Genomic DNA, 140,390 nt, shown 5'->3' with positions numbered 1-140,390 from the left:
GAAATGCAGGTCAGATTGATCGAGTCAACACAGAGTAAGGAAGGAAGAATAAAACAAGGGTTTGGGTTGAGCGGGGGGGGGGCTGAGTGTCTAATTCGGTCTAGTTTTCCAGTTTCAAACCTTGTTGTTGACTTTTTGCACAGTTCAGCCATGATAACCCATATTTTGTTCCATGTATGCAAGATCAAGTTTCTAGTAAAGTAGGAAAACTGGGGGAGCAGCCCTCAGAGAAAACAGGTGCAAGTTAAAACGCTACGGAATACAACTGGGTCCGGGCTTTCCCTGGACTTTCACATATGAAGAACGCAGCTGTGAGCAATGTAATATCGGGAGATAAAGCGGATAAGACTGCACACAGCTATAAATACTGCCACATGATATGTATGACGTCCACTAAGTGACAATATACAGAAATATTGTGCAAAAAAGCCAACTCTCGCAGCTGGAATGTCAAATGTGCAGCGAGCTAAGTTGAACCAGACGAAAACTCCCCTGAAGGAACCAGCTGGGTTTCATGCAAGAGATCCGGACGATGATAAACACTACGTTCCCTGTTTGTTTTGAAACAAGGGAAATGGTCATTTTCTAAAGAGGGAGTCTGGTTTGTGGCCTTTTAACTTTGGAAAAAAACTTGGACGAAGGCGGTGAAGTGGAGGGAAAATGTTTAAAGATGGTGGCGATGGTTTAAAGAGAAAGACATCAGGATAGGGACCGGCTGACAGGAGTGAAAACCTAATGCTGTAATGTCTGTGTAATGAGTTAAGACCTGTAATCACCGCCTGTGGAAAACACAGATTGCTCGCCTGGGTTTATGTGGCCTGCTCCACGCTGAACCCCGGAAAAGTATTTATGTGAGTGTGTGTGAATGTGTGTTAACTGTTGTCATGGGGGATGGCAGACGGCCAGCCAAGCTAAGTGAAGCCCTTTGCCACATTTAAAAACTTCAGCCTCTCTTTGCTTGTGCCAGGTTTGACGCAACCGAGAGGACCGTGATGAATTTTCCCCTCAGCAACTGCTCGTACTGGGAGGGCGTTTCTGCAAGCAGTGAAAACACACACGACTGCACGTGGTCTAACTAGAGCAAAAGGAGATGCAACGTTTTCCCCCATGGGGTCAGTCAAACGAAGAACGTTGCTGCTATCAAGAAATGTTAGAAAAAAGTTCTCTCCGCCCTGTAGGAGTGGACAGCTGCAGCATAAGAGAGGCTCACTTGGTTCCTGTCTCACGCTTTCCAACTGGATCACAAAAACACACCAGCTGGACCTGGAGCTAAAACTAAATACTTCTGTTTAGACACGGGGAAATAGAAATGTCATGAGAGATCCTGACTTCCTGCGAGGATTCTGATTTGGACAAACTGGGTTAAATGTGTCGAGAACCACGGGGAGGACGAGGACAGGGAGACCGAAGACAGAGAGAGAGGAAGCTGTTTAGCTGTAGTTCAACAACGCTCTTGTTTGTCACACTTGGACAGAATTTGTAGGTCAAATTAGCATGGGAGGGCGGAGAGGCTGCAAGGGAGGGAGGAGGGAGAGATATGAAGGCCAAACAGACAGGCTGCTCTTCATTACCCTCCCCACGCATGGGAATGAAGAACAGTGGGAAAAAAGAGGAGCAGGAGACAAGGGAAGCAAAAAATTTTAAGGGAAAGGTCACTGGGGCTGTTCAACCCACTTTCCACCAGCATACGCTCTTACTGGGACCGAGGCCGGGGCAAAGGCTAGACTTAAAAACAAATAAATAGAACCATATCTGGAGAGAGGGTTGTGGAGTTGTCGCTCCTCCCTCATTCCTCATTAAAGAGGCCAGAGCACAACACTGTGGAGCGGAGCTGCAAAACAAATCTCCATTCTTCACACTGATAGGAGCCGTGTGTGACATCCATAGGGCTCAGTGGGACAGTATTGATTTCCTACCAAGGGGATAAAGTGGTGCAATATTACTAGAGTTTGACATGAATTCAATTATAAGACTGAGATACCTCAATCAAGGCTAACGTCCGATCTCACCATGTTTGAGAAATTGAAAATAGGTTCCTGGATCTGCCCGTTTATCTGGATCCATCCCAAACATAAGGGTTTCTTCCTTGGGTCATGCCCCACCCCTACACAAAATTGTACGTAAATCAGTTCAGCTGTTTTTGGGAAATCCTGCTGACAGACACACAAACAAATAACCTGCTTGGCAGAGATAAACATGTGATACTGACTGTGAGTGTTTTTGCCATATGGTTTTATTTTCCTTGTCAGATGAGGGAGAAGCCTGGAGAGCACGCTCAACACCAAGGCTGCAAAGAATACCTTCAGAACTTTTGTTTTACGTTGAAAAATAAAAATACAGCGTCCAGACGTGCCTGAAGGGGAAACGCTGCAGCTGATTGGTGTTTGTGATTTGGTGTGTGAGCAGCTGTGAGGGGAGAGACAAACAAGATGGTTGAGAAGCATTTACTCAAACATCTGATTTCAGTTTCACTCTGCCCTCGGTTGAACCCTCTGCTGATATCCTCAAAATGTGTTTTACATTCTATTTGAGAGGCCAGTTAATCAATAATAGAAAATGTCAGTTGCCGCCCTAGCGAGGTGTTTAAATTTACAAATAGCTAAAATTATTTTCTTTATTCTGAAACAAACTAGTTCCACTCTTTCTTGTCACATCTCCTTAAATCCTCTGCCTTCGCTGATAAAAAGCTGCAAGTCTATTCAGAGATCACGTGAGCTTCTTCTGTATCAATATGGTCTAGATCTTATTTTTCTTCATGGACAGCTTATTGTTTATTTGCTGTCTTACTTTGGGGGGGGGGGGGGAGGGTGTTAATGCTCACGTGTGTAAAGGATTCCTCCCGTGCACAGAAAAACTATTCATCCCCCCCCCCACGGCCTGCAGCACTACTGACACACAGACCTAGAAACACCGCGAGCAAAATCTAACCACGCCCTGCACTGACCGAGACAGGAGGAGATAGAAGAGGAGGAGGAGAAAGAGGAGAAGGAGGAGGAAGAGGAGGAGGGGGGGAAAACCCTTAGCAAGCTGACTCCATTTGGCCATAAAAACTGCATTGTGCTCTGAGACAGATCCTTAGGGGTGACGTCTTAGCACTGAAATTTAACTGCAAAAAAATGACTTAGTCAGGCAGATGTGCGTTTGGCAGGCGAGAGCTGGGGGCTGCAGAGGCACAGAGGACCCCCAGCCCACCCCCTCCCCCCCAAGGAATTTGCAATCCCACTTTCTCTACTCACTTTCTCTTGACTCTACGTGCCTTTTTGTTTTCCACTCCCATGTTTCGTACCGTCAGAAGCAATAAACAAGCCGAGGGGTTTGTGTCAATAAATAGTGGGGAATGATATTTATTAGCTCAATATCTAGGCCTGAAACAAAAGGCAGCGTTTAGAGAAATACTCACAGTTCTCCTGTGCAATGACTAAACAGCTGGTTCCCATTACGGTTTATGGTTTTCTTCCAAAAACATCCTTCCTCTCCTCACCTGTTTTATTCTTTTTCTTTCCTCTCTACTTAACTTCTTTCTGTTTCAACCACATTAAAACTTAATTACGAAAACCTCCCGCCATGTAAGACAAGGTTTTTCTAGTCGGGGAGTCCTCAGCAGCAACGATACAACCACAGAGTTTAAGATGACAAGTATCCGGTGTAAACCATCACTGACGCATGGACATGTACAGTCGACAGTGCACAGGAGCAGTGGGGAGTGTGTGTGTGTGGGGGGGGGGGGTACAGGGGCTGGAAGGCCAGTCTCTCGAGGGGGTGCTTGGTGTGGTTGGATGGTGCTGGAGAAGGGGGGGGGGGGTACAGGGGCTAGGAGGCCAGTCTCTCGGGGGAATGCTTGGTGTGGTTGGATGGTGCTGGAGTGGAGATACCCTGGTTTCAGTCCCTTAGGGGTGAAGTGATTGCCTCCAAGTGAAAGTAGGTGACACAACAGAACATTGCTGCTGAATCTTGGTTGCAGATATTAAAACAAACGTACTCAACCGACCGCTCACACAGGCTCTTTGCTGCTCTGGAAAAAAAAACATGTCTTGTAAATGGGTAGAGTGGCTCTTACGTTACGAGTCCACCTGCCACTACATGCTCCATTAATCTGGATTTCTGCATCGCAACACAAACACCTCCATTCTTTCCCCCTCCGTCATACGCTCACTGTCTCTTCAGATGCATTATTTAAATAACCGCCCCGTGCTTTATTCAAATATTTTCAACCGTGATGCGATTAGTGACGCGATCGTAAACCAGTTTTTTCCTTCAACAGACAATGCTTTTGATTCTCATGCTGGAAAAAAAGGGGTCAGATTTAAATCCCGCAGCTCGGCCCTTTACTGCCGTCAGTCCACCCGCCCACGGGTCAACAGAGGAATGTCTTGTCTCGACCAGGCCACTGTGACTGGACACATTTCTGCTGAGGATGGAGGCAGCCAGACCAAGAGTCAGAGAAATGGGGGAAAGAAGAGAGGAAGAGGCTGTGTTATCTGTAGCTCAGTGCTCTGCGTAGGCCGCCATCACAGCCCTGTCTTTCTTAAACACACACAAAGGCAGCTCTGACAAGAAGACAGACAGGCAGTAAGGCAGCGGCAGAGGAGGGACCCCGAGGACCAACTGGAGCTGTTCCGCTGAACAATGAAAACTATACGGAAAATGCATTAATAACGAGACACGCTACCTAAAAAAGGAACTGTGTATGTGAATAGGTTTCGGAGACTTCCTCTGGATCTGGAGCCTTCTCAGGTTCAGAGGACGCCCTCCAATCAAAGCAACACAAAGAAATCCGGTCGCCCAATCACAGCTGTGAAATGAAAAGCAAGCAGACTCAACCCAGGCCATGTCTGAGGCAGAGAGACTTCTGGGTAACAGATGGAGCTGATATGCATAACCCTCCTCTCCGAGTGGCCACAAGTGTTACACACATCCAACACAACACACGCCCCCATTGTCCTGGTCTGTCAGTGTTTCCTCTGGGCTCTGGGTTGGTACAGAGATTGTGTCTGTGGCAAAAGCCTGGATCAGCACACATCGACCCACACAAGATAACGTGGCACAAAAACGAATCTGTAGGAAGCGCTGCACAAATACGTAGAACTATTTCTCACCTCCTGCATTAAAACTGACATATTCCAGTATTCAAGACAAGATAAAGAAATATCCGTATAATAACAAATAAGTCAATTGTAGGTGTTTGGTCTCCTTTTCGGAATGTAGTGTTTGAGTCATGATAGCAGCATGATAGAAAGTTCAGGTTGATTCTTGAACACTGGATGTAAACTCAGATGTTGAAACATCAGTAGAGAGACATTTCAGTTATTATTTGGACTCCTGCATGTCCAATAGCATGTCAATGAAAAAATGATAGATACATGTTAAATAGCTGTAACAGTTAAGTGAGTGTTGAAGTGTAGGAAAGCCTTAATTAGAATGACATCTTATTGAGGGAAAGGTCACGAAGAGGGCTTTGCAGTCAATGTAAACACAGCCAGTTAGGAAGCTCGGTCCTTACCTCCTCCTGCGAGGCATAGTGAGGGTCTGCAGGGTCCACCGACCAGTAGCAGTAGTCAAAACCAAACTCCAGGAGCTTCTCCCTGGAATCCACAGCTCCGTCTGCACGTCCGTCCAGCTTCAGGGAGGGAAACAGAAGAATAAAGCGCACATTTTACATTGTGTATTTATCTATTTCAGTGGCTTTGTTTTAATAGCAAACAGACACTAAACCTGACACACACTTTTATGTGGATGAATGTGTTTGTGCATTTAATAAACATGAAAAGTGAAGTTGAAAACTAAAAGGCCAGGTATTACAGTTTTTGTTTATGGGACTGCTGGGGTGAGGAATTGCAAGCCAGCCGTTTCCATTCATTAAGAATGCTTTCCCTCCTCCTGCAGCCCGGCATTCGCCTCGGTGCTTTAACACTAAACACCTTTCTGCTTACTGTGAGTGAATCCTCCACTGAGGAACAACAACACAGCAGGAGCAGGACCTGTCCAGACACCACAGCTTCAATGGAAAACTGTCAAGCGTCTAAGCATTTCTTCTAAATCGCTGCGTTCAACCTGGACAACCACTTCAGTTTAGTGATGTTCTGTGAATTCATGTTTTATTTTTTTTAAGAATGAAGGTTGAAAAGCACTTGATTTCCTCTAAGCAGGTGACTTTCCACGAATCTCTGTCTTTTGAGGAGAAAGTGCCACCTGCAGCTGATCTGTACAGGATCTCTATGACTGATGATTCTGTATCGAGTGATTATAACACAATATATATATAGTGAAAAATAGATGGTGCTGCTCTCATGGCAAAGCCAGAATAAACAAGTTAACTTAATTTAAGCCTAAAGATCCACTTCTTTTTAAATTATGATTTTCAATGAGAACAGGACACATCGTTTGATTATGTTTTATATGTAAACCATGAAATTAGATCTGAAACTATTTGTCGGTTAATGGATAAATAGAAAATACATAAGCAACAATTTGATAATTGAGTAATCAATCTTTAAGCTCAAATACTAAAACATTAGCTATTTCTAGCTCCTTACATGTGAGGGTTATGTGAAAGTCATTTTTCGGTCAACAAAACAATTTACTAAACATTAGGCGGTACAATTTTGCCATGACATTATGTGGTGAGGTCAGGATCAGATGCACAAACTAGAACATTGGACATCCAGCTAAAGTCATACTTCAAACTAAACTAGATCAATGATCAAATGAACGACTTTATGAAATCATCTTTCCTCACTTTGACAGCATTTGGCAACACTAAGCTCTGGGTTTCAATTAGTACTCTGCAATTTCCTCACCTCAAAGAGTTTCAGTTTAACCCCTCACTTGAAATCCAACAATGGCCTGGTGGTGTGAGGGATTAGCAAAGAGCAACAGCGGCCACAGGAAGAATCTCCAGGACCAACAAAGCTCCCACCACCGACTAATGGTGTTAGAGAGAACTATGTTGTCTATTTGAGAAAGTTTCCCTTTATCTTGTTCTTGTTTCAAAAGTTTTAATTTAGTTCTGAGCCTATATAGTTTTTATTACTTGCCGTTTGTGAACATTACATTTATTATCCAGTAAAAATCCAGGCTGGTTTCTGTCTCGGTTCCCAAACTGTCCCACTTTCCATAAATAAATTATTCCCATGAGCCCCTGCAAGAGCCTCGGAGTCTTGATCCTTTTCCACGGCAGAGGGAAGCCATATGTGGTTTGTCTCTGTCACATCATTTGTAATCCCCCCCCTCCCCCCCACCCAACTTCTCTCCATTCTTCTGCCTTTTAAAATCGAACCAAAGTAAAGTAAACAAAGTACCACATACACATGTGGCACGGAAGGAGACAAATGTGGGCGTTTGTGATATGATCTTTAACAAGGTTACAACGAGCTATCTACAAACTCTCCCCTGCTTTTATCTTAGCTATTAAGCAAAGCAAACATTCACATCGAAAAAGTGTGTAACATGTGCCAAGCTGGAATTGTAGGGAGAGAACCACACTGTCTGCCCTGCCGTCTGACACAGCAGGTTCGTAACTTGGTGAAAGTATCATCTTACTAGACTTACACAAAATAACAAAATGATTATTTCCAAATGTGCAAAACCTCCTTGAAACCTACACTAATTCCTCAAACTAAAATCCAACCCAAAATTAGCCCTTTCAGTCAGAAAGAATAAACATAGAAAACTCTTGTCCGTCTTCACAAGTGTCCAGACCTCATATATTTGACCCAATGTGTGTGTCTGTGTGTGTGTGTGTGTGTGTGTGTGTGTATTTGTGAACTCGATCAATAATAAACAGCAATGGCATCAAGCAGGAAACGGCTGATCAAAAAGCTGTAAACATCCTGTAGCTGTGATGTCCTCCCTCTGCACGCAAGTCCAGATTCACCCAATCCAGCAAAAAACACTCCCCAGCAGATGACTCATTAGGAGGTATGTGGGATGCCTGTGTACGGAAATACTCACCTTCCCATTTTGGATCCTCACAGATTTATCCTCCACCTGAACTGCAAGCTTTCCTCCATCCGCACCTTCCCTGTGAACGACAGAACAACTGATTCTTACCCCAGTCGACTTCAGTCAGTGGGAAACAATAGAGGAGAGGAGGAGATCTAATGGACACAATCAGTGTTGATCAGTGTCTCCCACTTCAAATGCAAACCAGACAGGAGATTTAACAATGGCTTCCCTTTGGGCTCAGATTCTCCCCCTCTACACTCAGATTCAAATTGGTTTAAAAAACCTCTGCTGTTGCTGTTGATATAATCGGGAGCATGTCCTGATGCATTTACGCTAGTTCCACTTGACCGGAGGCAATCACGTGACACTTACAACAATGATTCTTTGTGTGCTTGTGCATGGGATCCATGAAATTGTCACTTAAGAGTTGAACAGTCTCAGATTCAAATGAAAACAGACCCTCACGCTGCAGAAGAGATCATCTGATGAGACAGCCTGTGCCAGCTCCACAGAATCCACAGCGTGCACGAGAGTTGTGTGTGTGTGGGACTGGGACCAGTGTGCCTCCTTGTATATGTGTGTGTGTGTGTGTGTAAGTGAGTGAATTCAGTTGTCGGCTGTGTGTGCTTCAACAGCTGGACCGAGCACAACTGATGCAACACATGCAGAAGTGGAGGCAATCAAAACAAAGAGCGCTCACAGAGTTTAAATCTCCAGGAGCGATAATGATGGCAACTGTAGTGCAAATTCTCCGTCTCTGTGGTGGGTTTAAAGGGGGAGGCAGGGGGCTGTTGTTATTGTCCGCTCCCCCCCCCCCCCCTCCCACCCAGTGCCTCACCGATCGGGACTCATTTTGCCAACCCCAGCAGTGAGGACCCAACCCAAAACCACCAACAGTCAACCTCAGGCTCTACCCAGCATGGAGAAGTGGAGGCTGTGGGGTGGAAAATAATCAACCTCATAAAAAAAAAAAAAAACACACACTTTGATACGAACCCAAGACGAGAAATTTCACAACCAGGCTGACGTGTGTTTCTTGCACATGTGGTGGGGGGGGGGGGGAAGGGGGACTGACTGTTCTCTCAAGGGGGGGGGGGGGGGGCACTAGATCCGACAGGTCAATAAAACAAATAAACTACAAACTTCTATCTGTGCCTCAGGATGGTGCTAGTGTTATCTCTGCCATGCAGCAGATCATTATTCCAATATAAACTTAAGGAAACACATCCTTCTCTTTACAATAGAAACAAGCACAGTGTGAGTGTCAGAGCCAGAAATCAGGAAGGACAGATTCGCAACAAGTGAGCATTATGGATAAGAAATTCTATTGTTATGCAAAACACCAGGAAGACCGGTTGAAAGAATCATTGTCCAGCGCTTCACAGCTTGAATAATTCTTTATCATGGTGCCGCGGTGGACGTTAGATTCAGCACCGCTGCAGAAATGTCCTGCAGGAGGTAAATGCAATTTCATGTACCACTATAGAATTTATAGGCTCTCTATGTGCAGACCCTGAAGACCTGTTATTCAACATGTTGCAGAGAAGAGAAAAAAAAGCAACTTTACAACTTCCTCGTGTTTCTTTGCTGCTTCAACAGTAGATTTTAAAGCACTGGAAAAATGAGGGGAAGGTTTTTTTTCTGTCCCATAAATGTGTCTCACTAAGCTGCTTAAAGTTATATGAGCATATGGGAATAAAGATATATATATGAGTTAACAGATGATTGTTCAATCAACAGGAGAAAAAAAATGGGGCATATGAGATTCATTTTATGTTCCAACGTGTGGTTTGAGTGAAATGAGTAATGTTAACGTCAGTGTAAAGTAATGAACAAGAATATTTCCATCTGATGGAACCATATGCCGTCATTAAAACATGGAGATCATATGGCTTCAAGCACTGGGACAAACCAGTGCAGCATGTGTTTACAAACAAAATGCAATTCAATTATTTTCATGTCTGCAACTAATGAAAATCTAACTGATGCATAATTTAAATTATTCTGCAGAGCCATAGGTGACAATAAAATGTTTTTTTAAACTTCGTTAAATAGAGAGTTAGATAGTTAACTATCTTGTACCAACATATGTCAATTAAAAGTGTTGATTGATTGATTTGTTATTGATTCGACTGATCAGAATCAGGTTTTAGTGCAGAGCAGGCTTACAAATACAAAGAATTAGCTTTGGTGTATAAATATGGAATCAAACATACTAGATCTAAAGATTTTCTTCATTCTAAACACACTTTAGGGAAAATTGGAGTTTAATGGGTTTAATATTTAGTTTTTTGAGAAATATACAGAAAACTGTGGTAGTTATTTAGTAGTTGAAATTTGCTGGTTATTCAAAACAATGGCTCCACCAAAGGTTATCTGAAGACACCATAAATCATTTCAAATAACAAACCCTATCAATTAGTTAAATATTAAAGATAATAAACACTTTACTACACAACCAGCTTCAGTGTCTGTTCTTCACTCAGCTGCCACAAAGTTTCACAGAAAGCTAACAAGCTAGCTTCTTCTCTGTTTGTGTACCAGAAAGCTAAACACAAATATGAGCTCAAAACAAAAACACAATGCTGCTCGTGTTGTGTTTTTGTTTACAACATGCTAACTCCCCCCCCCCCCCCCCCCCCCCCACACACACACCTGGTTAGCAGCACTAGCAGCAGCTCACACACACAAACAGACACACAGTAGAACAACACAACAGAGAGTGGACCCTGGTGAAGAAGCTCCATGAGTGTGTGTAGCAGATGTCAGAAGTTAGCTAACACGAGCACCTTACCTCGCAGTGGGAGGACGCACTCGGATGGCAACTTTAACGTTTGCCATGATGTGTCCCGCTGGTTTCACTGGTTTCACTGGTTTCACGCGCACCGGAGAGCCGCCGTGGATTGACCTGTCCCCGCGTGAGCATGTCGGGTGTGTGTCGGTCCGACAGGAGGGTGAGGCGGGAGGGAGCTGCCTCCTGCTGCCCGCTCAGCTCATCCTCTGCCCGGCTGCTGCTCCTGGATCCACCGCCTCTCCCGCCCTCCGCCACACCGGTCCTCCTCCACAACTCCGAGCCGGAGACAGAGACTTCCTGCCGGACACAGAGGGAGGAGAGACGCCGCGGGACACTCCTCCTCTAACTCCTCCTATTACTCCTCTTCTTACTCCTCTTCTTACTCCTCCTTCACGCACTCCTCTTACTTCTCTTCTCACTCCTCTTCCTTCTCCTCTCACTCCTCTTCTTCCTCCTCCTCCTCTTCTCACTCCTCTTACTCCTCTTCTTACTGCTCCTGTTTTTACTCTTCTTCTTACTCCTCCTCTTCCCACTCCTTTTCTCACTCTTACTACTCTTCTTACTCCTCCTCCTCCCACTCCTCTTCCTCCTCCTCTTCCACTTCTTACTCCTCTTCTTCCTCTTCTTCTTAGTGTGCTTACTCCTCCTCTCCTCCTCTCACTCCTCTTCCTTCTCCTCTTCCTCTTCTTCCTCTTATTCTTAGTCTGCTTACTCCTCCTCTCACACCTCCTCTTACTCCTCCTCCAAACATATTCAAATTTGTTCTTTGCATGTCTGTTATTATTTAAATCCTCCTTATCTGAGTGGCTGTGCTTTTTTCTGCTGACTTGTAATAATCAGATTCAAATTCACAAAACTATAGAGTAGGAATAAATAAAGAAAGGAAAACATCAAGACAAAAATGTAATGATAAATATTTTTTTTAAAATGTGTTAGTTGTTTATAAATTGTTAGTTGGCTCAGTCAAAGAGTCTTGATTGTCTAAATTGAAATTATAAGACAAACGGTCAAAAATGTTAACTTAAATTATGACTGAACAAGGAAACAGTCATTAATTAGCTAATTCAAAATAAGTTTTTTATTTATTAGCTAAAACTGTCAAAACTTTGACTAGGTCAAATAATGAGGTCTACTTTTGAATTTGAGTTAATTATGGCTTTATCCCAGTCAAGTTATACATTTGAGAATAAGAATCAAAGATGGAGACATTGCAAGATCAAAATATCTAAGGCTTTATTGTACCTTATTTCCCAAAAGCCAGTTTTATATTTTTATTCTATCTATAAAACTACCAAATCAGTTTATAAAATGCTAACGACCAGTGTTAGAAAGTAACCAAGATGTAGAATTACTTAAGAATTGAAATTGTACCTAACTATTAATTTTTTACACAAAAATACTAAGTATTTGTTTTTCACTCCACTTCATTTATCTTTTCAGGAAGCTTCAACTCTCAATTGTTACTTTATTAAAATCATAACTCACAGGAACCTAGTACATTTACTTCTGATCCTTTAAATACATTTCACAGATAATACCCATGTTCCTTACATAATTAATGCAGAACATTTATTTGTTATCAAGAGTTTTTGATTGTTGCGTCAAGTTCAGTAAAGATAACAACTTATGACAACACACTTAAACCAGAATACATCTTTATTATCACATGTTAAACTTTGTGGCAACATAAAAAATACTTCGTTTTAAAAGCAGCAGAAAACATGGTGTTCATACAACATGAACAAAAATGATCACAAATGCAGTCTCGCTTTCATGAGAGAAACATGCAATTCACGAGTAGTGACGGTCAAAGGCAGATTGTGAAAGTGCTACACTAAAATTAAGACGTTAATTGTCTCCGTTTGGTCTAAAATAAGGAATAAATTCATCTTCAGTCCATTTTTAGAAACTGTGTGAGGAAATGTTTCTGGAATCTTTGCTAGAAACTTGGGTGTCAACCCGAGAAATGCACAAAAACAAAGTTGCTCGGTTTACATTCTCGGCTCCCAAATACCCGTCTTTGTCTCCTTTCTCCTGTCTCGGCTACGCTCTTGACTGTTTGAAAGGCTTGATCTCCGTGTATTTCCCCTCAGACACAAAACATGGTATACAGGTTTGCTTGCAGGAAGGTTCTAAGATCTAAAAGGTAAGAGCTGTTGAGGTCCCTCGCTACTACAACTGACTGGCATGGCTTTCTGGTTCTCGCCAGCACCTCAGCAAAAGAGCGGAGGGATTCATGAAAGGCTGCCGACACTTCACAACAAGGAGAAGAACAAAAGACTGAAGTTCTCTGTGCAAGGAGCTGACGGAGCCGCAGCTTTGATGGTCAACAGTAAAAGTGGTCAACACCATGAATTCACCCAGAAGTGTCTCTTCCCCTTGAACACCAGGCTGACAGATGTGACTTAAAACACTGTGGTGATCACACAGGAGATGTCAGGGGACGTGTGCTGGGGTTATCGTTGTCACGTAGCGCCCTCTACAGTCTGAGGCGAGACCTGCAGCATGTCCATGTGACTCGGCAACTCAGCCAGAGGCGAGGGGAGTTTAATTCTCTGAGACTGCAGCTGAAATTTCTCTATCAGCTCCTGAAATGAGACCGAAATGAGAGAACAAAGTGAGCAGAAAGAAGCGGGGGAAGGAGGCAAAGAGGTCAAATCACCAGTGGAAGTAATAGCTCCATTGGAATGTATGGTAATAGAAGCGGAGAGAGCGCTCACCGCCGGCAGGGCCAAGTTTGTCAGCTTCCTCCAATGAGATATGACCTCCACTTCGCTCAGGATCCCTCTGTCGACCAGCTGTCTGACCAGGAACAGGTAGTTGTTCCACTAAAGACACAGAGAAACACATTATTACATGTTAAAGATCTCAGAGAAATGAATAAATTCAACATTCCTCTCAGACACAGTGTAAACTATCGACTCAAGGAAATAAACTATATATCTAAAGGGAAAGCCAAGACCCAGAAATTCCTAGTTATCTGGTGGTTGACCGAAATAAGAAATCATACAAAATATACAGGAGGAAAACTAAATCAATGATGCACACACAGTGTGTCGGTAGAGGGGTAGAGGATGTACCTCCGTGTCGTTGGCTTTCAGCACAGCAGAGACGGTGAGTGGGCTGAAGAGCAGGTGGAGCGGGGCGGAGGAGCAGCAGTCTCTCTCCCACAGCTCAGCGAGTTGCTCCAGTAGCGATCTGACAGGAGGCTCTGAACCTGCACCGGGAGCCGCGGCCACTTCCCCCCCTCCGCTGCACACAGACACAGGCAGCACCGGCAGCTCTGCAGACACTGAGCGGGACACACAACACAACACAAACACACACACACACACACACACACACACACACACACACACACACACACACACACACACACACACACACACACACACACACACACACACACACACACACACACACACACACACACACACACACACACACACACACACACACACACACACACACACACACACACACACACACACACACACACAGGTCTGGATGTAGATATGCGTTTTCACAACAGGGTCCCAAATCAAGATTCATGTCAAGGTTCTTTTAGTAAGTTTTGGTTTTACAATGAATTTTAGGGGAAAATTTGACCATTGTATTCACTCACTGATTTGAATGAAGTGCATAGTCGAAAGCAGAAGTATTTGAAAAGAGGAAATGAATGAATTGCTTCATTTTGGTTAAATTTGTTGCCAATTTAATATCATTATGTTGCTACTACCAGCTAAATGAACGCCCTTGTCTTTTAAATATATCCTCAAAGGTGACAAACAATCCTGCTCGCCGCTTGCACTTCTTTTTATTTTGTTAAATGTTGTCTCAACTTCCTGCAAATGGTCTGAAATCCTTTGTTTTGAACTAATCTGAAATTCTGAGGGATAGGACCAAACAAGGTAAGTGTGAAAATGCGGTTACGTTGCTTCTTTTCAGCAGCACGGGGCAATTAACTCAACAAACAGAAATCAGTTTACATTTTAACAGGTCATAAAGAGATTGTTGTCATGGCCTCTTACCCAGTTTGCAGGCCAGCAGGACAGTCGTGTTCAGAAGCATCAGCTCCGACATCACAGTTGAAAACTAAGAGAGGAGATAAGAAGAGTGTGACCAGTGCTGACCAGGATTCAGTAAACCCAGTACAGGTGTATCACTTGTGTTGTCCCGTGTACCTTTCTGCAGGCCAGTGCCTCCCCCACTCTGTGCAGCAGTGTTTTCAGCTGAGAGGCTGTTGGCAGCTCCCCATCAGTCCTGGGGCCGACAGCGATGCTCAACAACTCCTGCATTAAAAAAAATAAAAATAAAAAAGACGAGAATAGAAATCCAGACCAACATAAGCCAACTGGTGAAACACTGCATCAGGATTCTAGGAGCAAACCTTCATCTCAATGAGGATGTCCGAAGGCAGCGAGGCACTGTGGCTGCAGTGGGGGGGGCAGGAGATTACTCGCTCACTTCCTTGTTTTCTCTTGGGAGTTGTTGACTGCTCCTGGGCGACCAACTCCACCACGTCCCCCGGGTCTGGAGCCGCCGGGCTGCCCACAGCCTTCATCACACGATCATATCTGCTCTTCCACTCTCGCCTTATGAGCGCTGAGGGTAGGGAAACAGAAAGCAGATTTGAGATGTGATGTCCTCAGGGAACCTTTAACCACTGCCCTGGCTTCTTCATTTGATCTTCTACAGTTTAAATGTTCTGTAACAAGATCCGAGGAGGACTCAGAGCTTTAACACTCGAGGCACAATCTCTGCATTAGGTATTCATGGCGTCTACGCCGCTGAACTGTTGCGGCTTATACACAAGCGTGTCCACACCATCGGCTCAGCAGCAGACACACTGGCGTCAGCTCCGTCTTATGAAGCTGCAGTGAAAGGTGTCAGTTTTGTGTAATCCTGCTGGTATGAGACCAAATAACCATCTACAGGTGACCGCACGTATCACATGTGACAAATAGGCGAGGCGACGAAACTCTAGATGACATGAAACAGCAGCAGCGAGGACAAAGGAACGAAAACCAAGATTTTTCAGTTCTATAGTGAATAATAGCAGTGTTTTCCCTGAATAACATGTACAGCAAGTAGGCCTGCAAACACAATTTAACCTTTTCCAAGGAGTTTATATTATTATTATTGTTTGTTTGTCAGAGGAAAAACTACAGAATCAATTCGATTGAAACCTGATGACAGGATGGCGTCTGGGCCAAGGAGAACCCATTAGCCACAGTAATCCCAGGCCTCAGGTTGTCTTTGATAAAAAAAATATGTCAGATACATATTCAGGGAAAGAAAGAGCACTAATATCAGATTTCTACTTGGAAATATCCTGAGTTGAGGTTTCAGAATCAAGAGAAAAATACTCTACAGTTGTTTCACATACATACTGATGTTTACAGCATGTCTGTGTTCAAATTACAAGTTACACATTTGAAATCAACATGTACACTACACAAATATCTAGTAACTTTCATTTTCTTAAAGGAATGAAGTAGAAATGTCTCCTGAAAAATACCTGGAATTGCATTGAGTGTATGTCACAGATATTTTAACAGAGTACAAACATGTAAAAGCACAAGTACTGTGCTGGACCCAGCTACCTGTGATGTTAGCAGAGAGCCAGCTGCAGGCCTTTTCTGTAGCAAGACGTTTGGTGATGTTCTCCGATGTGGTCAGGACCTGCAGAGAGACAGTCACAAGTTTTGACCGTGTTATAAAAATCTAATCTGCATTTAGAGTCTGTTTATGAATTTGTTAAAGACCGTGTCGAAGTCTCAGAGGCTTTGAGAACGCTATTTTTTTTTTTAATAACATCACATCATCCGTTTTACATGGTAATTCTCTACGGGACTTACAGCAGGAGAGGTCTCATCCGGCAGCAGAATTCTTATGGCTTCAGGACTCTTCTCACAACAAAACCTGCAAATCACAGCAGACAGAGATTACCATAAAGATAGGATTACCCCACAGAAGTGAAATACTCCCAAATAAGCAATCCTTTCTCCGACTATCAAATGTGAGGGCAATAAAATCTATGGACTTGACAGGAAGACAGTTTCGCTTGCTGCTTGTAAAAAGAGGCCGTTGTACCTCGTGGCTCTCGGCAGCGCCTCCAATCCAGCAACACACAGCTGAGCGCTGATGGATTCATTCAGTTTGGACGGATGTGAGTTGGGCACCTCCAGTCCGTCTCTCAGCATCTTCTCTCCTCTCTCCACCAACTCATTCACCAACGTAGCTCTGCAGAAAAAAAAACAATAATGAATGTCAACAGGGTGGTAAATTCCCATCAGCCGCCACCTTAGTGCTGGTAAATTCATGCTGTTGACCAGTGACTACTTTCTTAGGCAGGCAACCAACCAACGTTTGCAGACAGATTACCTGCAGCTCTGAAAGACATTTTTCAATTCTAAAAAGTAATTTGGTGGAAAGCTCCTCGAAGCAGAATATAAACAGTGTGAATGATACAGATGATTTAGAAAGTCATGACTTGTAAATCTCTAGATCTGCTCACAGCGTGCACAGTGAAGCTCTGTGATACTCACTTCATGTGCTTGACGCCGTTGGATCCGATTCTCTCAGCCACAAACTCCACGGTGCGACGCAGAGACGGAGGCTGGTTGTGGAAGAAGGCTTGTTCCAGGTCCACCTGTCACATTTAAATAGATGGTTTAAAAACTGAGATGTTCTTTGATTCCATTTCAAATTTCGACTGACAGATTTACTCACGTGTAGTTTCTGATGTGACCGGTTGGCAGCGGGCGTATCCCTGAGCTCAGCCGACGTGGGAGTGATCTTGCGGATAATTCCTCCAGTCTTGGCCGTGCTCCCAGACACGAAGGCTGCGAGGAGCTTACGAAACTCACCTGAACCGATAAAACAAGGCAGCTAACATAAAACCTCTGGCTCCTGATTAACAGCATTCTTCTACAGAGAACACACTAACAGCACTGCTATAAATTCACACTTCAAAAATGTGCCCATAATCCCTTAACACAATACATAAGGTCAAGGAATTTCCACTCACCAAGAAACGGACAACATGTATAGAGAAGCTGCTGATCCACCAGGGGGATACAGTCCTGAAAATAACAAGAAGGCCCTCAGTATAAATGAAAACAAGCAGTGGGTAAATTATGCAGATAAACCTATTGAATGAATGTTTCACTTACAAGTCCTGTGCTGCTTGTGTTGCCGTCCTCCAGTTTAGCGACCTCAGTGAACTCACTGGTGAAGAAGATGTCCTCAGGGATCACAGGGATCTGCAAGAGGGAAACACAACAAGTTCAATCACAACTGTTCAGTAACTGTTAATACAAAAGCTAACAAACAGGAGGGTGTGTGTGTCTCACCTGGAAGAGCCATCCTAGCACAGACAGCATGAGCAGTTTGTTCAGGTAACACATTTCTCCACTTCCTCTCAGCAACATTCTCCTACAAGCACACAAATCAGATCACACCAAACTTTCTGAGAAGGACAACAAGCGGTCAAACCTCCACAAAAATAAACAGGGGAAAGACAATATGGAAGAAAGAGATGTTATATTTTTCATCCGCATTTGTTTGACTGTTGGTGCAGTTTCACTGTATTGAAGAGGCCTTGGAGAATGTGTTGGGCCTTGGAGGCAGTAAGTGTTCTGCTGAGGGCCATTCTAGTTCTTCCTTTGTTGGTTTAAAGTCCTGTTCATGAGTTTGATTCATTTAGAAGTTTCTGAAATTCATGTTCTGCAAAATAATACATCTGAGATGTTACAGTGTACGATTCTATTTGTGCATTAATTGGGTAAATAAACAAAACGTATTTAAGGTAAGGATATGCACAACAAATATATAATAATCAAAAACCTTTTTAGGATTCTAGTTGTGCTTAAGTTTTAGAAATGATATCCAAGCCTGGCAAAATTAAGTTCTTGTTTCCTTAAATGTTAATTAGACGTGTGAAAATAGTTTGACACTTTTCAGATGTTGAAGACATGAATTATTATTATCAACAGGAGACCGACCTGTACAGGAGAAGCAGTGTGCCTAAGGCTGTCCTGTAGCAGAGCAGCAGGGGCCCGGTAGAGTCCAACATGGAGAGGAACTCCACGAGCCAGGGGACCGTCAGGATGGTTCGCCCCCTTTTCACACTGTTACTCAGCACAGCACACACATCCAGCACTGGAACGCTCTGACGGACCAACAGAGAGTTCATTTAAACTGCAGGAAAGGAAAATGTGACAGGTCTCCACTAAAGAGAGGAACATTAAGGATATATCGATTTTACCTGCTCCATTTGAAAGGGGTCTCAGTGAATTACTTCATTAATTTATAAACATTCTTGATTTTTTTTTTCTCACCTTGCTGCGCAGTGCTACCGCAGTCTCTTGAATCTCTCTGGACGGTCTCTCAGATGTTTGGTAAGGAAGGAAAGAAATGAATCCTAGAAACTTAGCCAGAAGTCGAGCGAGGAGGAGCACGGAGGTGAAACGCTGCTTCTCATCCTGATGGGCGAGAAGGAAAAGATAATTTATAGTTAACAGCACATATGACAGATAAGTCTTTTCTATATCTGGCATGTGTAAAGACTCAACAGGCCGCTGGCTTCAATAATGTTTGTTTGTCTGACTCTGAAAGTTCACCTGCTGCTCCATGTCTCCATCCCCTTCCTCCTCCCCCTCTGCAGTGGGAGCAGGGGGGCTGAGGATGGACACCTCGTCAAGCTGGAGGAGCTGCTGACACAGGCTGTCCTGCAGGTGCTGGTTCAGCTGACAGCTGGTACACAAAGAGGAAGACAAGTGTGATCACACAGAGAAACGTCAAGGACAATGTGTTGAGTGAATCACAAAGAAAAGTGTGTCCAGTGTCAATTTAACATTCTACTGGTACAGTTCAGTAACATGTTATCTGCTTCTCACCAGCTCGCCGCCTGGAGAAAGTCACTGAAGAACTCCTGGTGACCGGGGAAGGACGGAGGAGGACAAGGACCAGCGACTCCTTGAGGCTGAATGAGACGCTCTTCAAGACGCTTCAGACGCCCCAAGCCGTCAGCTCCCAGCATGCCTAGCAAGTCGTTGTCAGGGGCATCTCCGGGAGAGCTGTTCACACGGGGGCCTTTACACATCTGCAGAGAAACACAGAGTTTATATATTAACGGTGGGGTGTTTTATTTGTCTTACTATGTATTATTTTTCATCAGGGTGTATCTTATCATTTTAGATTAGTTAAGATGTATTATGTAAATGTAGATGATGTGCAGTACCTGAACAAGCTGCTTCAGGAACAGCCGCGCAAAGTGAGAATGGTTTCCAGCAGCGGTCAATTGATTCATCATTCCCCTAAAAAAAAAAAAATAGACAAAAGAATGAAACAAAGGAGCAAATATAGAACAGATATATGTTTTACCTAACAAATAGTTTTTGATTATAAAATTACAGAATAAATCATTGTACTTGCCGTATTCTGTTTCCTAAAGATGAAGAAAAGTTCCATCCTGGTTCCGAGTGAAAATCCTCCCATTCTCGCAGTATCTCATAAAAAATATCTCTGAGAAATCGGCAAAAATATAAAATACAAATGTGTAAACTAATGAAGCCAAATTCAAATACAGCAATTACTTTAAATGCTCAAACTTTACTCAGCTATATACCTCTGTTTTTTAAAAGTGTGGAAGGCCTTGTCACTGCCGAAGTTGGACCTGTTGTCTGTGGCAGGACGGAACGGGACTGAGTGGATGAAAGTAGAAGCTGAGGGAGAGAGCTGGAAGAGAAGAGGACATATACAAAAAACATATTTAAATAGAACATAACCTGTAACTGTAGGCATTCAATACAAAACAATCCTCATGGAGTCCATCACACTGTAGGAAATAAAACACTCAAACTTGCAAAATAAAATACAAGTACTATACCTTTGCTATGCTTCTGTCCTGGGCTTGAGCGAGACGGTCCCTGAGTTCTGGAGAGAAAGACACCGTCCTCTCGTTCTCTGCCAGCAGACGCAGCGTACACTTGTCCAGATGAGCCACCAACCTTACATATGACAAAAGGAGAAGCTTATGAATAAACTCTGAGATCAAATGGAGGAGTAGAGTCTCTTAGAGGAAAATAAAGCAAGAATCAAACTCACTGAAACTGCTTCTCAAGAACCTTTACTGCAAAATACACACAGTTGTGTACTTGTTGTAGGTAGCATCTCTCCAGAACATCTGAAAACATGAAAAACGTGGCTCAATTTCAAAGAAATCAAAAGTTAAAAATATGATTTAGATGAAATTCAAAGCTAACTGCACACCTGCATTTACAGCAAACAAGCTTTCCTGTTCATCACTTTGGGGAGAGAGAGGCGACCGAGACGTCAACAACTGCATCACAAAGAAAAGCTCCAGGAAGATGTTTGGCACAAGGTTCTCTGTAACACAAACACATCATTAATCCTCCTTTTAGAGACTGAACTGACATTTACCACATTTAAAATCACTTAAAATGTATGTGTTGGTCAGTATATTTATATAACACTATATTTGAACATTATTTATATATTTTTTTCCCTACATTTACTTTAAATTAGCACAGTTACGACACCTAGTGGCCATTTACCAGAAATGCAGGTACAATACAGTTCTGCCAAGAGATCCAGCTCCGAGGAGAAGGTGACTTTGGAGGGTTCAGGGCTCGATGTCTGCTGGTCAGGTGTAACTTTAGACCCGATCCTAAACACGGCCTTGGTCGGGGTGCAAGGGTCCAGAGTGGGGGGCAAAGGAGGGACGACCTGCTGGGCTCGCTTTGACCTAAGAAACAAGAATGTCCTCATCGTTAAAAACATCAAAGTGATGCTGTAGACCAGAATACATATTGTTATTGAAAGTCAGAGTCATTCTGCATGTACACCTACTTCTCCTTCTTCAGAAGCTCCCTCTCCTCCTGCAGGCTCAGCGGGCTGCCCACTGTCATCAGCCCTTGAAGAGCTTCCGTCCCTGGCGGGGGGGAAGTAGGCTTCGTGAATGGTGTGGAGGTGAAACAGGTCTTTGGTTTGGAGTGTGGCCGCTCTGCACTGACTGGTGTCGGGTTTATTCTCCTTGATGGTTTGGACGCCCTGAGGAGGAATACAACTGGTTAAGACAAATCTGAAAATAAATGGTGGAGTCAGTGTTGTTTTAGTTGAACTGAGAGTTGTGGACTCACGCTGGGGAAACCGGTGACGACCCAACCGGAGGGAAATCCTCCAAGTTGTTAAAGTTGAGCTGCCCCACAGACGGAGGTGAGACCTGCTCATTTGACCTACTGTACCCTCCTCCTCCCCCTCTACCTGAGCGCTTCCCCCCACTGTCCCACCGTACATTCTCATCGCTGTGATGTCCTCCGCGTCCTCCTCCCTGTCTTCCTTGTCCGGCCATGCCAGTCCCAATCTTCCTTCGGCCTTTCTGCGTTTGCAGGTTTGGGCTGTGGTGTTGGTCCGGAGGGGAAACCATGTAGTCCCCGAGACTGATCCTCTGGCTGGGCCTGCGCTCGGAGCCGGGCCTGGAGGCAGGGCTCCATGTCGGGGTAAAGGAGGGGCTGCTGAGGGCGCTGACCCCGCTGAGACAGTGGGACTCGGACTGAGCAGCCGCGTCCCACTCAGTCCCCGTCGACACAGACGTGTTGGGCTGAGAAAACAGCTGGACCCGGCTGGCACTCCGCGACCCAGCTCTGTCATCAGCAGACCTGCAACCCCTCCTGTCGGTGACGCCCTGTGTGTGTGCAGCAGGCCTGTGGCGGCTGGGGGTCTTGGCCGGTGTGGTGGGGCCATGGGTTAGTGCCTTGCTGCTCTGCTCTCTCAGGAAATTTAAAAGGAAAGGGACGAACTCCTGCTTGTGAACCGTAGGCCCGGCTTTACTGAACGACAGCCTGTCATTCTCCTGTTGGAAAGAGACGCAACGTCAGGTTTGAGATGTGTTTAGAGCTGGAGTATCACATATGATCTGTTAAATCCAGTATCAATTAGAGACAGAGAGTAAATAGATGGAGTATCACATATGATCTGTTAAATCCCGCATCAATTAGAGACAGAGAGTAAATAGATGGAGTATCACATATGATCTGTTAAATCCAGCATCAATTAGAGACAGAGAGTAAATAGATGGAGTATCACATATGATCTGTTAAATCCAGTATCAATTAGAGACAGAGAGTAAATCCTTGAACCTTGCTAACGACGTTTGGGCTAACAACTGCTAACCTGCGCAGCCCAGTTTAAATAACATTCACAATAACACCGGTAAGAAACGATGGTTAAATCTAATCTAACTTGACGGGGAACTTGTCTCCGGACTGGGATGGAAGCATCACATCCACAGAGCCCTGACACCAGGTTGAGTTACCCCCGTTAGCTCCGCGGCTAAAAGTTTTGTTTACACCGACTTGTAAGCGATGTCATCACGCAAATCACGCGTTATAAAAGTCACGCGTGTTTTCAGAAAGTGGGCCCGTGCGGTGCCGTGCGGCGCCGTGCGGTTCCACACTCACCTGCCGATTCCTCAGCCAGGCGGTGACCGTGTCGATGTCTGCTTTCCTCGCCAGGACACTTTCCAAAAGAGCCGCCATTCTGCTGCGCGGCTGCGGAACTGAGGGGGAGGGGGCGGGGCCAGCGATCACGCAGGCGCGTATTGCGGGTGACGTATGATAAACCACGTGTGCAACCGGAAGAGGGTGACAGCTCCCCCCCGCCTGGGCAACCTCAGGAATATATATTTTAATATATTTATAAAAAAATATTAAAATTAAAGGAAGTAATAGCTACCACGAGATTCTGTCTGCATGCGGAATGAGTATTTTATTTATAACCAGTTTATAAAAATAAAATACAAAATAATTTCAAAACATAAAAAGAAAAGAAAAACACTGTACAAGGCATTGATATGATACAAATGATAGAGTGAACATAAATAATTACAGTTATATACAATGCAAAAACTCCCACTTGTTACATTCTTTCCTTGAGACTGTACAGTTACATTTCAAAACTAAGACGTACACTTACAACACACAAAATATTGACCATTAAAAAATCCCAACAATTAAAAGTAACAAAAAAAACAATGGATGGGCGCATTAGCAAATGTTACAATAAATAATTTCTGTCAAGTATTTATAAGTTATTAACAAGTTATCAGATGTTATGAGCAGAGAAGTGTACCGGGTGTACACCGAAGCTTTTGTTAGTTTCCTTCTCACATTTTCAAATAAAACTAAAAACCAGCTGGGTTTGCTCTCGTCGGCCGATCGGGTATCTGTCACCACCACAAATACCAGCGCACCACTACATTAATATGACACCATCAACATCAGGCCACTTGAAAAAGTGACGACAATAATCTCACCTGGAGGGAAACACCAGGACTACAGCTACACACCACTCATGTGCATTAAAAATAACCTTAGAGAAACATGAGAAGAAAATCAGTTCATCTTTTGAAAATCAGCTGCACTGTTTAGTGTCTGTTCCTCCCTTTCACTGAAGCTCGTTAGCGTATAAGTCATGGTTTTACAACTATGATTTCATTTAAATAATTATTATCATACAGGTATATGTTAAAAGTGTTGCACAGCGAGGTTCTGACCTTTGAAAAGCTTGAGGCTGAAAATTAAGACGAGTGAGGATTCTGCACGGCCCTGTTTGGGCGGTGATCGCAGGGACAGACACACAATGAGCACTGCAACCTGAAACGTTTTCATTCCAGCCGGTCAATCGATAATTGGCCCATGCAAGCTCACAGAGAGAACAAACAGGGTTATGCACTGACCTCAGAGGTGACCAGGCCTTAACAGACAAGAGATAGGGGACAGGGAAAGGATTGGGCCCTTTACTAGTGGAATGATCACCAACACAGACAAGGCTCAGTCATCCCTCGCTATGCACAGAGGGGGCAGAGAAGAGACGTTAAGGCGGCTGACTGACTGAACTCTGTCTGCCGTCAGGATGAGTCATCGTAGCTGCTCTGTGAGGCCGGAGTAGGCTCCTGCACGAGTCGAACCCAAACAGCACGTCTACCAAGCAGCGTGACCGCTCCATTCACTTATATCATATATCAAGATGAACCACATCTGCAAAATCTTTCAAAATATTTGGCAATGTCTGCTCATACGTGCGGCCGGGTCCTATAGAGGCTGCTGTTTACCTTTCAACTCTGTGGTTTTTATCCTACAATACAAAGTCTGTTCTCCTTTTTTAATTTCGCGCATCACGTCCTATATTGAAACTAATACAAATACAGTCTCGTCATTATCCAGCAACACAATCGTCCCGAGTCAGTGCAGGAAGCGCAGACTCACTAGTGTCATCCATTAGGAAGATGGAGGAAAATGAGACACAGGTCATGAAGATCTTCACGAGATAAATGCCCTGTTACGAGAGGTGTTCTGCAGCTTTTTACTCTGTGAAGAGTCCGATTTGTTTCTTTTTTATATTCCCGTCTTTTCTCTGTTGAACATGCAAAGAGCAGCGCTGGAAGGAAGCCGGAGTTATTTTACAGTATCTTACAAGCAGAGGAGTGGGAAGAGGAGCTTGAGTGAGGAATCTGGACTAAAATCAAAACACAAACATTACTCTGCCTCCTTCGCCCGGAGCACAAACATAGTGTACGTTGTTTTATAAAAAAGACATTCTCCGGCGCAGGAGGAAAACCAAAGAAACCAAAAAAAAACATTCTTCATCTTATTGGTGTGAGAAATATATTTATATACATATATATACACACATATGGCCTCTGTTTTCAGTAACATTTGACAAAAATGTTGTTTGAGGTCTGAAATTCACATTTGTTCAAAGTGTCGTCTCAAACACTGACCTGGTACACACAGGACAGCTGCAAGTGGGTTTTTGAAATTTGAAATATCTTTATAAATAACAACCACTCTGCACTCAAGTAAACCGTTGTTCAAAGGGTGTCGGATTTACAAACAGTTGTGTTGCTACCTCTTCTACATTAGAGAATACTGGTGGAACTGGCACGCGTCCGATTTTGGCTTTTTTCTTCTTCTAATCCCAGACACACCAGAGTGAATCCTCGAGTTGCCCAAAGTGCCAAGGCACACGCTGGGACAAATCTATCTGAACATTACTCACATTGTGATGTACCTTGTGTTCTTTAAGCCCCCCACTGCTACAACAACTACAGCTAACACATCTCCTTCACATCTAAAAAGGGAGTTCCCCTACAACAACCTTTAATCCCCTCAGATCACTTCACAGCAACACAGTAGGCACAAAAAGGTGTGTATCCTCACACACGGTACATGATTGATTGTTTAAAGGATCACTTCGGCGTAATCCCGGCGATTGAGCGTGTAAAACTAATCCGGGCGACACAAACCCGCACGTCCACCATCGCACAGAGGAGGGTACAGGAGTCGTAGGCATCGCTAAGCATGAAAATAAATATCTCAATAAATACAGCTGTACACAAACTCTGGCTTTATGCATTCACACGTAGCATAAAGTAAATATTATACCCTGCCTGCTCCACAAGTCAGAGGAGACAAGAGAGTCAACCCCGGGGATAATATTTAACAAAGCTGGGATGTGCTGCACTGATATTCCATCAGTGCATTGTTACTGGGGGGGATAAATAAGTTACTATATATGTTTTTGTGCATGATGGTTTGGAGTTAAATAAGCTGATTTATTTATGTGTCTACTGGCTCAACTAACTCTTGATTCATGTATCATAGAACTTCCTGCATTGAGAAAGAACTTTTACATTTTGCAGCTACACTACTTTGCTTCTACCACATCTGAACAAATATAACACGAGGACCCTGATCCAGAATACAGTAGTTCATCTGATGAATTGTCATAAAGTGGCACAGGAACAATTTCATTTTACTCATATCAAGGAGTCAGGTAAATGTGAGAAGAAGCTTTTGGTGCGAGGACATTTTGACCTCTGATGCACAGATTTTGACCGTTGTTCCTGAAACCTGTGTCGACTGTGTCCCACAACTTTACAGAAATTCAAAACTAGATCACTGGAGTTCCCCTTTAAAGCTAAGCACATAATTGAATGACAAACACTGGGTGCAAATAGAAGGAGAGAAAACACTGGGCAGCGGAGGGGAAACTGTAAGGTTCGGACTGACAGGAAAAACTGTAGATTTTTTAAATCTTATTAAAGAGGAAGACTCAGGTTCTTCTCCTGACTGACGTCTATCAGAATGTGGAGTCTTCCCATCCACGGCTGTGTCAGTGCAACTATCTGCTCAGCTTGCTGGAGCACTTGCCCTCTCGGCTGCAGCCTTTACCCCTGGACAGGTACAAGGGGCTGGTGCGTGCCTGGCGGCTGCAGCAAGTCTCCTGGTGATGGGAGTAGAAGCGGCGGGGGGGTGGTGAGCCCGAGAAGCTGGGGGGCGAGCGGCTGCGGCCGAGGCAGCCCCCTCCCCCGCCGCCACGGGGCTCATGGCGGGAGGGCGAAGAGCTCACGGAGCGCTGCAGGGAGGAGGAGCTGCGCGGCGAGGCGCTGGAGCTGCGGTGGTGGTGCGGCGAGCTGGTCAGGCTGCAGACGCCCATCCTGGAGCCCCCGTGCTGGGCTGAGGAGCGGTGGTGGACCGGGGAGCCGCGGGAGCCATGCATCAGCTGAGCGAGGCATGTGAGGAGGTCAGAGTCACTGGTGCTGCTCGCTCGGATGCGGTAACGCCTTAGCCTGAGTGGACACAAAACGCAGGGAAAGACGTGAGTAACAGGCAAATCATATATTTCACATTAAAATAGGAAACAGGGGGATCAAATATGTTCATATTTATATAGAACGAACCATTGTTTGCTTTTAATTCCCATCAACATACAGAAATTACAAATTCTTCTATCAATCCCAATAATAAACAGGCACCATAATGGTTGTATTAATTATTGGATTCAGATGAACAAATTACCTGCCCTCCACTGTGGAGCGACTAGGTGGCTTCCCAGGCGGTGGGCGTGGCAGGTATTGGGCAGCCAGCTGCTCAGCAGAAGAGACCGGATGAATTGGACGAGGGATCCTGCTCTTGCGGGACAGAGGGCTAGAAGATGAGGAGAGGGACGGGGCATCGTCTCCCTGGCGGTCGGAGCGGGAGCCCATGAGAGAGTCCTCGTCCTGCGAGCGGTCAGAGGCGGAGGACAGCGGGTCTCTTGCAAGGGCGACCATGGCACTGCGCCTATCAGAGAGGGAGGGTGAGGCGGTGGGAGAGGGGACCGGGCCCTGGTGACTGGCTTTCTTCCTTAAGAGTTTCTCCTTGGCTGACCCTGGAGTAGGGAGCTCTAGCAGGCTACAGGGCTCCAGGACCGGGATGCGACTAAGCCTCCGGCTAGGGTCCTTGCGGGGGGCAACCCGGGAGGAGGATACTGGGCTGCTAGTCGGCTCTTTAGCCTGGATCCCCTCTCCACCCTCCTCCCCTCTCAGCTGAGACTCTGTGGCACAGGGAGCGAGGCCGGAATCATTCTCATAGTCTCTCAGCTTGGGGTAAGCGCCGTTACTTAAATCCTTTTGGCCAGAGCCATGGGGGGAGAAGGGGCCATTCGAAAAAAACGGACTTCGAGGAGAACGAGGAGAATGTGGGGAGTGAGGAGAATGTGGGGAGCGAGGGGAGTGCGGGGAGGAGGGCGAGCGTGGAGGAGGTGAGCGGGGAGAACGCGGGGAAGACACACGACTTGGCACCGGACTTGGAGCTTTGGTGTTGCTGTCTCCATTGATCAGCATTTCAGCCAGAGGGTCTGTGGGTGTCCCTGGATGGGTGAGCACATGGTCCTGTGGGGAGGTGACGTCCACCGTGTGATCCTGGACCTGCTGAGCCTCAGATTCTCCACGCATCTCCAGGAGGAGGCACTGTGGAGCACTGTCCGATCCTGACTGGGACAGCCCAGAGGGACGCTGAGCTGTCAACTGAAGAGGGGGGAGGTGAAGACACGGGACACAAGAGAAAGACACACACAAGTGTTATTAAATAATCAACCAGAGTTAAGTTGGGAATATTATACGAATTGTCAAGGGCCTGTTGCTGATAGACTACAACATGTCGAGTTGTGCTGTAGTGCTGTAGCAAGTGCCTGGTGCAGGTGTGTGAAAAGAGAAGAAGTGTATAATATGGGGTAATAAATGGTGATTAGTTTGGCAACAGCATGCAGTACCATAGCTACCATTATCAGACCAAAACACACAAGTGCTATGGCAGTGTCAGTCAAGCTGTGAGTACTAAACCGGCAAGTAGGACAGGAAAGGTTCACGCAACTTCGCAGGGGGCTTCAGCGAAGAGAGGGTGAGGAACAAATACAGGGAGAGAGAGAGGAAGAGAAAAATAGCGAGGACAAAGACGATCTGAAACAAAAGAGATCATGCAACCGGTAGTCATGACTCGACATTCCAAACACACATGCCACAATCAGACAAACACACAACCCTATTCAGATCACAAGAACACATGTCCAGACACGAGGACACACATCTGACCCATGCTCTGCCTGGCCTGCACAAAGCCCCTCATGGTCCCTGGAGAGAGCGACACAGTAAAAGCAAGCCAACGGAAAACAAAGAAGCCAAAACAAGCAACGTAAAGAAAACAGAAAATGAAACAAACAAAAGTGTTGACAGCTACTGATGGAGAGGAGGCTGAATGGGTGTCTGTTTTTATTGTGATAAGCTCATCACCTGCTGAAGTTGGGCTCGTGTGATGCGTATGACGGAGGGAAACTTGGCGTTGGCGGCGCCCGCTGGGATGGCGGGCAGTTTCCTACGAATGGGTGAGCGGGTGCCGGGGGCGGGGTTTGGTGGTAGCGGAAGGGAGGCGTGGCAGGAGGAGGACGAGGAGATGCGGTCCTGCTGCTGGTCGGCCGACTGGCTGCGCCTAATGCCCGGCGGGTGGCGCAGGTGCAGCGGGTCCGACAGGGTGGTCAGGAGAGTGTGAGGGCTGGGAGAGCGCAGTGGGATGGGGCTGCATGTCCGCACCGCCACTTCCTCAGGCAGGGACGGAGGAGAGGTGGGGAACTAAGAGAGGAGGACGAGAGAAGTGGGAGGTGGAGAGAGGAGGGGTGGTGAGATCGATGAGCGAGTGAGAAGATGGAGGAGGTATGGAGGGAGCTCTGTGAGGCAGGATGAGCAGGCGGACTGGAAGCCAGCACGACACAGAGCCGTCATGTCCACAGGTTAAGCGATGGTAGGATTTATAAAGATAACTGGGAGGATGGGTTTCAGGTTTAAGGAAGAGGAAGGAGACGATGAAGGTGGTTCCTGGGAAAGATGGTTTAACTCCTCAACTTGGAGGTTCAAGTTCTGGACGATGAGGGTTAGGGGACAGTTACTCCTCTTGTGGTGAAAAAAGGAAACTCTGTAATTTGAGTAAAAACGGTTTGTGCTGAACTTGCAGAGTGAGCAGGGTTTTGGGCACAATGGGCTGGTGGAAGGTTACATGAACAGCAAAGGAGCAAAAAATAAAATAAATAACTAAGCAAATCAAAGTATTTTCTGGAAAGAAATCATTTGCTTTGTAAAATAAATAAGAACAAATCAACATATTGCAAATGTCGGCAAATAAGATTAAAGTTTTGCATATCTAAAGCAAATCAAAGTGCATTTAGAAAACCATAAGCTCTCCCCTTCCCCCATGCTGTGATGTGATCAAAGCTCTGCAGTTGTGTCACTAATATCTTCTACTAACAGATACACATGTGAAGAAGCGGGCAAACGTAAAGCCGTAACACTGAGCTTCAAACTACAGCAAGATGCAGCTGGTGGAGCTTACATGGTTTTAGCATTACAGTTCTAGAGCTAGAACTCTGACTCTGTGCAGCTTTTTAACTCGGTAAAACGCTGAGTACGGTCAGTCTCATGAATGCCATGTTGTGAGGTGGCCTTCAAAAGAAAGCGCTTACCTGCGTGAGGACTCCCTCAGCCAGAGCTTCAGCTGGGCTGGTTGGAGTGACCGGAGGCAGATTCCCGACAGGCCCCACACTGAGCTCCAACTTGTCCACTTTGGTGCTTCCTTTGGAGGAAGCCGTGCTCTCCTGTTTAGCTTTTCCTGAGCTCGGGCCTGGGCTGCCTCTACCCCACCCAGGAGTCCGTTGCCCTGGCTGGAGCACCTCTGGCTCCTCATCCTCCTCTGAAGGGCTGTTGGTAAGCTTGGCTCCCGGGGAGCCACTTGGCCGCTCCACCATTACCCACTCCCTTGAGTCAATGTCCTGCCTTCCAGAGCTCAAATTGAGGGCCACAAAGCCCCCGCTGCTGGCCGCCCCCTCTCCCTGCTCCAGAGATCCAGGGGACGCAGGCTTAGGAGAACCACAGCCCGACAGGAACTCCTCGTCATAGTGCCAGACCCGATCGGGACGCTCCCCGCCAGGTACAGTTTGACCCTGAGTTACCGGGATGATTGCAGGTCCATTTGCCTCCTTCTCCTGGTGTGGGCTGCCGGTCTGCTGCTGAGGCGAGCTGCACAGGCACAAGACAGATGCAAACAATCAGGCCTCTACTAGGGAAATAAAGACGTTATCATATATTTACCAGTTACTTGAGGAAACCTACCAGGTCTCGAGGAAGCGCTCTGGACTGGGCTTTGACTCTAGGCCGAGCCTCCTTTCCAGCTCGAAGCTGTGGATGTTGCGGAGCTTCCTCAGCAGAGGGCCTTCTCGGTCTGAAGCCATCGCCTCAGAGTGTTTGACTGGAGAACCCAGACTTGGCCCAGCGTAGGGGCTCTGGTGTCCCTGGTGTCCCTGGTGTCCCTGGTTTCCCTGGTTTCCCTGGTTTCCCTGGTTGTTGCTGTGTTCCTCCTCCGTCGCTGCCTGTGGAAACCAGTCGGTTGATTTAAATGTATTTACTATAGATACTATAAAGCCCAGGTCTGTGTGTTCACATGGGATCTACCTTCCAGACGGCCGTCCTGATGCGGTTACGGTTGCGGTCCAGCTCCTCCCACACGTCAGCCTCCTGGTTGCGGTGCGGGTGCAGAGGAGAGCCAGGCAGGCGGTCAGGGGCGGGGTTGTTCTCCACGTCACTGAGCTGCTCATCCTGCAAAACCTCATCTGTGTTTTCCCTCAGGTGGTCTCCAGGTATCAGGGAGGCATTTGCCATCCTGGGACAACATAGAGTTCACACATTATTTCATATTGAGGCTGCAAAAATCCTAAACTATCTGAGTCAACTTGATTATTTCGAGCAAACACACCCCATAAGAGCTGGAGTGAGCCGGGTGTGATGCTGTGGTGTTGTGGCACTGGCGCTGATCGTCAAGGTGCCATCGGTGCCGGTCCGCTCCCAGTCGTAGGGGTCGTTCTCCACCACGTTGTAGGTTTTCATGCTGTTGTCGAACACTGACATCAGCAGCTGTAACACACACCGTTGAAATGTTTATTCAGGATAATTTCACAGAACATCATCCTCTCCCTGGTGTATCAGCTTTAAAAGATCCTTCTTTGACTTGTCCTGCACACATTTGCTTTTTATCAGAAAGAGAATGGACCATATGTTATCACTTCCTAAAACCGGCCGTCTTTATTAAACCCTAGTAAATCCCCGGTGTACCTGGTAGTCAGGCTTGGTGAAGTAGTCCAGGCTGGAGACGTGTTCCAAAAACACACCAAACTCTGCCGGCAGATGTTTGAGCATGAGACGGTGATCATAGGTGTCCTTCAGCTTCCCCACATGTTCCTAGGAATCAACAAACAAATGTCACGTCCCATCACTCACAGCAACCTGGACACGGCTGTACAGTCCCAAGGAAGGACAACAATGATCACTTGTCCTTACTTTGTCCTTGATCTTCCTCCACGGCAGCTGACCGACCAGAAACTCCACCAGCATGTAGAAGAGGGACCAGAGGTCATCATGGCGACCCATCTCCTGCAGGATTACGTCACGTTTGAGTTGACATTTATCAACAACATGGAGGTCACTGGTCAGGGTTTAACTAATAAACTATAACACCTTGAGGGACAGCGTCACAGCTCAAAAGATACTCACCTTATTCTTGTGTGCATTGACAGATGCATAACGGACTGTTCCCCTGAACCCTGCCACCGGACGAGGCTGACGGATAAAGATAGATACAGCCGTAAAAATGCTAACATAGACACCAGCTGACATGTTCTCTGAAATCCAACAGGATTCTATTTGTAAATAAACACAAACTGCTTGTATTTGTAGATTTCTTCAGTCTGATTCTTAAGCCTAACCCTTGATCACCATTTTAAACAGTGTTAGATTATGCTAAACATGTATTTATAAATTTGTTGAAGCTACTTAACAGATATTTATTTACACATCAAGCAAACAGTTCATTTGGAATTTGCAGAGTCTGCAGATAATTCTCTAAAAGTGATGTCCTTCATGTCACACAGTGATTTGATCCATTGGTCATATGACTGGTGATGATATTAGCATTAACTGAAGAATGTACTCACCGGTCGGACCTCCTGGCATGAGTTGGTGAACTGGCGAGCCAAACCAAAGTCCAGCATGTAGCAGGTTCGACAGGTGCTGGGGAAGCGACCCATGGCGAAATTAGACTAAACGGGGGGGATAAGGAGGCAAAGGTTAAAAAGAAAGAAAAAGAAAATTGGTTAGGTGTTAGAAGCAAACCCAATCAAACATAATGTGTATTTACATTATGCAAATTGAGTGGAATAAAAGTCTTCCAATGGCGGAATAGAATTTAATGCAGCAGATCAGAAGACAGAATATTTCTGGGCATTTGGCCAAAACTCGTATCGAGCCAAATTACTGTAAGTGCAACAGTCAAAAAAGAAAAATACTAAATCAGCAAGAACACTAGCAATAGAACTATAAAAAATATATTCCCCTGTGCCAGGAATATATAGGAGGGTCATGAAATGAAAACCAGGCATAGACAATCTTCTGCTGCAGCCCCCCCGGCCATGCGACCCACCGGTTTGATGTCTCGATGCAGGAAGCCGACCGAGTGGATGCTCTCTATGGATTCCAGGATCTGACGACCCAGACGCAGGGTGGTGCTGATGCTGAACGTGCCGCGGGTCATACTCCTCCTCAGGTCGGCCAGATTACGACCCTGAGAGACCAAGAACATCTGTAAATCTCAAGGTCTGAGCCATAGGCACGTTTATAACACAACCGATTGCTTTGCCACCAGGCAAAAGCAAAATAAAGAGGTGACAGTCAAATGTGTGCTTAGTGGACAGGGAGAGACAAATACAGCTGCAGGGATCCTTTGTGTTCAAACAGTGAAGCGAACATTAACATAACGTTCCTGTGGGTTTGGTTGAATAAACTACAACCTGACCATCTCTCATCAGGTGCAGAGAATACATTTGTGAACTTGTGAGGATGGCTTGTTGTATCCCAGCCTCAGGTGCTGGATGCACCGACTGAAACTAATTTGACGCCTCTGTAGTTCACAGCAGGTGAAATCACTAGTTCAGCCTGAATCTCTGCTCTCGGAGTAAAGCTGCTATAAGCTTCATCCTTTGCTCAACTTGATTCCTACAAATGGAGAGATTCTTTTGTTAAATGGATAAATTTAGATCATTTTTAAAGGGTAAAACACAAAGATACTTAATTTCCTATCATATTAAAGAGCCGAAAGTAGGAAAATCCTCCTTTGAGAAGTAAATGTTTGGCATTTTTGCTTGATGAATGAATTCAGTGACTCATTTGGCCATTACAGTACTGTGTTCGTTATTTCAGCTGAAGCTTGATGTGTCACATTGAGCCACCACGTCTCCTGCATCCAGACCAACCTGAAGCTCCATCACCACGTAGTTGAAGCGGTCGTTGCGTCCACATCCCACGAAGCGACACACGTGGTCCTTACCTGGGAAATAAAAAGAGGAAAAGAGCATTTCAAGATATTTTCACGAGGGAAGATGAGATCACTTCTGAGCCACTTGACGTCAGCTGCAGCATTTGAGTGTGAATCATGATGTGTTTTCATATTTCCCTTCCCTTCCCTCTTCTGAGCACTAAAACTCTATAGTTCCTTTATAACAACCCTGCTGATTTACATGCAATAGCGCACAACACTGTGTCTACATATGTGCATGCATGCCTTGTGTGTGGGTGAGTGTGTGTGTTTGTGTTTGTGTGTGTTTGTGTAAGTGAGCGAGAGCTGAGTGTGTGTATTCTCTGGTCTCAAAGGACATTGCTGCATTGGCAGCTTGACTGCGGCCACACCCCGAAGCCCTTCAGCACGCACTGAATGCAAACGCTCGCACAAACAAAGCCTCCCTGGTAAAAACACAGCTTTTAAGAATTCTCCCCCCTATTCTTACACAATGAATCAAGAACAATCCGACTAAGAAAAAGGTCCAAACAGAAAACACAACAGTCTATTATTAGCTGGGTAGGATCCATTAGTGCTCTTATGAGGCCACGGGTCGATGTTTACTCTGTCAGCTGGGGGGGGGGGGGGGGGTCAGCTGTGTTTGTGGAGGCTGGAGTTCAGCCCATCTCAAGTTACATGCAGTACCATGAGGCCCCAGCCTGCAGCCATTAGACAGCTAACATGATCCCGGCCCATCGATTTTACCCTCAGAGAAGAGCAGGAGAAAAAGCCAAGGTGGTTAAAAAGGCAGGAAGGACGAGGGGAGGGAAAAGACAGAAAGAGAGAAAAGAGTAAAACTATACAACCCCCCCCCCCCGCCCCCCCCGAGGAGCTCGCTTGTGTTGATCCTCTTTCTCTGCTGTGAGAGCGTCCAGTCGCAAATATACAAAAATATACACTTCCTGTTGCCCGAACCCTGTCCCCTCTGCGACTGTCACCTGAAACGTTTACATTCAAACCACCATGGAATCAGAAGACAAGAGAACAATGCTTCATCTGCTGAAGGACAGAGACAGACTCACACAACCGGCTGAACTCTGGGCCACGCTGTGTTTTCAGACGAGTCAGATGATCTGAAGAAGAGATTATTCCACGCTGCCGTCAAACTCTACATCCCTCCCTGCACACTCTACAATCACAAAATCTCCCAGACTCCTCAGCTTCTCAGATTTTCAGTTAATTCAACCCAGTAAATTATCGACAGAAACGTTTCGCCGGTGACACACAGAGTATCGTCTTCTGGAGCGACTCGATAGGTCAGCGTGGCCACGGAGGATCAATCAATTCCAGAAATGTAATCCGCTGAATCCATGTCGACTCACCCTGCAGCTTCTTCAGCACGGCCACCTCCATCTTGAGCACCTGCTTGGGCTGCTGGGCCGACTCCACCTTCAGCGCCACGCTGACCCGCGTCAGCAGGTCCAGCGCCTCGTAGATCTCGCCGAACCCTCCACCCCCGATCTTCTTCGCCTGGAACGAGACGAGGAATGGTAAGAACTTCATAATTACCCAGAATGCATGTGGCAGCAACAAATCAGCCTCCATGGTGCTGGCGTGGACTCTTCAGCAATGGAGCAAGTTTTTCAGCGATAAAAGACTTTGCGATGTGTAAGTGAGTATAGAACCGTAGATATTAAAATCCTAACATGTAGGTCTCCAAAAGTGAAGCCAAAACATATTGATCGCCCCCTGGTGGTTTTCTGCATATTGGGTCATAAACTCAGCGGCCTCCATGTTAGCAGATTGGACACGGAACAAACTAACTCCTTCAGGTTAGCTCTTAGCACACCCACTTATCCTCAACTGCTCATTCCTCCACCTAGTTTGGTCTTCAGTTCGTTATTTGATGCTATACACAGGGTGAAACATTCTGATTGACAGCTGAGAAGGTGAAGTGGATGTCGAGCCGGGATATTTTGGCTTCATTTTTGTACATTGGAAAGAGATGGAGACACGTTGTCCATCTTTATTTACAGCCTATAGTTAAAAACCCGAAAAAAACATGGCGTCATCTCTCTTTGTGTTCGGTTTATATTCATCACAAGGGTCTATTGCTCCAAACTGGTTTGGACAGAGCTCGTCCCCGAACAGCCAGTAAACAATAGGCCAGTTAAACAGGTTCCTGCACATAAAGGAACCTGTAACCTGGAAATCTGTAACCTGGAAATCTACATAATCTGCCTGGGAACATTCTGTTATGGAGCAGTTTTGAATATTTTACACTATCAACATACTAGTTCTTGTTTCTGATGTAGAATAACAAGGTCAGTATTTATGCAACATACTTTTTTAATTACCAGAAGGAATATATGTGGACAATGAACTTAGCTCTGTTGTTTTTAACCAAGCTCTCTTTAGTTTGCTCTTTCAAATTTCCTCAAACACTCATCGTCTCTCTCACTGCCCACGACCAGAGCTTTAATTTCCCCCTAAGCTCCTACTTGCCCTTCACTGTCCTCCCTGCACTAACCCTCAATAAAAGTCCTGTGTCGCACTCGGAGCTGAAGTCGTGGGATTATCTGCAGCGTTCTTATGTAACTCTGCTCCGTAGAAGACAGGAAGCTGCCAGTAAAGAATCACAGCCTCACATGGCGCCCAGGCGGGCACAGCAGTGAGAGACGTGGGCCCTCAGGGGAGCACTGCCACGGCCGCCTATAGCACGCTGCACTGCCACGAATAGATAAGAAGAGCTATTTCTGGATCTCCCACACTGCTGCAGCACTATACCTGGAAGGAGGGACACAACCCCAAGCTGTTCCAGCCACAGGTGAGACACTTTGAGAAGAAGAGAGAGGGACTCGCTGGCAGGGCAGAGCATTGTGTGAGGAACACAGTGTTGTTGTTTTGTGGGTCGGAGCGTGAGCGAAGGGGACGGTCGGCGACGGGACTCAACACACACACTGCGTCCCTTGTTGTTTAATGACATGTCACTCACCACTTTCCATCGTTCCTTGACCAGGGAGAGCACGCTCAGGATGTCAGCTTGCTCCGCTCCCCCGCTCATTGCGCCTGTGGACCGGAGACGCTGTCCTCACTGCTTCCCCTCCCGCGACCCGCTGCCTCACACTGGGCCGGGCATTTGGACCTTGATGGGAGAACCCTGCAGAAATCCAAGAGAGACATAAAACTGTCAGAAGCTGATGGATGAGTCCTGGTGATTCTGGAAAAGTTGCACAACATGATAACTTAAGAAACTTAAAGTCCTGTTCTTGGGTGTTGAACAAGGAGGCTTCATTGTGGGGGTTTTTCAGGCCTGGTTGAAATTTATGTGAAAAAAAGTGAGCGTCTCCCCGGTTGTGAGACGAAGTTAAACCCCGAGCTTAATGTCTGGAGCTTTTCTGATACTTGACCGAGGCTGCAGCTGCCACAGCTGCTGCCAGCAGCTGTCTTTCTGGACCAACTCATGCCAGCAGCTCCCAGGCGAACGTTCTGCATCTTACATTTCCAAAGGCCTCGGCTCAGTGTCATTTTTCCCTGTCATATATCTTCATTATAAGACAGCCATGGAGCAGACTTGTGAAAACGTCTCATCAGATATGAGACACTTTTAAATCTGCCTCAGTTTGGATTGGAATTTCACTAGCTCTGATTGGGTAAAGCTGTATTAAGTTTTGTAAAAAAAAGAAAAAGCCAACAGAAATGTATAAATCACAATATTATAAGTTAGATAAGAATGAAACCAAACTTTTGTGCAGTATAAGGTTAATTGTTTTAATTATTGATAGTTAGTAATTATTAAATAATCAGAAGTACTCTTGTTTTTGGCTTGAGAAAAAACCCTGGGCTTTTGTCAATAATAGATTATTATCTAATAATACTTACAGTTAAATCATGTTGCTGTTTAAGGTTGAAACTAATTGTTTCCTCCACCAAGGAGTTGATGTTTTCATCTGCGTTTGTCTTTTTTTTCAGGCAGAATTACACAAAACCAGATTTCCATGAAATGCAGTGTGGGGGGGGGGGGGGGGGGGGGTGGAGCTTGACCAATGGAAGGATAAACAGGATAAACAGAAGATCCAGTATTTTTTTGTTTTTTTCCCTTTTGAAACATGCCATGATAGGATCTCTCTTAGCGCCCGTCTTGTTTCCATCATCAAATAACCTAAAAAAAAAAAAGTCAATTAAATGATGGGACATCTGTCCAAACCTGAAGGTTTTCAGTTGACGACCGAGACTAAAGACAACCGGCACATGGCTTATTGGAGAAGCTGACATCAGCAGAAGCTTGTTGATGTTTTTGATTTTGAAACCAGACTTAAAATATGAATCAATCATGAATGATCTACTAATTTATTCATTTCGAGGAAACATTTCAACTGTACATGTTCACTTATTAACATCATTTGTGATTTTGTGAATTTTAGCAGAGCCAAAAAGACAATTGTCCCACTGGATGATAATTTTTCTGCTGAATGGAAATTCATATTTATGGTGTATAACAGATTCATTAAATGTTACTATTAAATATTACTAAATTATTTGCTAACAATCAACAAATCAATCTGTGACAACATTCAAAGCTGTAATGAAAACAGGTCTATTATCAAATGTGGCACAAGTCTCTTTTACACAGAAAGTAGGTTTCCTGTTAAATATGGCTTCAGTGAAGAGTTCCCTGTCAAATCTGCATCTTTCTCTGCTGTTACACAACATCCGTGTCAGAGATAAGATTCCTCAGCAGAGCTTCTAACTTCCTCTAGCCTGGCTTCAAAGAATCAGAGCCCAGCCGACTTTGATTCATCAGCGCTGCACACGGCGTGACACCATCTGCCGTTATGCAACGGGCCTCCAGAACAGTATTTGGTAACGGGACATGATGCCGACATCAAGGAGCCAATCAATCCCACCATGCACCGGGATGAGGTCGAGAGATGGGAGAGGGCAAAGCGTGGTCCGACTCAATAACAGCGGAATGACGAGCGTGAAATGTGACCCGGGGTTAGAGGACTCAGGAGCGAGTGGCCTTGGTTCAACACACAGACCAAACCAGACGAGATGGTTCAGGATAATAACAGACTATTTACTTCTAGCAGACTTTGAACTGTGGTCACTCTGTGTAGCAGGTTGTTATCATCGTCTGTTACAATGTGGGGAAGTTATTCAAGGACGGACACTAACAATTTGACAACAACATGAGTTTCTGTCTCCCATAATTGAGAAACATTTAGTAATGATGTAGTACAGTACAGTATACTTATATATACTACTTATATAAAATGTGTTTTAGTTTAGGAAACGACAGCTGTAAATGTTAAAATGTTTTTATATAGCTCAATAAAATACACACACAAAAACCTGAAAGTTGAATTGATTATCTGACTAATCAATTAGTTTATGAACAGAAGAATCAATGAGAAGCTACTTTGAAAGTGCTCTCAGTCATTAGTGAGGCAACACCAGCAAACAGCTGCTGGTTTCAAACTGGTAAAGTGAATAACTTCTTTACGACTAAAATGATAAATCAAGAAAATAACGTGCAGTTGGCCACACTAATCAATACCAGATAAAAACATCAAGCTCTAATCTATATCTTATATATATATATTTAATATATAATATTTGGTAATTATAAAAATAAGACATATTATGTGTCATTTCATTTAACTGAAGTGTTTCATGGTTGTGACACATGAGTTTTATCCAATTTGTTCCCTTATTTCACTCGTTATAAAACAATAAAAAAAATATTATTGACGTACAGTGGCTTAATGTTATTATCATAAAATTTTAGATTGGACCATGACGACAATAAGTATTTTATTAACCAGTATAGAGCTATATTAGATACAGAGAAAATATTCTTTAAAAATAGTTTAATCCTTTTGAATCTAAAGTACATGGAATGTTTAAGAGAACACAGCTGTGTTACAATGTTTATTCACAGCTGTGCTAACAGCTAAATGCTAATATCAAATACGAACTGATGCTGAGCAGGTTACTTAGTGAGCTGTCAAATCTTTATAATCCTTAAGCTCAAAGAACAGATGGGGTCAATGTGACTATTTGCAGGTTTTAACTTATGAGCCGATTCACAGAGAGAATTAGAGAGCAGTTATGACCTGATGGTGGCGCTATATTAAAGTCAAATTATCTCCAAAGTTAACATCATCCTCTGGGGACGGACGGATTAGGGTCTGGACCAACACTGACACCGAAACGGTGTCGCTTACTTAAAATCCTGAAGGATTAACTCATCTGCATCAAAAACACAAACAAGTAAACAAGAGGAACAGACGCCAACACATCTGAACAAATCCACACAAACTAAACCTTGAGCCTGTTAATGGATTTTTCTGCCAACAATTTGTGTTGACGTCAGCCACTAAAACCTGAATTTCCTGCCTCACGTGTTTGCAATCAGTGGGTGGGTGTGGGGGGGGGGGGGAGTCAGAGTCTGAACTTTGTGTTTGAAGGCATCACTTGAATCGTCCCCATTGTACTAACGACAGCACGGCATCGAACCCACAGAAGAAACGGGACGTACACAGGAACACGCTTTGAGCCTCGAGAGATAAACAAACCGACTGAACGCTGAGATTAAATGACCTCGTCCGTGAGTCTCTCCAAGGTCACATGTCGTCCTGGTGTTTCCCCTTTTTTAAGAATAACACTTTTATCACTGAGACATCGTGAGGGACGAGGAAGGTTTTGATCATTTTGTTCAAATCCAATCATGGGAGGGATGGATGAGCTGTTTTCTGATCTTCAGGGTAAAGACACAGGAAGTGACAGAGACATCGTTATCCCCCATAAACAGCGTAGGCCCCCCCAATTAATCTGTCACACTGCACACAAGTAACTAGACCCACACACACACACACACACACACACGTGTACAAGCAAGGCCGCCTCACACTGTGACTAATCTCACACCTCACACAGAGGCACGGCTCTGCTCCTCTTCTTCCTCCTCCTCCTCGTCCTCCTCCGTACAAATCACCGCCAGAGAACAACAAGAGTAGTAAACAACTCGAGGGACGGAACAACAATAACAATCAAACAATCTGTGACAGCCGGCTCTTGTGTCACCATGAATCACACGCTACCTGACCCCAGCCTCTCCAAGGGGAGGATGGTGCAGTGCCATGTTTCCCGTTGCTGACTGCATTGTGTCATCTCCTCTGCCCTTTCTCAGCCGGCTGCACGTTCACAGCAACGCAAAATGAGGCATTGTGGGATTTTATGTCAGTGACGTGTCTCTACAGAGGACACACTCACTCTGCTCCTCGTCCTGAAACTGTAAAACCTCACAAAACTAATGAACTGGGACCCTGGAAGCCGGCGAGTGCATGAACGTGGGACAACACGTGGCCCCGGCGAGGATAACCACACCGACAATGTGTGAGTTAGGCTCCAATCCCAGCAAGGCATCGCTTCTCAGTCTGCTGGAAGCTAAAAGTTTACAGCTACACACAAAATAAAGCAGCATACAGGTACAGTACAACCAGTGCTGCTCCCAGTAGAACTACACCGACCCATTAGGGACTGAACTTGAACTCTAACTGTGCAAAATTCATTCTGTCTGTGCAATACAATGGTTTATGTGCAAACCATTTTCTTGTTTTTAAACTGTATACATCCGTTTTTTATTACATTCACATTTTTCTATATTTAAACATGTTATTATCCCGATACTTAAGTATTGCATGTTACTTATTATTAGTCACTGAAGCCTATTTTTGGACTCTTGCTGTTGTAATATTGCAAATGTCCCCATTGTGGGACTAGAACAGGATTATTATCTTATCTTAAACTAATCTTATGAGGGATGCCACAACAGACCAGACACACCCACTGCTCCTCGTCCTTTAAAAAACACACAAAACAAATTAAACTCTGACACCATCAGTGCAACAACACAAGGCTCGAGTGAGAATAACCAGACTGACAATGACTGCCGGGCCTTGGTGGACAGCAGGACTGGGAGGACTGGGAGCTGCTGGAGCTGCTGGAGCTGCTGGAGAGGAGCCAGCATGGGGAGGCCCCCTCCATCCTCTGGAGCCATTCAGCATGGATGGATGCAACTGATCAGTGAAGTGTGTTTTTATGGAGCACACCTAAGTCTACTGTCATAGACAATCCTTCAAAATAAGAGTGTGTGAGTCCGTGCAGAATGAGAGTTAACAGCCATGAGGTCTGGTGGGCTCAGCTGTTCTCAATGTGATGTGACAGGCAGCAGAAATAAAAGCATGACACCCATCCTCCAGCTCCCTGCAGTGGGCTGACTGTTGCATCGCGAGTGTCCACAGCAGATTTACAGGCCACGCAGGCTCGTCCCCTGTCAGCCCCGACGACATGAAGCCGACACATGCACGCAGCTGCAGGCGGCACACGCACGGCGAGGGAGGACGGGTGGGTGGGTGTTTTAAATCCCCGGGCCGGAGGGGCCTCGGCCTGCGGGATGGTGGAGCCTTACCTCGGGTCTGCTGGATCCACGGAGGAGGCGCCGGGTGTGGTTACAGACGATCCTCTGCGTTCGGAGGCGGAGGGGACGACGCGGAGCAGGAGCCCATAGCGAGGGGACCGTCCGCCGGGCAGGAGGCGGAGGCGACCACCGGGGAGTGGAAGCGAACAAAGCGGTGGAGAAGGAGGAAATGTGTCCGGGTGGCGGTGTCTCCTCTGCGGCTTCACCTCAGCATCTCTGTCGCTGCGGCGGATCCGCGACGTGACGGTGATCAGCAGCCTGCCTGCGTGCGCGGCCCCGATTCCATCGCCCCTCGCAACAGCTCGGCCGCGCGCAGCAGAGTCTTTAAAAAGCTCGTTCGCGGTTGAGACGGGGACGCGCGCGTTGCACACGACGGTGCCGGATTCGATGAAATGAAAAAAAGTTGAGAAATACGGAAAACGTGCACATTGATGATGATGATGATGATGATGAGGAGGAGGATTATTATTGTTTTATTTTATTCTTATTCTTATTCTTATTCTTATTCTTAACTTATTCTTATTCTTAACTTATTCTTATTCTTATTCTTATTCTTATTCTTATTCTTATTGTTTTAAATTGTTTAAATTATTAAATAAATTGTCTCTCTGTGTGTGAATGATGATGATGATGAGGAGGATTATTATTGTTTTATTTTATTCTTATTCTTAACTTATTCTTATTCTTATTCGTATTATTCTTATTATTGTTTTAAATTGTTTAAATTATTACATAAATTGTCTCTCTGTGTGTGCATGTGTTTGGTTTTCTTGTTTTTTGTATTGCCTTTTTTTTATATGTATGTGCTCTCTGCAATTAATTTGCATGTATTTTGTATATATAAAAAACATAAAAACATAATACACACAAGTCGTTGCTTATTTCATTAGATGGTAACTTTTAAAAACAGTAGAAAGACTAGTTCAGCCGCAGATTCAGTGATTTACCAATTGAAGAGCCATTTTAAGCAAATATTTGTTGACCTTTAGCTAAACTAAAACACTTCACTAGTAGCAGTCCTTGTTTGTTATCTACTGTTATTTACACTGTCAATAAATAATATTGATACTGAAGACAACCTAACAACACAAATGTTTCCAAGCAGGTACTGTTTGTGGACTTTTACTTCAAAGATAAATGAATAAATAGAAAACATTTTATTAAGAATCAGCCCAGATCATAATAACAACCTGAACAAATAACATTTACTTTTCCTAAGAGGCGGAAAGGCTTACCAACCTGGCAACACAGTCTGCACAAAATCACCACATCTGTTTTCCTTGTTTCTTCTTCTGAGCTGAAACATCTGGTCGCTGCTAAATCAAAACCCCCAAAAGGAATATAATTATTTAAAAAGCGGGTAGTGAGATGAATGAATATAAAATCAGATAAAGTCACCTGTGCGGTGTTTAAGGACACTTCTATTTAGTTTGGAACGCGGCCACACCAAAGTCACTTCTCGCATAGACCACAGAGAGGCAGCAAAGATCGCGATAACTGCGAGGGACGAAAACAACAAGCTCTGCTACTGTGAATTTAAATTTAAAATATCCTGCAAAGCTTCATCGCTAAATGCATCTGACTTATAGATGAACTGGAGTAAAAGCAACTGGTAGAACAACCCCAGCAGGCATCAACACCTGAGTGAATGTACTTTCCACCAGTGGTGTTCTGCATGAACCACAAAAAGAATCATATATAAAAATATTAAGAGCAAACTACATTATAAAGTATCAAAAGTATTATGTTAAAGTTTACCTCGATAGAATACCTTGTGCCAGAGTGTTATATAATAGATTAGATCACTGATTTATTAACATGTATACAACACCCTATTGTTATAGGTGGACCAGGTGAGGCTCCTTTAATTAAGACTTTGACTAAAGACTATTTAGTAGTTTAATCTGTAGCAAATTATGTTTTGTATTGACCTTTAACACTGCTATCTTTGCAAAAATAAAACGGTAACATTTCCCCCTAGTGTAATTATTGTTGCCCTGTATTATAGTAACACAAAAACTGAGGTAACCAACTGTATATTATGTTAAAACCCACAAAAAATACAGACGATAGAAAAAAGTATTCCTTGGATGGAACACACTCTCAGAAGCCCTGAGGTCTGTTCTTTCTTTCAGCTCTTGGAAATTATGTCATCACACTTTTCTGTCTTTTGTCAAATTACAGTTTAGTCTCTCATTTCTCTGAAAAACACTGTAACTGAATTTTTATTTATTCTGGTACGATCCATTTTAGCCTTGTTCATAATGTAATAAATTAATTTGAAGGTCACATTTTCTGTGTGGTTGTGTCCAAACGGTTTTAAGGAAGTGTTGATTCAGCTTTATGGTCAATTTAAACTGTAATGACAGTTTTATTTTCCACCTCATTTACATCAGGGAAGGTAGGAAATAACAGAAACACTTCTATACATTATGCAGTACAGTTAAACAACAACACAAACTATGTTCTCCACGATAAACACAGACACTGACTGAATTTATGTAATATTAATGAAACAATTACGTTTTATACTACTAGTACTACCACTACTATCAATACAACCAATACTAATACAAATAATACAAATAATAAAAATAACTCCTATGTGCAGCATGTGTTTATACTATGACTCTTTTCCACATTTTTCACTATTGTATTGATCTTTTGTTTAAATTAGTATCTTGATTCACCCACTGGCTCGAACACAATGTGTTTGGTTTCAGCTCTATTCAGCTCAGCCGTCCTTGAGTTTGCTGAATGGCCAGGTTTAACTCCCAGGACACTGTTAGTAGCACTAGACATTGTTATTGGTACGGTGTGTTAGTACACTGAGTACCTCTGAGCTCCTTATATGAGCACATATAGCACTCAGTTGTCTCAGGAACACCCAGATAAAACAACCCAGCTGAATACAACAGGCCTGTAATAAACCTTGTTTCATGGAGGTATGACATTTATATTGCCAGTGTTGGTTGAAAGTATTTTGAAGAGGTTATTTCATAAGGACCATTCAGGGTCTGCAATTTGTGCTGCTATACAAAGAGGTGTCTGTTGTTTAGTCTGATTAGAATGGGGCTGATTTGAATCAACATAAAAACAGAACAAGTTGCAGCCTCCAAAATCAGACAAAAGATTTGAATCAACATCTCTGTCAGCAAAGTTTGAGTGTTATCTAATAATATCTTTAACCTTCAATAAACAATGATTTAATGCAGGATTGTTGTGTGTTATTATGTGATCGTAACAAACTACTAGCTGAGAGTAAGATAAGATAAGACCGGAGAGGCGGTGGACTAGTTGAAGAAACTTGGACTACGGGCAGAAAAGGTCTCTGGTTCGACTCCACGGAGAAACAACAAAAAGACGGACCTGGATTGACCTGTCCAAAACTCCAAGAGGATTCTCCCTACCCTGTCTAGTGCCCCTGAGCAAGGCACCTTACTCCCTCAACATCTCCTCCCCAGGCGCCGTACATGGTCGCTCACTGCTCTGTGTGTCCTGCACCAGATGGGTCAAAAGCAGAGGTTAAATTTCCCTACACCTGCATGAGTGTGCCTGTGCATGTCTGTGTATGTGTTTGGGACTAATAAATGCATCTTAATCTTAATCTTAATCTTACTCTTATAAAATAAGATAAAGCAGAAGAATAGACAAGAGAATAGAAACCTTAAATAATTGAGGATTTAATGGAGTGTTGTGTCAGTCTGACTTAGTGTTGTGTTATTATTTCATCGTAACCAACTGCTAACTGAGTGTAGGATACGATAAGAGAAGATAAAATTAGATAAAATAAGATAAGACAAGATAAGATTAGATTAGATAAAATCATATAATATAAGAGGAGATAAAGCAGAAGAGTAGACAAGATAATAAACGTTAAATGGTATGTACGTAATATTCCTCTCTCTTTGGAAATAGGGTTTGTATATGTAGTTGATACAAAAGGAATATTAGTATACAATGTTATATATACATGTGGGTGAAAGCAGTATTATTATTATTATTGGAATAACGTCAACATAAAATATAAAGTGCAGAATGACATTGTCGTGACAAGCAGCCGTGACATGACAACAAACTGCAGCAGCTGTAGTACCAGTACTGGTCACGTGTCCCACACTGGCAATTGACCAGTAACACTCGCGCCGGACTGCGGTGCTCGGTAAACCGAGTCAGAGTGAGACCTCTTCCTCTCCACACACTCTCTCCGAACGTGACGTCTCCCTCCTGCAGCCGGTCGGTGTCTGTCAGTGTCAGTGTGTTGCTGCTGAGCCGTCGGTAGCTGTGGACGGGAGTTAGCCGCGGAGCTAGCCTGCAGCCGAGCCGCGCGGACCCCGCACCTCCATGCATCCCCCGCGGCCGCGATGGCAGCGACGGACCCGGTCTGAGTCGTAGCTTCTCCGCCATGAGGCGAACCGCCGCGGCTCCGTGTGTAGTCACCGTCAGCGGGATTTAGCCATTCCCCCCTCTCACCTCTCACCCACCGGTAGCTAGCTTCTTTATTTCTTATTCATCTCCCCCCTCTGTGTGTCCGGGACAGACGGCGGCAGCCAGCCCGTCTCCCTCGCCCCTCCGGGAGGATGCTGAAGCTGTTCGGAGCGCTGGTGCTCCTCGGACTGGCCCTGGCGTGCATCACCTCCTGGGTGCTGGACAGCTACGACACGGCTTGGCACCCGAAGCGGAGCGTCCAGCACACGGCGGCCGGCGACGGAGCCGGGTCCAAGGGCAGCTCTGCACCGTTCCCCGGCGGCGAGCTGGACGGGATCTTCTGGTTCTTACAGGTGGGTTGTTGCGTGTGACCCAGTAGCTAGCTCGGCTCGGTCCTAACCAGCCTCATCGAGCCTCATCAGACATCTCCAGCTGCTTGTTATTCTCTCATTTCATTCTAAACCTCTGTAGATGATCTGCTGTGTTGTCATGTGGAGCTTGAGCTCTGAGAGATTTGAGTGAACGGGCTGACTGACTATCACAAGTGTGTCCCTGCTGGATCAACATGAAGTTCAGCCACACAGGAAGTTGTGTTTGGACTTTGCACATTCCACCTCTTTGACTCACAATCCCAAGCACCAGCCTTTGAGTGTTAATCTCACTTTGTCCCCCATGTTCCAGGTGTCTGACATTCACATCAGCCGGTTCCACGACCCAAGGCGCATTCCTGACTTTGAGAAGTTCTGCACCGACACCGTGGAAGTGATCCAGCCGGATCTGGTGCTTGCAACAGGTGCTGTCCCGCCCTCTGCCCGTCCTCCTGTATGTGTATGTGTGTGACAAGGTGTGGCCCCCTCGTGTCCCTGAAGACGTCTCACACACTTTTCCCCCTCTCTCCTCCTCAGGGGACCTGACGGACGCCAAAACCGAGAGCAAGGTGGGTTCCCTGCAGCACGAGGTGGAGTGGCAGGCCTACCACAACATCCTGAAGAGGTCCCGGGTGATGGAGCGCACGCGGTGGATAGACATCCGGGGAAATCACGGTGATTAACCGCAACATCGTTAGTCTCTAAGTGGAGGATCCTAGATGGAGCCCGGCCGAGTAGAATCAGCCGATATGAGCCTTTCACAGATTTTTGGGATATCGGAGTTTAAGTTTCCTTATATTCAAAAACCTTTATTTGACGGAACAATGCAGAACAGATGTGCATGTAAAGCCCCGGTCCCACTGGAAACATCTGGCCTTTGTCTGCAATGGTTACAATGGGCTTTGCGCTCCCTGTAGTAAACATGGGTTTTAATATGCTCCCATTGGCAGTGATGGAGAGGGGGGAACGAGCCATTTGGCAAAAGAGAGAGAGAGAAAAGAGAGAGAGAGTGTCCGTTGTAGGTTTGTTTAAGACATCGAACATGATGCACCTTCATCTACTGAAGAAATGAAATCACCCTTTTACCCTTATTTATAAAAACGTAACAGAAATGTATTTTCCTAATTAAATGTCAATATATTTGATTGTTTCATGTAATGCCTCCAACCCCCAAAAAACAATATCAGTTGTGCTCTAATCTTTGAAGTAAGATTTTCCAGAAGAATCCATTAACTGTGGTTCATTCTAGCATCTTACAGGAAGTCGTTCCTACCCCCCCCCCCCCCCCCTCCTCCTCACTGCCTATTCTCTGTTATTTGATCTCAAGCTATTAGATGTGAAACAAGATATCTCCTCTCCTGATCCATTGGAACTGTTAAAATGCAGACAGCTAGTTACTGGATGTGGAGTGTCTCTTGACAGATACATTCTGCTGTCAGTTGTTTATGTGTGACCCGTCAGTTCAGTTCCCAGAGTCTATAATAAACAGATATTGTTCGATATCCTCCTGTAATCACGTGGGAATCTGACGCCTCTGTTAAAGACGTGTGTCTTCTTTAGATGTCCTGGCCGCTGTGGCCTCCTGTGATCTCCGTACGCTCCCTAATCTCACCATCATTTCATTTCTCCTGACAGATGCCTTCAACATCATGTCCCTGGACAGCGTCAACAACTATTACCGGTCAGTATGAGAAGCCAGCACCACACAGCGAAAGCCTGATGTACGTCCAGTTAGAGCTCCCTCCTGCATGTCTGTAGAGTGTGAAGCCTGTCTGACTTCAATGGCTGTGAAACATGAAGCACTAGGTGCAGACGCCCGAAATAGAATCAGAATCGACACCAACAAACGGACTCTCATCGTCTTCTGACACAAATTGTGTTTTCATGTGCCACGGCTGTTTTCTCTGTGAATGCTGATTTATCTTCTAACTTCTTGTTCTCTTACTGTTGTCGTCTGTCTCCTGAGCGAAGTCTAATTTATTTATTTACAATGCATTAAACGGTCTCTCTGCTCTGAGCTCCTGGTTGGAGCTGCTGGCTCCGGCCCAGGCTGCCACACAGCACTGTTTGTTGCTCACGTTGGCTTTTCTCCATTTTTCCTCTAGGAAATACTCGGCTAATCAGAAAGTCGGCTCTTTCCACTATGTTCACAAAACTCCCTTCGGGAACTACTCCTTCGTCTGCGCTGATGCCACCCTGACTCCGGGACCCAAGAGGCCGTACAACTTCTTCGGTATTCTCAACCAGGTATTCCCGTCCAACAACCTCTAATTACTCAATTTGTGCAAACACTGGTTAATTTATTCACTGGAATTTATAAATCATAAGGCAATTTCAATTATTTAAGCTGAATAAGTAAATCCAAATTTGAATTATTGAAAAGAATTAGCAAATGGAAGGTTGTACTAACACAATGAATGGACAGTAACAGTACTACAACATACAGTATACTCTTAGATGAATGAATTATATGGTAAACAGTGCTATTAATGTACATTTTAAATTAGAATGTCTCTCAGTAGAGTGTTAACCTCCACCAAGGCCCAACAGTCCCCTTATGACACCACATTTAAATTCACTAAATTCTTATTTCTACTGCACATACTCATAAATATCACTCCCCATAAATATGACATGTTTTTCCTTCAAGACCCATGAGTTATTCTCTGAGAAGTCAACAAAAGTAGTTTGTGCAAAATCCTGCTAGTTCAACAAAACCCTGATGAAAACATAACCTCCTTGGTGGAGGTAAACGTGTATTCCCTTTCTTTAGAGGAATAAACAAAGGATGCACACGCAGTAGGAACTGAATGTAATAGAGCTATAACTGGTACGTGGCTCTTTTGTGTGACAGACTCAGATGGACTTGCTGGACACGTTCAGAGTTGAGAGTCTGGAAAGCAACCAGTCGATCTGGTTTGGCCACTACACCACTTCCACTGTCGTCTCCCCGTCTCCGGGAGTCCGGGACATAATGAGGTAGGAAAATCCTGGAAGTTAAACCGTTTTTTAGAAATAGAAATATTACATTTTAAGGTTAATGTTATCACTGCATCCTAGAAAGGAATTTTAATATTAAATCATTGACAAATTATTATCATATCATTTTGATAGTTTTGACATTTGGACTCCTTGTGTTTTAAGATCTGCAGTTGCATATCTCTGCGGCCACCTGCACACACTGGGCGGCCTGATGCCGGTCCTCCACAGCCGACACCCTCAGGGCACCCTGGAGCTGGAGCTGGGTGACTGGATGGACAACCGAAGGTCTGCACCTCGACGTGATCCCCAAATATTCTCAACCTTGTGTTTATTACTTCTCTTCCTCTGCGGAGAAGTGAACTCCTCTCCTCCCGCCTGTGTCTCCAGGTACAGGGTTCTGGCCTTCGACCATGACCTGCTGAGCTTCTCTGACTTGAAGTTTGAGCAGTGGCCTGCGGTGCTCATCACCAACCCCAAGGACGCTCAGTACCTGCATCCGGGAGTGGAGCCACTGGGTCGGATACGAAGGTCCACACACATCAGGTGCCTGTCGACTGTTATCAGAACCATAAACGCCTCCACTGTTGCTGCTGTACAAGGTTTTGCAATACTTGGTTTCTCTGATGTAACGTACGCATGTTTAAACAGATCCTTTGCCTGTGATAACAAACCTTGGCAACAGATTCCAGTGAGATGTGTCAGAGTGTTAGGTCCTAGGTTAGTTAGTTAGATCTGGATCTATGAATCTTTTAAATGACTTGTTAATATCCGGAAACACAGCATCTGTAAACATTGAGGCCATTTCTAAGGAATTTGTCCTGTTACTTGAATCAAAATTCCAAAACTTGTTATCGTTTAAATAGCTGTCATCTTTTATTATGATGCAAAAGGTCAAAATTGAAGAGAATCGTTGTGGATTCCATCACAATAGTTGTTCCTTCTGTGAATCGAGTGAACACTGTGAAACGGCCTCAGGCTATTTTCCTACATTAAATCATTCATTTTCTTTGTCTTCCACAGGATCTTGGCCTTCTCAGAGGCTTCCATCACAGCAGTGCATGTGAGCGTGGATGGGGAGCCTCTGGGGAAAGGCAGCTCTGCTGGAGGACCTCTGTATGTGCTCCTGTGGGATCCATCGCTCTACCTCACTGGACTGCACACAATCCGAGTCAAAGTGGAGGTCAGCACTGCTTTCACTTATCTTCTGCTTGAAGCCATAAAAGTTTGGAGGACTTTTAATTGGTCTTGATTAGTTTTGGAAGTTTTCTTTGCCCAGAGTTAAGTTGTAATTAATTAATTGCTGTGTTAGAACTGCTGTCGGAGCTTTTAGCTGCTTTTCAAACTCTTCCCAGTATCGATACCTTCTGCAGATTTTAAAGTCCTCTGACCTGAATTTGCATTTTCTTCCTTTCTCATCACTTTGTGTGCGTGCCGTGAGTCAGGACTCGGCGGGCCGGACCACAGAGCGGGAGCAGCACTTCACTCTGGAGGACGACCTGACTCCCAGCTTTGGTTTCGTGCAGTCCTTCATCCTCCTCACAGACCACTACATCCTGGCCCGAGCAGCCTTCATATTCATGATGCTGCTGAATGTCGGTGTGCTGCTGGCCTTCAGGTTCCTCAGTGTTCCCACTGGCAGAGGTAGGATTCAATAAATATATCATCATGATGCCATTTGAATTGTAAGCGAGCAAAGTGCAGTTTCACTGATATTCCAGTCTGTGCTATAAATCGTACATATTTGTTTTTTCTTCTTCATCTTCAGGTTTGACGTCTCAAGCTTGTATGTCTCTGCATCTGGTCAGTAAAATGGACCTTTTCTACTACTCTCTGCTGCTGTTCAACCTGTGTACAGCCATAGGTGGGTTCACTGCTCTTCTTATACCTCAGGCTGAACATGCCTCTACTTCCAATATAATAGTGCATCTAAAATCTATACAAATTGTGTTAATATTTAACTCAAACACCTGCCACTCCTGTGTTTGCTCTTCCATCACGTAACTCAACCATGTTCATAGTGATCTGTGCTGTTGTCCCCCCCTGTCCATAGGTCCGTGGTTCGTAGGAGAATTGATAGACGGCCATCTTGGCGCCTGCTTCGCCTTTGGGGTTTTCATCGACGGATACTTCCTGGAGGGCAGCCTCACTTATGTTATTGGAGTGGTTCAAGTAAGAAAAGTACAGTTTCAACCCATCTGCCTCACAGCTGAATTAGCTAGTTGAAAAATCAGTTTATTGATCAATTACTTTGATCAATAAATTATCTCTAGTAAAAATGTTTTGGTTACAGTAGCAATTATGAGAATGTGATGCTTTTATTTGTCTTATCTGAGCGTAAACCCTGTCTTTGGATTTTGTTTTTAAATAGGACAAAACAAGGTAATTGTATTAAATATTTAAAAAAACTAATATTATAGAAAAAATAATCAGCAGATGATTTGCTCATGACAAACGTTAGATGCTGCCCTAGTTTGCTCTACGTCTCAGTGATGTCTCTATTTGTACAACCAGCTTTAACAGCAGCCTTTAACATCATTTAGTTTCATTTTATCTCCTAAATTCTTCACATATCTTTAAATTGACATTTAAAACTTTGTTTTGTTCACGGCAAATTATCATATTAATCTTCATTTGGCCTAATAGAATCTACAGACGCTGTTTTACTTCTCGCTCTTTTCCATTTGTCAGTGCTTCATCTAATTTCCCGGACCGAGGAACTGCACTAATCACATTTAACTGAACTCATTTCCAGATGCTGTTCTTCAACATGCCCCTCACCTCCTACCTCTGCTGGAGCCTCCACCACCGGTCCAGAGGCAACACCTTCCGATCCCAGTTCCTGCGGCCGGGCTGCCGCTGGCGGAGTCTGGTCGTGCACCTCTTCATGCTGCTGCTGCTCACCTGGCAGGCCCACTCCTGCTACTTCCTCCTGGAGACCTACGGCCTCATGGCCTGTTTCCTGTCTCCTGTCCGCACGTGGGCGTTCGGGCTCAGTCTGCTATTGGTCCACCGCGCCTGGACAGGCCCCGCCCCTTTCATTCGTGACAATAGCAAGAGCGTCTCCCCCTCTTGACAGTAATTGCACTGTACCACCGCCACCACCACGATTTCCATTGAGCCTGACTCACAGATATATTTTCCAGTCTCTATCCACCTTGAAAGCCTCAATTCCCCTCCCCCCCACACGACAGCCTCTTCCGTTCTTTCTCTCCTTCTATAGCATCCTCCCAGTAAACCACTCACTGCCCTGTTTCTAGATAGTATTAACTTAATATGCATGTTATTGTAAAGCACCGGTGAGCACATTTCTGGCCATATTCATAGCAATGTGTACAGTGTTAAGAAACTAAAACCCCCTGGATAAGAATTAAACAACCTATTCGAGGACTAGTTTGACGAATCCTGCAGTTGGCAGCGTACGAGCTGTATCCTGCTGTGGTTAAAGCTGACTCATTAACTTGAGCTTTAGCACTTGTTGGAAGTGTTGCCTTGGCTCGATGCCACCTCACCACTGCCAAAGGATGAATAAGAAAGATTTCACCTTTTATTCTCCCCCCTGAAAGCTGTTTTCATTCGCTAATGAAAGCCGCATGTGCCAAACCAATCCCCGTGTTTACCTCCCGACAAACAAATCAAGTGGATAATAAAAGGTCTATGCGTCATTTTATATACGGTAAGCTTTCCCTAATGTCCCGCGGGCTGATGGAAAGTGGAAGTAACTTTGGTGGAAATGACGAACTGCAGACGATGCAAGCTGCACGACCAGATTCTCAAGTTTATTCTACATTTAATTACAGGAAATGAAAGGAAGGGGAATAATAAATGGGTCGAGTACTGTCGCTGACCCGTCGACGTGTTTTTAAACGTACATGAATTCCACTGCACACAACTGCCAATGTAAAAACTTCGTAATATTCGCTCTGGAATATTCATATCAAACACTTCGATTCAAATCACTTTTCACCACGACACAGAGACGCCGGCCTGACTCTCCATGCTCCTTCAAACGTGACTACAGAGAGCAGCTGTTTGTTTCTCAGGAATGTGAGCACTTGAACAGTAGGCCGGCCCCGGTAGTATTTCAGGACAATGTTTTTTATACTCCATAGTAGCTCAGTGAACTCAAAAAACTATGTTGGGGGGAAGAAAAAAAAATTCAGATGTGTGGTGGTGAAAAAAAAAATACTTGTATTGTGGGATTTCTTTATTTTCATTTTCTCTCTCATGTTATAAAACTGCACTGGAAGTGGTAATTTTTCACCTCCCTCCCGTCGAGTGTGGGCAGGAAGATGCACGAGCGAATGTTGATCCCTTTTTTGTGAAGGTGCAAGAGAATTAAACTGGGTTTTGTGTCACACTAATTCAGTCCAGTACCCAGTAGTGGCAGGTGCCTGGATTCCACAAGAACTAACTGGTCTAAGAATGTACAGAAAATGGGAGAATACGTTATTTATCGAGTCCCTTCATGGAAGGTAATGTTCCAGCGGCGTCAGATCCTCGTATATTTTCCAAATCAATACCCAGCTTTGGAACAGAATCATTCCTCAGTGCTGTTATAAGACACGCGCTCTAATATTTAAACACCTCCCAGGTACTGAGAAAAATTGAGTTATGTGCAATCGTGCTGGCAGTGGTTTAATAACTTCTTTCCTCTCTGCATCGACGGGTCTTACACGTTTGTACAGGAGCACCACTAAGTGTTTAATTCCAGGATGAAGACTGATATTTTAAATTGTATTGACTTTTGTTATTGGAGATGATGTCTCTTAGCAAGGCCCAGTATGTCTCTCAAGCTCTGGGATCTGTCCACAAGGAGGCAGTATAGAATGGACACAGAGGGTAATGATTTATTAATGGGCTGCATTTCACTTCCATCCCCAAATTCTGCATGATTAGTTTTTTTTCTTTTTGCAGAAAATCACTCACCGATTATAGTTTAATATAAATCTGGTGGTGATTGTTTTGTACTGTGCATCCAATTAACAAAAAAACAGACACCATTAAATGTCTGAGAAGGAATACACTGTAAAAAGAATGTACTGGTTTTCACTTATTCTACATTCCCCCCTATTATGTTCAAATACTGATGCATACGAATGAAGAAGATGATGATGATTCCCCCCCCCCCCCCATGGCCAAATATTATTTTTTCTCGTGACAACTGAACTTGGAGCCAGCCACAACTTTTATTTTGTTAATGGTTTATAGTGCTGTGGAATAAAAATTGTCGTTACAGTAAATCATGTGCTTTGTTTACTTTGACCAAGAAGCCCCACACACTGAAAAATGCAGTGCAATAAAATCTATGAATCGAAAGACAATATTTATTATATAATATTTAAAGTAAAGTGTCAAAAAAAGAAAAGGAAACTGACAATCTTATTGCAGTATAAACTCACACTCTAGCTAAAGTAATTTGTTTACATTTGCCAGCTAACCATTGTAAGTAGAACCAGATCATGATACCCCATTACACAGTAGTTTCCATATACCAGCCCTGGTACCAACAGACAGTAGTTTGACAGTACTCTTTGTACAGCACTTTTAATTACCGTAGAGCTAATAAACAGTACAAATTTTATTTCTGGAAACATAAATTAAAAAGTTTTGATATTCAATACTTATCAGGTTCTCAAACACTTTTTTCATTTTACTTTTCTCAAGATCATAAAGAGACAACGTGATGTGATTTTTTTAATTTCTGTTTTGTAATTGCAATCAACTGGCATCCGCTAAGCGATGCAATGTCTCACTCGAGTTCATTACCTTAATGGGTTCATTTCTCGAGGTGTCTGGTGAGAGTAGTAGCTACTGGGAACCGTGGTGATTATCCTCACTCTGATATCTTTATAATTTGTTTGCCAATGTTTCCCCCTTTCATCATAGAGCAGAATGCATCTGCAAGAAAATAGAACAAAAACAACTCTGTAACTGCGAAGGCAACAAACGAGCAAGAATCATCAAATAGTGGATAAATGCCAGAATTAAAACTCACATACCTCCCATGTTTTCAATGCCATCCACCACAGTTTCTAGCACCTGCAGGATGAAGTACACAATTATGCAAAACCATAATCAGGGAAGAGGACAAACAAACACACATTGATACCACTTCCTCCTTACCTTGATCTGGCCTGATTTAATACACTGGCTGAGTTCACAGAGGGCAGCTTCTGCTTTGCTCATGTAGTCAAGCACCATGAATCTCTCTCTGGTGATGCTCTTGCTTTGCAGAGTTTCCCGTGTCTCCTTGCTCAAAGGTGGCGGATACGGCACATCCTTGTTGTACTGAGAGATCTGCCCACACAGGATCACATGGCTGCCGCTGTTCATCTGAGGAAGAGAGAGGCGGAGGTCAACGTGTCGGATTCACTGTGAAAGAAAACCCTCAATGTTGAGGATTAGGAATGAGGGCTGCAGAATCCACAAGCCACCACATTTCATTTTTGCAAATGTAGGGAAACGCCATTGAGGGATCAACATAAATAACGCAAGAAAAACATCATGACCAGTACCTGTGATATGACAGTATCACTGATGGGTCCTCCCACATTGTCAAAGTAAACATCTACTCCATCGGGGCAGCACTCCTTCAGTCGGGCCGGTACATCCTCCTGTCGGTAGTTGATGGCAGCGGAGAAGCCCAGATCGTCCACTAAAGCTCTGCACTTCTCTTCAGATCCACAGATCCCCACAACCCTCACACAGCCGTCCAGCCGGCCAATCTGCAGGAGACAATCAGGAGGCAATGATCAAATCTGCCTGGTCTGATCTAAGCTGTGTTTATGTTACCAAAATCCAGGGTTTGCTGTATTTACCTGTCCAGCTATGGAGCCACAGGCCCCAGCCGCCCCACTGACCACCATGGTCTGATTGGCCCCTTTGGTGACGTGACCCTTCTCCCTCACACCCAGCAGGGCAGTGAGGCCTGTTAGTCCCACTGCTCCCAACAAGTAGGACAAGTGCCCGTCAGCCAACTGGGGATCAACCTGCAGTAGAGAGAAGTTTGTGTTGACTAATGTAACACAGTGTCCATGTCACATGCAGCTTGCTTTACAGGTCCTGTGTGTAAGATTTAGGTGAAAGGGATCTAACGGCAGAAATTGAATATAAAATATGCCTAGTAATGTTTTCACTAATCATCTAAATTGTGGTTTTCTTTTCCCTAGAATGGTCCCATTTATATTTGAAAAATTCATAATTATATCGGGAGCAGGTCCTCTCTATGGAGGCCGCCATGTTTTTTATTACAGTCGTCCAAACTGGACAGACTAAATATCTTTTGAGTTTTTATAATTAATGAAGGATAACACAGGTTCTCTTCCATGTTTGTGATGGGAGGGGGACGTGAGGGGTATTCAGCTGCAACATACAACCTCACCACTAGATGTCACTAAAGTCTCCACACTGATCCTTTAAACCTTACATAACAGATTCACATTTAACCCCACATAAGACCCAGTCTACCTGTCACTGTGACAAATAAGCCACTGCTGTAACAGGTATGTGCCGCACCTTCTGTAAGACGCTTCCTTTCATAACAGTGTGGGTCTGCCACAGCCAGTTGAAGGAAGTGACTACATCTCCCACAGAGCAAGAGCTGCAGCGGCTGGACTCAACCACGCCGAGGCCTACGCCATCCACACATGCAGACAGCTGCCATGGAGTCAGGTATTCGGCACCGGTGTCCTCGTTCATCCTGCAGCGCTGTGAGGGTGAAGACAGGAAGATAGAGAGTCCTGGAGATGGGGAATGTTTGCCTGGCCATTTTATTGTGAGCCATTGACACTGTTGAAGGGATAGTTCACCCAAAAAAGAAAATTGACTCATTATCTGCTTACAAGTATGCCAATTGAGCGGAAACCTTGTTTTTAGCCTTTATGTCCTCTGTGATCCTCGTCTGGAGCCACGTTCACACTGCACACAAGCTCTCGCCCATGGGTGCATGGAAGCATCGCTAGTTTTTTTAACATTTGAAGAGGTGGTTGCCAGTTACTTCAGTTATATCATATTTGGCTGCAACGCTGTTTACCCCTGAAACTCCAAAAGTGTTTAGTGGACTCAAACCTTTCACCCACCACCAATATTGGCATAGTTTGGAATAGATAATGAGTTATTTTCATTTTCTGACGAACTGCCAACTAACTTTAACCTTGCTATGATAACTCAGGTGGGCTGGTTGACTGCATGGTGTGGATTGAGTTGTTTAAATGCAGATGTCATGATAGGTCAGACTCTAAACCCACTGAAATGACCTGAAGCCATCCTGACTGCATGTTTACCATGTAGGGGTCGACTGAAAGGTAAAGCGTCCGAACCAGGGCCTCCTCCTCCTTCAGGTCAGGCGCTAAAGTGGACTCCTCCAGGCGGAAGTTTTCAGGACCTGGCACCCCATTTTTACCTTCACGTAAATAAGAAAACAATCACACACACGCATACAACAAAACTCGCGGTGACTTTAAAGAAATGACAAAACTTGACAAAGCTTCCAACCTGGACGTGAGTTGAGAACGACTCTCTGCACGTGCATCCTCAAAGCAACAAAAGACAAAAGTGCGGGTCTTTACGTGCAACGTGTTGACGAGTGCAACAGGAGTGTTGCTATACGGTTAGCACTTGGCTAAGCTAAGCTAACAGGCTGTACCTCAGTTTGTTGACATTAGCTAACCTGTGTTTCCTCACTGTCTCTGCACGGTGCAAGATGCTTCCCTGTTAGCCACTTCCGCCCGCGCTTAAATCCCGGAAGCCAGTTATGGAAGATCGTTTGCTTTAAGACTAAAATCAATTTAACACGTCTTATCTGATTCTGTGTTTATGGTTAAAATATATTTAACGAAACGTTAATCAAGCGATAGCCACGTGACATGCTCGTGGAGGAAGCAAGGCGGTTTGACGAAAGTGCGACACCGTGTCCGCAGAGTTCCGGAAGGGGGGGGTTCACCATCTCTTCATGTAGGTTCCATGGAGCCGGCAAGGCGACTCCGGTGAATCAGAAACGGAACGCGGCCCCTTCCAGCAGCACCATTTTTTTTGTTGTGTATTATTCTTTCTTTTTTTTATTCGTATTATTCCAGCTCATCCAGACAAGCCACTACCGGACACATCCCGCTGCTCCGGGGGTTGTCACCGCATCTGCAACCGGGAATGCACTCGGAATCAAAGAGGACACACGCGGGCTGCAGCGCTGGTGGTTACTAGCAGAAAAGTTCCGCCTTGTGGAGGAATCTGGGAAATAAAAGGAAAGTTTACGAGGCCTCATGAGGAGAGTGAAGCTGGTCGAGACTCCCCCGCAGGAGGAGATGAAGAAGGCCCGTGTGGGTCATGGAGGAGCAGAGTTCACTGTGAGTACTCACATCTTTGTTTTTTATGCATGCAAACTCGTGCAGGGGGGGTGGGGGTGTTGTGTTGTGTTAACCTGGAGGATTTGTGGCTTTAGTGCATCGTGATCAGCTGCATGTCTGTGTGGTAATAAGATTGTGACACTTCTTCCCCCCCTCCCTCAGTGAAGTTAAGTATATCTCCTCCTGCTGTGCTCTGGAGTCTGTGTGTGCGTGTGCATGTGCGTGTACACATTCAAGTCAGTGTGAGTTGGCTGCAAGTAGAGATTGTTATCATTCTACATGAATCTCTATAAATTGGGACTAAGTTGTCAGAGAACTTGTGTTCACATTGCTCACGTCTGACTAGTCCAAACCCCCCTAGATATTCACAATTGAAATATTGTTATCAGTATATCAGTGAATCCTCCCATGTTGGAAAACAACAGCATCAAATCAAATGTGTGGCATTTTTGTGGCTGTAGAATGTACATAAATTATGAATTTGCTGTCAAAATAAGTGCCTATTAATTAGTAAATGTTAGTTCAACTAATTGACAAAGGTGCCTTCTTTGAAAACACTATTATATAAACACATACAGTCGTAACCAGGACTTCAGAGTACATTATATTGATTTCCTGGAGATTTACTCTAACCTTAACCATAGCTACTTCTTACTCACTACTATAACTACTATTACTACCGACCCTAACATTAACCAGGACCACAGAAATTGCATTTTACCTCATTAGGAGCTTTCTTTGTTCCCCATGGAGTCTATTGGTCCTGACAAGGTAGGTCAGTGTGTATGCTGGCAAAGATGAGTACACACACACACACACACACATACACACTCAAAACCCTGATTCCCAGCACAGTGACAGTGTCATCGGAGGCAGCCATGTCAGCCTGACTCGGCTTCTTGTCAACTGCGTGAATGTGTTCAGGCTTTGCACGTTATTTTAAGGGCCAGAAAGGAGAGTGAGCCCAGCAGAGAGGCTACAGCTGTGTACAGTCTGACTGGCACATGCTTGGTCACGTCCACTGACACATGATATTTTCTGGTTTTCCTAACGTATTCGTCTCATTTGACTTGTAACAGTCAGATAAACATACGTGTTTTAACGAGGCGTTAAAGGACAGTGTGTTTCTGCTCCCACTGTTCAAAACTGAAGCCAAAATGTCCCGGATTGACATATCCTGAGTCATGGGCAGCTGTCGTTAAATAACAGATAACAACCCTCTGTTGTGTTTGTGTCGTCAGGTGGATTTAAAGCAGCCTAGAAAGTGTATAATAAGAACAAGTGCGTGTCCATGGTGCCTGTGTGCACAGCCCCAAGGGAGGATAATTGAGGCCTAGCATTAGCCTGAGTCAGCATGCACAGGGCAGCTAAAAGGAATGCAGCCATCATTGATTTCACTACATGCACCTTTTGTGGCTTGTCCACCTCAGCAGTCCAGAGATGAGCGTTTCTATGAGCAGACACTGCTGAATATATGTGGGGCGGAAGTTAACTGATTGTTTCAGCATTATTAATTTTGATGAATTTTTGTACTAATCATGTAATTTAAACAGATGATTGTTTGCCACATCAAGGTCTTTTTGAAATGTATGTGATTGTTTTATCCGTTTCACATTATTTTTAAACGGGCAGGCCACAGATCAGTTTGCGATATCCTGGCCTGGTTAGGTATTCACGCACTTTCATATCATCCTGAGTGAAACTCATGTGAACACGGGTACAAACTGAAACTCAACACTTAGACTGATTATAGCAGTATCACATGTGGCTTGTCGTCAACAACAGAAGCTCGCTGAACTTTTTTCACAGTAGCTTAAGAAAACACATGCAAATAGACTTAAACAAGGAAATTTAAGAGAAGGTAGACTCAACACAAGACATATCTGGTTTCTTCTCTAACAAGTCGACTGCAGGACCTTCAGTTATGTCACAAATTGAACAATGAACTGGTCACAGCCATCTTTTTTTGTGTCTTGTCAAATTTGGCCAGTTTAACACTGGGATTATTCTCTTTGGAAATATCATGACTGACACTCTGTCCTTCTAACTGTGATTCAACAATATTCTAGTATTATCTAAATAATTTTATTTGATAATCTAGTAATCTGTTGCTCGATGTGAGGATTTGTGTCTTTACTTTGTTGTCTATCATTTTAAGTAAAGTAGTGTTGAAATTTAAGGACACACTTGGGTAAACGGTGAGGATTGGAGAGGCTCCTCCCTTTCTCCATTGGTCCGTCTCAGTATAAATGTATGAACATTGGCTGCTGGTTGGAAGGAACAAGTAAATATTTGAGTTTTAACTCCCTAAGCTTAGCAATACTCATTCTGTCTGTTCATGTGCAATCTCTTCACTGCACATATTCTCACACTGCACATCTTGACTCTGTATATATTGGTTTTATTCCCTTCACATTTGTCTATATCTTTTATATTCCTTTCACCTTAAGTTTTGCATGTCTCTCATTATTACTTACTGATGCCTATTTTGGAATCACGCTGCTGTAATATTGGAAATTCCCCAACAGCGGAAATAAAGGATATTATCTTATCTGAAATCAGGATCTGTCGGTGTGTAATAAACTTGTATTTACAGTTATAGACTGTTATTAGGAAACAATGAATTCACAAGATAAGATTAGTTAAGATAAGATTTATCTCTGTAGCAACATGTCCCACAATGGGGAAACACACTGTTACAGTGCAGGGGATTCCAAGGATAGAGAAAAGTCCAATTAAAGAGCAATTCAAACATGAGGAGATATAAAGATAGTGATGAATTATACAATGTAAACAGGATATAGACACTGTAAACAGGATATAGACACTGTAAACAGGAATGCACATGGACAGAAGGCAAATTGAAAGATATTGAAATTGCACAAATAAAAAATACAACTAAACAAAAATAAACTCTGACATAAACAAAAATATATTTTTAAACTTCTCCACGAATTTGACACAGTTTGTGGATCACGTGAAATTGAAACTGAAAACGAATTTCATAATTAAAAAAACCCAGATGTTAAGGTGAAAGCAAAGTGAATGTTGAAACCCCCCCCCCCTTCATTCCCCCCGCATCCCCGCGGTCCTCCCATGTGTGCAGGAATTTCCCGCATGGACTGACGGGGACTTTGCTCCGTAAATTACAGCGCGTTGCGTGTCATAGGAAGACCTTATATGGACATGGAAGTGGGTGTGGCCTGCGAGCCTGTGGCTTGTGGAAGTGGGTTTGGTGGGGGGGAAAGAGAGAGAGGAGGAGGAGTGGTGGGGGGGGGCGTCACAAGACAAGCAGAGACACTGACCGAGTCACACGTCGATAAGGCCGCATCGCCCAGTGAGAGTGCGTGTGTTTTTTTTGTTGTGTTGCTTTTTTTTTATTATCGTGCAACCCTCGTGCAATAATGCGCAGCGGACACTGGCGGCATTGCGTCCGCGCTCGTGCACACTAGCGCCGCGGCTCCTGTTTACGTCGACCCCCTTTTTTTTGAGGACTTCCAGGAGGAGGTGGAGAGGGGGGGGAAGAAAAAGTAACCCAGCAGCGATGAGTGAGGTCAGCGGCACAGCATGAGTCAACCTTGGGGATGTGATGCATGCAGTCATCGTCGCGGGTCGCTCGGTGTTGTGCGGGCCTGTGCAGCAGCTGCTGGCCGCGGCGGAGGAGGGTGCGATCCTGCGGGGCTCTGAGCTGCTTCCATGACGGTAAGTACGGGGGACACGGAGGGGCTGGAGCCGCGGTGGCGATGCCCTGCCTGTCTGCCTGCCTGCCTGCCTGCCTGGCGGCGGTGTTGTGCTCGTGCTCCGCGGGGTGTGCACGCTCCACTGGCCGCAGCTGACACTGACCCCACAAAAAGAAAAGTTTTGTTTACCCCGCAGAGACGCAACCGGGCGACGACCCGGAGCTTCCGCGCGGGGGGCTCGAGTCTCGTCCCCGGGCATGTGACGTGTTGTTTAAATCGTGTTTACAAGCGGGAATCGATCCGCGGTTGTTTTGTTTACGAGCCCCATGCAGCCGCCACACTTGCGCCATGCATCGTGCACCGCCGGGCTCGCTGCACGGGGACAGGGCATTAGTGACCGGGTAATCCTGTCCCCTGCAACAAAGGCTGTCTCGTAAATAGCGCTGAGCTGGCTGCTCCACGGAAAGTGATGTGGAGGAGGAGGAGGAGGAGGGGGGTCCGGGAAGAGTCCTCCTCATCGGGCATGTTGTCTCCTTCTTCTCCTTCTCGTCTGTTCATCGTGCAGCCAGGCCGCATGCACGTCAGGCTGCTGCTCGAGCCTCACACACAGACACACACACACACACACTGTTTTTATAAATTAGGATTCGGCGACGGATTAGTGCGGCTAATGGCGCTCGACGTTTATTTTTAAGACAATCGAACGTGTCAGTGTGATTACAGCTCCAAAGCCCGGGCTTGTGTAAGGTTGCACTAGTGATGCGTCACGATGATCCCTCGCACATCCTGGTCGCCCCTGTAATGAGCACACCAGTGTTTGTGTGTGTTTTTTGTGTTGTTGTTTTTGCTGCTCCGAAGTGGTGCAAGAAAAAGTGTTTTCCCCTCGTGCACCGTTTCCACAGAGGGTGTCTTCGCTGCGATCTGGCAACGCAGCTCAATGCATGTGCAACGTCACATGGCGCTGCTGATGCACACAAACACACACAGCTCCAGCCTCGCATGCATGGGGCCCATTCTCCCCCCCCCCCCCTCAGTCTGTGCTTCCCCCTGAGCCCCTGCACGATCTGAACAGCTGCAGCCGTCTATTTTAAGAAGCTTGTGTTTTACTAGGCCACCAGCGCGAAGGGTGACAGTTGTCAGTCACTTTCCAGGTTGTCTGAGCTGTAGATTAATTCATGCAATCATCTGGAGAAACCCCTTTCATCCTTTCATGTGAATCTTGAAGGGAAAAACTAAGTCTCTGTTCAGGTTGTTGATGGCTGCAAAAAGAGTGGTGAGGTTTTCTCCTCCCCGCAGATGGACCAAGGGTTTACAACAGAAACCGTGGCAATCTGTGTGCGTCTTTGACTTTGGCACGCGGCGCCGAGTCCAAATCTGCTGCAACACCTGTCCCTGTTAAATCATCATTTTTCATAATCACAAGGGGGTTACCATGGCAATTGTCAGGTTCTAAATACGAGCTCATTGAAGCCTTTAAGGCCATTTTAACTTCCCCCCCCCCTTGCATAGATCCTTTCAGCATGACTCACGCTTGCTCACTCTCAGTTGCCCTTCCTTCTCGGTGTGTGCAGCCACGGTTCAAAGGGCACGATTTCCCTTTCTCCTCGCTCATGAGTCATGTAGTTGTTAAATAGAAGAAAAAAAAGGTTTCTATCAAGTCTGTTTGAGTTTGTGTGGCGGGAACGAGGGATTACTCTCCGTCAGTTAAAGTTGGAAAGTGAGGCTCGACGAGAAACATGTTCTCAGGACAGATTTCATGGCCCCGACATTAAACCTGGTGCAGCTCCATCCTCAAGTGACATCCCCGGGAGCTATTGACTTATCTACCTTCATGAACTCCCTTCCCTAAAGGAGGGTAGCTGTACGCGTTGGCCGGCGTGCAGGACCTTATCCCCCCGTGTCATGTGAGCTTAGTGAATGACACCGCTTAGACGTGCCCCTCCCCTCTATTCTCACACTTGATACCTTTTCAGTGCAGGACTATTGTTGAAAAAGCAGACAGCAGGTTTTTACATGGCTGCAGCAGGGAGGACAATGAGAGCCCCCTGTGGTTACCCCCTTTAGTCTGATGGCTGAATGCTTGACCTCTGCCATTTTCTCCACACAGGGTGTTGCCCGTGAATGAGAGAAACTCGCAGACCTCCTCAGATCTACTCGCCCCAGGCCGACGTCCTCTGGATGGGTCACAAAGAAACTTCAGCGGGGAGGAGAAGATTATGTTGGCTGACCTGGCCTCTGCTCACACTGATGTCAACATAGTTTTACAGCTCTAATTTACTTTGGCTACCTATTGAGTTTTTTTGATTCTCTGGATATATTCAAGTGACACTCGGTGGAACGATAGTAGTTGTCTTGCTCGGCTTCTTCATGCCCGTCATGAGTGTACCTGCCCAGCAGAAACCCAGCGCCAAGAGGACGGGAAAACGCATCACATTTTTCAACGAACAAAGCGTAGCAATGAAGGAGACGTCTCAGCACCCTGAAGGGTCCTACTACGTCCCAGGGGCCACTGCCTCAGACCCTGGACAGAGCGAGGCCGCCAGTACCGTGACCTCCAATCCAGAGGGCCCTCACATGTTCCTCAACTCCGTCATCTTCAGCCCAGACAAAGGTGACCAGAGCAGGGGTCACTATCAGCAGACTGTTCCGATGAAGTGGGCCCACCAGGAGCCCAATCAGCAGCAGCCGTCACTGTCCCAGCAGCAGAGAGCCGCCTCCTGGAACCCCTTAAGTAACTGGGGTCAAAACTTTTCAAATTACATGGGAGGAGTTAACGTAACAGACTCAAGGACTCAGAATGCGTTCGCAAAGTCGATGCACGAGACCTCGGGCATGCAGCCGCATCAACAGCCCGCTAACAGAGCTCCAGACAAGCAGCCTCTAGGGGCCCCGGATGCCTACAGGGATGCAGTCAAGGCTCAGGGCATGGAATGGGAGCAGCAGCAGCAGCAGCAGTCCCAGGCCTTTCAGGAATCCTTAAAACCCGGGGCACTGAACCCCACACAGTCCCTCCAAGGAGGAAGCTCAGTTTTGCAGCCCTTCCAGTTGGCCTTTGGTCAGCCCAAGCAGCACCTGCCAGCCTACTACCAGTCCTTTCAGGGCAACAGGACAACCCTACCCAACCCACCTAACTACTCAACGCAGGCTAAGCCCCCACACCAGCTACAGCAGCTGCAGAAGCAAGAGCAGATACAGCGCCAGCAGCATCACATCATCCAGCAACAGATTCAGCAGCAGCAGCACCAACATCAAATGCAGCAGCAACAAATCATTCAGCATCAACAGCATGTGCAGCAACATCTACAGCAGCAGCAAATACAGCACGAGCAGCAGCAACAAAAGATGCAGCAACATCAACATCAACAGCAGCAGCAAATGCAACAACAGCAACAGCAGCTGCATATTCAGCAGCAAATGCAACATCAGCAGTTGCAACAACAAAACCCTCATGTGCTTGACTATTATTCTGCTGCTCGAAATGCACACCCGCCTCCCCATCCCCAGCCTGTGGTGGTACACTCCCATGAGTCCTCTGCTCCCGCTCCCCCAAAGATCCAGGAACCGGCCATCCAGGACATCACCCCTGAACCCCAGCAGTCGCCCGACCCCCTGCAGCCCCCTCTCCCCTCCGTGCCCCAGTCGCAGCCCCAGACACAGACTCAATCCCAAACGCAGCTTCGTAGGTCGCGGCGGCTCTCGAAGGAAGGAGGAGCGCCGTCCGACAACCCTTTTCTCTCGGCCTCTGCGGATCAGGCGGCCACGGGGCAGCAGGTCTCTCAGAACGGGGCCCGTGAAGTCCAGGCCGCCCCGACGGGCGTCATCCAGAGCACACGCAGGAAACGTAGGGTGTCCCAGGAGGTCAACCTGGAGACTCTCGCTCAGAAGGCCTCAGAAATGGAGTCTCTGCCACCACATGTTCTCAAGGTAAAGGCTCATTTTTTATAAAATGTCAGCCATTTTCCCTTTTATCGCTTGTATAACTGTACTCGGTTATTTCCTCCTAAAGCTAAACAGCCATACAAACCACCTTAAATAGAAAAAGGACTAATGATCTTAGTCTCAATCACTACAAGGGCATTTTTATCGAAACGTGTCGCTCTTGCTGGAGGCCTTAATTGAGAACATCTCGGCGAGAGCTAGAAATCTATGTCTCTAGTGTTATCTGAGGGTATAATTGCATTGGGACTGAAGCTCCCCGAACAAGAGCGGGAGCTGAAACAAACACCCTAACGCAGCTGCCAAGAAAATTCTGCCAAAACTTGTGTTGTTAGTGATTAACGTGTTGCTGGAAGAGATGGCGAGTGTAATCAACGCCCAATGAAGTGTGCGCCACGGAAAACTGAGCTGCTCAGCCCCGGCCTTGCGGGGGAAAGTGTGGCTGAAGAAGTCTTTACATGGGGAATGTTGTCCCAGGGTGAATGTATACTTTATAAACTGCTTCATATGCCGAGTTTCCGCCCTCAAAAAACCAACCACTTAATAAATTATGCCCGACTCTGCCTCGTGGCGTCACGCACTCATGTGTTGATCTGCTGAAGGTCTCGATTGTGCAACAAGTCCTGTTTCCAAACAGCACTGAGTCAGTGTGTCTGCAGTTCAGCGCCCTGGATTTGCCTCATGGGTAGCTGATCATACAGACAGTGTGTTTGGTTACATGCCTGCACACCTCCCCCATCCCATCAAAGGAGAGAAACACCAGCCTGGCCTTGTCTGCCCCCCCCTCCCTCCTCTCTCGCTCTCTATACAGGGAGGGGTGCGGGGTTGCCCCTGCGTGCAGTGATCAGCAGAATATCTGTCTTCCACCACACTGGTGCAGGGGGCCGGAGTTTTCCACCAGTAATAATGAGCCCAGATCCAGCACAGCCCCGCTGCTGCATGGCTCCCTGCCCCGTGTAGATGTGCAGCGGCAGAATGCATCTGTCTTCTGCTGGGCTCTGATGTGGTGGTTGCACTTTGAAGCTGCTCCGGAGTTGATCGTTGTTGTTTCGTGCCCACCCGTTGTGGTTTCTAAAAGAAAGAAATGTGAAGCGTCATCTCTGAAACGGTTTCTCTGTAACGTCCGAGCTGCACCGAGCAGTGCAGTCACAGGCATGAGGGCGTTTCAAGATGTGTTTCAAAACTTTTTACTGCAGTTCATTTTCTGTGTATGGATTCTGTCGGGGTTCATCTCAGGCGTTTGATGACATATTGACTTATTTGTCAACACCCCAACTTTGAGTATTGACCTAATTTTCTTAACGCATTAAGAATTTGGTGCGTTTCCAAATTATTCTATTGACTTAAATGTGGCCTCTTGCCCCAGATGAATTAACCTCCACCCAAATTGATTTATTGAGTTATTGAACCATATTTTCCTGCTTTGACTTCAAGTTGTTGGGGAATTACAACCTCTACACATGTTGCTGTGTGCTCTGAATCATCAACACAAGTTTTGAGATTTGAATAGTTGTTGAATTTGAATTTGTGTGACCTAAAAAGCTGAGGAAGAACTTTGTGCGAGCTGCAGTTTCGAGTGGTGTCACATTGAGGAACAACAGGATGAAGCAGACTTCGATTTTTGTTTCAGTTCAGTCTTTGACTGTGACAATAGCCGAGTTTGATGAGTCACCCGTCCCCTTTAGGAGCTGGAAGGATGCAATATTGTTCCTTAGTTCAGGGCTGCTTCCGTAATATATATCTTTTATGAAAGAAACAAAAAAAAGTGTTACTGTCTGGCTTAATTATTTTGTCAATTGAACATCAGATAATTACACATTCTATAAGCCTAGGAAAATAAATCTGGAACCTTAGGGTTTTATGACTTTTAATCTAGCTTTAAAGTCGCAAAAAAAACAAAACAATTACACTGCATGGATTTAATGTTTCAGATTAAATTCACCAATTCCTTCACTTGCAGGGTTCTTTTAATGAATTTGTTCTTATTTTAAATCCATTTCAAACATCTTTCTCCCTCCATGTAGGACCCCCACCGGCCGTGGAGTCCCCCCGCCTCAGAGGGCCTGCACGCCAAGCGGCAGCGAGACGACAACCTCCTGCCGCTCGTCATCCCCGTGTCGGTTCCGGTGCGGCGGCAGGAGCCCTCGTCCCCTGACAGAGATGAAGCGGCCCTGGCTTCGGGCTGGCCCCCCAGGCCTTCCCACCCCCAGGACCTCGGCCGTGCAGACCACCAACCCTCGGTCATTGTCACGAGGAGACGCTCGCTCAGGAACTCCTTGTCAGAGAGCTCAGAGCAGGTCGGTGCACATTTCTCCCTGGTCGCTGTTTATTTAGATTTTTAGCTGTGCCAGCAGGATTTGGAATATAATTGTTTTTGACAGACCTTATTTACGAAAGAACAGATAATTGAGGGTTATAGTCTGCTGCTCCTCTGTCCTCTTCACTCTCCTTCCTTCCTGTCTGAACTCGAGCAATCAAATCCTTGCATTTATGCCCCATCACCCCACCAACACTCTGCCCCTTCCCCCCACGGTGCTCCATGTCTCCCCTGCCCCCATTTCACTCCTCCACACATTTCTGGCTCTCCGTCTTTCAGTTGGTGGTGGTGCGGGGGGGGGGGGGGCTTTGGTGAACTGTTGGCCCTGTCCCAGATCAGGCAGATTGTCAGGATTTAGCATTGCAATACTGTACATTATGTACGGTACAGATGAGAGCCGGGTTTACTTGCTTCCTCTTGCTCTCTTTCTCTGATGGGCCGAGCCAACTGTTGTTGATGGTGTGTTTGTGTGTTTGTGTTTTAAAAATAACTGTGCACACAAAGACCACTGTGGTAAATTCACCCATGATTATCTTCTCCCTGCAGAATGGCGGCACAGAGGGGGAGAAAGAGGACGACGGCAAAAAGTCCAAACGGCGTCCCCGGCCCGAGCCCCTCTTCATCCCCCCGCCCAAACCGGGCTTATTCATTGCACCGACCCCCTACTGCAGCATCACACCGTACCAGAGCCACCTGCGCTCGCCTGTGCGTCTGGCCGACAACCCCCTCACCATGCCCCCTTACACACCTCCGCCGATCCTCAGCCCCGTCCGCGAGGGCTCGGGCCTCTACTTCTCCACCTTCCTGTCCTCGGCTGCAGCCGGCAGCCAGGGCCTGCCTCCGCCTGTCACGCCCAAGTCGGCCACACGCAGCCTGTTACGTTCCAGTAAGTAGAGAAACAAAGTTCTACAACTTCCCTGAATTATCCACGTGACACCTTGACTATGAAAATTCAAACATCAAGCAACAAACATCTGTTGAATGAACTATGACAGTTGCTGAAATAACTTTTGCGATGTATTCCTGTGATTATGAAGAAACCCTTTTTTGATAATGTCACTGAGCGGATGTTTTGCTGCTGCCTCTTGCAGACAGCTGCGACATCACACCCCCGGTTCTGTCTGCGATGTGCGAGGCCACTCCAGTCAGCATCGAGCCGTGAGTATTTTTCTCCTCTTCACTTCCTTAAAAAACAAAAATCCTCATCTTCCGCTGGGTTCCGGGGGTTGTTTGTCATTTTCAGAGAAATGATATGGCCACTCCAGCTGCAGGCAGCATTATCGTAGCGGGAGTAGTAGCCCTGCGATCAATTATTCAAACCCAAACACCGGGCTGACTCATGAAATGTCTTGAAAGAGAGCGCAGACATCTTGAAATTCTAAACCCATCCTTTAAAGTGGTCCCTTCTCCTTCACCGTTACCACTGGAATCTTCTGCCCTGTCATCCACGGCCAGATTTAGTGGCAGCATCCACCCCCCCGATCTGACGAAGCTGCCTAATGTCTCTCTGCAAAATGCATCCTGTCATAACAACGCCATACTGCCTGTCAGGTGGAGAGCCTTAGAGCTTCTTGAAACACAGATGGACGCTGATTAGAATGGACACGTATCTTAAACATTTGGTTTTGTTGACGTTGAACATCCAGGACTTTAGATTGAGGACGCCCACGGTTTGATGCTACAGCAAAACACGAGTTGAGCTTCACTGGGGCAGAACTACAGAAGAGTTTTGGGTGTAGCCCAAAATATTGACATTGTGTTAATCGACTGAAATCTGGGTGGAACTTTCTGTAGCTTAAAACTGCTGTTAGTCTACATGCATGGGCCCGCCTTTTTTTTTTAACACCAATGACCCTCAAAATATTCTAAAATCGTTTTTATTTTATTATGAGCTGGTGCAGTGCCCGTTGTAAACCTGCCTGCTGGCATTGGGCTGTTGGTTTGGCCTGTGGTGATGCTGGTTGTAGCTTTCTTTCTGAAACTATAACTGACCTGCAGTGATTGATCAGCGGTGACTAAATATCAGCTGCAGAACTAGAGAATCAGTTGTCATGGCCGTTTATGACTAAGCAAAATGTATTAATATTGAACATATCATGTGTCAGTGAGACGAGCAGTTCTTTAAATTCTCATTCCACATACAGACAGAGATTTATGGAACTGGTAGATAACTTGGAGGCAGAGCAAACCTTTACAATCGATTGCATTGAGTGCATGGTTTCTGCTGAATCCCTTATTCCACCACTGACAATAACAGCCAGCGTACAGATATGTAGTCTGAATACATCATTACATCATGTGGCAGAAACTCAATGCAGAGAAGTCTACAACAAAGTAATGTAAACAACCCAAAGCAAATAAAGACATTAAGTGGCACAGTCTTCACAAACATAAACACAACCCATCCATAGCTTGGATGTTTATGAATGCAGCAGAGAAAAGGGCAGTTTTAAGGACATGGATATGTGTATTTTTTTTTAAGGTGCACAGTTTATGGGGGTTTGTTGTGCAAGCTGCTTCCTGAGCGGTGCCAGCTGCTCAGCGGTCAGCCGGGGACGAGCCGCTGAGGTTTCCCATTAATCATGGCTTCAGCTGGTTCTGGTGTACTCCCAAACAAACGGGAGGCATCACAGGTCCAGCTCTAAATAGCCTGTCTTCCCTCGGGGAGGCTGCCAGTGCACACACACACACACACACACACACTCGCTCAGCTGGAAACACTGCAGGCCCACTGGAAGTGCAGGGGAGGGACAAGACGTGCTCGAAAGGTATTTTCACAACTACATCCCGGTGATATCTGGTTTCAGCCCCTCGAGACATGTCTTTGATTCTTTCTTTCTAGGATGCTTTTTACTTTTATTGGATTTGAGAAGCTCACTTGGTTCGAATCTATCTGAGGCATTTACATTTTATCCATCGTGCCGAGAGCTGAAGTGAGCTGTGTAACGAGCTTGAATTTTAAAATCGTGCAAGAATTGCCAGAGAAGCCTCCACAATCTCCCCGGGACTATTTAAAGATCATGGCAGAAAGAGAAGCTCAGAAACCAGAACATGATCTCGGGAATTAAATCAAGAGCTTTACTTGATACTTATACACAGTGTCTTTTTTTTGATCAAATCCAAATTGAGTCGTGTCCAGCTCTGTCGCTCACACTGATGTCCTGTTTCCAGACGGATCAACATTGGGTCGCGGTACCAGGCGGAGGTGCCGGAGCTGAGGCAGCGGTCAGGTGTTGAGCTCGATCCCCATCGAGCCGATCTGGTCTGGTCTCCGTTGAACGAGCTGCAGGAAAAACCTGACTTCCATCAGAAAGGTAAGAGTAAGTACCTGACACGGTGTTTCACAGGCGTTACATCACCGGATACAGGGGGGGGGGGGGGTTCGTTTGGTTGCGCAGTTTCAAATTTATTTACTCTATTGGTTTTAATATCACGTGATAGTAGTTAAAAAAAGGTGTCAGTTTTAACTGAGTTTGAGACACAAGTCGATCGTTTCCTTGTTTTCAAAAGACAGAAGTATCTCTGTTGTCACATCAGAGATGGTGTTTTCAACAGTTTGTGATCGAGCTGATGCACAGTCCGCAATTAACATAAAAACTACACATTTATACCGTTACATATCATTTTAATCTCTACCTTACAAACATGTCGCCATTGTATGCAACACAATAACCAAGGTCAACATGGATCTCTGTCTCTTTCAGTGGAAGATCTCATGCACCTGGCCTGCTCCAGTGTTCTGTGTGGAGGAGGCACCAACCAGGAGCTGGCTCACCATTGTCTGTACGAGTGCAAAGGCGACATAATGGTGAGTGTGACAGAACAATCCTCATTGAGTGGCCGGGGGGGGGCAGGGAGTTGCGTTATTAAAAAGAAAAATGAACGGGTGCTTGTGCGCTGCAGTCAGCAGACACTGCTCAGTTCAAGTCATTTAAATAGATAGTTTATAGTACTTTATATTGTGTTTGTTTTCTGTGAGGCCTAATGCACAGTTCACTCATGATTGAATTTGTTATGTAAGTGAAAGTTCATAGAGTTCAATGACTTTGCTTTGCACCTGGACAGAAGCACACTGCTGCTGTGTAGCCGGGTTCTCCTTTGCTTTCTGCACAAGTGTTTGTGTGTGTTTGCAAAAGCTGGTTTGTACAGGCGGTACAAACCAGTCGGTGAAACCTGAGAGAATAACAACAAAATGTGACAAGGCGTTGCTTCATGTTTCTCACAGGAAAAAACATGCAAGTGAAAATGTTAGAAAATACGACAAGTGGCAGAGGAGATGGAACGATGACTGACCGGCTGGATGTAAATGCACAGTTGAATGTGATCAGGCTGATGCAGTGCACATGCCTCTGACTTCCTGCCTGAACCCGCTGCCTCTCCGGTTACCTTATCTGAGCTCTGAGTGATTAGTGAACAGCGGTGACTGATGTGTAGGATTTCACTCTGCTCTGCCCTGAAACTCTGCGGCGGCCTGAGATGACTGGGACGCTGAGACGGTTTGGATATGTAGCCGGAGGCAGAGAGATGTTGCAGCGTGTGGAGCAGAGGAGCTGCACAGGCTGCAGGAGAGCAGAGGGAGGCAGGCAGGTTCACTCGCTGTCAGGAAATCCTTTTGAAGTTGATCTGTAGTTCTAAAAAGCTCTAAATTCTGAAGTTAAAGCTCCTTATCTGTGAGGACTAGCTGCTTCTCTTTGTTCTCTGTTGAATTTAACTTTAAATATCTTTCTACTCTGGAAGGATTGAATTTGTCATCCCAGGTTTTTTGCCACCTTGTTATGAGATGAGAGATTTTTTTTAAATTCACTTGTTACAGCAGCAGATAAATAAAATGATGAAGACAAGAGAGCAATTGAAAGTATACAACAGAGAAATAAAAGCAAATAATTGATATACAACTTCAGAGAATACAAAATGCACCTTTCACTACAGACTGAAATGTTATCTGTGAGACACTTACTAGAGTAAAGTGCTGCACAAGGATGTTTACTGCACTTGTGCATTATTAATAAGCACATATTGACATATATCCATTTATAGACTTGTTGTGGGTTTATAGGCTGGTATGGTTAACGATACCAGTATAGTTTTATTATGGTTTATGTCACTAACTTGATGAGGGAAATGTTTTCTACTCTCTGGATTCCAGGTGAACTCCCCAGCACGGTGCAGCAGCTTGTTGTTGTTGCAACTGTACTTTGGTTTTCATGCCTGTGGTCGGGTTCTGCACGTATTTCTTAGCTTCACTGGAAAGCAGCAAGATTTCAGGCCCTAGCAACCAGCACTGGTCCAGCGTTGTCAAGGAAACCACGAGGGGGGGGGGGGGGGGTTGTCAAAGCACCCACTCTCTCCAGCGGTCCGACTCTGACTGCTGCCTTTTCAACATTCACACTCTGTTTCTTCATCAAACACCTCAAAGTCTTTTTTTCTTGGTGATGCCAGATGGCGAATCATCATCATCATCATCATCATCATCATCATTATAATCATATGCACCCGGGAACTTGATACTTGCAGGAAAATGAGAGCGATGGTTATCTCCCTTCCCCGGTGACCTGCGAGATTCACGGCTCGGTGTTTTCATCTCTGGGTGCATGAAGCACAATCAGATCCCCAGTCAGCTGGTTCAGCAGCGGCCTCCTGATGTAGAAAGGCTCAGAGGAATCACTGTGTGTAAAGTTTTCCTCATTTGAAATTCACATTTGAAATATTGTTTTCTTGTTATTTTTCAGGCGGCTCTGTCGCTCCTGATGCTGAGGAATCCAATTTTCCCGAAGTCTCATCGTCTGTCAGACTTCCACTACTCAGGTAAGTCTTATGAAAACACAACTAATGGGTTTTAACATGTTTCCTTTGAACCTAATTTGATTTAATTTGCAGCTGAAGCAAGTTGCGATTTATTGACCTAGAGAAATTTAACTGTTTAGATATTTGAAGAAATAGCAAATACTCCCAAATTCAAGTTTTTCTTAAAATATTATGTTTATTGTTATTGCTCCTTTTCAGTATTTTTCACGTTTATCGATGTAGTCAGCTGACCCATTGATAATGATTTCACTTGTGAATTAAAGCTCGACATTTACATCATGTTGTCGTTACTTTGAGACTAGTATCTTTCCACTCACAGAAAGTTCACTGGAATTTGTCAGTGTCAGAACATTTCTCTGCATCCTTATCTCCTTAACTGATAAACTCCACCCGGCTCCACCCGAGTTAAACTCTGTTTGTGTTTTTATATTTGCGCCTCACGTTCGTAATCCGAGAGAGAGCCTTTCTGACTTAATGTGACCAAACAGTGATGATTTATCTAAGCCGCTGCCTCTGAGCTGTGGCAGCTGCAGCAGAGAGAGTGAGGCGTGGGTGGTGGGGGTGGTGATGGGGTTGGTGGTGGGAGACTGTGGAGGATTGTCAGGGTCAGCATGATGAGGCAAGGAGGGGAGCGGGGAGGGGCTTTACTGTATGTGGTTAATCCAGAGCAGAAGACAGGAGAACCATTGTTAATGAAGTGATTTGAGTGAATGTGTGTGTGTGTGTGTGTGGATTTAAGGGGGGGTTGGAGTGAACTTGTCTCCACACACACACACACACACACACACACACACACACACACACACACACAGCAAAGCAGGATACTTATTAAACTGGTCACTAACACACTGCATCTCTCTCCTCCTCTGTCCCTCCTCTGTCCTCTTCTCTCTCCTCCTCTGTCCTCTTCTTCTCCTCCTTTGTCCCACCTCTGTCCCTCCTCTGTCCTCTTCTTCTCCTCCTTTGTCCCACCTCTGTCCCTCCTCTGTCCTCTTCTTCTCCTCCTTTGTCCCTCCTCTGTCCCTCCTCTGTCCTCTTCTTCTCCTCCTCTGTCCCTCCTCTGTCCTCTCCTCTCTCCTCCTCTGTCCCTCCTCTGTCCTCTTCTTCTCCTCCTCTCTCCTCCTCTGTCCCTCCTCTGTCCTCTCCTCTCTCCTCCTCTGTCCCTCCTCTGTCCTCTCCTCTCTCCTCTTCTGTCCCTCCTCTGTCCTCTTCGTCTCCTCCCTCAGGATCCGACAGCTGGACGGCAGCTGAGAGACGCCAGTTCAACAAAGGCATCACCGCGTACAAGAAGGATTTCTTCATGGTGCAGAAACAGGTACGAGTGAAGCTTTCAGACAAAAGGTCGGCAAAATAGAAAGTACTGATCGAGTCATGTTAAAGACTCTGAAACGCCCAAGTTTAACGGGGGGGGGGGGGCAAGGGGAGAAGGAAAGTACAGTCACTCTGGAACAATGTTCCCTTCCCATTTAATCATTCGCTGTGTCACACTCAATTACCGCTTCCCCACAACAGAGGAAAACTATTTCGTGTACTTATCGGAAACCACTTCACAGAACAAGGACGAGGCCAAATCAAATCAGTGTTTGTTTCACGGTCTTCTAATTTGTCGAACCACCAAATCAGAGACTTTAAATTAGACTCATGAATCCGCTTGAGGCCTTCGTCGTTTGAGAAACTGTAATTAGATCTTTTGTAAAGAGTAAGAGAAGTAATTGATAAATAGATCAATAGAAGAGATGCTGTTTTGATAAGCGATTAAAGTGCCTCTACGTTTTATGATTTCACATTTTCAAATGTAAGAATTTGATCCTTTTATCTCTCAGTAAACTGATGATGTGACATATTTCAAAGATGAGACAAAATAATCTGCACATTAAATTATAACTGATAATCTGCCGCCCGTTGCAATTAAGGGACTTTGATCAGGATTAAATAAATAGTTCATGTATTTTGCTGCTGCTCACTGTTTGCTTGCTTTTCCACTCACTGTGGTTGTAGCATCTTAAAACTCCAGTAACACTGTGTGTTTGTGTGTTTGTTTCTGATAGGTGACCACGAAGACAGTAGCACAGTGTGTGGAGTTTTACTACACGTACAAGAAACACGTGAAGATCGGCCGCAGCGGGGCGCTGATGTACGGGGAGGCGGAGCCGCTGGACAGCAGGAGCACAGAGGAGGAGACGGACCAGAAGGTCAGTGACACACAATGATCTCCTGCTGCAGTGACACTGTGAAGACATTTGCATTGTGTAGCACTGCTCTAGTGTTCAGCACCACTCCACACAGCACATGCTCACACTGGGGCAACTCGGGGGTCAGTGTCTGGCCCAAGGACATTAGACATGTGAACTGGAGGAACTGGGAATTGAACCACCGACTTTCTATTGCAGAGAGAATCTTACAAGATGTGAAACAACTGCGTTTTCATGAAGATGTGAAACTGCTCGGTGTCGTTTCATTTATCAAAAAAACACACACACTCACCATTTTGTATCTAGGGGAATAGAACTGATGCAGATATTTCTTTCAACCACAGAAACATGGCAGGTACAGTTTCTTTTTCAGCTACGTGCACATATAGTAACAAGACTGAAACTTTCTCACACCTTTCAACGACCCACTTCTCTCGCAGCATTCACTGCATATAATTAAAAAGGCACAAATACTTGAAAGCCAATTTTCACGGAGGCAGCAGCAGTGTGAAGGGTCACATGTATAACCCACATCTATAACCCATCTATAACCCATCTATAACCCATCTATAACCCATCTATAACCCATCTATAACCCATCTATAACCCATCTATAACCCATCTATAACCCATCTATAACACATCTATAACCCATCTATAACCCATCTATAACACATCTATAACACATCTATAACACATCTATAACCCATCTATAACCCATCTATAACCCATCTATAACCCATCTATAACACATCTATAACACATCTATAACTCTCTTCAGAGTCCTAGATGTTTCTTATATAACGACTCCAGAGCTGCCGTCAGCTTCTCTCCCAGAGTCTTATCACTTCATTCCTCCCTGCAGGTCTCTCACAGGCTGGAGCCCCAGCGGGAGGAGGACAGCAGGAAGTGGGAAGGGTCAGCTGACAGGAAACAGGATGTGGGCTCCACCAGAGTGTCGCAGTCGCTGCAGCCCACCGAGAAAGTGAGTGAGAAATGAATCGTCACCAAACGATAATGGAACGAAACGATGCAGTGGAACCAAAACTAAATGTTCTGGAATATTCTTTCATTCATGCACGAGTTAGGAAATAGAAAGAAGCTGCAGCTCTGATTGTGATTGTTATTGCATGTGTGTGTGTGTGTGTGTGGGTGTGTGTGTGTGTGTGTGTGTGTGTATTAACGTAACATTCTCACGCACTCCTCCGTCTGAAGCAGTTGAACTGATTCTGGATGTTTTCCTTTTATCTCACCACGTCACGTTTGTCTCTCCAGCTCCTCCTCATGTCACGTTCACTGACCACAGTTATTCTGAGCTGCACAGATTATTTATTTGCTCCCCGGTCTGTTTGTGCAGTGAAGATGTTGCAAGAGGCTTCTGACTGGTTCTCCTCCCTTGGCAGCAGATCATTGTTTCACAAGCGTCAACAAACTATCACAAACACTTTTTTTTAATGAAGGCTGAATAGCGAGTCTGCAAACCACGGACCAGGCACCAGACACACTCAGCAGACGTCAGTGCAGGTTTTAAAGGAGGTATTTTGTGTTGTGAATTTTTAATACAACACAACCCACACTCGATTCTACTAAATACTTCACAGACGCTTCAAATGTCCTCATGGATTTGTACAAATACACAATAGTGTTGGCTTATGAGCTGCTATTGTAAAAGAGACATTAGAGACATGAGGTTGTTTGTATAATGTCTGCAGACAAACTCACACTTCCATTGTCAGATAAACATATTTTAAAAAGTCTGTGCAGGACAAAACAAACGTTCCAAAGTAAAGTAAACAATTAAAAACAAAAGGAACTTATTTTAGGACCAGCGTGACTTGACCCTTGGGAGAAACCTCAGTTGTCCTCTTCCCACTTTTGTCCTTTTGAACTCTGCCCCACTTGTCCTGCTGGACAGTGTGTTGTATTTGCTGCCCCCTGCTGGTTGGTTGAGAGTAGAGAACTCTGTCAGCTTCTCTGGATTGTGCAACTCCCCATTATGTCTGTCAGTAAACAGTGACTCAGCGAAAAGTGCTTCTCCTCTGTGTTTCCACTGCTTCTCCCCGTTCCGTGCCCCCGTGTTGTTGTTGTTGTTGTTGTTGTTGTTGTGCGTTCCAGGCGTTTATCTGTGTTTACTTAAACCCTGCGTCCATGTGTTTGTTTCCTGGCACACGCTCACATGCCACTGTAACGCTACCCGACATGAGAGCAGATCGTAGAGCCGCTCCGGGCTCATTGTCTCCCTCCTAATTGCTCTCAGTGTTAAACCTGAGCTGTTGTTGTTGTTGTGGTTAACGGCCCCTCTCTGCTTCTCTGCTCTGCAGCCCGGGACCGTCCTGATCATGAAAGGCCAGGAGGACGCCGGGAGGGAGAAGCCGCCGTCCCGGGTCGTCCACCCCCCCCAGCCGCCGGCACCCGCCTCCAAACCACGCAGCGAGGAGAGCGCACGGCGGACGAGCCCCGCGGCGCCCACCAAGGCCCCCCCGGCTCCGGAGGGAGAGTTCCCCTGCAAGAAGTGTGGCAGGTTGGTGAAGAGACGCCGTGACTCTGTTTACTGAGAGGGAAGAAGACGGCTCTTACTTCAGTTCCATAAGCAGCCGAACACCGAACTGTCCAGATGTGAAATGACATGATGAGGGTTAGATCTACCACCTCTATACAGGAAGTCCACTCAGGCTCATCGGTCAGAGATCACAGGGTTCAGGTGGAAGAGAAGAGTTTGTCCATGTTCACCGGCTGCAGACGCATGATGGTGTATGAAGTGTAGAGCCGATATGATCCGAGTCTCTCTTCTCTAACAACTGTAAACTAAATATCTCCAGGTTCTGAACTGTTGCTCCGGCAGAAATAATAGAAACATATATTTTACCTTTTTTTTTTTTATCTGAGACTCCATTAAATACTAAAGATGAAGATGTGACCTACGTTTTTTATCTTTTCTTCTGCTCTTCGTGATAACGTGTCCCTCCCTCCCTCCCGACCCCTCTGACCTGCTCTGTCTTCCTCCTGCAGGATCTTCTTCAAGGTGAAGAGCCGCAGCGCCCACATGAAGAGCCACGCCGAGCAGGAGAAGAAGGCGGCGGCTCTGCGGCAGAAAGAGGCCGACGAGCGAGCGGCGGCGAAGGCGGCGGCCGATGCGGCGGCTGCTCTGGCGGCTCGGCAGCACAACGGGACCCGGCAGGTGGGCGGGGGGGACAGCACCAACGACGACTCGTCGGACCGGGACGACGAGGACGACGAGGACTGGCAGTGAGAGGACGGACACACACTCTGACTGTTGATTGGCTGGTTCTCTGGGACGGGACGAGGACGGATCCGTCCTGTGGACAGTTCGCAGAACAAGACGACTTCCGTTGCTCTGCACATTCAGGGACAGATTTCCCTCCTGCGCACGTGACTGAGTGTGTGTGTGTGTGAGTGAGTGAGAGTGTGTGTGTGTGTGTGTGTGTGTGTGTGTGTGTGAGAGAGTGTACTGTGTGTGTGTGTGTGTGTGTGTGAGAGAGTGTACTGTGTGTGTGTGTGTGTGTTTCTCACCAACACCCCTTTACTCTGCTTGAAAAGCTTTTCAGGAGTTACCTCTCTTGGTCACAGGGCTCAGTCAAATCAAAGCCATGCCCCCCCCCCCGCTCGGCACTGTCCTGCCCCCCAGGCCACGCCCACTCCCAGGCCACTGCCCTCCTCAGCACTTTGAGTCTCGCCCCGCTTCGTTCTTCCGGCGTGAAACTTGTCCCTCCTCCTCCTCCTCCTCCTCCTCCTCCTCCTCCTCCTCCTCCTCCTCCTCCTCCACCTCCTCCTCCTCCTCCTCCTCCTCCTCCTCCTCCTCCTCCTCCTTTTTTCCAAACCCTTGGATGAGCCATGGCGCGTTTGCTCGAGCTGCCCCCCCAACTGTCATCGAGTTTTGACTTCCTGAACCTGGACAGCTGGAGGCCAATCAGAGGAGGCTCTCGCTGTCGGTTTCTCTGCACTAAGACGGCATGGACAGCCCGTCCCCTCTGTGTCCCCCCCCCCCCCCCCCCCCCCCCCCGCCGCACTCGGAGCTGCCGGACGCTTCCTCACCGATCGGGTCCCGCCTCCTCTGTGAGTCGTTCCTCTGGGCATCAGTTCTGTGAATCCCCCCCCCCCCCCCCCTCCGTCACTTTTTACAGTTCACCGTTTGTTCCTCACGGTTGATGCCTTGGATGTTTTGATAACTTTTATCTGGAAATGACAATCAATTTTACACTGTTGTTGTTGTTGTTGTTGTTTTTATATAAATATATATATATAAATATGCAGGTGAACGTTACTTTTTCTGCCTGTGTAGCTAAACATGGTTATTGTTGTTGTTTTTTGTGAAATGTTCTTGTTGATGATTATTAATATTATTATTATTATTATTATTCTGTTTTTGGCTGCAATTGAATTGAGCGCTTTTTACCGTACATGTCCATAACTTTTTCTTCATTTTTTTTATTTTATTTTATTTAAACGAAAAACTAAAATAATGCTTCTTGCTGCCTGTTTGGAACTGTGGGATTTTTTTTTTTTTTGTGGGGGCAATAGAAACAAGTTGACCCCCAGTTACCAGAGCGTCCAGTCAAGCCCCCCCCCCCCTCCCCCCTATGTGTTGGATGCCTCGCTGTCAACACAGTAACTGATCGACTCGGCAGGTCTCTATAGATGCACACACCGTGGCGGGAAAGACGACAACAGCACAAACTCATTCAACAGACAAGTTTTGGAAATAAATAGGAAGAAGTGACTGTGTTTTTTTTTTTCTTGATAATAATAATAATTATTTACTTTCCGTAAAAACCAAACCCAATTCAAATCTTCAAGTTATTTTTCCACTTCTACACAGACGTGTTCAACGCTTCCTCTCGACCGCGACAGATTTTGGTTATTATAGACACGTCTGTCGATTTTGTCAGTAATTTATTCATCATCACATCAGAAGAGAGAGAGAGAGAGAGAGAGAGAGAGAGATATTGTTCAACGGAAACCAGACGTAACAGAAATGTCACCGAGAGTCAGAATGTTCCTACGGGACATTTTGACCCAGATATCAACATCTACTGTTTCACACAGACTGTTAATAGTTGTAAAAAAAATACTCAACACAATACAAACAGGCACTAACAGAAACTGTACTGTTATTATTATAGTTAGTGCTTAAAACCAGATTCTACTTTTGTGCAAATCTCACTTGGGTCAAAGTTTACAGGTTTTTATTGGAGATTCAATACGTGACGTGAAACTTAAAATGTTGTGTTGCTCCTAATGACTCACATCAACATCTATAACGTTTCAGTTTTTACACGAAGCACAAAGTACGTTTTTGACAGTAAATTATTTAATATCAAAGAACAGAGATAAAAAGGCAGAAGCATCCTTTTCTTCAAAACCACACTTAAGGGAAATGTTCCCAGTAAAGCCCTTTTGAGCGAAGCATGTGACGTGTATGAATTTAAACAATATTTGTTCCAGTCTGTTAGAACCTGGACTTTGTGGGTCGGCCGTCGCTCCAGGGCCACACAACTCTGCTTGTGTTCACGTTGAGGGGAAACTTAAATAATACAATGAAATAAAATGTGCAAATATAATAACATCATATAAATACAAGTCTGCTGAAGCCTGCTGGTGGTTTGAGAAAGAGTCTACAACCTCAAACCTTCCCCGTGTGTGATTCTAAGTCAGTGTCAGCCCAGTGTTTACACACGTCACACCCACAGTGTGTATCTATGGTCTCCTGTTGTTGTGTCACCCTGTTGCTGATAGCAGCCACCGAGGCGCACGATGGAAACAGTGTTTTGATTCCTCTCGCTCGCCCACATATCTCCACGTTAAGCCCCTCGGCCCCGAGCCAGCTTCTGTCCCCGCAGCAACAGATAGGTTAAAGGGTTATTTTCCTTTAAAGGGCAAACCACAGCAGGGAGTTGGGGGAGAAACGGCTCCAATTACCAGTTACTCCACAAGTTAAACCTGGGTCTATGCACAGCCTGTGTGTGTGTGTGTGTGTGTGTGAGAGAGTACGCGTATGTGTGTGTGACTGCTCGAGGTCAAATGTTTATCCGTATGCCAGTCAATGAGAAAAACAAGTTTTGCAGACTGTTCACGTTTGGTAATGTTAATTTATATATCTCCTTTTTATTTGGGCTCAGCTCGAGGTTCTCGCGAGGGGAGGGGGGGGGGGGTGGTTGTCATGTAAAAAAGAATTTCAAGCTGTTTAAAAAGTAGAAGTGACGATGAGGCCAACGTCCAAAGGTTTATTTAGCTAAAAAATTAGAAGATATATATATGGATGAAAATCTTTGTTGCAGACTTTCTATGCTATTTTCATATGGGGTTCACACTATAGGGAAAACGGAATCTCAAGTGCTTTTTTTTTTTTCTAGTGTAATTTATTTGTTTTGATTTGATTTTTACCACCTGTGTTTTTAGTAATGATTCATGAAGCACTGTTTATTAAAGTTTTAAAATATTCAGCAGGTTTCTGGACGTGTCCGTGTTGTTGTTTTCTTTTCTCTTATCCAACACAACAGATAACTTTGTCACAGATGTTGATTCAGGTTGGGTAGTACTGACCCACACAGACCAGTGGGTGGCGCTGTTGTGAAACCAGCTGGTGGGTTTCTTTTCAAACTTCACCAAACTCCCTCAGAACCACACAGAACCCTTTAGAACTCTTCCACCTCCGTCAGTGAAACACAAAGAACACACAAGAACGTGCTTTTCTCTTCATTATTTATTCATAATTGTCTATAACTTTTGATAAAATACACTTTGTTTACAAGTGCTGATTACTATATTACATTCAACCAGAGTTTAAAATGGAGACAAAATGACACGAGACACGTTTAAAAAAAATTACAAATTCACCTGTAGTGACGAACGTGACATTTTTAAAAATAAACGGTGATGGTAGCTTCTACGACACACACACACACACACACACAGGTGAGTTTGACAGTGACCTTGAGGAGGAGGAGGAGGTGGAAGAGGAGGAGGACTGCTCCTGGGTCATGTTTCATGTTTCAGTCATTATCAGAGATGTGAGCTGCCGTTTCTGCTGCGATTGAATATCTTCATTAACTTTATTGTCACAGTCGTCCCCCCCCCCCCACACACCTCCACGTGAGCACACACACACACACTTTTCTACCATCACGTTCCAACAAGAGAAGACCTAACTATTCAAAGAGGGGGGGGATAGTGAATTAGCTTCGTTTTAGCAGAATCAGTTTTTTTAGTGACGTGACTAAAACTATATCTGTGGAAACTTCTCCAGATTCTAGCTCTACCATCTGGAAACCAGCTCTCTACCAACAACACAACTCCAACTCCTTTATACCAGAGACCATCAAATATTGATTTGGGATTAATCCACTCAACTGAAGATAGTGCTTTGAGTTACACACATTTTGTTTTCATTGGGTGATGACACAAAGGTAGAGGGCTACAACACATTGGACGACATCTCTATGGAAAAATACACACAATGAATGGATGTGTTTATAAACTTGGGTTAGAGCGAGTCTCTGTTCGGGGGTCTATCCGCTTACCACTAGATTAAAGGAAAAAGCGTACAGCCAATATATTATTATTAATATTATTATTATAGTAAATACCCTGTTGATTTGTCAAAAACAATTAGCAAATAGATTTTTTTATTTATATTAAAATATATTAATTAAAATATATTACTTTGATTAACAAGTCAGACATTAAAAACAAGATCGGATTCTTTTTTTGTTTTCTTAAGGTGACTTTGGCATATTACCTTGGAAATGATTGCTATAAAAAAAGATTACTTTGCACCACTGAAATATGAATGATGCATTTTAAATTTCAGTGAGAACGAGCACCCGGGAAAAACCTGCGGCAGGAACATTTCACACTGGCCTTTCTGCACATTAATGGGTTTGTAGTGTTGACAGGATCATAAAGCACGTGCTGGTTCACTGCTGTACACCACAAACACACACACACATTGTGCGTGACACAGCATCATTGTGTGCTTGTAACACTTCATAAAACCACATTAACACAGAGGGCGGCTCCCTCAGTTTGCAGGAAAAGGTTTGTTTGAAAAGTCGCACCTTCCTGTTAGTCGGTGTCACGTCCAAATTGTTCCTCTAAAAACGTGCTGTGCTGACTCATTTCAGAATAAAGCATTTTAGCACAATTTACTTATTTTTCTCCGTCTACGTTTTCCACAGTGAAAATCATTTTTTGCAATAAACAAGCTGGATATGCTCGAGCGAAGTGTACTGCACCGATAAAATAAAATCTTTCTACATCTAGGTGTATATATATTATACATCAGCAAATATGTACAGTGAATAACCCCCCCGCTGTTGAGTGTTTTACTTTGCCACTGCTGATCCATGTGTACAGACACACAAGCACGAGGAAACCCCTATCCAGACGATATCTACAGACGATTTTGGGGTAAAAATAAAAGCAGGTTCATACGATGTGACGTTGCATCTCAACCATAACTGGAAAAGACTTGATTTGTAAAAACGTTTTTTTTTTTTAAACATATATATATATATTTATATAAATGATTCTTCTTCTTCCGTGTGTTTGGATTTAAGTGCTGTACACAGTCATCCTCTCGTCTCCAGGTGGTTTTCAAGTGCTTCGCCCTTCAGCAGTTAAAAACAACGTGATCGTTGATTCTTATAAAGTCGACGTTCCAAAAAAATCCATATTATTAATAATCTCCATCTAAAACTATACACGTTCTTTCTAGTTCGTGAATCTGAGTGTGTTCAGTAATAAATGTAGAGTTTTTATAATAAAAATAGTTACTGTAGGTTGCACTTCCCTGCCATGCATGCAGAAATGCCAAATAGGAGGTTCTCTACATCCCATGATTATCATAAGCGCCCTTTTTTTTGCCTTTTAATCGCGACTGATTAGGCCCAATAGTAATAATAACAAAAGTGTAAGTCTAACACACAACAGTCATTAAGTTCTACAAAAATATCAACATTCATTTCCCCTCCTTTTTAAAAAAATACACACACACATATATATATATATATATATATATTAAAAAATATATATAACACTAATCCTAGCCAAGTGCAAACATTGCCAGATTGTATCTTTGTCACACATCTGACACTTTACTCATCTGATTGGAAACTGATTCGACATTTCTACCCAAACGATTGCACAAATCAACTTCTCTCAGACGTTGGTGAAACAAAAGACCATCCAGTGTAAATCCTCAGCTTTCCAACAGCGACCACACGCACACATACACACACACACACGTGCTGGCTGTTTTCTCTGGAGCGCTTCTGGTTCAGCTTCACGTCATCGAACCACTAAACACGAGACGCACAGGTTGGAGGGGCCGATGCAGTCGTCATGGCAGAAGGCGCCGCAGCCTTTGCACATGATCATGGCCTTCAGGCGGCAGTAACATTTAGACTGCACCTCCTCCAGGTTGGAGCCCTCGATGAAGGACTGCTCAGGCGAGGGCTCGCCCTGGCTGCTGTGGTCTAGCGGGTGACCGGCGGGTATGGTGGTGACGGTCACTGAGAAGGACATGACGCTGCCGTGGACGCCTCTCCCGTCGGCCTCGGACGGGGACGCGGAGGAGCAGGTGCCGGCGGGGTCACGGTTCAGAGTGTGAGGTACGGACATGCTGATTGTGCCACCGAAGCACGAAGCCACCGCAGGTTCCTGATGATCGAGCGTCCTCTGGGTTTGGAAGGCCGCCGGCTGCTGGTGACCGGCGTCCAATTGGGTGAGATATGGCTCAGAGTTTCCTTGATTGCAGAGTTGGAGGGGCCGTCGGTGGGACTGAGGAAAGGGGCTGGTGTCTTTGGCTGTCTCACTGGTGCTGCTGTGGTCGGCAGCAGCTGCACCCTCCTCTGATCCAGGCTCAGTTTTCACGTCGGAGCCGTGTGGAAAACGTGCTGCCTCTTCTGACTTGGTTGACGTGACTCCCTGCGGCTCCGTTTTAATCCCGGAAACAGGAGAGAAAACTCTCCTGACTGGTTCTTCTTCCTTCGCCACCGGCTCTACTTCGAGGTTTTCCCTTTTTAAACCGAACACAGACGTGTTGGCGATGGCAGACTGATGCAGTCTTTTACTCTCTGGTCCTCGGCCGTACGTGGACACGTTGAGCAGGTAGTGACCTGTCATGGCGGGCCTGGGAATCCTCTTACGACCCAAAAAGCCAACGCAAATCCTGGCCTGATGATCCTCTGCATGCACCAGTGGATGGGCCTTGAACTGAGGCCCCAACACTCCATAGGGCTGGGGCTGCTGGACCTTCCTCTGCATCAGCGCCTGGAGGATCTGGTCCTGAGTCTCCTTGTCAGGAAGCTCCCTGTGATGTCTTGAGTATTCAGAGAACACTCCAGCTCGTGCTGCTGTGTTGAACTGGTGGGACATGTGCACATCAGCCCTGTGCTCAGCAGAGTGGGACGTCTTCCCCTTACTCCCAGAGGGTAAGTTGGCCATCTCCACCTCCACCTTGGACAGTGGCTTCGGGAGGATTTGCTCCAGCGGAACCTCTTTGCCCTGCAGGAGCTGAGTGACCAGTGGGTTGTTGGCCGGGATACAGGAGCTGGTCCTGGTTGAGGATCCACCAGGAGCTGGGTTCTCCGATCCCTTAGGTTGCACAGATAAAGATGGTGTTGAAGTATTTTGAGGTTTGTTTGAATGAGATGTGTGAGACGCGTTTGGGCTAATGTGAGTAAAGGAGTCCACTGGTCGAGAAAGAGGAGGACTGCTCTGATGGCCGGGGGAGGAGGTGGATTGTAACCTGGTTGGTGTCTGTGGGGATGTTGGGCAGGACCTGGGTGAAGGATGCGTCTGCTCACCACTGCCTCCTCCTGGCCCCGGGCCTGGCACCGCTCCCTTGGACGCGGACGACACCGCGGCAGCCGCTGTTCGCTGTGCACGGGCCAGCTGAGCTTTGGCTTTGATGTCAGCCAGAGTGCGAGCACCAGTGCGGCCCGGGCTGCTGAGCGGGGCGGGAACTGGGGTCCTGGGTGAGACCTGGCTGGGGGACACAGGAACGGAAAGGATTCTTGACACTGAGATCTGAAACGGGAGAAGAAAGACATGTTAGAGAACCATTTCTAGATATTCTTATATTTACTAAATGGAAAATAAACATTTCTCCACAGCAGCTGAAAGAACTGCTCCAGACGAGACTAACCTTGAGTGGTGGAACCCTCGGATTGGTCGATGCCGTCGGTGTCGCAGGGCTGGATATGGACGAAGCTGGCGGGGAGGCGGAGGAGACCGAAGACACGGAGGAAACTGAGGACATCCGTGGTCTTTTCTCTGGTGTCAGCTCAGCCTCCGTCTCACTGACAGATTTTCTTTTCAGAGGCTCCGCGGGGCCACCGGGCTCCGGGAGAACCTCTTCGCTCTCAGCAGGTTTAACCACAGCCACCGGTTGATCCACCGGTGGATCCTTCTTTATCTCTGAACTGCCCTTTGGGGGGGGAGGGCTCTTCTTCACAGGTGACGGGGGCAGATTGGGTTTCTCCTCCTTCACTTCCTCTTTAGGCTCCTTCTCAGGCAGCGCAGCCACCGCTCTCTTCTCAGTCCGACTCTCTGCTGCAGGTGTTCTCACTGCAGGTGTGGGCTCCGTCTGTGCCGTTGCGCTCAACCTCCGCTCCTCCGCATACTGGGAGCGCCGTGTCTTCATGGGCTCTATGGCGGCCACTGGTTCCTTCGCAGCAGGCGTTGCTTTCGGAGGCTCCAGCGACGATGCCCGTGTTGTCTTCACGTCTCTAGCAGCAGCATCGGTCTGGCTGCTCTCCTTTCTGCCCTTGGCTTCCTCTGATGCCTGAGTGGCCAGTCTTGTCTGATGGGGGGGGGCCTGGGTCCTGGCAGTCGCCTGATTCTGATCAGCCTTCGTCAGCTCTTTGGATTCTTCATAGCTGAGCCCAGAACTGAACAGAGAGGAGAGTCGGAAGACAGACAAAGGTCAAATGTTATTTATTTATTTACCACTGATTTTAAAGAAAATATTAGCAAAACAAAACAAACATTTGTTTGTGATGTGTCAGTAACAATAAACTAAGAACTATATTTCCATCTGCAGTTTTGTTTGGGAGATTAAACATTATGGTATCTGTACATTTTTATTAAAAGTAAACTTATAACTGCTTCTATTTACACCTTGATATATTCAAGTATGTTTACCAGAAGAAATCCTACCAGGTAAGATTCTAATCCTGTAAAGTGGAGGAGCTGAGTGGGGTGGGGGGTTAGATCCTACATCTCATCAAACTCTGAATTAAAGCTACTACTTAGTAACAATGGATTTCTGAAATTAGTGCTAAAAGAAAATATCTTATGAATAATGTATTTGAAAAAAAAAAAAATCTCTTTTGTTTTCTGGAAAATCAAGAAAATTAAATCAAGAAAGGATCCAAATTTAAATGACTCCAGGAGAACCTACCTTTCACCGTAATAGTTTTCAAAGAAAGCCTCCTTCCAGAGCTCGACTTTCTTTTCCTTCTCGACTTCTTGACGCATTCGTAGCTGCAACTCCGGCGTGAATTCGCCTGTAAAGAAAACATTTAGAAAAATAGTTTTTAAGATTTCTATAAATTCTATTAATTCTCTGTAATTTAAGTTGAAAGAAATTCACACTTACCCTCAGACAGTCTCTCTTTCCAAGACTGAGCCGCTGATGTGAAGAACTCGTTGTTTAGTGCAGAACTCGTGACCTTGAGAAGTCCGTCCATACAAGCCTGAGGAGAGGAAGCACAATGTTATGACACATTCTACATCTCTGTGTCAGCACATCGATACAAACACAACCGTGTAAAATTGACCACAAGTCCAGTTTCTAAACTACAATGAGATAGTTCGATATATAAAAATGATCATTTAAGAGAAGTGTTAAAGGTTGAGAGCCACCTGCCGGTCAACTTCAGGCAGAAGTTTGAGCAGCCTCTGCTGGCAGTCGGAGGACAGGACAGAGAAGGTGTGCTTGTTGATGATCGCCCGCAGGTTGGTGTTCACCAGGATCGAGTCTGGAGTCTCCACGTCGATGGTACACTTGGTACGTTTGATCTGTCCTGCAAGACAAGACAACACAGATATATTAGCCAAGGCTCAATCTTTCAGCTTAACTTGGCAAAAATGTGTCGCATAAATTGTTGTTTAATGTGTCTTGTTCCTGACGTCTAAAGAGAAAGCATTTAATCCAATCGAGCTACATCCTGCAGGCCCATGTAAGTTTTCAGAAAACTTATTTTGAAACAGTTTTTAAATAGGGAAAAGAGTGTTGCTCTCCCTAAACAAATCACTAACTCTGTTCAGGGCACAAAGAACATTAGATTAAAGCTGCAATTTGTTAAAAACAGATTATAAATGTGCAGCTTTATATCAATAAGCCCCACAAACAGCCAGGCACTGTAGGTTTAATTAAATGCTACTCAAACATAAGAAACAGTCCATTTGTTGTTGTCTATTTTCAGTGGATTAATCCACATTTGGTCATTAAATGTGGGATCAACTCAAAATAAACTAGTGTCTGATTTACTTAAGAACATGAATGTGACAATGTGGTTTGTGATGACATCAATAGACGTCTACGGCAAAGAGGAATATGCTTTACCAGGCCTTGACAGCACACTTCATAATTAGTTTCTATCTTTTCGGTATTTGTCGACATCACCCAGCTCTTTCCCTTATGATGTCCAAACCCCTGGACTGACTTAAGGCAGATGTCAGACTGACCTGCACTGATGCGTCCTGCCCTCTGTGGAACCTTCCTGGGTACGACCGGATGACCTAAGTCTGCTGGGAAAGACGAAGAGGAGGAAAAGCTGTGAGAATCTGCAGGACTGAGATATGTGTCTCAGGCAATTGTTTAAGACCAAAAAACAGGGACTGCATCAGTCATTCACCTTCGAAACCGTGTGAAACATCCTACAATGAACACTTGAAGGAAAAGGACACCTCTGTTCCTCATAGTCCGTTTGACAGTATAACAGTTACCACCTACCAGCCTTTGTAGTTATGTTGTCAGTCATGTCTTTGATGGTTTTCAGGAGCAGTCTGGGACTGGAGGTGGTTGGCATGCCCACCTGTCTGCGCTGGTTTCTCTGCTGCTGCTGCTTCAAGGCCTGAACAATGAGGAACAATGAGGGGAACGGGCAGCAGGGTGAGAAAAAGAGTGTGAATGTGTGTAACCCTCTGTTTCTCTGCAACTACCGTACTGCAGCCGCTTGTCTGGCTGAATAAGAGCTAAATAAGAGTGAAACCCAGGATGCATAACAAAAGCATAAACCATCTCCTCGTAAATCTGTCAAGACGTCAGATCACCTCAGAAGCACAATGTCAAAAGGGTGAAGAGAAAAAGTCAGTTTGAAACGTGTAGGAAGTCCCTGGAGGGCGTTTTACACCAGATCTCTCAAACACTGATATTTCAGACAAACAGTCATTCGCCTTCTAGTGTTGCCTACATCCCATAAATGAATAAACATTGTTCTTACAGAGCAGAACATCCACACCAGCACAGATGGAGTGAATTACAAGCTGTGCAACCAATTGGTATCAAATTAAATGGAACACACAATACACAAAGCAGCTGACAGAAAGGTGTTGAATGGGTGGATTATGAGAACATAATACTGTAAAAACCTGCTGTAGGCAACTCTCACAAACACCTCATGGTTTTAAATAGTCTGCAACAGGGACTTGGAAGAAAAAGTTGACTTTATCAAAAATGTGACTCCAAAAAACTTGAGATATGTGAATATAAATATGCAGAGATAGATGAATCTGAATATGCATCTTGGTGTATTACCGCAAAATAAAATATACACATAAGTATATTTGGTCAGGATGTATTTAGGTGTTGCAGAAGGGTGTGGCAGGAACTCACACCTTTGAGATGTGTGCTTACATAGAAGGTACAAACGTCAACTCCAGTGAGAAACTACTTGAATGCATGAAAAAGAAAAGAAATAAGAGCCAGATTCCAGTACCTGTTTCAGAGCTTTCTTGCTGTGTTTCTGCGAGGGCGAGATGAGCTTACTGGAGGGGACGGAGGGCGACGAGCATCGAGGCTGAGGAGACGACGGCTGTGACTGCAGCTTGGAGGGAACTACCAAAATAAAAAGAGCACAAAACAGATGTTACAAAATACACTTCCTGAGGGTGGTGTTCAGACTCAATCACATCGTGTTTTTGTGTTCACGAAACTGAAACCAACACGGTGCACAAAGAGGCAGATTACATTACCTTGCTAAAATGTCACATCACTAGAAAAAGCACTGAGCATCTGAATAGGAAGATTAGTTATAAGAACCCTGCCTCCTCTGCTGTCTATCTCCACTAAAACATCTCTTCTACATACCGTAGATGTCCCACTTGTTTCCTTTGGATGTCGCTCTATCTGCATTTGACTTTGTGGCTCTTTGCATTGATTAGTTCAAAAATACCACATTATCTGAGTCCGCCCACTTGCTTGGCAGCTCCTAACGTGTGCATTATGAGGAAGTGGGCACGGGTCATACTGCAAAAAATACAGTTTCCTGTTTTAACAGTCGCTTACGAATATTCAAGTGGCAGAGAAATAATAATGAGAGTCGGTGAGAGCACAGCCCGAGGAAAACAAAAATAATTGGCACTTGAGGAAAAGGCTCAATCAGGAACAATCGGGTGCGCGATTCACAACCGAGCTAGGATTTGACTCCACGGAGAGAAAGACTGCTGCAATGCGATGATGGTGTGCGGCCTGCAGCTTCCCTGCCGACAGAAAACAGTACGGACACAGCTTGTTTCTCTAAAGACAAAACCCACCTTCTGCCATCATCATGTTTGATGCTCTGAGTATATTCCAGGGAAATATTGGTGGATGAGATGGTGTCATTTATGTTTTCTGAAGTGGTGAAGCCACTTTCCCTCAACTTGCCTCGTCTACCGCTGCTTCAGCTGGTTTCCTGTGTTTCCGCGATGAGTTTTAAACAGCTGCTGAGACGGGGCGTCAACTCTTACCGCCATGATACAGCTCGGAAACCAATCAGTAAAACTATACCCACGGACAGAGCTCTATGCCTTCGTTAATATGTTATTATCGATCAAGGTGATGGAGAAGGAAATATCTTTCTTACCTCTTCTTTTTTCCTTGAACAATAAACTATATTTCATTTTAAAATCTGCAAGAAGTATTTGCTGAAAATGTTATCAAGCTTTTTCCAGACTATGCCAACAGGTATCAGGTCTAAGAGATGGTCAAGTCACTGTGCCAAAGTAAAATTACTTTAACTGAAGCACTGATGTACAATGTGTTAGTAATGATCCTGTAACCGGTGCACAGTACCTCTGCGCATCCAGCGTCCTCTCCTGCCCTCCTGGGAGATGCTGTTGTTTTCTGAGCTTCTGGAGTCTGAAAGGTTGTCGCTGCTCTCGTCGGAGCTCTCCTCAGACAGCTCCTTCGCCACGTCTGAGATGTCCTTCTGCATTAAATATAATTCAGCTCATTCAGTATAATGTTTTAAGGTGGATCGATAAAGCAGATGAAGAGCGAGGCAGAGTCGGTTAAGAATAGAAAAACTCTGTGTCAAGTGTACAGTCATCTCAAAAGTCAAAACCTATCTCACAGGGCTGATTTTCTGACTAATCTTGATTAGCTGGTCATGTTTATATTTCCACAGTAAGCAGCATTTTTTAACTAAAAGCGCTGAGTAATAAAATCTGCTTCTTCTCAGTGTGACGAACCTTTAACGTGTAGACTCCCATTCTGCCTGGAACTTTGTAGAAAATCCCCTCCTCGCCACGAGAGTTTGTGTGCAGCATCGCATTCAGACATGCCAGCGGTGAAGTTCCACTGGATCATGGGAGAAAAATGCAAATCACACATCTGTCCAACGAATCATCGCGCTGGGGAGAAAGACGCGAGCAGGGGTAAAAGGCTGGACTGATATCTGGGGAGGAATTGCCGTCATGCATCAAGAGGACATGTGTGAGTTCGGTTCAGATTCACGTCACTGGAGCTATTGGAATATTTGCTTTATGTTTTAATGCAGGATCAGTTTCATAAAATTGATTCTAATCTCAACATTAATCAGGATTGATAATCTCAGATTAAAATAGTCTGATATGAACTTTCCTGTTGCATAAAAATCAAATGAGGTCCAGTCAAACATCAACTCAGCCATGCAAGAGATCAGATATGTCTGCTTGATTGTTTGTCTAATTAATTTACATTATATGTTTTATATTCTTTTGGATTATCTAAAGGATCATTACTATATATTGGTATATATATATATATAAACCTAAACCACTGTCATCAGATGTCATGTTTAGTTTTGTCACAAATATTTTAAAATAATGGAAAAATGTGGGGAAAATAAAGAAGATGTTTTTATGCAACAGGTGGCTCTGGGACATCCATGTTAAATTAATACATGTATGTGTAACACTGCGTCTTTATGCAACTGAATCTAGGACATGTTATTGTTAATAACATGCAAAAGGTCAAACCAAACAAAGTGGCATTGCAGTGAGTTTGGTTAAGGTAAGTGGGGTTGAGGTGTGTGTGTGTGGGGGGGGGGGGGGGGGGGGGCTAGCCTTTTTCTTACCTTCTGGATGAGAACAGAGACAATGAAACAAAAAGAAATGAAACAATTATTAACTCTATTTTGAAATAATCCAGACTACGTGATCGGGAGAAAATAAAGCATGTGATCAATCAATGGCGGAGGGAGAACACTGTAGCTCTCGCTCTCTCTCTCGCTCATTAAAGTGTCAACAGAAGGACATTCACTGTGTTGGGGGGGGGGGGGGGATATTTACCTTATTTCTTTAAGTCTTTCTCTCTGGATCACCTGCAGGATCTCTTTATGGCTCATGGGCGTGTTCGGGTATTTCTCCAACACCTGAAAAAACAACAACAAAACATTATCCAAGACCCACAATGCAACTCTACAGAGGGACCTTCATTTAACAGTACATGATCTTAACCTCCTTAAAGCAATAGTTAAAGAAGAAGTTACTTCCATTGCATTGGATTTGGCTGAGACGCTGTTTACCCCTGGAACTCCAGAAGTGTTTTGCGGACTCAAACACTTCACCCACCACCTCCATCAGCATAGTGCTGAGTAGATTCATTTTGGGGTTGAACTAAAACCTTCTGACAGCTCCTTTAACTGTTCAAAAGCAGGATGTAAAGGTCAGAATAATCCAGACCCCAGATATTTTTGAGATTATTAGATTTCGGTGGAAACATGGCATGATGCCTGATTCACTCTCTGGGTAAAATGCACCTAAAGGATGGGGTTCAAGAAATAACAGGTGATCAATACAGATATATTATTTAAATGTGCAGATAGAACCACAAACACTTCAACCTGAGCCGAGAACCCACAACCTTTCACACCATCACAAACACATACATGTGGATTTCAAATAACTGTGATGCTTTTTACTTTCCTCTCTAAACTTACACTTTATGGATGTTTACATGTATCACTACTTTGAATATACGTTGTGTGAGCGTGGCATCAGCTGTGTGGTGCAAAATGCATCAACACAAACATGACAATCTCCACAGACAACAACATCAAACCCAATTATGAGACAGCTGATTGGGAGTTTTGACATTTTCAGCTCGTTAGCATGCTAGGCTAGGCTGCTAGCTAGGCTGCTAGCAACATTCATTTGAGTATCTAACCACAACAAGTTAGCATGGATTAGATATAACAACTGATCCACGTGTTGTGTAGGGTAACTTGTAGGACATGTTAGTGAATGAGGACTGTGCGTGTGTCTGCTCGGGTTCCACTCGCTGCTGCTCGCGAACACACAACTTGTTGACGAGCGGAGTTAGCACTAGCATAGCGTGCTAACGCGGCTACTTTACTTTCCAGACGTGTCACCCGAAGCAAACCACGCACAGCAGGGGGGAGGGAAGGGGAGGAAAGGGGGGGTTGGAGACGTGCTTCGGTGCGGGGAACTGCGCTCTCGTTTCGCCCCGCGTTTGCGCTCAACCTGCGGGAGGGAACGAGGCGGGGGACGGCGGCTGCTGCGGCGGCGGCGGCTCCATGTCAACACGGGCCTTGCGCGGCGGGCGTACTCAACATCTCTGCTCCGGCGGCGGGTCATGAACTCATCAACACAGTTCGCACGAAGTGACTCAAAAACAAGCGCAACAAGCGAGAGTACCGTTTTAGCGGCTTCCGCCCACGTCCGGCCCTTCTTCCTCTTCGGTCGCTCCCTCATCCTGGCTCGACCTGTCGGCTTCGTGCGCCTCGGTGGAAATGTTGCTGTAGTTACCGCGTAAGATCCACTCGGTCTGCCATGTTGGACTTACTGTACAGAGTCATGTGACCGCGAGGGAAACGTCATCTTACTGTATATAGATCCCAGGTTCACACACACGGACACACACACGTGTTTATTTTAGCTGTCAAATGCAGATCGGGACCAGGACGACAGGAAAACTGCAGGAGATCATTTCAGTTTATTTTCGTTAAGCACATGGACTTTGCACGATTCCTCAGCTGCGGGAGAATAAAAATAAGGCAGCAAATCCACAGCAGCAAACTTCCTTCACATGTTTGTTTGTTTTTTTTTGGCTCACGGTTACAGTAGCTACAAATTCAAGCAACAGTTCATCAAGCGTTTGAGTTAAATGTGAAACTTTAGAGGCCCCCCGATCACGCTCCATCTCTGGGGCCACTGGGAATAAAGACGCAGGGAGGAGAATATTGACCCAGATGCAGTTAAAGGTTCAGTGTGTGAGATTTAGGTGAAATCTATTAGCAGGAATTGAATTTAAAATAATCCCAGTGATGTTTTCACCAGTGTGTTTCGTTTAAATTGCACAAATTATTGTTTTCTTTACCATGGAATGGACCCTTTATATTTAAAAACTTTATATTTACATAAGGAGCGGGTCGTCTCCACAGAGGCCGCCATGTATTTTTGGAATGATCTGAACTAGACAAACTAAAGACCTTTTGAGTTTTTATGACAACTGAAGTTCTTTCTCATGTTTGGAAGGACAGAGTGAGGTGAGGGGTGTTCAGCTGCAATGTGCAACTTCACCACTAGATGTCACTGAATTCCACACACTGAACCTTTAAATACACTCTAGGTTTGTTCAGCAGGTGAGATGTAAGCTGCTGGGAAACAAATAAGTCCCACATACTGATCAGCCTGAAATCAATCACTCCTGTTTTATCAGCTTTCTAACAGCTTAATTTAAATACAGATGATAGTGATAATAATAATATATCAAATCAATGTGACCTGGGTGATTGTTTTTTTTTCTTTGTAGAAAAAAGATGCAGACAGAATACATGAACTATCCAAACTATAGCATCTAAGGTGAGAGTCTATTAATGGTGACTGAAAATTTTAACAACAATTCATCAAGCATTGTTTCATTAAACAATGGTGGCCCTCAAAAGTGAATGGCCCAGATCATGCTCCATTGTCTATGCAAAAACAAACATGAAATCAAGTCGTGAAAAAATCTCCCAAGCTTGGAAGTTTGATCTGTGCTATTCGTGTAGACCAGTAGAAACTAGAATGGTGCATTTACCTTGGCCAAGGCCCAACATCCACCCATCTAGTATCTATACAGTTTTTTCTTTGAGGATGGCAGGGAGAGCTGGAGCCAATCGTATTTGTGCGACAGGTGGGGTTCAGGTCCCTGGCATATCGCAGAGTCAACATAAGGAGACAAACAACCATACACATTGACACATACAGTCAATTAAGAGTCTTCAATTAACCTCACACCCAGGGAAGTAGTGGGTGGGGGGAAGACGTATCTGGAGAAAACCACACACAACCACAGGGAGAACATGCAGCTCCAGAAAGACCTCAGCCAAACCTGGATTCGAACACTGCCCCCCCAAAAGCCTAACAGTCCTTTTAGATTCAGTCAAGTTGCGCTAAATTTCAACCACTCATAGATATAAGTTCTCTAAATGTGCCTGTTTTTTTCCATCAAGATACATTTATTAATCTTTAGGAAAATGGTGAAAATGTAAAAAACAACAAATGAAAACAACCTATCTCGCAAAGTCAAAGAAAGGGAGAAATGAAATCCTAGATCTGCCTCCTGATCTAGGATCTGAACCACAATTTAATGGGTCCCTCCCCGACAAATACTCCATCCTTCCACCAAGTTTTGTGGAGATCCGTCAAGTTGTTTTTTGCGTAATCTAGCATATAAACAAACAACCACACAGACCGGGGTGAAAACATAACCTGCCTAGCAGAGGGGGAAAAGCCAGCAAACAGATTCATCCTCTGCATTCATGTGTCAGACATTCTTTTGGATTTAAGGGATCTCTCCGGTATGTTGAATACGTGCTGACTAAAATAATTCTTACTTAAAAGTAAAGAAAGGAAATGAAGGCCTCACACCCCCCCCACACCTCTCCTTAATGCCCCTGGAGAACCTGGTGCCACCCTGAGCTCAGGTCAATCCCGCAGTACAGATCTAGAGACACAGATCTATGGACACATATCAGGGGCTTGTGTGAGCCGGACCGTCCAGTGAGAGAAAGGCAGCAGAGGAAGGTCTCCGTCTGTGAGAGGGAGAGAAGCTCTGAGAGGCTGACGTCAGAGCGCTGGAGGAGGACGATGAGGTGACAGATGCTGCTTGTGGTGCTTGATACCTGGAGACCAGAAAAAACACAGATTGACATCGTTAAACATCCAACATGTTTGGGAGGAAAGTGCAGTTTGCAGCATGACTACAAAACCTGATGCAACTCTTAACAATTCTTCACAGAACTTTGCTCTGGCTATGTTCAGTCTATTCATATATGAATTCATATATGAATAGACTGAATATCATCTGCACACATTTTAAAACATCTGCCTTTCTCAGCCATTCTCTCACCAGGACTGGGACTTCCGGACCCTCCTCTCTCTAACCGGAGCGTTCAGCACCAGATCCCCGATCAGCCTCGGAGAGAAGGCCCTCTCCAGGTGAGCGCCGTTAAGGTTCAAGGCGAACATGGTCGGTGGAGACGTGTCTAACTCCAGCAGCATGATGTTCTCAGCCTGTAAGATGATACAACAGTGGAGTTACAGAGTTGTTTCCTGCTTATGCTCCCAACTGCTATGTAAACCTTTGATTGCTTCTATTTGATGGATCAATTGTGTATCTGTCCCAGGAGGGAAACAATCACACAGCAGCAAAACAACAGACTCAACAGACCTTTACATTGCACCTTTAGGCAGTTCTGGAATGACAGAGGTAAACATTTGATCCAGACAACCAGGACATCCTCATTTTTGTGCGTGTAATGCAAATAAATGGTTTTGGTAATGTAACCAAAAGTGTAAATTACACTGAGTATTTATATAGCTCTTTTTTGAGTCTTGATGACCACTCAAAGCGCTTTACAGTACAGTTTTACATTCACCCATTCACACACACATTCATACAGTGCATCTATTCGCAGGACTTTTTTATTCTATGGGGGGGGCCATTCGGGGTTCAGCATCTTGCCAAAGGACACTTCGGCATGCAGATGGGTCAGACTGGGGATCGAACCGTCGGCCTTCAGGTTGGAGTCAACCGCTCTACCTGTCAGCCACAGCCCAATAACAGTCTCCATGTCGGCTCAATCTTAATTTATAAACTCAGAACAATGTTACGTGGAACAAAGCATCAGTACATTCTTGTTGTTGTTACAAATTCTGTTATTAAAATGGATATAATGCTGAGTTGTATAATTATATTATTATTTTGTATGAGGTGTTGGCACAGATAGGTAATGTCATCCCTCCCTTTCAGTGCAATGCTACTAATTTGCTGTTATTTCAGTTCTGCCTTTTATTTGAGATTTGACAGAACCTGCTCTACACTGATTATTCACTGCAACAAGTTAGGCTGTGAAGAGGGCGTCTTTAAAAATATGAAGTGTAGGATCCATATTTCACATGCTGTACTGTTCCCAGCTGTCCTCTTGAATATCTGAGCACTGACCTGGTATCTCGACGGGGCCCCAGTTGCCGTGGTAACAGCCATCTGTGCATAATGGCTGATTGGCCTCTTGTATCCCACGGCCGACAGAGGACGTCTCTTGACCCGACTTGGTGCACTGGAGAAAAAGAGAGAGGGGAGAGGAAAGATCCAGGTTCAGTTAAATCCACTTAGAGTTCGTTCAGCAGGTGAGATGGAAGCTGCTGGGAAACAGAAAGTCCCACATACAGTCACCTGATATCCAAATAAATCAATCCTGTTTTATCAGCTTTCTAACAGTTTAATTAATAAAGACATAATAATGATATTATATCAAATCAATAAGGGAAGGGTGACTGGTTTCCTTTGTGGAAAAAAAAAAGATGCAGACAGAATACATGAATTATTCAAATGATAGAATCTCCTTTAATTTTAAACTCCTTTGGGTTGGAGAAGGTTTGATGTTGTCGCCTCCTAGTGGTCACATTTTACCACGATGCAAAAATGTGTGCATTGCAAGAACAATTTGAAAGATGCTACGATCACATGACAATTAGGGCCTGACCTATATACTTGCCTGGCGGATTAAATGGCCCGATACAAGTCTTTCACAGACCTAATTGTAAACCACATACCTTTACAGAATATATCATGCAGAAGAGATATGCATTCATATTTACATTTTAAGAATAAATCTAAATATTGGCAACTGCAAGTAAAACTAAAAAAGCTTTTCCAACACTCTGTTATCATCTGTCTGTTAGTTATTGAAGGTCTTATAGAGAACGAATGTTTTTGCCAATGTAACTTTTCTTCAGTGAGTTTTACCTTCTTATATTTAAGATATATTATATTTTTACCCTAACCCCACATTTCTGGATTTTGAGAAAACTTAATTTAATATAGACATTGTTAACTCCTGATAATAGGGACAATTTAAAACAAAATGTGTTTCATCCTCAATTATAACAACTAAAGTAGTTGTAATGAAGGAATGTTTGCACCCTTGACTTAACACCTCACAAATGTTCCCTGACAGCTGCAGTGCATTATGGTCTTTTTAGATGATTTATGAATGTTTCACTGACCTCTCTGGTGGAAGCACCGGCCTGAGTCTCCACTGGTCCTCCTCACCGTCAAAGTGCAGCCGGTTCATGATCTTGTTCTTTACTTCAGGAGGTATAAAATTCTCAATCAAGAGATATCTGCAAAATAAATCAAAGGAATGTGTTCAACCGCAGTATTTCATTCATACCACAACAACATACATTGGAAAGTATCGACAGAGTTATACACATTCAAATTGAGATTAAATGTTAACAAACCTGATTTATTATTGTGTTATTGTCTCACTGCCCTATAAATCAATTAACTGTTTATAAGTGAGTAGCTTACAGTTTTATGGAGCCCTCACGTTTTTATTCCTCACCCGTTTTGATGAGGCAAAAATCTCTCACTCATAGGCTTTAATTATTTAACTCTTTTTTTATAAATATAAACATATATATATATAATCTTGGATACCAGCAAGATTAAGATTAAGATCCATTTATTCATCCCAAACACATGCAAAGGCACACTCATGCAGGTAGGGAAATTTAATCTCTGCATTTTACCCATCTGGTGCAGGACACACAGAGCAGTGAGCGACCATGTATGGCGCTCGGGGAGCAGATGGTGGGGGAGTAAGGTGCCTTGCTCAGGGGCACTAGACAGGGTAGGGAGACACTTGGATTTTTGGACAGATCAATCCAGGTTCGTCTTTTGTTGTCTCTCCGTGGAGTCGAACCAGAGACGAACCAGAGACCTTCTCTGTCCATAGTCCAAGTTTCTGCCACTAAACCACCGCCTCTCCGCAGACTTAAATTAGTTTCATCCGTGTTGGCTGTGGCCTCATTGAATTGTTGAAGTACTGCATTTTAATATATACACTTCCTTGTTTTATCACTAATGTAATTTATCAGTGACTTTTATTTTGTGAATTGTATTTTAGTATTTCTATTGCATAGTTGTCCTTACATTCTTATCATATCTTATATAAGAGATAACTAAGCCTTACATGTACTTGTACATTTCATTCATGTATTTATGATGTGTGAAATAATTAGAATAATTATTAGAATAATAATAATCATAATAAAAGCAGGGTGACATTCTATGCAGACACCAAACAATACAAATAAAATAAAACTTCATGTAATGATCCGATGTAGCCATGAATATACAGTATTTATGTACAAAACTACAGATTGTGTAGTTTTGTACATGTATCTGTGTATTCAGTGATGTAGGTAGTGTACTTACTTGTACTTGAGTTCCCTGGTGAGCTCGGTCTGTGTCTGTTCCAGCTCCTGTCTGGTCATGACGTGTTCATCAATGACGTCTTTGATCTCTCCCTTCACCAGCTGGAGTTTGGCATAGATCTGTCCAGAGCAGAGACGTATCAGAGACGTTAACACATGTTTTCATGGAAATGGCCTAAATCGGTAGAAATAAGGAATTGAATTATTTCCTAAACATCAGAAATAGACATCTCCGTTCAGAGAAACCTGGACCCACACGAGCCGCCTCCCTTATGACGTCTCCTCACGTGCAAATACGATTAACTGCTCCTGTGAGTCATCCTACCCTCCTCAGCTTCTTTGTCTTCAGCTCCACCTCCTGCTGCATCGAGGAGAAGGTCTCCTTCATTTCCACCGTCTCCTCGTCCTGTAGCATCATCTGCTGCTGGATCTCTCGCTCGCTCCTTATCTGCGAACCCGGGGCAAACTTTCAGCTTAGTTGGAATTCAATACAAAGAGAGGAACCTTAAATATGGTCAGGTTTCCAATGTGGGAAGAAAAAGTTTATGTAAATTACCTGTTCTGCAATTAGTTGCCTCTTCAACTCCAGCGTCTTCTGTTGTTCATTGGTGTGATCGATTATCGTCTTTCCTCCGACTAACAGTTTGCTCTCCATAGTCTGTGAACAAAGAACATGTGATCAATTATTTACGCAGCTTTTCATTGTTCCTACAATTACCAGACATTGGTGCTTTGATAATGAGACGTGTGATCTTAACCAGTACCTTGTATTTCTCTATGATCTTCTCCAGAGCATCCTGATCCCACTGCATGTCCTCCACACTCTTCCTGTGTTCACTCAGGGGCCTCAGCCTCTCGCTGCCTCCCTGGTAGATCAGTCTCCTGGGGCAGTCGTCGCCCTGTTTCAGGTAAAGCCTCCCGTCTGGTTCACCCTGAAGGGCCCTCAAAACCTCTGCCTCCCTCTCTGTAAGCATCCCCTCCTCAACGCCTCCCATGCTTCTGCTCAGCCTTTTGCTATTTCTCCTAATCCTCCTCCTCTCCTTTGCGAGCATCCCTTGCTTCTCCAGCTGCGCCTTCAAGCGTGCGATCTCCTCCTGGTACTCCCTCAGCAGGGCGTCTTTGGGGTCCTCGTTGATCCGGGGTTTGTTCTTGATGTTCTTGGCCCTGCTGGCGTACCTGAGCGTGGCCAGGGACTCCTCGAAGTTCTTGTGCGAAGGCCCAACGGTTGCTATCATGACAGTTTTGGCGTTGCCCCCCAGCGAGTCCTGGAGCAGGCGGGTCAGCTTGGAGTCCCTGTAGGGGATGTGGGTGCTCTTCCCGTCCACCAGAGCTGTGATGACGTTCCCCAGTGCCGACAGGGACAGGTTGATTTTGGTTGCCTCCTTCAGCCGCTTCCCCTTGGCGCCCGTCTTGCTCTGGCGCTCGCTGCCAGCCAGGTCGACCATGTTCAGCTTCCCAACTCGGATGTGGTCCTCGCCGTCGGGCCCCACCTCGCTGCACTCCACGGTGATGAGGAAGATGGCGTGGGACCTGGAGCTGCGTTCGTTCATGTTGGTGAAGCCCACTGACCTGGACTGGTTGCCCAGGTTCATGACATGTTCGATCTCCGTGGCGTTCTTCGTCACCACCGAGGACAGGTCTTTCACGTAGATGCCAAAGTCTGGGTGTTCCTTGAGCTCCAGCTTCCTGTTGTTGTCTTTGAACAGCAGGTCCCTGATCTCCTCCTGGTAGATCTCCAGATAGGATGACCTCACCAGGTACTTCTGGTTCTGGGTCCTGGAGATGTGCGTGAAGATGTGCTGGAATGAGGTGGGTATCACCCCTCTCCCCTCCGGGTCCCTGACAACCCCCTGCATGGTGTGCGTCTTACCTGTCCCCGTCTGTCCATAGGCAAATATAGTCCCATTGAAGCCCAGCACCACGGACTCCACCAGGGGCCTCACCGCGTCGTCATAGATGTCGCTCTGCGTGGAGTCCCACCCGTGCACGGAATCGAACGTGAACACTTTCCTGGGCTCATCAGGTGGCGCCCTCGGGTTCCTGATGGTGATCTGTCCCAGTTTGCCATCCACCTCCAGGATGTTGTCGCACCCCGCCTCTCTGGTGCCGAAGGGCCGGCAGCGCACCACCACGCGCACCGACTCGCACTGTTTGCTCTTAGACATTTTGAATTTATCTTTTTCTTTTCTTTTTTTTTTTTTAGATAACGAAAACAAACGCACCTGTCCTCACCGCGTTAGAACAAAAACAAGCCTCTGTCCCACGTGAGGTCCACCGCAGCCCCGCGCCGCCCCGCACCCTGAGCCGCATCCTCCGCCCTGAGCATCTCCCACTGAGGGATGCGAAGTCACAGGATGTTTAGAATGAAAAAAGGAAAAGATGCTGTTTCTCCTGCTGCCGCCGCCGACCCAGCCCACACCGCCTCCCCCGGCTGGTACACACCCTGCTCTGCGGACAATGGGAATGAGACATGTGACCTGCGCGACGAATTGGATTGGAGCTCTCCCTACACATATGGTCTGATTCACTGACACTGATAAATAACCCTGTAGAAAGAAAAAAAAAAAAAGGCACCTGAACGCACCTTAAAAATAAATAATAAACATAACACAAATATGGTTCATTAACAAAAGATTTATTTTTTTACATCCAAAAAGGCCAGAGATATATTTTAATGTACACAGAGAAAAAGACACTTGCTGAAACTGGTACACATTCATCACTAATGTATTTTCCAATAGGAGAATATTTGCTTTTATTTATTTTGCCTCCATAGTGTCTTTACATACGCAGTGTGTGTGAATAATTAGGCTCCTCCTCCATCTATACACCATTACGTAAATCAATAATGTTAAAGAATACAAAACCTTTAATTTCTGCTGATATTGAACACAGCGGCCAGTTTATTAGGTACATGTAGATTAAACTAATAGTCCTGCAAACAGAGTTATTATAGAAGGGGTTTATTAAACTGTGTCATCATTTTGGAGGCTTTTTATAACTCCCTTTATAGACTTATTTCAGCTAAATATCAAAAACACATCTATTTTACTGCAACACAGCAACAAAATGATCCCAGATGAGAACCCTTCTACATTTTATAAACTTCATCAGTCTTAGCTAGCTGTCCCTAATAAACTGGCCACTGTGGAAACTTTCAGAATGCTGGCCTCCACTCAATGGGATCAAATGTAGGCATTATTATTGTTATTAAGCGCTACTGGCACATGTGGTGAGTCGGTCACTTGTGAAACCTCTTGCTGGAATCGTTTGCATGATCCAGTAAAAGTTGGCATGGAGTGAAGTGGTTTCCGTACACGGCCTCGTACTTTCTCATCTTCTCCACCAGCTTGTCGGCGCCGAATGTGTCCACGAAACGGAAAGGTCCTGGAAGCGAGATAGATTTTATTAGATCAGATAGAATATTTGATTCTAGGAGACTCATTACTGTGGGTGATGGTCTTTTCATTGACATATATTGAGCATACAGACTGTTAAGTTGCTCAGAATCACGATTTAAGTTGAAGTCTGACCTCCGAGACAAGGAGGGAATCCCAGTCCAAACACAGCCCCGATGTCTCCTTCCAGAGGGCCGTTCAAAATGCCCTCTTGCAAACACAGTATGGCCTCATTGACGAATCGAGAAACAAGCCTGTACTGCACATCAGAGTCCGATGAACTGCAAAAAAGTATTTCAATGTTTTAATAAGTGACAAATTAACAAAGTAATAGTTTAAAAGCTTAAAGGGTTTTGTATTCTTTTAAAATTAAACCTTTATTAGGAACAACTGGAACAATATATTAAGTTAACAGCGTGAAAACTGAGTGCCATTATAGTTTTTAAGGTAAATGTCTGACTTAACACTGTTGTATCTTCTGCTACTTCCACTTACACAGCAGGATTTGGTGTTAGCTTGTACTTCTCCAGGATCTCTCCAATATCTGGGTTGACCTCTTTGACCTTGAGACCTGGCTGGTAAACGTAGCAGCCCTTCCCTGCCTTGCGGCCTTGAGTGGAAATAACAAGCGAGGATTAAACATTCATAGATTTCATGCTCACATTAATTAACAGGGAAGTTCTTCATCCAACTAAAAGCAGACCACTGTCCTTCACTGTGACCAGCCATACCATTGAATCCCATCTCCACCATGGTCTTCAGAACCTCCACATTTCCACCTCCAAAGCGAGAGCCAAAGGCTTTGCCCAGATCCTCCGCCACATGGGCGGCTACGTCGATACCGACTTCATCGGCCAGCGTGGCTGCACCCACAGGGAACCCAAAGCTCGTGGTGAGCCCATCCAACTTCTTGGGGTCTACCCCTTCCTGTGGGTGAAAAATGGATACATGGATACTATGCATAAAAGAGCTTTCAGTTGTAATGAGTAAGGTTTGTTCAAGTTTTTCAACTTATCACATAAAAAGCTACAGATTATAGTTTACCTGAAGTACTCGTACAGCTTCTGCCAGCATTGGAGCCAAACACCTTGTGGTATAGAACCCAGGTCCATCCTGCAAAGACATTAGTGTGATATATTACTGCAGCAACTCACATCTGAAGCATTGTGGAAAATAATGCTGAACTCTCATTTCCAGCCACTTACAACTTCATTGTTGCATTCGCCACAGAGGTATTGTTTTCAACTCACCCCAACAACGATGATGACTTTGCCCTGCTTCAGGCCGACGGCCACAGCCGAGGCGATGGTGTCCTTTGACGTCTGATCAGTGCTAATAATCTCAAGGAGCTGCATCTTGTCAACTGGAGAGAAGTAGTGCATTCCAATCACCTAGTGATAAAACAACATTCAGCATTATTGCTTTCTTGACATTTAATTTAGAAGAAAGTACAGATACTTCAATTACACGGGTCCCAAGTTCAAACCTTGTCTGGCCTCTTGCTGGCTGCAGCGATGTCCTTGATGGGCAGAGCGGACGTATTGCTGGCAAATATGCAGTTAGGGGAAGTGACCTGCAGGCAAATGTTTGTCAGCTCAAAGTCGCACACATTTAACGATTAATTGTTGTAAGAAAAGCAGAGTCAGCATCTTTGCAGTGACACTTACAGCCTCCACCTCCTTCAGGACTGCATGCTTGATCTTAATGTCTTCAAACACAGCTTCAATAACCATGTCGGCATGTTCAAAGCCACTGTAATCCAGCTTGCCGGTCAGGCCAGACAATATGGAGTCCCTCTGAAACGATGTGATGTTCCTTTTCCTGGTCTTGTCATTGAGCCTGGAAAAGAATAAATCCAAATAAATATGGGGGTTTTCATGTGACCTGCCATTTTGGTTCATGTAGGTGAAATATAATACATTCATATCACAGGTTATGCTATGAAACACCTGCACAAATTAACATTCATGACATTTAGAGCCTGAGCAATTCATTAGTTGGTTGATAAAAAAAAGTATATTAAATCTATGCTATTTTAAAGTGGTTGTATTTGTATTTTTTCTCTTCATTTATGTTTTTTTTATTAAACTGTAAAAAACATCAAGTCTCAATTACAGGTTTTTGTCATAAGGGTTTGATAACGACAAGTTGTTCAAATATATATTATCAAAATGTGTGATGTGATAATTGCTGTGTGAAAACCGACCCTTTGTAAACCTGCTGCTCTCCTCTGGCCAGTCCAGCCACTGTGGTGTCCTTCAGGATTGTGTGCACGCCTTTGTCCACCGTCACCTGAGCGATACCTGCTCCCATCAGACCTGCTCCCAAGATGGCAAGAGTCCTAATGGGGAAAAACAAAGACACATACCGAACTGAAACATGTGTTGATTGTCCAACATCACACACACGCTCTGTGACACACACTTACTTCACTTCTTTTTGAGGAGTTCCAAAGCGGTTCTTCTTGCACGCGACCTGACCGTGGTAGAGACCAATCAGGGCCCCTGATTCCGGGGTTCTTGCCAACTGCCCGAAATTCTTTGACAACCATGGAAATTTGTGTTATTAACTTAGACACTGAGCTACTGCAAATACTAAATTTGAAAGTGGTATAGAATAACAAACCTTACCTGAGACTCTGCTAAATATCCAGCAACCGGACCTTGTTCAACTCCGGTTTTCACAGACTGACGGGAGAAGCAGCAACAAACGACAGTTACATCACAAGTCAAATGAAAGAAGAGGGTCCAGTACAATATTTACTAGACCAGAGATTTTCATCTGACAAATGAATGATCACACTTACACTCACATAATTCACTACATTAAAATAAATTAGTTCTCCAGCAAATAATTTAGCCTTTTAAAATCAGGCTAATTTCAAATGTAGGTGTTACTTAGAAGGAGTTTTTACTTACATCAATTATCTGTAGGGGTGCTGGATACAGTCCCTTGCTCTGCTTCATAACTTTTCCGTGGACAGTTTTGTAAATTTGATTCCGCACAAATGCAAAGCCCATGATGTAGTCTTGAACTTCTGTGGGCAAAAGAACATCAATTCTTAAATTAATATTCTTCCACATAAAGAATTTAATACATTCTTGTGACAAAAGGAAGTCAAATGCAGCACAACTGACTCTGCATCGTGCCCTTCTCTTTGTGAAGAGAGATTTTCTTGTTGACGATTCCTCTGGCACATTCGATGGCAACTTCCTCTAGGTAGTCGATCGTTCTTTCCTCTGGACTCTTTAGGCCAGGTCCTAGAATATAAGCAGGGGTTATAAGATTAATCATAATAATTTCAATTTATGAACAGTCCATTATTGAGTAAGAATTATAATGTCTACAGGTGCTTATACTTTAAAAGTACCTATTTGAAACAGCACAGTCTTTTTCATTGTATGTTTTTTTACCTAGAGGGTCTACAAGATGGTCGACGAGCCCCATCTTCTTGGCTTTATCTGCTCGGATATTTCTTCCTGTTAGCATCATGTCAAAGGCACTGGGTAGACCGACCTAAAGACAATACAAAGAAAACAAACATGAAACGTGATCTGACCCTTCATGAATATAAACAGTTTAGTGCTGTGTAGAGATGCACTAATGTGAATTTAAATTTTTGTTAGGAACACAAGTTATACTGAAGACAGTTGTACTCATGACTGTTGAGAAGTGGACAGAGTGGACATAATCTGTTTGTAGGGTCGTGTAAACATCCTAAACCAATTATGAGCATTAGCCAGATTATACTGCATTATGGCTGAGCCTTTTCAGGCCTATGCCTAATTTACCACTAAATAGGATGATTTATCAGCGATTTTTATATTTAGAATCATTTGATCTTCATGTCTCTTTATTTATTGGCAGTTTGGCTGGAATCCGGCTCTTATGCAAAGCTCTAAAGTCACTTCCCATAGATTTTTGTGTAAAAGAAAAAGGCAGAGGCAGCTCAACAAATAGCAGAGCGCGTGATGCTACAAGCCCCTGGGCATCATGAATATATGCATTTAGGTCATTAGCTGTCTTTCCACCTTTGTTTTGCTGCTGTTTCATAAACCCAGCGGGTTTGTTCACTGTGTCAAATTCTTTCCCTTGTTTTTCCCCCCCTCTTCAGATCCACTCTGCAAAACGGTCTGCCTACATGGCACCTCTGGAAGGTCAATTCCAGTGCAAGCTGTGCTCTCAGATCAGCTCCACTGTCAGGAGAGAAAATACTTACAAAGAGGAGCCTTGCACACAGAGCCCTCTTCCCTTCTGGCATCCAACAAAACTGCTGTAGCCGCAGATAATCTAAATCCTTGTGTGCAGATTTTAATACTTCATAACAAAGTAAGTGTTTGATACACTGCGAGAAAAATGTGGGTATATAGCAGTCTCCAGGAGGCCTACACAATATATTTTTGCAAGTGCTGGGTAAAAGTTGTTCTAGAAATAAATTTCTGTTGTTCCCAGTTCTTTATTATCTAAATCTACATTTCAATTCAAATGATTCCACCGAAGCTGAGAATCTGTGGTCAAAATGTAATATCTATGTAGAAGTTTAAAGGACAAAGAGGAAGGAAAACAGCAGCGCACTTATATTCTTCAAATTGAGAGAACATATGATTAAAATGTCTGCACTAACCATTTTGGGGAGTCTCTGCGTACCGCCAGCTCCGGGTAGAAGACCCAGCATGACCTCAGGAGTACCGAGAACTGTTTTCTTGCTCTTTGTTGCAATTCTGTACTGGCAGGCAATGGCAAACTGAAATGGAAAAAATGACCCATTAGATAAGACAATATGATCAGTTGTCTTTGTCAAATATTTCCAGTGTAGTAAGAAGTTGCTGGCTGCTGAAAATGTTCTTGTTCACCTCTAAGCCACCGCCCAAGCAGGAGCCATTGATGGCAGCAACAATGGGCTTTGGAGATTTTTCAACCCGCTCGAACATCTGCTGCCCTGCCTGAGAAAGCTTGGTGACCTCTTCTGCGTTGCTGCAGGCCTGGATCATACTGTAACAGAGGTAGAGTGTGTGAAAAGGAACCCGAAGAATGAAAGACATGACAAAGCTCTTCGACATTTCATTCAGAAGATCTTAATGTTAGAGGTGCAAAAGACTATAACTTTGTTTCATGAATTGAGTTGATAGAAGGAGCTTTCTCTTACTTAATGTCTGCTCCTGCGATGAAGCATCCTGGCTTCGAGGAGATGAGGACAGCACTCTTAACAGCGTCGTTGGCCCAAACTTCATCCATTACTTCGGCCATCTCCTTTTGCATTTGGAGTGACAGGGTGTTAACCTAGAAAGAGAGGTGACCATTAGGTTGACTTTTCATCACAACAGTGATAACATGTCACCTTTACTTTCAATGAGCTCACACCTTGGAGCTCGGGTCGTTGATCCGTACAACAGCGACGTCGTCCTTGACTTCATAGTTCACGTGTGTACGGGCTAAAAATAGAGGAGAGATAATGTGGAGTGAGAAACAATTGGGTCACTGAAGAGGGTAAGCATTTTTTTATTATTTAATATATAAATATGTACTAATTTGGGGATATACCAAGCATGGCAGGAGCTACAGAGAAGGTGCGGAAGCTATTGCCTGTGGATACAGAAAAACAAGAGTAAACAAAACATTATTATACATATATTATTTTAGCAAGCTTTTAAATAGCCCATTTCTAATGTAAAGACTTTTATTTTATTGTTGTTTTAAGTGTGAGCAACAGGATTATGGAATTTCCAAGGGGAGGGGCGGGCACTAAAACAATTTCAAAAATGATTGCAATATAATTTACCTCGATAGCAGTTTTACTAAAGTCAAATATATATCGAAATATTGCTAATGCATATTTTGTGTGTGTTAATCTGTCATGTGAAGCACTTTGTAAATGTCTGTAAAACTCCTTAAATGTTCAATTACTCATTTTATTCAATGTTTCCAAATCTCACGACACATATTTACTTCATTATGTGCGTTCTGAAAAATGTTACACAAACAAGCTATTATAGTCATTGAAATCTATTTATAGAAACATTTGGATCTTGACATCGTCCAGGCCTCTTTTATAAAGACACACAACCTGAAGCACATTTCTAAAAAGGGATCCAGCCTTTCAAACATATTAAACACGAGGCCCTATATGAGACGCTCATATATCCTAACCGTGACCTCGAACGATCTGATCCCTGCTATGCAACCCAGTGGAACACGACCCTTCACCTACATTCTCCGCCCACAGCTCAGACAGAGAGTTGCCATCACAGAAGCTAATGAATCACACACGTCTCCAACAACCTGCTCACACCGTCACATCCCCGTTTAAACGACCGTGACCCTTACAGTCAAGAGTAGAAGTAAACACTCTGAATTAAAACTTTTATTTCTGAGCCTCCTCTTCCCTGACTGAACTCACGGGACTCCGTAGCAGCCAGCTGGGTTAGCTAGCTAGCACATGTAGCAGGTTTGCACTCAAGTTTCCTCACTTAAAAAACAAAGTTCCACACTCACGCTGTAGTTTAAACGTTCAGCGACATGTATAATTGTAAAAAAACAAAACGACACAGTTTAACAATGGATTTCCACGCATTGCTGTGTAACATTCTCCGAAGCTAACAGCTACTCCTACAAGCTAATTACCAACTGCGGCACGTAGCTAATCAAGGACTCTCATTGCCCCCCCTACCCGCGGGTTATCTTTATCTCTTTCGGCAGCTTGTACCTGTGAGGAGCGCATATCTCCTCGATGTGAATCCGGAGAGAACACCAAGGGCTCTAGTACCAGCCATCTTGGGAGCGGAGGTCAGTCAGGAGTCGGTGGCTGTGAAGCTAGCGGGCTAGCTCGCTGTCAAGTGTGCTGTCAGGAGACTAGGGAGTCCGAGCTACAGCCCACAACCCGGAACAATCGGAACAGATGCTGATTGGCGCTCGTCAGAAATTCCCGCACGCCATTGGCTGACTGGGACGACGTCACTGCTCATTAGACGTTCAAGGACAGTGAAATGCTTCTAAATTCCATCACTTCCTCATCATGACATACGATAAAAAATTCCCTTTTTGTTTTAAATATAATGTGTAAGTCAAGTAATTTACTAACAGGTTCTCAGGCACATTTTAAATCAGTTTAAATTTGGAGTGAAATAATTACTGGACTAGATGAAGGTAATGGCAGCATTTTACCACAAGGCGGAGGTCGAAATCAAACTTGAACTTGAAACGAAAAAGGAAAATATCCAAATGAACTTCAACGTATGATTTAATCATGATCTTAATCTCCTTCACCTCTATCCTCAACTAACTTGTTTTCTTTCTTGCCCAATCATTTACTGTCTCATAAAAATTCACTGTGGGAAAACCAAATGTTTAAGTTGCTGCTGGAAAATGTAAAGGCTCTTTAAATAAGGAACAACCTTTTATTACATACATGTAAGCCAATAACCAATTAGTACTCGTTCATTGCAGAAATAAGTACTTTTTTTTTTACTCAAGTAAAAGAAATAAAATATTATCAGCAATATAGCAATAATAATGTAACTATAATTATGATATAATAGTGTAATTTTGTTTGTATGTCATCGATTATTATCACGTAATCAGTACTCAATATCTCCATTAGCACATACTGTATATCTATCTATCTATCTATCTATCTATCAATCATCTATCTATCTATCTATCTATCTATCTATCTATCTATCTATCTATCTATCATCTATCTGTCTGTCTGTCTGTCTGTCTATCTATCTATCTATCTATCTATCTATCTATCTATCTATCTATCTATCTGTCTGTCTGTCTGTCTGTCTATCTATCTATCTATCTATCTATCTATCTATCTATCTGTCTGTCTGTCTGTCTGTCTGTCTGTCTGTCTGTCTGTCTGTCTGTCTGTCTGTCTATCTATCTATCTATCTACCAATCCGTCTATCTATCTATCTATCTATCTATCTATCTATCTATCTATCTATCTATCTATCTATCTATCTATCTATCTATCTATCTATCTAACTATCTATCTATCTATCTGTATGTTTAGCTTATTTTGCTTATACCTGCAATTGTTCAAACATTAAAATATGCAGAGGGTATTTCATCACATATCAAAAGTATAAATTTGTCTAAATGTCAGAAGTTTTAATTTGGAATGAAATTAACCGTCTCATTGTAATTCAATAAAACAAACCAAAATATTTACCTTTCACATCACATCCACTTCTTTGGTTTGGATTTTAGTGTATTGTTTATTTTTTATGTGAATTAATTCCTCTGACTTTGGCCATGATGTTGAGCACGAGGGTGGGATTCCGTGTCGCCAGCGCAGAAGCATCCAATCAGAGGCGAGATTCCCCCCTAGCAACACCAATCAGCGACGGAGGACTGGCCGGTCGCGAGGGTAGTGGCAGTGTTGATGTGCAGGAGCAAGTGTTTCCTCCAGGCTCCGCTGGCTGCCGGGGTTTGTCAACAGTCTCCTGCTCGCACCTCCGACAGGTTCCAGGTTCAGATCCCCGCTCCCTCCAGGCACATCGCGGTTCATCTCAGCTTCTGCATGGCGGCGGTGGAGGACTAACCCGGCGGGCTGGAGCCGAGCTTTCAATAAAAAAGCAAGAAGCCCCCCCCCCCCCCCCCCCCCCAATAACGATGCCATCCCCGATGGAGGGCTCCTCCAGAGAAGAGGACCTGTTCACTGTGAAGCACGAGCTGAAACATGGTGAGTTCGAGTCTCCTCGTGTGTATTGGGCTTTTTGGTTCTGTTTGCAGACACGTGTCAGGGGAGGGTTGGTGTGTGTGTGTGTGTGTGTATGTGTGTGTGTGTCTGTGTGTGTGTGTGTGGTGGGGGGGTGTTAGCTTGCTAATAGCTCGCAGCAGCAGACTGTCACAGTCGATGAGAGCTAACGTTCCCGCTGCTCGAGTCCCGAATCGAAATGGGCGGCGGGAGGCGAACGTGTCCTCGTTACTTGTTTCAACGGTGCCGCTAACTCACGCAAACTAATGTTGCCTAACCAGCCGCCCCCCCCCCCCTACGACGTTAGCTTACTGCCACTTGATAGCCGTGCTCGTGCCCGGGGAGGTGGGGTAATAACATTAGCTTAAGCCACTAGTTAACGTGTAACCAGCTGAAATCTAACCATCGACCAAGTTCGTATTGACCAAGAGTTTCCTGTCACTACACGGGTGTGTTAGCTGCTAGCTCACACACACACTCACACACACACAAACACACACACACAGACACACACACACACACGCACAAACACACGCACATACTCATAGCTGCAGTGCTGTCAAGTCACCAAAGCTAACGGCTGCACATGACACCTTAATGCTTTATGTAATAACGCTTCTTCACGTTTCCATGCATTGCCCCCCCCCCCCCCCCCCGTTTTCCGTTTCGTCCCTGTGAAGCTGGTGGTTGTTCTGTGTTTGCACGAGAAGGAAGTAGTGAGGACACGAACTGGCACCATCTCACAACGTGACTTTAAAAAGAATACACAGGAAAATATGCTTCTTGTTGCCATTTACATTTGAGCTCTTATAATAAGAATACATTTGATTTATTCAGCACCTTTCATACACCGAATGCAGCTCGAAGTGCTTTACAGTGGAATCAAAGACTTGGAATAAGATAGAGCATGTTAGCAATAAAACACAGACTTAGAACAAAAAGCTAACAACTTGCAAAAGCTTTAAAAGAAAGTGGGAACCTTTTTTTTGCATAGCCACAGAAAGCTGCTGCTTCGCCGTACATTTTTCTAGTTAATTTTTGGGACGTTGCGCAAGCAGGAGGTAGAAGACCTCAGGAAACCGGTTTGGAACTTACTCCGGTAAACAAACGGTATCGTATGAGTGTGCTGAACCATCAAGAGACTTAAAAACAAGTACAATAATTTTATCAATCAATCCTCTGTGATACTGGAAGTCAGTGTAAAGACGCTTAAACCGGAGTAATGTGATCTCTTTTCTTATTTCCTCTTTAAACCCCCGGCTGGCAGCTGAGCTGAGTGTAGTTGCGTGTCTACTAGGCCTCTGAAGGATGTTGCATACCGTCTCAGTTGTAACAGCTTTACAATGACACAGTTCTGCTGCTCAGGCTGCAACATGACTGTGCTGCACCCCCCATTTACTGCCCTGCCCCAAATATGCAGTCTGTTTAGTTGTAAATACCACTGGATCAACTGAACTCTACTTTGTACCCTTGTAGTGCAGTAAAGGCCAGACTCAAGCAAACATGAGCAATATGCTTTTCTGTAATAATCCACCTGCAAGATGTGAAGGGTCTCTGTGTGCAGGATACATTTTTCAATATTCTATTCCTATTCCTGTTTTTATCTCCACTGTGGATGTTCTGTTTTCATTCGTATTAGTTAGATAGTTTGTGGGTTGGTTTGTTTGTTTGTGAGAAAGATTGTGTAAAAACTACTGGAGGGTTTACTACAAAAGCTGGTGGAAGGATGTGGTACGTTCTAGGGAAGAACCCATTTCATTTAGAAGGTGGTTTGTAGGAATTTGCGTAATCTGGAGCAGATTCAAATACAAATGGGTGAATCATAAGTGCTATTCGAGTTTTCTTTCATCTGAGGACATTGATATTTCCCTCCTGTAAACTGAATAGCTTCCTCTTTTCTAGCAGCAAGGCATCCTCTCCTTGTACACCTCTGTTAGCCTATTAATAAACATCCAGAATCCAACTTGGCCTTGACCGGCTCAGCCTGACGAGGATGTTATGCAACCTGAACCCCTGACCCTTGAAACCGAAGGATAGTGTTCTTGTTTTGAAAGTGAAGAATGCAACTGGATTCCCCGACGGTTGCAGTATTTCTTCTTGTGTGTAACAGGAGAAACAGGCGCTGTAATTGTTCAGTAGCATATTTCCAGAGTGTGAGACAGATGAATGTGTTCACTACGATGGCTTTGCATGTCTAAGAGCATGCCATGCTCAGTCAGCTGTGGAGATAGACTGCGGCTGAGAGAGACACAAGAGGCCAGTGTGCAGGCTGGTTTCAGTGAGGAATCTTTGATGAAAGATAATTACCCTTTTGCAGGTTAATGTTTGCATGCAGATGCTTTTAAGATCATTTTATAATGTTGACCATTTGACTGACAGTTAAGAGTAAGTCAGCTTTTCAGCACAATCCTTGTCTTTTTTGTTATAAGAAGACCGTCTACTGATCCTCTGCAAGTTCTTTGCAGTATTATCCCCACTGCAAGATACCGATCTCTACCCGTGGTCCCAGTATCTTTTTGATTGCTGATCCAGATTACAGCTTGGTTCTCCAACGTTTTCTAGCCTTGCAGAGTCTGACCCCGTTGTCTATCGGTCTTCTCAAAGCAGCACGAGTGAGAGCCTCTTTGCATCACAATACCAGAATGCATTATTAACGAGTTGGTGCCAGTTACAGAACAAGATGTTTAGAGGACTGGTCAGGTGATGCAACGTGCCTTCTGGTGGCCACAGCTGTTGGAGAGAACAGTTCAAAACAGATGATCAGTCAAAATTCTATTTACAATTTGGCTATTTCAACATTGCTACATGGATAATGAGAATGTTTTCAAGGGTTTTGTACAGATGAGGATGATTTTATCACTTTAATGTCAGCCCATTAGCTCGCTGGTTAACCAAGCATCTTTTTAACCTTTCATTGTTTCAGAGCAGGAACATCTATACTTTAGAGGAGCTTGATTAAACCTACGTCTTTAAACTCTGCATCGACAACTAGCACATCTTTTTTTATAGAGCCGCTGCACTCACAAGCCACAGACCTGTCAGTGTAGTGAATATAAACATACATCTCCCCTGTGTCAATCAGTAGTAAAATACCTCTTGTGGAACAGTGGGCTTTTCATGTCTAGCTACTCATTAATACTGTCCATTATATGATCTTTTGTTATAGAGATGCAACTTTCATTTTGAAACTTTTCAGAGGGACAAATGATTATATATTTTTGTGTTATGTAAACTGTGAAATTAAAAGCATGTTTTTTCTTATTTGTGTTTGAACCTCAGCCAACCTGACGGGCCATGTAGAGAGGGTGGGCATTGAAAACTTTGAGCTGTTAAAGGTGCTGGGCACAGGAGGTGAGTGAAAACTGTTTCTCTGTGTTGAACACAACACGACATACACATACCAGTCACACTGACATTCATTTCTGTTCAAGCCGCCTCTTGTCACTCAACTTTGCCATCTGTCCTTTGTGGATTTTTTAAACCACCAGCGTACGGCAAAGTGTTCCTGGTGCGGAAAGTGAGCGGGCACGATGCGGGGGAGCTGTATGCTATGAAGGTCTTGAAGAAGGCCACCATTGTACAAAAGGCAAAAACTGCTGAGCACACACGCACTGAGAGGCAAGTGCTGGAGCACATCCGCCAGTCCCCGTTCCTCGTCACGCTTCACTACGCCTTTCAGACGGACACCAAGCTGCACCTCATTCTTGGTGACGATATTTTTCACATTCATATCCCTGTGTTGTGTTTTTACCAGTAAAATAAATGTCAGTAAAACACTACAACATATATTCATTTGGATGATACATGATATCTCTCATCACAGATTATGTTAATGGCGGCGAACTCTTCACACATTTGGTGCAAAGGGTGCGATTCAAAGAGCAAGAGGTGGCCCTGTACAGTGGGGAGATAGTGCTGGCACTGGAACATCTACACGAGGTAATCTTCCGATTCAACACAATCAAACTGTTGTGTCTTTTTTAGAATAGACATCTTGCTTTGCATGCTGTTTACATATTTTATCTGTCACATGTCAATATTCTCTCTGTCATTCTCTTGGTGCAGCTTGGGATCGTGTATCGGGACCTGAAACTTGAGAATATTCTGCTGGATTCAAGTGGTCATATAGTTCTCACAGACTTTGGCCTCAGTAAGGAATTCGATCAGGTACATGTGTCATAATTCATTAGGGACTTATTCTTTTCCCTTAAACATTTATTTTTCCCTTAAGGCCTTATATTTTCACAGCACTTTCTATGCCACTATTAGCTTTAAATGGTCTTATATGAAAGAAAAGTTTTATTTTGACTTTTACGCATTAATCTATGATCTTTAAGTTTGATTGTTGGTTTTTAATCATTATTTTTTTTAAGTCATAGAAAGAACAATACAGTTATATTCAATATTTTCTTGGTTTTCAATCTTGGACAGTTCTGTCATATTCCAGGCTCCGGTATCCTCTGTGTTTTAAGGTATATATGTCTTTTGATACATGTATATTAATGCATTTATGTTTTTCTTTAAACAGGAGGACAGGGCCTTCTCTGTCTGTGGCACCATTGAATACATGGCTCCGGAGATTCTGGAGGGAGGAGAGTCTGGACATGATAAGGTAATTCACAGTTTTATGTTTAATAGCATTGTGTCTCCTCTTTCTGTTCTCCTCAGTGAGTTTTTCTTTTCCTTCAGTCTAATAAGTCTAAGTCACGGGCGGTTGCTTTCATGCATTCCAGGCGGTGGACTGGTGGAGCCTCGGCGTGTTGATGTACGAGCTTCTGACCGGAGGATCCCCCTTCACAGTGGATGGAGACGAGAACTCTCACACAGACATCGCAAAGTATGGATTCTCCCCGATCCCCAACTTATCCCCAGTTATTATCATGCTACAGCACTGACTGTGTCTGTCTCACACATCGCAGGAGGATCTCAAAGAAGGATCCTCCATTCCCCAAAGATATGGGACCCCTCGCCAAAGACCTCATCCAGAGACTCCTCATCAAAGATCCAAAGAAGAGATTAGGCTCAGGTCCGAATGGAGCAGAGAATATAAAGAAACACCCTTTTTACCAGGTGGATCTCCTAACCTCTCAGGGATTTTTTCAGTGTTGAGACAAAGCTAAATAGCAGGGTGGGCTGTTACTCCTCAGTATATAATGGGGCCACTTTGAGTGAGGAGCTTCAAGGAATTTGTTTACACTGTGTTAATAAGGATTGGGACCAACCGCAATGTTTTTGTCTCCTTTTTTTTCTAAAACTCACTTTAGAAAATTAGCTGGGAGGACTTGGCAGCTAAGAAGATGCCTGCTCCCTTCAAGCCGGTGATTCGGGACGAGCTGGACGTCAGCAACTTCGCAGACGAGTTCACGGAGATGGACCCCACCTACTCCCCCGCAGCGCTGCCTCAGAACTGTGACCGCATCTTCCAGGTGGGGAGGGGAGGAAGATATGTTGGAGAACCAGACCGGTTTTTGTTGTGACTCAGTGTCTGGTGGTTTACAGACAGAAATATTTCCTTTGCGCTCCCCTGCAGGTCATTGCACAGGACAACATCTCTATTTGCATCTCCTTTGTGCCGATGTTTGTCTGGGCTGTGGTTGCAGGCAGAGGGAAATGTTGACATGGCTGAAAAATAGCTTTCTACATTATCCACTTTTTGTCTGTGACTATATTCCACGTACTCAACAGCAATTGAAGTGATCAAGTGAAGTTTTGAATGTCCTCAAAAGGTTGCTGTAAGTCAACATGCGTCTGTCTGTGTGCATTGGTATTCAAATTGACTAAAGGAGCTTTCATTGGAGTAATTGCTGCCATATGCAGCTCTCATTGAAGTAACAGATGTGAATGACTATTTTTGATGTAGCTTTGAACCGTAATGTGGCCCACAACTCTGTGCCAGCTGATGGCTGTCTGATGTATTGCATGAAATTTCAACTCTGATTGCCTTCTGGATCCTTGAGCTTGGCAGATCAATAGATCCATTAACAGGCTTTTCTGGTGGAATAAAAGGTTACACTCTGAGAGCATCACCACGTCTGTCTCGGTTACGCCTTCGGTCTTTGATTGCCAACTTCATCTGGGCTTTTCTTCGCTCTCAGCTGCCATTCACATCGTCTGAAATTTTGTGGTCTTTATAATTTGCAAGCCTAGCAATCTTTGAGATAACGACAGCAATCCCAATTTTAAACTGTGCACTTGCTCCCCCACAGTGGCTCACAAAACAAAATTAAAATTGCATTAAGAACGCCAAGATGTAATTTCACAGCGGAGCAATCAAATATTCAAGCCCAGCAATTTAGGGCATCTCATTCATTCAACATCCATCCTTCCGTCCATCCATGGCTGTCATCACATACCACACAGCTGTGTGTGTGTCAGTAGAAAAGGGAGAGAGAGATTAATGCCAGCTTCGAGCTCTGGGCGCCACACAGCTGGAATTATGCAGGCATCTCTTCATAATGACAGGTCTAACAATGGGAACAGCTGGACAGCCGCTGTCACTCACAAAGAAACTGAATATGGCTTATTGTGGAGCTGACAGGTTGCTTTGACATGGAAACATGATTTCAAGTTCTACAGTAAACTTGGAAATGTATAAAATGAATTAGGTGTCTATAAATCTGTGTAATGTTACATTGCTGCAGTCTTTTCTCAGGCTATTAAGTAAATCAATGGAAGTTTCCTTTTCCCTCCAGGCCTCATTTTTACAGTATGTCCTTGTAAAATGTAAACCTGAAGAGTTTATGTTTCTGTCTGTGCAGGGCTACTCTTTCATGTCCCCTTCCATCCTGTTCAAGAGGAATGTGGTGATGGACGACCATGTCCAGCTGTGTGGGGGCTCCGAGAGGCCCGGCTCTGCTGCGGTGGCCCGCAGCGCCATGATGAAGGTAAGATAGATGGACTTGGATCCTCCAGCACAAACACACTTAAGCTAATGGCTGCTGTCACAGACAGATTCATTTTTTGTGTTAGTTCCTCTCCTTTTCCACTAGAATTTGTCTCTTACTGCACTCACATTCAGTTTTTAAGTCTGTAGCATTGTGATAGGCTACTTATATCCTTAGAAAAAATTCTATCTAATCAACTGATGACAATTTCAAATCAATTCAACATAGATTTACTTATCTAACTTTTTTAAAAATCCTTAAAAGTGCTGACAAACATTAGAAAGGTGAGGTTTTAGATGAAGACTTTCACTGTTATTACCTATTACATATGTATTTGTTTTGATGTCTTTTGTAATGAGTTTTTTATTTTATTCTATATTTATTCTATAAATTCACTTTATATTGGTGTATTTATCTTCTTTTATTGTTGCTCTGTCTTAATTTTGAACTTAAAAACTAAATTTTTCCTACAACAAAGCTTTCTTGCAAAAGTTTTTAGAACCGATGTGATAAACATCTTGAATCTTGAGTTGCTCAGAATTCCACAAAAGCTTCAGCTCCCTCTGCTTAATTGGCTCTTGTGTTGTTTCCGCTCGCAGACAGGGAGCTAGTCAACGATTTTTCTTATCTTGTCCTGTGGTTATTTTCAAGATCTTAATTCAGAATTGAAGAGCGGTGGTTTTGTACATTTACCTCGTCAGCGTTTCATTTTGGACTCAAGATTAATCATGATAACAACTTTACGCAACAAGAGACGTTTTACCTGGCTCCTCATTCAGTCCTGTTGATCACTGTGTGGAGATATACAAAACAAATAGAAGAAGCTTTTAATTATCACATAGCAGCAAAAATATTTGTCAAATTATAATGATGTTGAATAATATACCAGCAAAAGCACAACAGCTTGAACACTTGGTGAAGGACAAGTAAGGTTTTTGCTTGAATGTTTCAGGAATTATGTTTTAAGCAAATGCTGAATATAAATCTCTGGATTATACCTCCAATATAAAGTGTGTCTTTCTCTAGAGAAAGAAAGTAGAGCATTCTATTGGCAGGAGAATTGTCTTGAGGACATGACCTCTATTTTATAAGTGGCTATTCTGCCATGAGCTGGGTCCAGTTACGAATGTAACCAGTAAGCCAAGTACCAGTGACCTACATTAAATTATTCTCCATAGCATCCAGATGTCGTAAATAGTGGATTTATTTGAATTCTGAATGTAGGAGTGTTTCACTCTGTACTTGTTTACAGAAATCACAAGATATCACTCCAAAGAAAACATTTAACTTGACAGACATTCTATTGAGGTCACGTGCAATTATTCACCATTATGGTGTAGGTTAAAATCTATATTTGACCGGACATTTTTTTTTGTTCCACTCTTCCTTTTACCAGGACTCTCCCTTCTACATGAGCTACGAGATGGACCTGAAGGACAGCGCTCTGGGAGAGGGGAGCTTCTCCATCTGCAGACACTGCACGAACAAGAAGACGGGACAGAAATACGCAGTCAAAATTGTCAGCAAGAGGTAAAAGCTCACACCCTGCACACATTACTGTGTATGTGTGTACTTATTTTGTACTTACTAGACATTTTTCTGACTTTCTATACGTGTTTGCTGCAGAATGGAAGCACAGACGCAGCGGGAGATAGCGGCCCTGAAGCTCTGCGATGGCCACCCCAACATTGTCAAGTTACATGAAATTTACCACGACCAGGTGAGGTTCATCGCAGCGCTTACACTCTCCTCCATAAACTCTGGTTTGCGTGGCCCCCCCGTGGAGCCCATGGGGACGGCAGCCTTATTAGGTCCTGGAACTGGAACAAGGCAGATTAATGGGGATGCTGGAGGCCCTCAAGGTATTTCTCTATCTCTCCGTGTATTGTCCCATAAACTTCTTGGCGTGAGCTGGATATTTCACATGAAAGCGTATTTTTAAACTGCAGCTGTGCAAACACCCATTTTGTTATGCTGAATAAAAACAACCTAGATTTATTTGTGTTGCTAATCGAGCCACACACTCCCCTCGAACTAAATGTGCATACGTTCTAAATGTGGCTCTCCTCCGTTTTTGGGAAGTTGTGTGTGTGTGTGTGTGTGTGTGTGTGTGTGTGTGTGTGTGTGTGTCTGTGTCTGTGTCTGACTGTGCACAGGTTCATTAGCCCCAGACCCTCAAGCCCACGAGCACCACTTTAATCCTGATGAGCTCAGTGGGGTTATTACAGTATCTCAGAGGCCCATGACCCAGATCAAAGCAGCGCTGCCTCGTCTCGCCTCAGCCGAGTCCCGCCTTTGTTCCTCAGACCCGGCACTAATGAGAACCTCTCCCCCGCTGCCCAGACACATTGTCCCTTTACCACTTTGTTTGGCTCCTTTCACTTTTACTCAGCATCATTATGGTTTAATGTTACCATCATGGCATCAGTAATGGACTCATTTTACTGAATAAATTATGCAACAGAGAAATTCCGATCCTCTGCATCACATTCAGTTGTTTTTATCTTCTAGGTCAGGCCGTGAAATTACAATTTATCATACATTTGTTTACACAAACATGTCAATCTTTGATTAATTGCAAATTATAGGATTTTTTCAATCCACTACACAATTTCAGAGCAGTCCTAGGACCCACACACACAGTGAAACGCGGCTCATATACTTTGAATGGGGTGAAGTCATGCATTGTCTAACTGCATTGTGGTTCCGTTGTGTTGCTCGTGCTGTGTGCGGTAGAAGTTAAGCAGAGCTCAACTTTTAATGCGGCTACGAAGGCATCAGCCAATCAAATCGTGTTTCAAACATGGAATGTGAAACGAGGCGATGGATCAACCTGGTCTGTGATCATCTGGTTGTGGATTTTATTTCTTGTGTATTTCTCTTTAGCAGCCAGTACTGCACATAAGTAAGAAAATGTTGTGTTTCCCGAACATGAAACTGCGATTGTTGTCATTCGGATGATTTTGCCAGCACCATGCGTCAAGCACGTCCGCCTTCAAGTGCTGGCACAAAGCATTGGTGTACGTCCTGCATAAAGGCTGGTGATGACTAATATAAATGTTTTTTGTGTGGGTTGTTTCTTTTTGTTTTTCTGCTGTAGCTCCACACGTACCTGGTTCTGGAGCTGCTCGGTGGAGGGGAGCTGCTGGAGAGGATCCGCAGAAAGCAACATTTCAGTGAAACGGAGGCCAGTCGCATCATGCGCAAGCTGGTGTCAGCTGCCAGTCACATGCATGATGTAGGAGTGGTGCACAGGGACCTTAAACCAGAGGTATTAGATTCAGCAGCACTGACACTAGATGTTCTTCTCTGTCCAAACACATCTGTCTGTGTGCGTTTTGCGACCCACACAGACAGACAAGCTCTTTTATTTGAAAGACAATTACTGTGGTCTTCTGAACTTTTTATGATCTGCAATCTTCTGTGAAACAAAAGTACCTGGTCCGACCAGTCTTGATGTCCAATTTACTAAGCTCTCGAGTGGACCTGCTTTGCTAAGCAGAAAGAAATGATTGCTGTCTGTGTCTCAAATCACTTCGCAGAACCTGCTCTTCACAGACGAGAGCGAGAACTCTGAGATAAAAATCATAGACTTTGGCTTTGCACGCCTCAAACCACCAGACAATCAGCTCCTGAAGACTCCCTGCTTCACGCTGCACTACGCTGCACCAGAGATACTCAAATATGACGGCTACGATGAGTCCTGCGACCTGTGGAGTCTGGGGGTCATTCTGGTGAGTGCCTGTTGTAAGACGGAGCCAGGCTCAGGTTTAACACAAAACACTGATGCTGGACAGTAGCAGAAACATTTGTTATTCAGCTCAACATAACTCTAAGTGGAACTAAGTCTTTAAACACTTCTACTTTTAAAAATGACACATTTTATTTCACACCATTTAAAAAAATTTACAAACCTCCGCCAAGGCCAAACCGTCTCATCCAATTCAATTAAGAGACACCAGATTGCAAGCACTCATTTGATTTTTTTCATCCAGATCTATGAATTATTCAATAGAATTCAATTCAAATGTCAAAAAAATGCTCCATCTCTATTTGATTTGACTTCCCTGACCCTCCAGCGAGTTTGGTGGAAATCTGTCCAAACATCTTTGTGTGATCGGACACAAAAGCAACCTCCTCGGCGGAGGGAAGTAAAAATAGATAAATATATAATAAATAAAATAAAGGTTCAGGAACATCCGTAAAATGTGATTGCACCAAATCAACCTACTTTAGATGAGCACTTTCCTCAGTGCCCCATGAAAGTGACCAGATTTTATTTAGAATTTATAAAGAAATCTTTTTAAACCCACAGCTCCAAGCTCTACTTTAAAGTTGTTTTTCATAATATTTTCAACTGAAGCATTTCAAAAACCTTATCAATGTTTAATCACGAGCTCCACACACTTGTTATTCCCCCCCCCCCCACAATTCTATCCAGTTTATGGATTAAACATTTAGCTGCAGGCAGATCTGATTAAGCAATTAGCTGTTATTTTATCTGACTTCATGTGTAGTTACAGGCTTTCAGTTTGCATGTTCTGGTTAATCAGTTTTACATGAAATTCATCTCCCTCTCTTGTTCCGCGCCACAACCTTTCAGTATCCTGTGGTGAGCTGACACAGTTTTATCGCTCACCTCAGAAAAACAAGCGCTCGATTTAAATCTTACTTCCCAGTCGTGGAAATGTCGTTGTAATTCATCCTTTTTTCTGTGAAGGGGAAGAACATTAAAAGGAGAAGGAGAGTTGAGAGAGGTTTGTGTAGTTGGCCAGTCATCGGTAAGGGGCCTGCTCTTTGCAGTGCTGATTTGCACCGTCGCCCCCCTGGGGGGGATATGGCAGTAGTGTGCCTCATGGAGCTGTGATGAAATGGCTGCTGACAAGCTGTGTGCACAATGCCCTGGAAGCAAAGAATGTAGAGACAGAGACCGAGAGAGAGAGAGAGAGATAGCGCGAGAGATCAGGGCTCCTCTTCTGCCAAAAGGGCCGTTCCTAACTACACGCCATTTTAATGAGAAATGTGAGGGCATATGTAAGCAGGCCAAGGTGAGAGTGTCCTGTTCATTCAGCTGAGCACAGACCGCTCTTCTGTTTAGTGCCGGTTCAACCACGGTCAACAACACGCAGCATGACAATGGAAAAATGTGAACGGCCGAGGGTCGGTCACAAGGGCTAATAGAGCATGTCGTACATTAAAACCCATTTCCCCAGGTCATTGTAGGCATCTTGATATAAACATAAACCGGCGTGTAACACTTCCTGTTCCACACGGATGGCACAAACGATTTAGGTCAGATTTTCTGCGTGTTCCTTTGGTTACTGGCAACAGACTGTGTGGCTTCGCTCTGTTTGCAGTACACCATGCTGTCCGGTCAGGTGCCTTTCCAGTGTCAGGAGAAGAGCCTGAGCCACACCAGTGCAGAGGAGATCATGAAGAAAATCAAACTGGGGGACTTCTCTTTCGAGGGAGAGGCCTGGAGGAACGTGTCGCAGCAGGCCAAAGACCTCATACAAGGTGAGGATGGAGCTGGAGACTCACACATCTAGTGGGTTAAACTGTGAAAGAATCTGAGTTTTCCTCAAAATCAGATATCAGATGTCAAGACTGGGACTTGGAGAATTTTTTTTATGACTTTATTGATGTGATAAATTTAGCGTGAAAGGAGAAGGGAAAGGGGAAAGACGTTCAAAGGTCTGGGCCAGTACCAATCCTGTCCCATTGTGAAAATCTGTATTTTAGATGATTTTCAACTGATTTTAATCGAACATAACTCTTTACTCCAGTTAATTTACCAATGACGTTATATTTTGGTCTGTATTTGTTTGGTATTTAGCAGGATTGTGCAAAAAACTACTTATCATACTTTAATTACATTTAGTGGAGGGGTGGGGCATGAAGTAAGGAAGAAAGCATCACATTTTGAGTCAGATCCAGATTTAATTTCACCTAGTTTTACACTGCGTGAGTGGAATTTAGTAGAAGACAATAATCCAAATTAACTACTATTGAGGAATACTCCTAAATGCATTCTAGTTATAGATTTAAGACCAGCAGTTCGGGATGGACATGATGTCCTCGTCTTTTGAAATGTGTGAGAGGAGCGAAAACCTCTTCTTCACTTTTGGATCACGGATTGAACCTTTGACTCACAAAGCTGCTCACAGAGGTTGAACCACCTGAAGAGGAAATCACTTCCTGCCTGCGGCTCAACTCTCCACTGACCTATTAACGGCGCTGAAGGTATTTATCTGTGTCTCGTTCCTGCAGAGCTGCTGACGGTGGACCCAAACAAGAGGATTAAAATGTGCGGCCTCCGTTACAACGCCTGGCTCCAGGACGACAGCCAGCTGTCCTCCAACCCACTCATGACCCCGGACATTCTGGGCTCCTCCACTGCCTCCGTCCACACTTACGTCAAAGCCACCTTTAATGTAAGAAACAATATTATTAGATGTAGGTCAGGCTTTCGCAACCTTCCGGCTTCCTGTTGCAGAATTTGGGTTGCACTGAGTGGTTCAGCCTGTTAACATGCTGCTGCTGCTGCTGCTGCTGCTCTGGATTCTGCTTCACTTTTAAAATTCTTCAACCTGAAAGATAAAACATAGAGATTAATATTATTTCACATGAATCATAGAGATTTTTCTAACGTAGAGCTCATAAACATTAGTTGATGAATGATGATTGACAGAATATTCATCTGAAAATAGTCTATATTATATTCCTTGGGTCAAGCTGCAGATTTGCAAATTAATAAATTTATCATCAGTCGTTTAGCTTGTTACTATTGGGCAGTAAAAAAAAAGCGTTTTGAAGACATCAGCTCAGGCTTTGGGAAACTGTAACCCAGCGTTTTTCCTTAATTTCTGTCATTTATGGAGAAAACTGTTCTGATTGAGTAGGAAAAAGATTATCATATTATTTAGAATCATTTATTGCAACTTTTGTCAAAGGAACTGTTATTAATTCTGTAGTTTATGCATAAAAATATATTTATATCTAGTTAGAAACACACTTGATAGGCCAAATGGAAAAATATTCTGTTTCAGCATTTTTCAGTGCCAGCGCAGTCTGAGCTGATGAAGTGGATCAGTGCGTCCCTTTGAAAAATGAATATTTCATACAAAATCGTAATAACTGGCTCATCGTTTCGCCCTTTTTTGTCCCAGGCATTTAACAAATGCAAGCGGGAAGGTTTCCGCCTGCAGACGGTGGACAAGGCGCCGCTCGCCAAGAGGAGGAAGATGAAAAAGACGAGTACCAGCACAGAGACCCGCAGCAGTTCCAGCGAGAGCACCCATTCCTCCGCCTCCTCCTCCCAGTCTCAGGAGAAGACTTTTACCGAGGGCGACACCAACCCGCAGCCCCCCAACAGCACGCCTCTCACCACCCCTGTCAACACACCCGTGGCCCTGGGAACAGACTCTGAGCACCAACCGGCGCCTCCAGCTTTTCACTTCACAGAAGGACAGTGAGACAACGAGAGGAAAAAGGGAAAAAGGGAGATTCAGTTTTTGGTGAACAGCAGGAAGGCTCAGACCGGCGTACAGACGGCTCTCTTCTCCTTTTCTCTGTCCCTGGCAGCTCTCTGGCTCTGGCTCAATTTGCATGAACGTCTGCAAGTCTCCAAACCCAAGCATGCAACAGGAGCGGCAATCGTCACCTCAGTATCAAATCAATCAAAACCATCTCTAGCAATAGCCTGTCCCTTTCTTTCTCGTTTCCCTTTACACACAGACTCTATCAATCAGGGACTGGACCAGGAAGAAATTGTCAGCAGTGTCCAAAATGAAAAAGGGCTGACCTCCTGCCGCACGTCCAGACAGACAATGGGGAGACACCTTCAGTCTCGTCATGAAATCATAGCTCTGTCCACTCCATTCGTGTTTGTCGACGGCTCCAGACGTTTCAAAGGGAAAGTCGTAGTGTTTACACCATGGATGCTTTGTGTTCTTTTGTCAAAGGGAAAGAAGAAGAAATGCAACAAGCGTAACGTAAAGAAACGTGGGTCCACGAAGTCTCTGCAAGATGGAGCAGGGTATTTATATGTGAATTTTACAGACTGAAGTTTATTTATAGTGAGCTATATTGTTAAGTTATTTATGGTTCAGAGTGATCTGAAAAGAAACAATGGATAGAAGAGATATTTTATGTTTGTACGTGTGTGGTTCCATGTCAGCTCAAAAGACTGTTTCCATGTAGTCAGATGGTTGTTCACATGTCGTGTGGTCTCCAGACATCAATGCTTCTAGTCAGACACATCTTGTAAGACAGAAAACGCAAAAGAGATTAACACCATTAGCCCCTGGGTAATGGTTGTAAACCAGTTTGTTGAATTTATATAACAGACTTTAAAAAAAACAACATATTTATGAAGCCTGGTGAATTTTGGGGTTGAACTGCACCTTTGTCCAGTGGTCAAAAAAAGTCAATTTGCTTGAAGAAGCAAAAGTGAACATGTTTTTGTAGAAACAACCAAATGTGGACGTAGTGTGTTCAGAGAAAATCTGTGTTCTATTGTTGTACGGGGGAAACTGCTGTCAGAGGGGATGTGGAGAAGAAGAGGAGCTATATTTAGAGTTATGATGCACCGCTGCTGCTGCTGCTCGTCCACACGGTGTGATCCTTAAATCAGTATTTAGCTCAGCAGTGGATTTGGCCTTGTGTTGTATAAAGTTTTAAATGTCTCACTACGGCCAATTGGATTGAGACGAACATTACAAATGGATGAGATCCAGATCAGCTTAGCGTCAGGTGAAGACGTTGAGTTTATGAGACACTGAAGGGGGCAGCTTCAAGCCGTTTTTTGTCAGAGGAAATCAGAAACAGGGAAAGTTTATGTGCCAAAAAAAATGCAATTAAATAATTCAAGTGTCAGAAGGATGGTAATTTATTAGAATAGGTTAAGTGTCACCGTCCTTAGGTCTTTAAAATTGACCCTTTATAAGATTACCAGGATTCTGAGGACCGACCTAAAAAAACCAACTGTCCCTTTTTTTTTGTTACCTCTACCACCGACCCCTCGCTTTATTAACGCTGTTGTACCGCATGACTGAAACGGAAATCCTTGCACTGTGTGACCGCTCTCACTTCCAGGGAGATTTATCTGGTTGCTATTAATTCCCCGGTGCATGATGTGAACCGAAACATCAGCCTCTTTATTTTCTAAAGCAAATTCTCCCTTGATTTAATGTGAGTTTGTTTACGTGCATATTTAAATACCCCTGATTGAACTCTGGACTCTGAAGTTTTACTGGTTCCAGTGGGATGGATGTAAACACCAAAACCCTCTCTGTCCAATAGCCTGAATATTGTAATGTTACAGAAATGGTAAGTCGGATAGTTAGGTGATTTAAAATGTCATGCTCGGTTAGTTACTATTATTAATATTAGTTTGCAAGTGTGTGTTCATTTCTATATCCCTGGTGGTAGTTGAAACGCTGTATTCAGTTGTACAGGGGTATTCGTGATCAGTACGGGACCTAGAGACAGTTTCTCCTGCTTAGTTAGGAAACAAATTCGTAGTCGGACGACTGTGTGCATTTGAAAACACACACACCCTCATCTTCTTCCATTTGAATGCACTCTGACTCCGAACCAAAGCATTAACGTCAAGGTAGCTTCTCTAAGCTGCATGAGATATTTCCTTTCATGCAAATATGCAATGAAATGCTTCATATATCGGGGGTTCCTGTTTTTGTTGTTTCCAGCTGGTGGAATATTTTAGATGTTTTCTCGCACAGAGGATTTTATTGTATCTTCAGAGGTTCTTTACTGGATCTACTCTATAGTATCCATGTCCGGCACATAATCATGCTTACAACTATGCATATATTTTAGCTTTTGTGTTGCTTTAACCATTGAAAAAAAAAAAAAACTCAGCTACTGGGTTCAAACATAGGGTGTGACACAGATACTCTACTTTTACTCCTGCGAAATCAGCCGCGGCAGAAATAGCAGCGTGCGTTGCTCGTATGGAAAAAGCTGGAACTCTTAGAGCTAAACACTACAAAGCTCTCGTCTAACTCCGTTCGCATGAGTTCCCCCCCTCGCTGCCTCATTAAGCCTCTTTTCTTTTGTTGGGGTGTATAAATAGCTCAAGTGGAGGAAGAGGAAGAGTGTCCTATATTGAGCTCCCCTCGGGGAGCCAGGCTCTATTAGCTGATGTGCTGCAGTGCAGTTTTTTCTTTTTTTTTCCAAAGAAAATACCGTGCTCCACTCGGTGCCTCTGTGGGACCCGGCTCACTGGCTTTGTAGGGAAAATACCAGTTTAACACAGGAAAGGGTTAGTTTAGTACCAGAGTCTCTTGGGGCTGGTTTTCAATCGAGCGTCCTCCCTTTGATGAACAGTCAATGTTCAGCGTGTCACTCTGAGCAGAGGAAGGTGGGTGGGGGGGTTTGGATCTGACGTCCTGTTGTCTCTCGGTATCTGTTTCAATTCGCTGGAACTTGAATGAAAAGATCCTGGTCTGCCGACAGTGCTTCCTCTTTTTTTTAAAGGTTGACGGCACCGCACCTCATGAGCTAAAACCTTTATACCTTTTTGCAACATGAATTCGAGGGCTGAGAGTTTTAACCTGTTTTGTACAAACCAGTTACTGATTTTACCTGTTTTAGAGTCAACAGATCCGGCTTTGGGACATTTAGTCGACACATCTGTATTAGGTTGTGTGTGCTCGAGAGCCAGATGTGGTTGCCAAAGCTAAAAGTAACTTGTTGTATGTGAAACAATGACACTTGCTCATGTGTTTGCAGTTATCTTGTAAAGTACTTTTCAACAGATGTGGCCGGGGGGTCGGGGTTTTTAAACTTTGGTCAGCTTTCAGTTCAGGATCTTGTGGAGCTGTCCATGGTGCTGAAATGGTCAAACCTTTGGTGGTGCTGCATCATCAATCATCATCATCATACCAATAATAATAATGATCCTTTAAACCAGTGAGTACCAGGAGTACTTGTGGTGTCTTTGGGGTACATGTGAAGTAGAAAAACCAAGAGCTTGGTTAAGGAGAAATAAATACTATAAAATACCAGTTGTAATGGACAAAGAGCTTGATGTTTTAAATTAATGGCAACAATTTCCAGCTTCTCCTCAAAGATTTAGTCAAATCAATTGAAATTTGACTTCAAAATTGAAGAAACAAAATACACAAAGCCTTAACATCAAACACTTAAGGATTGCTATGTCAATTATAAGAATAAAACAAGAATATACATCCACAATAATATAATATAACTGTATGTGGACCCAGAAAAACAAATATGAAACCTTTGCTTTAAAGAATCAGTTTGAAAAATATAAATTAAATAATATAAATACATTAATATTAAAAATAGCTGGTTGAACCTGTCCTTTTGAGTGAACTGAGTGTTTGAATTTCCTAGTGGGTATTTTATTTTGCTGTCTCCCCTTCCAGGGAGGTCAAAGCACATGGTCAGTAAAGATTGTTACCTTTAGCAAGAACTTAAACATGTGTTCTTGAGTTTATTAGATTTACTGAGCCTGTATTGATCCGTGTAATGTTGGTGACAATGTAACTTTGAATAACCTGCCACTTTCGGCATCATCATCATCATCATTGTCGTCGCCCCCCCTGCTATCACCATCATGCATGTGCTACTGCTCGATTCCCATCAACCATCACTGATTCACACCTTTACTGAACCGTGTCAAAAAGTACTGTAGCAGTGAATGCCTTGGAGATTGGTCAATTATTAAACTGTTTTAAAAAACATGCAATCAAGCTTTAAAGGGCAAAACTTTGCACTTGTATGTTATTTTAATCATTGAAATTGATTCCTTTTGTGAAAGATTTAAAAAAAAATGTCCTCTTTGTGTTTGTGCAGGTTCAGACGTCTTTTTTTCTGTTGATAGCCTGTGTCCAACGTTCTGATACAAAGATAGTTGTTTTACTGACTGCAGAGGTGAACCATGTGCTGACCTGCTTCTTTTAGGGCACTGTGAACATCATCATTCAGGTATCCAGGAGAAACACCTTGATTTGCTTCAATAAATGCTTTACTTGCTGGCTGAATACAAACGTGTGTACGTCCAATAACCTGAAACCAGTCGTGATGAGTCGTTTTAATAGATCCTCGGCCTCGTTGTATTTTCAAGTGTATCTAAAACATTACTGAGGATATTTTGTGATACCAGGATTTTTGTGTTTGAGTTGTCAGAAGGACAATAAACGTACGATTTCCTGCTCATTTATTGATCTTGACTTTTAAATGAAATGCTAACATTTTCATATGTATGAAAGATATTCTTATAATTTAGAAGGTTGGTGGGAATGAAATCTTTATTTAAGCAGTCGGCCTCTAGATGGCAGTATAGTACCAATAGGTAGAGTGACATTAAGTTCATGCAGCCTTTATTATTTATTCATCGATAAGTCAAATAGAAGATATTTCATTTGGTTAATTAGGATTACAGGTTTATTTTTATGTACCAGGTGGGTGAAATTAATATTGGAATACAAACTAGATCAATTAATTTCATGTAAAGTTAACTGTAAATTGAGTAAATCTCCACTTCTATTAATTTTAAGCTCTTGTTTAAATAGTTGTTTAAAAATTAGGAGATTAAGGAATTCACTTTAATAAAAACGTTATGGCTCTTAACGCTCATTATGTGTCAAATTTTGATGAATGCAAGTTGTGTTTAAAGAGTTTTCTTGTATATTTTTAGCTGTTTGGTGTCATATCTTTGAGGAAATCTATAATTTGGAATTTTTAAGTGAAATTGTTTGAGGTCTTTAACAAAAAAACTCAAATTTGACCTACGTTGGACTATGTAAGTCAAATATCAAATTTAATCTTCACTGGTGCTGCAACAATTAATACATTTTCTCAATCAAACTCTTAATTTGCATTACCCTCAAAATATTGGAAAATTGTGTAGAAGACCTATTACACATCCTTGTATATTCTTATTACCAATGTTATTTAAACTAGCTAACAAGCCAAAACTTTCCTACTATTGTTTATCATATAAAAATGAGACAACCAAAGGATATTCAGAAGAAACTAAAACCAGTGAATCTTCAGCATTTTTGGTAAAAAAAATTTTGAAACCTGAAATATTATCAAAGCAACAGCTGACTACTTTCCAGTTAATCCACTAAACACTTCACTAATTGCCAATTTTCTATAAAGCTGGGATTCATTTCAACTGCTGTGCACTAATAGGGCAGCAGGGGGCGCTCTTTGTCTCTGATCGGTAGGACGAGGACCCCGATGTTGATCTAGAGCAGGAGGAAAACAGTTTTGTTCAGGTTGCAAAAAATCAGACGATACAAACCGAATCATTTTTCCCGACCTGGTCAAGTGACCACCAGAGAGGGTCTGGATCCATACGACAAAAGGTCAGAGGTCAAATGCATGGCAAGTTTCTGTTTCTTCAAAAACGTGCCAATCCAATATTTTCTATGACATTTAGTTTGATTTCAAGTTCATATAAAAAGAGACATGTTAGTGAATGATTTACTCGTGAGAGGTTGAGAATATTCATGTTTAGTTTTTTAGAAGTTTAAATGTTAAACTTGATCTTTTCTCTGACCTCTATACACTTTCTCCATCATCAGATCTAATATCACTTATAAGCAGCTCGGCGGCGGGGGGGGAAGCGTGTTCCCGAGCGGACGCCGGCTCTTGCCCGGCTGCGACGCACAACTCAGTCCTGCTGCAGGATATTTAAAAAACAAAGCTCATTTTGTTATGCATGGCTTTCAGGCCACTTATTGTGGTTTCACCCCACTTGCTACTGCACACAACAATACAGATGGTGCACTTACAGAGCACTTTCACCGGGCTAATTCTGCAGCACAGATATCAATATGGACCTTCAGCAGGAGAAACTCATTATACAGTGAGTCCTCTGTGTGTGTGTGTGTGTCTGTCTGTGTGTGTGTGTGTGTGTGTGTGTGTGTGTCTGTGTGCACGATACCTCTTTTCTTTGAAATCTCTCTGCGCTAACATGAAATCCATTACTAAACATTGTGCTGTGTGCAGCGGTCAGGTATTCTGATGGAGGGTCTGCACTCTTATGATCCATCGCAGAGAGTTGCAGCAGGAGGAGGTCGTCGGATAATACATAAAGAAAGACAAAAATACACACACACATTTTAAAATCCTGTACTACAGACACACAATGGAGTCTAAGAAGTGGTCTGTTGCTTTTATTTTCTTAATTCGTTGTAGACTCGGATTCTTCTTTGATTGCACAGGCGGTTTAGAAATGTTCAAATACTAAAATCTGAGTTATAAGAATCTGTCTCATGTGAGGTATAATGCATATATCCTTTATATTTCTTTGAAGCTCTGTATCAACAGCTTGAGATAATTTTACTTTTTATCTAGTTCAGATCACCTTGTGACAACCATGTTTCAAACATGACGTGTTTTTATATTCACATTCACGTGTTGTTGAAAGCATTTGCCGTGTTTCGTGCTCTGAAACTCTAGAATTTGTAAATGTGACATTAATAAAACCTTTTACACACAAATAAATATCTCTAATGAAACATGTTTATGTAGATTGGTTGAGGCTGGTGAGGTGGAGGTCACAGCTCTCTGCACCCGACTCAGGAAACTTCATCATTTTGCTGGAAACAAACTTTTGTCGACAACATCATTATATATCTTGGAATTTAAGTATTTGAGTTCATAATTCAGGTCATTTTTCAAAATCCTTATAAACATTTGACGGTTCCAGGTTCTCAAACGTGAGAATTTGCAGCTTTTCCTTGTCCTTATGGTAAATTGTAATTGATAAAATATTTAAATGAGAAGTAGAATTTATTTAAAAAATATATATTTGGGGCTAATGATTATTCTTCTTTTTATTTTTTATGGTTTTGCCTTCATCATTATCCTGTAACTGTCTCCTGTGGCCATATTTGCGATTGCAGCTGTTCTGCAAAAGTTTGCTTCATAGGTCCTCGATTAAGATTTCCCTTCACTGGGAGAAGTGAACACAGATTACCCAGATTGACCTGCTGGGGGATCTAGTTTCCTGTTGAGATAACAAGTAAAAAAACAGTTAAACAAGGTGTCTCTATTACAATAGAGGTACAGACATGTGTGGTTTTACTCCCAGTGAGACAAGGACGGTCAACACAGCTGATTAAAACCATCACAACCATCAATCTGCATCAGCACAGGCATTTCATGAGTTCTTTCCAGGCTCACGCCACACCCCTCCGCCAAGTTTGGTGGAAATCAGTTCAGTAGTTTTTGTGTCATTCAATATCTAATTTAATTTGCTGACAAACAAAGCAACAAATAAATAAACCAACATCCAGACACTGCAGGTGAAAGGGTAGTATGTATAATTAAATACATACCAGTTGTGTAAATATGAAACTTAAAGATGGAAAATCTGAAATAACATAGGGTCTCTTTTTTGATAATGGTTCAATTCAGGAGTCCAATCACCTTAAAATTTAAATATACAAGTAAGAAAAAAGGTGAACACAAGCTGAAAATATGAAGTTTTAAAATTCAAGAGGCTGTGAAGAGAGTTTTCCTCGTTTGCATTTCAGAGATAAATGCAAAATGTGAGTGGACATGAGGATTTAATCCGGTGGCTTGAAGTTCCCAGACTGGATTCAAACTGGGGACGTTCAGCCTCTCCAACCCTTCCACAGCCTCACTGGTCCCATGCAGATGTTTAGCTCAGGTCTCGTCTCAGGGCCTCACTGCTGCAGACGAGGCTGAGGGCCGAGTTTATTGTAAACCAGCAGGAAGTGGATATAATCCAGTGCAGTGTTCTCTCATGGCAAAATCCAATGTGTGCGTGTGTGTGTGTTTGTGTGATCTTGTTTGTGTGCTGCAGCAGGGCGGGCTTCAGGCCGAACTGTAGAGGGCTGAAGTGCCTCCGATCCTTGGGAGTGGAACGCATTTCCTTTTGTTGCCCTCCAATTTTTGACTGGCCTGCCCCAGCACATGAGCATGATGGGGCTGTTTCTATTATCCAGCTTCCCAGACCCCACCTCGGCCCCCTCCTCCCATTCCTACAGTGTTCTGCCTGTTCCCAAAGCGATTGGCATTCCTGGGGGCCACCAGTGAAGCAGCTTTAGAGGAGAGGCCTGCTGGCTCCTGGGTGGCCTCTTGTGCAGGGGCTCCGAGGGGAGGAGACAATGTCTTATTAATTGACTGGGCGTCTTGGGCAGAGTGCAGGAATTTGCGGCCGAGGGGGGGGGAGCCGGGGAAGTAGGGATGAGGGATGAGCTGAGAGGGATGAAGGGGCGGAACGAGAGGGGCAGATTCACCGTCCACCGATGGAGATTCATGGACGTCTGTCTCAGATTTATTCCTGTTTGATTTACAGGAGGGGGAGAGGCTACTGTTGGATCCGACCGACAGCCGGTGTCTCTCAGGAGTGATTTAATCATTCCACAGTGTCGAAGAATCCAGCTCTTCAATGCAGTGGTGTTTCTAAAAGTCTTCCACAGCACAGTTCAGTTTGAGTGTTTATGGGTCAGAGGTTTGTTGAGTTACATTTTGAGATTTAAGTACAATTTTAAAAAAGGGAAAAAATGCAAAAACTGGTGAGATCATAAACTTAGTTAAAAGTAAGATATCTAGAAAACTGCATTTGAACATTGCAGCTGTAAAAACGTGAAGACCTGGTTGAATATTCAGTTATTGTCAATAGAGCCGGACCAATGTGGATTTTCATGATATGATAGCGATATTTAGGAGTTAAAATATGTCTGATATCAACATATGGGCCGATATATGAATAAACAAATTGGCAGTGATTCTCTAAGATGTTTTTATCAAAGCACAATGATATAGGAATGTTATTGAGGCTTGATATTTAACAATTTAACCATAAACCTTATCTCAAAATAACTGAACGAAAAGAAAACACTAATACAACTAAATATAGAGAACTTGAATCAAGAGAATTGTAAATGTGAACACAAATGCATTGATTGTGATGTTAAATAAAAGTTTTCACTTCAGCAAACGTCTGTACCAATACGTCTGTGAAAGGCTCATATCGGGATAATGTTATTTTATCATAAGTTTATGAAACTGAGAGACATGGATGAGCTGAGAGGATTTTAAAAACCAGGATTCTTAACAATATTGATGTCTTATAAATTAAGCATGTGTTCCACTAACTTCTTTTGACATTGTCTCTTAAATCCACGTGCAGCCTCGTGCCTTTAAAATAAAATATAGAAACCAAATTATGTGTTGTCCCTTCAGTTTTCTGTGGAAGAGCTCATATGAAAGTCGACAGGTTGGAAGATGTCAGGCGTCCCAGTGGGCAGGCAGCCGTCTCTCCACTGCAGACTGCTGGTTTTGTACGAGTTTGATGGAGTGGGACAGGAAAGGCAGGGGAGGGCGGGACGGGTGTACCATCTCCCCATGTGGTCCCCCCCCCCCCAGGTGTCCTCACCCTAATCCTGTTACATGTGTCCCCCATTAGCACTAATGGAGCGGCCATTGTCCCCCCGTTGTGTGCTGCTGTGCCCTCGGCCCAGTCACCTTGAGTCAGTAAACTCATCCCTGTCATGTTTGGACTGCTTCCCACACACAGGGGTCTCCATGGCGATGGTGGACCCCCCCGACTCCCACCGACTCCCACACACTGACACGGAGCTGGGGCGGGTGGGACACCCCCGCAGGACGCTCCCATAATTCATAATTTACATCAGTGTGTCTGTAGTGTGGGATTACTGTTTGTTGCTTCTCTCCTCTGGAGCCAGGTCTGGCAAAGAGAAACTGAACCAGTGCACATTTAAACAAACTTATGATTTATTTATTTATCTTCTGTGACTTCCTTTTATTTTGTGCGTTTTATAATTAATTCTGTTTGTTTTACGCATATTGTCGATTCTTTTCCTTCCAGTAAAACACTTTTTACTTCATCTTTAAAAAACATGCTTTATAATCAAAGTTTTTTTGCTATAATAAGTTTAAAACTAGTTTTGTGTTAATAACAGATTTAAAGTGAAAATAAGTAACCTGTCTATTCACAACTGTAGCACTGATTTAAAGGATGATTTAATAAAATAACAAAAACAACTCAAATTCTCCAACCCAGAATACGCAATTTTTTTTGACATAACAAAATCTTTCAGTTTTTATGAATATTTTCCATGCTTTTTATTTTTTATATATTGAATAAAAACTAGTTGAATGGCTTTATCAACACAAACACAAGGTAAATGGGTAAA

At 44.2% G+C, this 140,390-nt stretch overlaps 10 protein-coding genes across 15 annotated transcripts in view; 3 read left to right on the top strand and 7 right to left on the bottom strand.

Annotated features, from left to right (window-relative positions):
- The window catches only part of stard9 (StAR-related lipid transfer (START) domain containing 9), a 37,917-nt gene extending 26,568 nt beyond the window's left edge, over positions 1-11,349 (bottom strand). Inside the window, exons 1-3 of the mRNA XM_062397200.1 lie at positions 10,739-11,349; positions 7,951-8,020; positions 5,501-5,617 (exon numbers count right to left, since the gene is read on the bottom strand). Coding sequence (XP_062253184.1) covers positions 5,501-5,617; positions 7,951-8,020; positions 10,739-10,785 — 234 coding nt within the window. The 5' untranslated portion in view covers positions 10,786-11,349. The remainder of the gene's footprint in view (positions 1-5,500; positions 5,618-7,950; positions 8,021-10,738) is intronic.
- A 1,027-nt stretch (positions 11,350-12,376) lies between these two features.
- Positions 12,377-23,336, bottom strand: cdan1 (codanin 1). The gene is made up of 28 exons (XM_062397479.1): positions 23,227-23,336; positions 21,907-22,619; positions 21,617-21,817; positions 21,322-21,512; positions 21,017-21,133; positions 20,852-20,930; positions 20,634-20,754; positions 20,373-20,482; positions 20,180-20,269; positions 19,986-20,061; positions 19,642-19,847; positions 19,366-19,498; positions 19,084-19,227; positions 18,748-18,914; positions 18,097-18,178; positions 17,917-18,006; positions 17,772-17,826; positions 17,474-17,610; positions 17,290-17,393; positions 16,835-16,984; positions 16,600-16,663; positions 16,345-16,423; positions 15,129-15,343; positions 14,923-15,030; positions 14,770-14,833; positions 13,819-14,030; positions 13,459-13,566; positions 12,377-13,326 (listed from the first exon to the last, which is right to left on the bottom strand). The coding sequence occupies exons 1-28, from the start codon at positions 23,302-23,304 to the stop codon at positions 13,204-13,206; spliced, it is 4,017 nt and encodes a 1,338-aa protein (XP_062253463.1). The 5' UTR covers positions 23,305-23,336; the 3' UTR covers positions 12,377-13,203.
- Positions 23,337-23,507: 171 nt separating this feature from the next.
- ttbk2a (tau tubulin kinase 2a) lies at positions 23,508-37,585 on the bottom strand. 2 transcript variants are annotated; one of them, XM_062396815.1, is made up of 15 exons: positions 37,451-37,585; positions 35,838-35,985; positions 34,433-34,506; positions 33,604-33,744; positions 33,119-33,223; positions 32,679-32,744; positions 32,466-32,558; positions 32,241-32,366; positions 31,885-32,042; positions 31,584-31,791; positions 31,245-31,501; positions 30,599-31,151; positions 29,379-29,714; positions 27,628-28,616; positions 23,508-27,398 (listed from the first exon to the last, which is right to left on the bottom strand). In XM_062396815.1, the coding sequence occupies exons 1-15, from the start codon at positions 37,517-37,519 to the stop codon at positions 26,951-26,953; spliced, it is 3,771 nt and encodes a 1,256-aa protein (XP_062252799.1). In that variant the 5' UTR covers positions 37,520-37,585; the 3' UTR covers positions 23,508-26,950. The 2 variants fall into 2 exon arrangements, with proteins under 2 accessions (XP_062252799.1, XP_062252800.1); XM_062396816.1 differs by lacking the exon at positions 29,379-29,714.
- Positions 37,586-47,164: 9,579 nt separating this feature from the next.
- On the top strand, positions 47,165-55,958 carry tmem62 (transmembrane protein 62). 2 transcript variants are annotated; one of them, XM_062396742.1, is made up of 14 exons: positions 47,165-47,368; positions 47,481-47,721; positions 48,050-48,161; positions 48,274-48,411; positions 49,372-49,417; positions 49,842-49,983; positions 50,591-50,715; positions 50,881-51,003; positions 51,106-51,261; positions 51,739-51,898; positions 52,161-52,359; positions 52,484-52,579; positions 52,769-52,887; positions 53,471-55,958. In XM_062396742.1, the coding sequence occupies exons 1-14, from the start codon at positions 47,346-47,348 to the stop codon at positions 53,789-53,791; spliced, it is 2,001 nt and encodes a 666-aa protein (XP_062252726.1). In that variant the 5' UTR covers positions 47,165-47,345; the 3' UTR covers positions 53,792-55,958. The 2 variants fall into 2 exon arrangements, with proteins under 2 accessions (XP_062252726.1, XP_062252727.1); XM_062396743.1 differs by lacking the exon at positions 47,165-47,368 and having other exon boundaries at positions 47,590-47,721; positions 47,840-48,161.
- A 64-nt stretch (positions 55,959-56,022) lies between these two features.
- Positions 56,023-59,799, bottom strand: ptgr2 (prostaglandin reductase 2). Of its 2 annotated transcripts, XM_062396744.1 has the most exons (8): positions 59,212-59,799; positions 59,001-59,119; positions 58,234-58,425; positions 57,537-57,707; positions 57,234-57,443; positions 56,842-57,051; positions 56,718-56,757; positions 56,023-56,616 (listed from the first exon to the last, which is right to left on the bottom strand). In XM_062396744.1, exons 1-8 carry the CDS (start codon positions 59,246-59,248, stop codon positions 56,552-56,554), a joined length of 1,044 nt encoding a protein of 347 aa, XP_062252728.1. In that variant the 5' UTR covers positions 59,249-59,799; the 3' UTR covers positions 56,023-56,551. The 2 variants fall into 2 exon arrangements, with proteins under 2 accessions (XP_062252728.1, XP_062252729.1); XM_062396745.1 differs by lacking the exon at positions 58,234-58,425.
- A 144-nt stretch (positions 59,800-59,943) lies between these two features.
- On the top strand, positions 59,944-84,457 carry mideasb (mitotic deacetylase associated SANT domain protein b). Of its 2 annotated transcripts, none has more exons than XM_062396738.1 (13): positions 59,944-60,059; positions 65,847-67,663; positions 69,700-69,972; positions 70,539-70,878; positions 71,084-71,150; positions 73,164-73,306; positions 73,697-73,800; positions 75,722-75,797; positions 77,024-77,112; positions 77,846-77,989; positions 78,855-78,974; positions 80,311-80,510; positions 80,999-84,457. In XM_062396738.1, the coding sequence occupies exons 2-13, from the start codon at positions 66,107-66,109 to the stop codon at positions 81,237-81,239; spliced, it is 3,354 nt and encodes a 1,117-aa protein (XP_062252722.1). In that variant the 5' UTR covers positions 59,944-60,059; positions 65,847-66,106; the 3' UTR covers positions 81,240-84,457. The 2 variants fall into 2 exon arrangements, with proteins under 2 accessions (XP_062252722.1, XP_062252721.1); XM_062396737.1 differs by lacking the exon at positions 59,944-60,059 and adding an exon at positions 63,349-63,761.
- A 235-nt stretch (positions 84,458-84,692) lies between these two features.
- On the bottom strand, positions 84,693-97,911 carry asxl2 (ASXL transcriptional regulator 2). Of its 2 annotated transcripts, none has more exons than XM_062396735.1 (12): positions 97,139-97,911; positions 95,771-95,853; positions 94,691-94,799; positions 94,293-94,428; positions 92,956-93,074; positions 91,971-92,091; positions 91,703-91,765; positions 90,878-91,038; positions 90,612-90,708; positions 90,414-90,519; positions 89,157-89,901; positions 84,693-89,038 (listed from the first exon to the last, which is right to left on the bottom strand). In XM_062396735.1, the coding sequence occupies exons 1-12, from the start codon at positions 97,193-97,195 to the stop codon at positions 87,296-87,298; spliced, it is 3,540 nt and encodes a 1,179-aa protein (XP_062252719.1). In that variant the 5' UTR covers positions 97,196-97,911; the 3' UTR covers positions 84,693-87,295. The 2 variants fall into 2 exon arrangements, with proteins under 2 accessions (XP_062252719.1, XP_062252720.1); XM_062396736.1 differs by having other exon boundaries at positions 91,703-91,762.
- A 673-nt stretch (positions 97,912-98,584) lies between these two features.
- On the bottom strand, positions 98,585-105,614 carry kif3cb (kinesin family member 3Cb). Its single transcript, XM_062396741.1, has 8 exons — positions 103,975-105,614; positions 103,767-103,868; positions 103,536-103,658; positions 103,212-103,330; positions 101,996-102,112; positions 100,932-101,046; positions 99,837-100,000; positions 98,585-99,609 (listed from the first exon to the last, which is right to left on the bottom strand). Exons 1-8 carry the CDS (start codon positions 105,373-105,375, stop codon positions 99,459-99,461), a joined length of 2,292 nt encoding a protein of 763 aa, XP_062252725.1. The 5' UTR covers positions 105,376-105,614; the 3' UTR covers positions 98,585-99,458.
- A 210-nt stretch (positions 105,615-105,824) lies between these two features.
- Positions 105,825-113,462, bottom strand: hadhab (hydroxyacyl-CoA dehydrogenase trifunctional multienzyme complex subunit alpha b). The gene is made up of 20 exons (XM_062397214.1): positions 113,312-113,462; positions 112,150-112,191; positions 111,970-112,040; positions 111,755-111,888; positions 111,462-111,600; positions 111,233-111,352; positions 110,022-110,124; positions 109,746-109,868; positions 109,527-109,645; positions 109,239-109,295; positions 109,037-109,146; positions 108,815-108,949; positions 108,276-108,447; positions 108,095-108,181; positions 107,859-107,999; positions 107,653-107,721; positions 107,340-107,535; positions 107,104-107,218; positions 106,744-106,889; positions 105,825-106,597 (listed from the first exon to the last, which is right to left on the bottom strand). Exons 1-20 carry the CDS (start codon positions 113,376-113,378, stop codon positions 106,452-106,454), a joined length of 2,292 nt encoding a protein of 763 aa, XP_062253198.1. The 5' UTR covers positions 113,379-113,462; the 3' UTR covers positions 105,825-106,451.
- A 1,535-nt stretch (positions 113,463-114,997) lies between these two features.
- On the top strand, positions 114,998-134,817 carry rps6ka5 (ribosomal protein S6 kinase, polypeptide 5). The gene is made up of 17 exons (XM_062397263.1): positions 114,998-115,297; positions 118,592-118,663; positions 118,801-119,019; positions 119,136-119,251; positions 119,378-119,479; positions 119,841-119,924; positions 120,046-120,149; positions 120,232-120,382; positions 120,577-120,738; positions 122,071-122,196; positions 123,593-123,726; positions 123,823-123,916; positions 125,297-125,467; positions 125,739-125,930; positions 127,554-127,713; positions 128,467-128,630; positions 129,366-134,817. The coding sequence occupies exons 1-17, from the start codon at positions 115,228-115,230 to the stop codon at positions 129,669-129,671; spliced, it is 2,427 nt and encodes an 808-aa protein (XP_062253247.1). The 5' UTR covers positions 114,998-115,227; the 3' UTR covers positions 129,672-134,817.
- Positions 134,818-140,390: the final 5,573 nt, after the last annotated feature.

This window comes from Platichthys flesus, chromosome 10 (assembly GCF_949316205.1).
Source record: "Platichthys flesus chromosome 10, fPlaFle2.1, whole genome shotgun sequence".
Lineage (NCBI taxonomy): Eukaryota > Metazoa > Chordata > Actinopteri > Pleuronectiformes > Pleuronectidae > Platichthys > Platichthys flesus.
The sequence above is the reverse complement of the archived record's forward strand: the minus strand, read 5'-3'. Positions and strand labels throughout refer to the sequence as shown.

Bases quoted from the DNA above. Each gene is read 5' to 3' on its own strand.
- cdan1 (XM_062397479.1), bottom strand. From the start codon at position 23,304: ATGGCGGCTCTTTTGGAAAGTGTCCTGGCGAGGAAAGCAGACATCGAC. The intron at 19,228-19,365 runs GTGAACTTTCAG...CTCGCCCATCAG, and splicing joins ATGGAGACATGGAGCAGCAG to GATGAGAAGCAGCGTTTCAC. The intron at 14,834-14,922 runs GTACACGGGACA...CTCCTCTCTTAG, and splicing joins AGGCACTGGCCTGCAGAAAG to TTTTCAACTGTGATGTCGGA.
- ttbk2a (XM_062396815.1), bottom strand. From the start codon at position 37,519: ATGAGCGGGGGAGCGGAGCAAGCTGACATCCTGAGCGTGCTCTCCCTG. The intron at 33,745-34,432 runs GTTGGTCTGGAT...TTGGTCTCTCAG, and splicing joins ACGTGGTGATGGAGCTTCAG to GGTCGTAATCTGGCCGACCT. The intron at 27,399-27,627 runs GTAATTTGTTCA...GTGTCCACTCAG, and splicing joins CGCTCCACAGTGGAGGGCAG to GCTAAGGCGTTACCGCATCC.
- tmem62 (XM_062396742.1), top strand. From the start codon at position 47,346: ATGAGGCGAACCGCCGCGGCTCC. The intron at 47,722-48,049 runs GTGGGTTGTTGC...CCCATGTTCCAG, and splicing joins GGATCTTCTGGTTCTTACAG to GTGTCTGACATTCACATCAG. The intron at 49,418-49,841 runs GTCAGTATGAGA...TTTTTCCTCTAG, and splicing joins AGCGTCAACAACTATTACCG to GAAATACTCGGCTAATCAGA.
- ptgr2 (XM_062396744.1), bottom strand. From the start codon at position 59,248: ATGCACGTGCAGAGAGTCGTTCTCAACTCACGTCCAG. The intron at 58,426-59,000 runs GTAAACATGCAG...TCACCCTCACAG, and splicing joins TTTCAGTCGACCCCTACATG to CGCTGCAGGATGAACGAGGA. The intron at 57,052-57,233 runs GTACTGGTCATG...TCTCTTCCTCAG, and splicing joins GTGATACTGTCATATCACAG to ATGAACAGCGGCAGCCATGT.
- mideasb (XM_062396738.1), top strand. From the start codon at position 66,107: ATGCCCGTCATGAGTGTACCTGCCCAGCAGAAACCCAGCGCCAAGAGG. The intron at 73,801-75,721 runs GTGAGTGTGACA...GTTATTTTTCAG, and splicing joins AGTGCAAAGGCGACATAATG to GCGGCTCTGTCGCTCCTGAT. The intron at 78,975-80,310 runs GTGAGTGAGAAA...TCTGCTCTGCAG, and splicing joins CGCTGCAGCCCACCGAGAAA to CCCGGGACCGTCCTGATCAT.
- asxl2 (XM_062396735.1), bottom strand. From the start codon at position 97,195: ATGAGGGAGCGACCGAAGAGGAAGAAGGGCCGGACGTGGGCGGAAGCC. The intron at 95,854-97,138 runs GTACTCTCGCTT...TTGTTTTTTCAG, and splicing joins GGGCGGAAGCCGCTAAAACG to GTGTTGGAGAAATACCCGAA. The intron at 94,800-95,770 runs GTAAATATCCCC...CCCATGATCCAG, and splicing joins GAAAGACTTAAAGAAATAAG to TGGAACTTCACCGCTGGCAT.
- kif3cb (XM_062396741.1), bottom strand. From the start codon at position 105,375: ATGTCTAAGAGCAAACAGTGCGAGTCGGTGCGCGTGGTGGTGCGCTGC. The intron at 103,659-103,766 runs GTAATTTACATA...CCGGGTTCGCAG, and splicing joins GGCAACTAATTGCAGAACAG to ATAAGGAGCGAGCGAGAGAT. The intron at 100,001-100,931 runs GTCAGTGCTCAG...ATCATCTTACAG, and splicing joins GGGCCCCGTCGAGATACCAG to GCTGAGAACATCATGCTGCT.
- hadhab (XM_062397214.1), bottom strand. From the start codon at position 113,378: ATGGCTGGTACTAGAGCCCTTGGTGTTCTCTCCGGATTCACATCGAGG. The intron at 112,041-112,149 runs GTATATCCCCAA...CTCTATTTTTAG, and splicing joins TGTAGCTCCTGCCATGCTTG to CCCGTACACACGTGAACTAT. The intron at 107,722-107,858 runs GTGAGTTGAAAA...ATGTCTTTGCAG, and splicing joins AAGTCATCATCGTTGTTGGG to GATGGACCTGGGTTCTATAC.
- rps6ka5 (XM_062397263.1), top strand. From the start codon at position 115,228: ATGCCATCCCCGATGGAGGGCTCCTCCAGAGAAGAGGACCTGTTCACT. The intron at 125,468-125,738 runs GTATTAGATTCA...ATCACTTCGCAG, and splicing joins ACAGGGACCTTAAACCAGAG to AACCTGCTCTTCACAGACGA. The intron at 128,631-129,365 runs GTAAGAAACAAT...TTTTTGTCCCAG, and splicing joins ACGTCAAAGCCACCTTTAAT to GCATTTAACAAATGCAAGCG.